The 114514-nt window shown below is 37.1% G+C and overlaps 5 protein-coding genes across 5 annotated transcripts in view; all 5 read left to right on the top strand.

The window, feature by feature from the left end:
- Positions 1–7701: 7701 nt before the first annotated feature.
- Positions 7702–22394, top strand: LOC311590909 (vomeronasal type-2 receptor 116-like; the record flags this gene model as incomplete). Its single annotated transcript, XM_084770203.1, has 4 exons — positions 7702–8274; positions 10597–10824; positions 18907–19030; positions 21496–22394. 4 exons carry the CDS (start codon positions 7702–7704, stop codon positions 22392–22394), a joined length of 1824 nt encoding a protein of 607 aa, XP_084626329.1.
- Positions 22395–22969: 575 nt separating this feature from the next.
- On the top strand, positions 22970–45400 carry LOC311590908 (vomeronasal type-2 receptor 116-like; the record flags this gene model as incomplete). Its single annotated transcript, XM_084770202.1, has 8 exons — positions 22970–23020; positions 27276–27382; positions 35302–35593; positions 35880–36051; positions 36385–36692; positions 38169–38396; positions 41022–41145; positions 44496–45400. 8 exons carry the CDS (start codon positions 22970–22972, stop codon positions 45398–45400), a joined length of 2187 nt encoding a protein of 728 aa, XP_084626328.1.
- Positions 45401–54785: 9385 nt separating this feature from the next.
- LOC311590907 (vomeronasal type-2 receptor 116-like) lies at positions 54786–73348 on the top strand (the record flags this gene model as incomplete). The annotated part of the gene is made up of 6 exons (XM_084770201.1): positions 54786–54898; positions 57608–57890; positions 58176–58988; positions 61335–61553; positions 69656–69779; positions 72450–73348. 6 exons carry the CDS (start codon positions 54786–54788, stop codon positions 73346–73348), a joined length of 2451 nt encoding a protein of 816 aa, XP_084626327.1.
- A 9894-nt stretch (positions 73349–83242) lies between these two features.
- LOC311590906 (vomeronasal type-2 receptor 116-like) lies at positions 83243–101870 on the top strand (the record flags this gene model as incomplete). The annotated part of the gene is made up of 4 exons (XM_084770200.1): positions 83243–83815; positions 86137–86364; positions 94462–94585; positions 100972–101870. The coding sequence occupies 4 exons, from the start codon at positions 83243–83245 to the stop codon at positions 101868–101870; spliced, it is 1824 nt and encodes a 607-aa protein (XP_084626326.1).
- A 6140-nt stretch (positions 101871–108010) lies between these two features.
- Positions 108011–114514, top strand: part of LOC311590905 (vomeronasal type-2 receptor 116-like) — a gene marked incomplete at both ends in the record, with an annotated part of 15507 nt that continues 9003 nt past the window's right edge. Inside the window, 4 exons of the mRNA XM_084770199.1 lie at positions 108011–108123; positions 110638–110920; positions 111204–112016; positions 114416–114514. The exon at positions 114416–114514 is cut by the window's right edge and continues 129 nt beyond it. Coding sequence (XP_084626325.1) covers positions 108011–108123; positions 110638–110920; positions 111204–112016; positions 114416–114514 — 1308 coding nt within the window. The remainder of the gene's footprint in view (positions 108124–110637; positions 110921–111203; positions 112017–114415) is intronic.

Raw genomic sequence — 114514 nt, 5'->3', positions numbered from 1 at the left:
GTTCAAGGATGTTTTCCAGGTGGTTAATAACCAATTTCCCCCACATGGTTGTTCAACTTCTAAGGGGATAAACATCACCTGCACTCTCACAAGACTTTTCTCATCCCCGACTTGTGATCTAAAGAAAAAACTTCCTTATCTCCCCTTCACACGTGGATTCAAGATTTCAATATAAAACTAGACGCTCTAAATATGTTAGAAAAAATTCGGAAAGAGTCTTGAACTCATTGACACAGGAGATAACTTCCTGAAGAGAATGCCAATAGAATGCTGTAAGTTCAGCCATTGATAAATGGGACATCATGTAACTGACAACTTCTGTAAGACAAGGGACACTTTTAATAGAGCAAAATGACAGTATACAGATGAAGAAAACATTTTCACAAAACCTACATATGATCAAGGGCTAATTTCCAAAATATGTAAGTAAATCAATAAATCAAGTGCCACCAAAACAAAAAAGCTAGCGAAAAATGAGGTGCTGAAAAAAATAGAGAATTCTAAACAGAGGAATATTGAAAGGCTGAGAAATATTTAAACAACTCCTTAAAGTCCCTAGTTATCAGGAAAATTCAAATCAGAACCACTCTGAGATTCAATCTTATACCTCTCAGAATGTCTAAGATAAAAATATCAAGTGATAGAACCTGCTGGAAAGGATGAGGAGAAAGAAGAACACTCCTAAATTGCTGGCAGGAATGCAAACTTGTACAACCACTTTGGAAATCAATCTGCTGATTTCACAGAAAACTGAGAATATAGCTATACATGTCCCAGCTATACATTCCTAGGCATATACCTGAAAGATGCTCCTCCATACAAGTACATTTTGCTCAAGTAGGTTCACAACAGTTTTTATTTGTAATAGCCAGAATCATGAAACAACCTACCTTTCCCTCAACTGAAGAATGGATACAGAAACTATTGTACATTTCAGTCAGATTTTAAAAACCAGGAAGTCTTGATATTTGCAGGCAAATGGATGAAACTAGAAACAATCATCATGAGTGATGTAACCCAGACCCAGAAAGATACATGTGGCATGTACTCACTTATAAGTGTATATTAGCCAATTAGTAGACTATAACCACACAACAATGCAGATACCTAAAGAAACTAAATGACAAGGAGGGCCCTAGGAAGAATGTTTAACTCTCATTCAGAAGGACAAATAGAACAGACACATGAAGCAAGTGAAGAAAACGAAAAGCATCCTAACAGAGGGGTCCTCTGAATGACTCCACCAAGTAGGAGATCTAAGCAGAACCTGAGGCACACAATCAAATATTTTGTTGGGGCACAGAGAATCTTATAGAAGAGTTATGGAATACAGGGGCCTGGAGGGGTCAGGAACTCCACCAGGAGCCCAGTGGAGCACACAAATCTGAGTTGAGGAAAAGGGTGCTGAAGAGACTGATGCATCAAACAAAGACCATAATGGTGAGGACTAAGACAGTCTTCTAAGATGTAGTAGATAGGCAGCACAGTCTCCTTGTACATTCCATAATTTGACATGCTGCCATGCTATTGACATGGACTGTGGCCACACACATTGATCACTTCCCCCTGGCTTCATGGCATTGCCAGGAATAGGATACTGGTAGGCCAGGTGAGACTTCATAGCCTGAGAGCAGATGTTGGGGGACAAGTGCTGTCCTTTCTGAGGATTATGAAGGGAGGAAGGGAGAAAGGGGGGAAAACATAAAGGAGGGGGACTACAATCAAGATGTAAAGTGAACATTAAAAAAAAAGAAAGTCTCCCTTCTTTTGCATCAAGTCTGTGCTACATATTGATTCTAAGCCAGCCAGGGCTCATGTGGATACACTGCCTTAAAGAAATGATTATGGATTGGAAAACATTGTGCATTTATTACACTCTTCTTCAAAATAGATCTTAAATTCTCACCAAGTTTAAAAATAAAAATTTAAAAGCATTATATCAAAAATGAGGGTAAAAGTGCCCTAGTCTAAATTACAAACTTTAAGGCTACCTACACTACACTGTGTAACATGTGTCACAAACAAAAACAACAAATGATAGGTTGTGGTTAAGTGTGTTCGTGGAGACTATGCGATGAGCCCATACATAAGAGATTGAGAAAAGAAAAAAGAATTTAAAACATGCAGGCAAATATGGATCAAATTTTCAATTCAGTCACCCAGAAGCAGAAAGAGTTAAATGGTATATACTCACTTATAACGAGACACTAGTACAAGGGGCATGTCTCATGAAAAACTTTACTTACCAGGAAAGTGGGTCAGAGGGGAGGACATCATATTGAGACTTTAAGTGAGAGAAGCCTGGAAGAATGAGGAAATAGAAGGATCCAGAGGGTCCTGGAAACCTACAAGAAGAACTTTATGACAGGCAGATCAGTGTCCTGGGGTCCTCCTGAAATTATGGCACCAACCAAGGAAAATATAGGCAGTAAACTTCGAACCCCTACCGAGACTAGCCACTGGACAGGACATTCTCCACCGTTGAGTGGAGAAGGAGATCTGACTTTCACACAAACTCTGTTGCCCCATCTCTGACCACGTCCCCTGGATGGGGAGGCCTGGCAGAACTCAGAGGAAGGATAGCAGGTTAGCAAGAAGAGACTAGATATCCTAAGAGCATATATAGGGGGTGGAGGTCCCCCTCAGTCACAGGCATAGGGGAGGGGAGTAGGGGGGAAGCGGGAGAGAGGGAGGAATGGGAGGATACAAGGGATGGGCTAACAATTGAGATGTAATATGAATAAATTAATAATAAAAAAGAAAAAAGCCAGTGTAAAAATGAATAAATAAATAAAATAAATAAATAAATCTTTAAGAAAAATCTGATTAGATTCAGAAGAAACAGGGGGGATTTAGATATGAAGGGGCATCACCAATAAATACCTGTGCAGATGCCTAGCACCCTGGAATTCAGCTGCAGTCCAGAGACACAGAGAACTGCAGAGGAGAAGTGAGTATAATTAGGAAGTTTCTTCTTCAATCATCAGCTCAATACCAAGTCAGAGGAAAATGGTATCATGGTGACATTAGCTAAGACAACCTACCAGCAGGGCACATGTAGAGCGAAGAGGCCAACCTCTATTTAGACTGCATTCTTAGTAGTGAGTGGGGAACAGAAACAAACCCAAAAATACTTTGAACCAAAATTTTCCCTGAATGCAAGATGTGTGGGGATAAAGAGTGAGCAGAAATTGAGGGAATGTCAAAGTAATTCATAGCAACACCATGCAAGAGAGCCAACCTCTGACACTATTAACAATGCTCTGCTATACTCACGGACAGGAGCCTACCATAGCCCTCCGTCAAGAGGCTCAACCAAGTAATCAATTGAAATGAATGCTGAGACTAACATTGAAACATGTGGTAGAGCACACAATTGGTGGAAAACTGGAAGCAAAGGAGGCATTGGAGGGAACACTACCTCCACAAGACCAAAACGGCCAAAAATATGTGCCAAACGGCGCTTGATGAAAGTGAAACATCAACCAGCGGCCATGTATGGACTGTACTTATGCCTGAAAATGGCTGAAGAGATTGAGATGTGGGTGACAGGTGAAGCCATTATTTGAAAAACTACAGAAGAAAATACCACAGTTAATTCACAAATTGAGCAAGCACAAACTCAAAATTGACATAGAATCAAAAGGAGGATTTTGAGCTGAGGAATGAAATCAGTAGGAAGATTAGTACCAGATATGGATGACAGAGAGACAAATATTTCTTAGGTACCTGACACATGTGAGTAACTGTTCTATAAGGAATCCCAGTACATTGTATAAATTTTTAAATAAATAATAATTATTACACACTCAAACTGGATACCATGCTCCACGTTACATAGTGGAAAATTCACTTGCCAGCTTAAAGATTATTTTTTTCTGTCTGCCTAGGAAAGCCTTCCCTGGTGACTTTCCTTTCTGTCCATGTCTTAGCACTCCAGAAGAGCTCATCACAGAACAATATGTCATGTATAAGTTAAATGATGTTTCTTAACTATACAACAAGACACAGAGGAAAATACAAACCTTGTACTCTCATCTCAAATGCTAAATATTCCATATCAGCACACAAACCCGACAATTTTCTGCACTTGTCCTGCTTTTCTTGCAGTCCATGTGCACTTCACGAAGCTCATGAGCATGAATTCATCAGTAGATGAATAGAAAAATCACGTAAGTGTTTACAGATTAAACAATGTATTGCTTCTGAGATACTCAAGACAATACTTTTTCACAGCCATGACTGGAATGTAAAATGAGGAAAAGCAATTTAGTAAATCAAAAAAAGTAAAAGAAATGGGTCAGCACGCAGTATTGAATTTCAAAATGGAGTATGTGGGAGGGAGATAATGATTTAGAAGTCAAATATTCAGCTTACATTCTCATGAACAGGGATAGATTGGGTGTAGGATTGCTTGGTATTTATTAGGATATGAAACAAGGTACACAAATCTGATGTTCTCTATAGATCTTGCTGAACCTTTAAATATCAACCTTTAGTTGGTAAACACGATAGATTTTTTGGATACAGTAGTACTGAATAGATCTCTAAATTTGACATGTATAATGATTTTCAAGGCAATGGAAGCAAAGAATTTGTTTGGATAATCTGTACCAGTGCAAAATGTAGCATTGTCCCCAGTATGATTGCTGTTTGAGTCTCAATGGCTCTAAATGGGGAACAGTCTCTCTCTGAATTGGATTTTACAATACAATTCCCACTGTGTCCCCATATTGGAGTGTAGTGAGTCCTTCCTTAACCATTTCTGCACGTCTCACTGTTGATCATTTGACACAATACACTGAGATCATTTATAATTTTACTCACACAGTAATTTTGTTAGGACATTCCAAGGAACAATTCTGAACAAAAGACTTTTCTCCAAGGGGCTTTAAATTTTAAAACATGAGTGATTTCACTCACAGACCCTGGGACTGAACTATTCACGTATTTATTTACCTACCCATGCTTTTCCTATGGACTGTGGACATCAGGTGCATAACCCCAGGGAAGAGGGTGTTAAACATTCATCCAGTAATCGGAATCAGTGTGAAAAACAAGTGAACAAGAACATACAGCTAGAGTCTCTTTGGCCAGAGAAATAAAAGCAGGTCAAAAAACATAGGTGCTCATTTGAGATGTGCTGATGGCAGTTGAGATACCACCTTGCCCAAGTTTAAGGCAGGACAAGTATGTGTGCTTGGATTTTCCATTTCTTGCTACTGAACTTCCCCCTTCTCCTGGACAGTTTAGCTCATCCTAGGTGCTATTGGAGAATGAAGTTGAAGGAAGATAAAGAACTGGACTTGGAGACAAATTGTGTCTTCTTCATTAATCCAACCTTTGAGATACTAAACAGAGAGCACTGGGAGAAATATCTGAATACATAGTAAGTGCTTTTAAAATCTTCCATGTAAATATCGTGACACATATTTTATGAGGTATCTGATGAGGATCATAGCAATACTTTGAGTCTTCTGTCCTGTTCTCACATACCAAGAGTGAACCACTACTTCTTTACAGACACCTGGCTTTTTCTACTTTTAATTCTTTTCATGAGTGTTCTGGTTTCATTTCCGTTAGGCACATCATTTAAAGCTTTTGGATGATTAAAAAACATCCCCCACAGTGACCCAACAGATATAGCCCTCCTAGCCATAGTTTCCATTTTACCATACCCAGTGATGTTTGACTGAAAGCAATCCCGTATGTTTCAACAAGTTTTATCCTATGTATATTACAGTAAATGGTTATACACTCTACTGTATCTCCTAGTGCATGTAATGTTTGTAGTGTTTGTTTTAGTAGTGTTTGTGGTACACATAGCTCTTGAGAGCTTCCACATAGATACAAAGACACTCATTCTAATGCATGGCATTTGGTCACACTGTGGTTTCTGAAGATGGATTGAGACTGGAAGGAAGAAATCAGGTCAGTGGGAACTATGTTCCTGTTGCTCCATACTTTACTTGTATCGTTGTACAAACACTAGTTTTTATATACAACCAAGGCAAGTTCTTCACACTCTGGGACTGTAAAGGATATGTTTGGATTATTTGAAAAGTGAGGCTTTCACCCATCCTGGTGACAGCTTACAACCCTTTTTTGGTTGCCTGAGTGACAGTTCTGTCGTGTGATAGGTGGCAACACTTGAGAACAGACAGAGAAGCTACTTACCAATTCAATTTTGCCATTATTTAATAGCCATACATTTTCTCCCTTTATGTCTGAAATATTTATTTACTGAGACTTAAGTCATATTTATCGCTTTCATTTCTCTTTCAGTAATTTTGCTTTGCATAGCTGAATGTCTTAGAATTATGGGATTCATACAAAGTTTCTAAATTTCTCAAAGATGTTTTCAAACACAGAACATTGGACAACTAGGCCACTGGTACATCTTAAATAATTGGTGTTTCCCAACATTTCTTGTAAGATATAATTATTGAAAGCACAAGGCCTGAATATGAAATCTTTTTTCTATTAATGAAATTCTCAATTATAAATGTCCTGTGCATAGGTAAAGAATATTCTAATAGAACCTATTATTATAAATAAAAACACCACAGAGATACAATTTCTAAACGGAAACTGATTGTATTTAATTCAGAGTGAATCATGTCTTTACCATCTGAGACAGAATTCAAAAACAAGACATAGAAACACTCTCTGTGGAAGATGTCAGTATCACATATTATATATAGGAGACACACTCTCAGGAGTGTTTAAATTTTTTATAATTTCTAGCTTCTTATGTCAATATAATCTCGCAACACAGGACACCTGTGTCGATTTGGAGGTGGGAGGATATACTGTTCGATAAAGGATATTTCTTTTATTTATGACAAATGATTACCTGTATATCACTATCCATAATAAACACTGTATCTTTTTACAGCACAACACCAAAGAGCCAGCGATTTGCTTTTGCATTGGCTTTTTCCATGGATGAAGTCAACAGGAACCCTGTTCTTTTACCAAATATCTCTCTGTTTGACTACATGATGTTTGGTTGTAAAACACTGTCGCAATTCACAACCCATAATCATATGATCATAAACAACGTTAGCCTTAATTATGACTGTTCAGGACATCCAAAGTGTACAGTGTCACTTACAGGACCAAACTGGGAAACAACTGCAACTATGCAGATATTATTGGAATTCTTCACGACTCATAAGGTCAGAGTTTTTGGAGTGGGAATTTTGATATCATGTGTCTTTTGGTACCATTAAGAGATTCTAGGAAGAGTTTAAGAAGGATAATAACCTCATAATTATATCGATGTATTTGTTCAAGGGCCTTAGTAATTAGAGACATAATAGGTCTACATGTCCTTCTTTGAAATAGAGATGAGGGAAGACATAATAGCTAATAGGTTTTTCTAGAACTCTCTGAAGAGAAATGTGTTTACAAGTTCTTACATATTCTTGCTGCCTCATGCTGCTACCTGTGTCCTAGGTCTTTCAGCTTTCATTTGGGCCTTTCCATCCTGCCCTAAGTGATCATGAACAGTTTCCCCATCTATATCAGATCGGCCCTAAGGACATATCTTTAGCCCATGCCATGGTCTCCTTCATACTTTATTTCAGATGGAACTGGGTCGGGCTAGTCATCTCAGACAATCATCAGGGCATCCAATTTCTCACTTATTTGAGGAGAGAGATGGAAAAAAACACAGTCTGCTTTGCCTTTGTGAACATGATCCCAGTCAACATGAAGTTATACATGTCAAAAGCAGAAGTGTATTACAACCAAATCATGACATCTTCCACAAATGTTGTCATCATTTATGGTGACATAGAGTATACACTAGCTTTGAGCTTAAGAAAATGGGAATCTCTAGGTATAAAGAGAATATGGATCACAACCTCCCAGTGGGATGACACTATAAGTAAGAGGGACTGCACACTGCACTCATTTCATGGGACTCTTACCTTTGAACACCATCGTCCAGATATTTCAGGTTTCAAAAAGTTTGTCCAAGCATTGGATGCTATCAAATACTCTAACAAATATCTTGCAAGCCAGGAGTGGATGAACTTTAACTGTGAAGCCTTGGCATATAAATTTAATTCACTGAAGAACTGTTCAACCAATGCCACATTGGAACGGCTAATGGAACAGACTTTTGACATGGACTTTAGTGATAGCAGTTATGCCATATACAATGCTGTGTATGCCTCAGCCCATGCCTTTCATGAGTGGATATTTCAATATCTAGTTCATCAGGAAATAGGCACACTGAACAACATCAATATTATCTGTTTGAAGGTACTGTTTCTTCTATTGGAAAATGTTTAATGTCATGAAAGACATACTTTTAGAAGGCTCTCACAGACACAATTTGAGTTTATTAGAAAAGAAATATAAAGCTTGATAGGGTGAAAGACGGAGAGAGGGGTAATGGGAAGATACAAGTGAGGGGATAGCAATTGGAATTAATATTAATAAATTATTTAAAGAAAAAAGAAAAGAAATACCAGTAAAAATGCAAAATACAAAGGTATTAGTGTGGTAGGGAATTTTGTTTATGATGCCTACTGACTTTGATACAAACAACGTTAATATCATCACACTGGTTCAAAACTGGAAGTATAATCAGTGTTTGCCAGTTAATCCTCTCCATGATGAGAGGATAAGCCCTTGTTCATAAATTGTCAAATATGTTGTCATGACTTTATGGATTGTTTTCTCAAGTTTTTTAAACTGATGCAACACCCAGTGTAGGTATTAGGATGATTACTTGGGTTTGTGAGAGTAAGTACATAAGAAATAGTGCTGGAATTCAATTCACTACATACATGTTTGTTCATAAGTGAAAAGTTATACTTATCATTCTCTATATACTTATGTTCTTCCTGTTGTTTTGCATTACTTTACATATTTGTGTTGCTGTTGCTGTGTATAGATGTTTCTCTTCCACCTGCCCCTCTTTCCAATTATCTCTGGAAGTAAACATAAATTTTTCTAGGTAGCACTGTCTTTAGTATGTGTGTTGCTGTGCCTGTATTTTCCATGAGGATTTGTCAGTGAACATGTTGTGAGGTGACTGAGTTTGTATTTTTTATGTTTTGGTCAATGTGTTTGCATGTAGGTATATCTGTGTTGCTTTGTATATGTGGTGTGTGTGTGTGTGTGTGTGTGTGTGTGTGTGTGTGTGTGTGTGACTTTATGTATGTATGGCTTTATACCTGCCTCTCTGTGTATGTTGGATGGGACCATAAATTTATCTTTCTGTCAGTGTCACGCTATGTGGTTGTTTTTAATCTCTTTTTCTCCTGAGTACCTGTCAGGGATTGTGTGTGAGTGCCTATGAATGTGTTTTGTACTCTTCTACATCTGTATGTTTCTGTACCTGTGTGCGCTTGTATTTTTTAAGTTTGGGGGCATGTATACATATTTCTGTGTAAATAATTGTGTTCCTGTATTGTAGTACATTCTGTAAATAAGGAACCTCCCTATGTGTAGGAATGTGTGTATCTGTGTGTGATAATGTGTATGTGTGTGCCAGTGTGTCTGTGTGTGTTCGTACTGTACATCTGGTTTTGTTCTGCAAGTATGAGCTACAAAATTCTAGGAACAATATGGTATTTTAAAAATTAAACTAAATTATTTATTCCCTTTATATCTTGAGGTTAAGCTCTTCTATCAGATACTCCAAGTCACACTTTACATCCATCCCCACTACCTACTCCTCAAAAAGTGAATTCCTCACTCACCCAAGCTCTTCAAGTTGCATCAGGGCTGAGCATTTCTTGTTCCCCATGGCCATGTGAGGCATCTCCATCAGGTTGTAGTGATCATGGAGATGTCAACTGAGTCCTAATCTGACTCTTGCTCTCTCATAATTATTGGGCACACATGAAGCCTGAGGTTCCCATTGGCTTTATATGTGTAGGGGTCCTGGACCCAATCTATGCATGATTGTTAGTGTGTATTTCAATCTCCACCAGCCCCTCTGGGCCCTGGTTAGTTAGCTGTTTTGGCCTACTTGTAGAGCTCTGTTACTCCCAGATACTTCTTCCTTTCCTCCCAACTTGTCCACTAAATTTCATACCCTTCACCCTGTGTTTGGCTGTGAATCTCAGAATGTGTTTCCATCACTTCTTGGTGTAGGGTCTCAGAGAACAGCTTTGCTAGGCTCCCATGTGCAAGCATAGAAGATTGTCATTAATAGTGTCAGAGTCTGGCTTTTCCCCAAAGCATGTTCAGCTGTTGGTCCAGGCATTGTTGGATATCCCATCAATCTCACTGCTATCTTTATCCTTGCATTCTCCATATGCAGGGTAAATTTGGGCTGAAATTTAATTGTGTGGGTTGATGTTCCCCTCCATCTACAAAGTGTCCTGTCTAGTCTACATGACCATTGCTACTATGAGTCTCACATAGACTCACTCCCATACCCTCCCAGAAGCCTACCATGTCTTAGTTTTCCAGATGCTCACAGAGATGTTAATTTTATTTATCCAGTTGCTTTAATTGATATTTTGCTCCTGGATACGTTCATTAAATTTCTCTTTAGGATAAAGTCAGATTACACTGTCTGGCTTCAAGAAAAGAATTATGCACTACAGTATGCTATTTCTATTTCAGCTTTATGACATTCTGAGGAATATCCACTTCACAAATCCAGTTGGTGACAGAGTGAATATGAACCAAAGAGAAAAATTGCAGGAGGAATGTGACATTTTCTATATTTCCAATTTGCAACAAGGTCTTGAAATTAAGGTGAAGATTGGAAGTTTCAGCCCCTATTTTCCACATGATCAACAGCTCCGTATATCTGCAGAGATGATGGAGTGGGCCACAGGAAGTACAAAGGTAGGTTTGAACTGATTGTACTGATTTATCTGACTGGCCAGTAAACACTGTCATGTGTGTACATTCTAAATTAGTGAAATAAAATAGATTGTCAGATAAGGGATCAAAAAGTGTCCTCTTATACTATGTTTGTTATTTTTGCTTTTGATGTGATATATTTATTAACTCTTAGAACATTCCATAATTCCATACAGTTACATTTCTAATATCAGTGCTGTTCCTGGCTTTTAATATAAGTATAATACTGTCTTTTATTACTGTGTTATATTACTTGCTCTAAAGTGAGCAATAGGTTCTTGACTCCAGTCTTATTACAACACAGTGATTTTTAAATTTCTGTTGGACATCTGGCACAGATGTCTAAGATATTGAGATTATTGTAAGGATGGAGTAAGGAAAAATATATAAATCATTCATTTTATTATGTAATACTGTTTAATTATTTTTACATTGAGCTTCTAAATTCTAAAGGCTTCTATATATAAATTTAAATTTTCATGAACCATGTTAGGCTTTATAAGATTTATAACCTAGGTTTTTATTCAATTAATTATTTCTTTAACATGTTTATGAATTGTTTATCTGTTTATGTGTCCATGCAATACTGGCACATGTAATGTGTATGGATTCCAAAAAGTGATTCATATTCTTGGGAACTTAAGATGGACTTTTGACAGGAAATGGGTTTTCAAAGTCAAACTTGTGTCCTCTTCATGAGCAATAATTATTAGTGACAATGTACAGTCTCTCCGGCCCTAGAGATGAAATTTTTCACCAGAAGAATCTTGTTTAACTCCCTGAATTATGGTATAGTGAATTCTAATCTATAATGGGATTTCATTTTTAATTCTCTGTATTATGTGGATTGTTAGTAATACAAATTTGACTTTAAGAAAAGAAATTTCACATGGTATATCTCTGAATAGTATAGGTATGAGTTCTGATGTGGATGATGTTAAGGTATTTACCTCACATTACCCAGTTTCAAAGTTCATTGAATTTTAAATGATTCAACTCCAAGAATGTCTTCCATTTTCATATAGAGTTATATGTCATATTGCTCAGAATATATAAAACTGATAGTAAATTATTCTCTTCAGTGTGATGAGAAATGTCTATCTAAGAAAAGAAAATGTGAGCTAAACGTGTAGCTACTGAAATACATGTGAATTCTACGGTAAGAAATGAAAACTCATGTTTGTTATAACCACATTTAAGGAGAATATTACATGAACAACCACTGGAAGTGTATACAGAATGCAAAATAATATAAACAATGCCCTGCCCCCAAATACATATCCAAAGGCAGAAAAAATAAACATAAATATGAAGATATGGAAAGAAAGAACATGACTCCAATGTTATAGAATTAAATAAAAGAATGTTCAATGACATATTAAGCTAAAAATTAATAATAATTGTAAGAGGATTCAGGATAGCAGCACAGACAGATGGCTGTCTGATCAGAGAGACTGAATCAATGGGATTGGGCTGAGAGATTCAGAACACCAGAGCTGGAGTACCCTGCGTGAGAGGGGTCCACAGTGTCTGGAACATGGGTGGGTCTGGCACCAGACCATATAAACTGGTCCACAGAGACATCACTGTTTAACTGTGGGAATAACCCTAGGACTCAGGGTCTGGATGTCTGCCTGAGATCTGCATCTGCACTTTACATCTCATACTTTGTTTCTGGGAGTGAACAGTGAGCTGGAGGGCATCAGAGTCTGTTTATTCAGGTTCAAGTGAAACTGAAGGGTTTGGAGCGCAGGAAGATCTGACCTCACATTCCCTGACTAATACAAAGAAATATCCCAGGCACAGGTGTGCCACAGGTCTTCATTTTTATGTTTATTTTTTCTTCATTGAGATATGTATATGGGGGAGCCCACCTACACTTAGGCCTGGACTCTGCATAGCCACACAATCTCAAACTGAACAGTGGGCTATAGGTACCAGAGTCTAGGTCTGATAGCTGAGGAGAGACATGAAGGTATGTACCACCAGTTGATCTGTCCTCAATTCAACAGCCTAATGCAAGGAGAGTTCCCAGGTCAAAGCAGGCACAAACAAAGGAAGGGTCTCTAAACATTAGCCACAAAGCTATAAGTGGACAGCACCCTAGCTCTCTGTGATTGGTCAAGCAGTGGGATGCAAGGTACCAGTTGCTGGGCCTTCGTAACCAAAGGAAAACTCACATTGTGGACAGAAGTGGATCTTTTCAAAGTTCCACCTGCCAATCCATGGAGAGCTCCCAGATCTGAACCTAGGTCACCTGCATGACTCAGAAAATGGTTCCCTGATACCTACTAATGAGAGGTCTCCAAATAAAGCCATTCTTCTATGACCTGCTCTCGATGGTCAGAAAAGGACAATAGAAACTACAACCACACATCAGAGACAGCAAGATGACTAAAGGCCAATGGGCCAAAACAAATGATAAGCATCAAAATAATATGGTATCTCCAAAACCCAGTTATCCAAAAGCAATAAGCCCTGAAACCTCTAAGACAACTGAAACAAAGAAAATGGCCTAACAATCACTGTTCATGAAAATCTTTATTATTATTATTATTATTATTATTATTATTATTATTATTATTATTTTGTTCAGATTACTTCTCAATTTTTGTTCCCTTGTTTGTCTCCTCCCATTCCACTCTCCCTCCCTCTTTCACCCTATTCCCATCCCCTAGGATTGTGACAGAAGGAGACCCTCCTCCTTCACCATATGGTCACAGCCCATCAAGTCTCATCTTGGCACCCTTTCTATTCTTTCTCTGAGTGATACCAGGCCTCCCCACCAAGGGGAAGTGGTCAAATATGGGGCTCCAGAGTTCATATCAGAGTCAATCCCCAGTCTCCACATGACTGTGGATAATGCCCAGTCCCTTGGCTAGATCTGAATAGGGGTTCAATATTTACTGCATGTGTTGTCTTTGGTTGGTACAGTAGCTTGAGCAGAGCCCCCTGGGTCCAGATCTACCAATCATGATGTTCTTCTTGTAGGTTTCTAGGACCTTCTGGATCCTTCTATTTCTCTATTCTCCCATACTTCTCTCACCTAGAGTCCAAATAAGAGGTCCCCACATCTAACCCAAACTCCTGGTATTTGAAGACTTTCATGGGACTGTTGGGCCACTGCATAATTATTAGTGAATATATGTCATGTGTGTCTTGTTGGGTCTGGGTCAATATACTCAATAAGATCATTTCTATTTCCATCCATTTGTCTGCAAACTTCAAGATTTCCTTGTTTTTAATAGCTGAGTAGTATTCTGTAGTGTAAATGTACCTCAGTTTCTTTACCCATTCTTCGACTGAGGGACATTTAGGATGTTTCCAGGTTCTGGCTGTTATGAAAAAGGCTACTATGAACATGGTTGAACATGTGTCCATTTTGTGTGGTGGAGCATTTTCTGGGTATATTCCAAGAGGGGAATGCCTGGATTTTGAGGTTGCACTATTCCCAGTATTCTTAGAAAGTGACAGATTGATTTCCAAAGTGGTTGTACAAGTTTCCACTCCTACCAGCAATGAAGGGGTGTTCCCCTTTCTCCACATCCTCGCCAGCATGTGCGGTCATTTGAATTTTTGATCTTGGCCATATAGACGGGTGTAAGATGAAATCGCAGGGTATTTTTGATTTGCATTTCTCTGATGACTAAGGATGTTGAATATTTCTTTAAGTGTTTCTCAGTAATTCGAGTTGAGAATTCTATATTGAATTCTGAGACCCATTTCTTAATTTGTTTATTTGGTTTGGTGGTATTTAATTTCTTGTGCTCTTTATAGATTTTGGATATTAAGCCATTGTCAGATGTCTGTAGGAATTCACTTTGTTCTGTTGACATTGTCTTCTGCTCAAAGAAGATTCTCAGCCTCTTCAGATCACATTCATTAATTGTTTACCTTAAGGCCTTGGCAGTTAGAATTCTGTTCAGGACGTGTCTCTTGTGTCAATGAGTCCCAGGCTCTTTCCTACATTTTCTTCTAACAGATTTACTGACTGTGGTTTTATGTTGAACTCTTTAATGTACTTGGACTTGAGGTTTTGCATGATGATAACTATGGGTCTACTACATGTTTCTACATCTAGATATCCAGTTAGACTGGTACCATTTATTGAAGATGCTATCCTCTTTCCATTGAATAAATTTGGCTTCTTTGTCAAACATTAAGTGTCCATATGTGCATAGATTTATTTCTGGGTCTTCAATTTGATTCCATTGATCAACCATCCCATTGCTATGCCAATACCATGGTGTTTTAATTATTGTTGCTCTATTGTACAGTTTGAGATCAGGTATGGAGATTGATCCAGAAGATCCTTTATTGTATAGGATTGTTTTAGTTATTCTGGGTTTTTGTTTTTCCTTGGGAAACACTGAGAAACACTTTAAAATGCTCAATATTCCTGGTCATTAGGGAGAGGTAAATGAAATCACATCTGACGTTCCATCCTACATCCATCATGATGCCCAAATAAAAAAACTCAAGTGGCAGAAAATGCTATCAAGGAAGTGGGGAATGGTGAACACTCTTCTATTGATGGTGGATGTGTAAACTTGTACAACCACTACAGAAATCAATCTGGTACTTTTTCAGAAAATTGAGAATAATAATACTTAAATACACTGCTATACCACTCCTGGGCATATACAGAAAAGATGTTCAACCTTACAACAAATAAATTTGCTCAATTATGTTCACCACAACCAGAATCTGGAAACAACCTAGATGCCCCTCAACCAAAGAATGTATAAAGAACCTGAGGTACATTTACACACTGGAATCCCACTCAGCTTTTAAAAACAAATAAATCTTGAAATTTGCAGACAAATGTATAAAACTAAAATGATCATCCGAAATGAGGCTACAGAGACCCAGAAATTCATGCATGGGATATATTCACTTACAAGAATCTATCAGCTCAAAATTGTTGTCCTATGAGAGGCTTCGCCAAGCAGTAGATTAGCACAGATGCTGGGACTAGCTGCTGGACACCTGGTGAAGTGCAGAGAATGGTATGGAAGAATGGGGAGAGCAGACAGCTCATTCTCCACAGTTGTGTACGGCAGACTCTGCTTCTGACATGAACTATACTTACCCATATTCGATCACTTCCCCTTGGGAGGCCCTTGGACACACAGAGGAAGGAGAAGAAGGAACCTGGATGAAAGAATGGGAACATGAAGATACAAGTAAGTAGCAAAATTCAGCATGTGATCTGAATTAATGATGTCAAATTTGAAAAAAACAAAATGTAATTATTTTGTAGCTTGCATTAACAGCACACCTAATTGCATGAGTGCTCATAACTGAGCTTCATCCTACATTGAGATATATATTTTAATTACATCTGTACCACTGGAAAGATATATGTCTGAATCATGAATTCCTTGGGCATCAGTTTATTTTTACTTAGTTTTTGGACAAGACAACATGCTATATTGAGTCCTTTTAAGATAACCATGAAATAAAATTTAAATGATGCAATTTAAAATAAAAATTATAAGAGAGTTCCCAAAGAATCAAGAGCACAAATCACCTCTGGGAGTATACAGTGACACCTTGAATATTTGTATACAATTTGTATACAATAAGACACTGAGTGAAGAGTTGAAACAAGAATGTAATGAAGTTACAAAATATTGTTAAATAATCAACTAAAATGTAAGGGAACAACATAATAAATCAAATAAAAACTTCAGTATTCTCATCAAGAGAATATTTCAAATTGAAGACTGGATGCAAAGACTTGAAGACAAGACATATGAGTTAGAATGCTCAAAGTGTGATGAACAAAACACAATAAAAAAGAATGCAATACAGGGGATACAAAGGGCATACGATGAACAGAACAAATTTACAAACCATGGGAACAATAGGATAAAAATGACAGACTAAAGGCACCTACATTATATCCAGTAAAATGTAGCTTTAAATTTCTTAAATAAAACATGATCAGTGGCGATACAGAGAGAGCACTTATTTATGTACTAAACTCTCAACATCAGAAATGATCCAACTTTGTTTTGGGATGTTGTTTGCTTGATTCTTTCTTTTGTTTTGCTTCGTTTTCTTTTTCTAGATAGGGTTTCTTGGTGTAGCCTTGGCAATCCAGGGATCACTTAGTACATCACCCTGGTCTCAGAATCACAGCAATTGCCCTGCATCTACCTCCCTGAGTGCTAGGATTAAAGGCACACACCATCACAAAAAATGAGCCAGACATTGATATACATTATTTAAATTTGCTTTGTACCAAGAAGACGATATAGAATGCTTCTGTATAAAAATCCAGTTCATAGAATAGCAGCACATGAAGAATAGCTGATTCCACTATGGAGGCTCTTAAAGGTAGAGCGTAACTGTTATGTGTGTCAATCATTTAGACACATATCTGTCAAGGCTAGCTACTACACACAGTATACTGATATCTCATAATAGAAGGAAACAGACCAAAGTTCAATAATGAACACAATTATAGAAATTCATGTACACTGAGACAGCACTACAAATGATACTTTAAGAATTCTTTCATAATTATAAGTAAGTTGAACAAAAGTTGCCGTTGCTACATAAAGAAAACAGTAGAACAACAGAAAGAAAATCATCTATTAGGAAGGAATCAATATTGCAGTAACAACATGCAGAAATAATTAACTAATAATTATAAACGATTACAAAATTATAGTAGTCACATTTTCTAATTGAAACACAAAGACAATAAGGACTGCTTATGAGAAAGACAGGTTTGATGACTCCATGGGAAAGTCAGAAACTCATCACATACATGAAGAGAGCTGTTCTATGAGAATAGTGAAAATGCATTGTAATGAAGAGTAATAGAAAATATTAGACAATTATCTCTAAGGTGGATATGTATGGAATAATTCTTGACTAAACACCTACGAAGAGAACTCAGCAACAAAAGTAAAAGTTCACACTCTTAGCAGAACATGACTTGATTCCCGATATGAAAGCACAACTCAACATACATATATCAGTTAGCATTGATCCATCACATAATTCAACCCAATTATAGAATCACAATTTTATCTACAATAAAGAACAAAGGATTTAAACTGGGAAGGCAGGAATGGATCAATTGTCCATGCAGTCCGCAATTTCGATGTTTATTGTCATGCAAATGACCTTCACGTTCAATATTTTATTTTAACTTAAAATCTTTTCGATTTAAATTAAACAATCTTTATACGAGTGTTCCCAACATTTCCAGCCCTTGTGGAGCCTGTTCCCCTCAGGAAACACTCTTCCCTCCAGCTCAATACAAAGAAATTCAGTACTTTCTCAAAACAAATAAACCAGGATTTGTCCACTCACCTATTTTTCTCTTTACTTTCAGTTTGTCAAAGTATACACTGTCAATTTATTGGTAGGCATGTCTGGTATCTGAGTTTCTGGAGAAATTTCGCTGGGTGCATGAGTCTTTTAGTCTTACATTGCTAATCTGATGCTGTGATTAAATACTGACCAGAAGCAAAGTGAGGAAAGTTGATTTGGCTCACCCATGACAGTCAAGGGAAGACAAGACAGAAATCTGTGGATTGGAACTAAATCTAGACCCTGAAAAAGCTCTGCATACTGGCTTGTTCTGCTAGTTTTCTCATAGATTCCTGCCTGGCAAGAGTACCTCCCATAGTGGGATGGTCACTCTTCCGGAATTAACATGGAATGAAATGCCTAACAAATATAGGAAAAGTCCAGTCTAATGGGTATAATTTCTCAAGTAATTCTTCTCTGTCTTCTTACTGTACTTGGGGTCAAGTTAACATTCATTAACTAGAAAACTGCGGCTGAAGTTCTATAGTGCTTGCATACAGCACACCATCAATTCTTGTTCCTACATTTCTAGGAGTTGGGAAGCAACTCAATTTTTCATCAATTTCTTTCCATACATTTCTATGCTTGACCCTATACAATGTGCTAAGTGACATGTCCTCCATCAGTTCATGTTTATAGAATAAGGTCATTCATAACTCAACAAGCTAAAATAATATATATGGTAGAAGTAGGTAAAAAATCTGATATCAGCATGTGTCTAATTTTTCTCAGATCTTGCCCTCTGTGTGTAGTGCTGACTGTGGTCCTGGATTCAGAAAATTCTGGAAAGAGGGAATGGCCTCCTGTTGTTTTGAATGCAGCCCATGCCCAGAAAATGAAATTTCTAATGAGACAAGTGAGTGTTGGTGCTGTGCAGAAACCTTCACGTTTATCATCATCTCCTAACCACTTTGAGATACTTAACTTGTCAAAAACCAACAACAACAACTGAATAAATAATACATATGACTGTCCTAAGTAGGTCTTTGGAGAAATACAAATATTAACAATTTCCTGAATAACAGCAAACAATAAACCCTCATGTCTTTATAGACACTGTGACTCATTTTCAATTAACAGAGGGTCACATTTTCTCAAAGAAAGATTTTGATAATGAAGCCTCAGTTTTCATGAATTTTATAGATTTTCTTAATGGTTTATCTCTTCTAAAACTCTATGTAGATTAGATCATTAAAAATTTTTATTTATTCTCTTTGCAAGTATATATGTGCCCCTACATGATTTTTGCACACCACATATGTACAGGAGTCCATGCAGTACAGATTAGGGCATGAGACATGCTAGATCCTGCCATGTCACTGCTGGGTATCAAATATAAGTTCTCTGTTATATTAATATAGAGGGAAAATATTTCTCCTATTATTGTGAGAATCTAAGAATGAGATGGAAGATATTTTGTAATATCCAAAGACCAATTTTCAAATGTCTGATGTTACATAATGCTAAGTATGGTGGGCCTGAGTCTTCAGACATGATGGAGGAAATATGAGGATTCTTGTAATCAATATATTATATATAGTATCCAATTAATAATGTAATAATATAATACTGTTGTAGCTTAGAATAATTTATACAGAAAGAATTCAGTTCAAGTGTTAAAATATTATTACCACCTACACAGAACATATTAGCCACATGATTATTTATTTAGAGATGACTAAATGTAATTAAGCAATGGAAATTTTTTCAAGTATTTCGCCTGTCATCCTACATAATTAAATGAAAGTTTTTAAATGACAGTAGTGGCAATAGAGATGACCCAGAATCTAAATCTCTTGACACTGAGGGTGACGAACTGAATTCATGCCCAGGATCCATGTAGAAGGCATAGGCAACTAACTCCTAGAAGATGGCGTCTTACATACATGCATTCCAACATACAACATTCTCTCAAATAAAGTAAGCATAATGAAATTGTTTTAAATGTAAAATCAAGTAATAATAGAGGCTATTAATATTAACAAATACCACAAAGTTACAAAAATTATTTTTATTACTTTAATTAGGGTTACGTTTTGAGGGAAGGTGGATACATGTAACAAATGCAGATGCAGGTGAGGGGCTACTAAAACATATGTAGACTGAGTTACATGCAGTTTTGAGACAGCTGACAAAAGCACTGGAATTGAACTCTGGTTTTCTGAGAAACATTTATATTCTCTTTACAGTTGGGCCAACTAGCCAAGGTGTACAAAAACATTAACTAATTATATCTATACATAAATGCATTCCTCTAGATAAAAATAATGAAATAGCTAGAAGCACATCATCACTCTCTGCAATTATCCAATGACTGGGTGGAATTTCACACACATATATTACAGTTGCCATTCTGGATCTTGCAACTTATGAATGGAGTACTATAGTAAAGTATACACTATCTTGGGTACCACTATTGGAATCCTTGTGTCATCTTGCTCATGTTGTTTACTCATGTTTATTTCACCCTTGGGTCCACTCACAGAGTCTGGGTCTCACAGAGGTGAAAATAAGGGAGGAGGAATGGGGTGAATGATCCCACACAAAATCAAGATGAAAGGTTTTAGTGCTCAGTAAGTACAGAGTTTTCTACTTTCAGTTTAATGTAGGTGTTTCCCATTAAGAAGTATCAGGGCTAGATACTCATACAACTGAAAAAATGGTTATTTAAGGTTTTTGCAGTTTTCAATCACTACTTTTATATTCATATGTCATTCAACACTCACACTCTACTACATCCTCTTTATAACTCCAATAAACTCAGATTCATAAGCTTTGTTATGACTTCTACATTCCTACACAAAACTATAAACCACACACACAAGCTTCTCATTCCATTCAGGTTAGTGTTCTTGGGCTAGTGAATTGAAACTCAAAAATATGCAACAGTTTTGGTCCCAATAGAAGACAGATTCCCATTCTGTCAGAAAGGCAACAGTGATAAAACAGTCGATGACCTCAAGAGGCAATGAAAGTACAGAATTAAGGATTTCAAAACACACTCAGGTATACCATCATTAATGAATTTCCCTTTCCTGATCTCAAGAGTCTAAGTCATTTTAGTTTGGCACTAAAATTGATGTAATGAAATTGTATGTAAAGACAACATTTTATATGATATATCATCAACAAAATTCAATAAACACAAATATGATTGGTTTTAATTTAAAGAGAGTGAGTATGGCAATTAAAATCATTGTGGTGCAACGATGACCTTAAATTGCATAATCAGTATTAAAATGTGCATATCGCCATGCTTCTCTAATATGCTATCAATAAAATGCTGAAGCAGCACTAATAAAGTCTCCCTTTCTCCATCAGATGTGGATCAATGTGTGATGTGTCCAGAGGAGCAGTATGCCAACCCAGAGCAGAACCACTGTAAAGACAAAGCGGTGGTCTTTCTGAGCTATGAAGAGCCATTGGGTATGGCTCTTGCCTTAATAGCCCTGTTCTTCACTGCATTCACTGCTCTGGGTCTTGGGGTCTTCATGAAGCACCATGACACTCCTATTGTAAAGGCCAATAACAAAACCCTGAGCTACCTCTTACTCATATCTCTCATGTCCTGTTTCCTCTGCTCCTTGCTCTTCCTTGGGCGTCCAAACACAGCCACCTGCATCCTGCAGCAGATCACATTTGGAATTGTATTCACTGTGGCTGTTTCCACAGTTCTGGCCAAAACAATCACTGTAGTTCTGGCTTTCAATCTCACAGGCCCCAGAAGAAGGATGAAGTATATTCTAATATCGGGGGTACCTAACTACATCATTCCCATCTGCTCCCTATTCCAAGTAATTCTGTGTGCAATTTGGCTAGGATCTTCTCCTCCTTTTGTTGATATGGATGCACACTCTGAGCATGGCCATATAATTATTGTGTGCAACAAGGGCTCAGTGACTGCATTCTACTCTGTACTGGGATACTTGGCCTGCCTGGCCATGGGAAGCTTCACTGTGGCTTTCCTGGCAAGAAACCTGCCTGACACCTTCAATGAAGCCAAGTACCTGACATTCAGCATGCTTGTGTTCTGCAGTGTCTGGGTCAGCTTCATCCCTGTATATCATAGCACCAAGGGCATGGTCATGGTTGCTGTGGAGATCTTCTCCATCTTGGCTTCCAGTGCAGGGATGCTTGGATGCATCTTTGTTCCTAAATTCTACATAATTTTGTTAAGATCAGAAAGAAATTCTATCCAAAAAATTAGAAAGAAATCCTAGTCCTAAATTCATACAAACTACAACTGACAAACAATGGCACGGCACAACAACCAAATAGATTTGGCAGTGCTGTATCTATACGTTTTTAGAATGACTCTCACACTTCTTTCTAATGGTGATGCTAGTCAGTATAAAATTTACTAATGTTATCTACTTTTTTCATATAATCATGTGATAAACCTCTTTTTATGAAACTGAGCTTTTTGGCATGTGTAGAGTGTGGAAATATTCTATTCTGATCTAACATAGAAAATGTTCTCAGTAAATTCAAAGTAACCTTTAAACTTGGATGAATGAAAGACTTTTATGACAGTTCAATGGTGAGAAGAATATACAAGGAGATTTATAGAGTGAACTTTTGTTTACAGATGAAGTTGAAACGATGTTCCCCTTTCAGGGGGAAGGCAAAATGCTCCTATTAGTCTTATATGAGCTAAAGGAATATAACCTAAAAGAGAGAGTAATTTAATTACCAAATAAAAAAGTTACACAAGATGGATTGATGACTTACTAGTTAATAGTATGTCTTACTGTTGTAGAGGACATGATTCAATATCCAGCCCAATCTTGAGAAAATGATTATTCCAACCAGTTGTAACAATAGCCTCAAAAAGATAATCAAACTGGTAAGTGAAGGCTTTCATGGGACATGCCCCTTGGGCTAATATGCAGATATAAGTGAGTATATACCATTTGAGTCTTTCTGCTTCTGGGTTAACTCACTCATTATGATCATTTCTACCTCAATCCATTTATCCACAAATTTCGGGAATTCCTTGTTTTTAGTAGCTGAGTAGTATTCCATAGTGTATATGTACCACAGTTTCTTTATCCATTCTTCTAAGACAGAGGGGAGGATATTCTAGTGGGACTCTAGATGAGAGAAGCATGGGAGAATGGCAAAGTAGAAGGATCCAGAGGGTCCTAGAAGCCTGCAAGTAGAACATTATGATAGGCAGATTTGGGCACAGGGGTCCCACACAAACTATGGCACCAGCCAAGGAAAATACAGGCAGTAACCTTAAACCCCTATCCAGATCTAGCCAATGGACAGAACACTCTCCACAGTAGAGTGGAGAGTGGGATATTACTTTCTCACATACTCTGGTGCCTCACCTTTGACCATGTCCCCTGGAGGGGGAGACCTGGTGGCACTCAGAGGAAGGGCAGCATGTTACCAAGAAGAGTCTTGATACCCTATGAACATATACAGGGGGAGGTAATACCCCTCAGGAAAAGTCATAGGGGAGGGGAATAAGAGGAAAATGGGAGGGAGGGACGAATGGGAGGATACAAGGGATGGGATAATCATTGAGATGTAACAAGAATAAATTAATAAAGGAAAAAAATCAAACTGATGTCCTTTTTGGACACCATGGTTATATCAATTCATAGGTGTACACAACAATATACTAAGGCACACTAAAACACACACATGTACACACATACGCACTATTCAAATTACATCATTTTTTAAATTAATAATACATTACAAAAATTCTTTACTAAGATTAGTTTTTTGCTTTTTAATTATATTTCTCCTTTTGCATAAACATTTATATTATTACACATAGGTAAAATAAAGTACATTCATCAAGAAGAAACACAGAACAATAAGGACTATATAAGTGTTACATTGATGGTTTTTGGCTACTTGTATTTGGAAATCTTGACGAAATCATCTTTCCTATTTTGATACATATAAAATTCTCTATGCAAATTAATATCTTTCATTTCTCCTTTCTACCAACTTAAAGCACCTATATAGACTGAAAAACATCTTAACCCTTAAACAGGTAAGATTAAATGGAAGACTAAACTATCTGGTCTCAACCCCATCAGAGAATTGAGGAGGAATAAAACTTAATTACCTCCATAAACCAGAAGTGTAAGTTATCAGCCTCCAAAATGAAAAAGTGATTGAGACAGTCTGCTTCTTGGACAGTCATCCAAAACTCTCTATACCATTGGATTATCATCTTCATCCTTCTGCCCCAATATATGTGTCAGATATATTTGTGGGTCAGGAACTGCTGAGGACTTGCTTACCCTGTCTTGGCAAAGTAAGCCATCAACTCTGCCTCTATACAGCCTTACCAATTTTCAGACAGAATTTTGTCTGTGGCAGAAATGAGGACATTTTGCACAGTGGCCGGTTTGCCGCATGTGAAACCATCTCCATAAGGGAGTTCTTTGGTGTTAATCATCTTCTTTGAGGTAGGCTGGGTATTGCAAGTGGTGAATCTGTCTTGTTGTCAAATAATCTTTAAAATAATGAAAATATCTTTAAATGTCATATTTTGTTGATCTCTGAGGCTACTGAAGACCTTATCTAATGATATTACCTTATATATCTATAGAATCATATCTATCTGGTTAACCTAGGATGTATATATTTGTGATAAAAATAGACATAATTGACATGACCATGATTTGATCAACTAACAATTATCATGTTCAATTATCCTAAACAACCTGCAAGAGCACTTACAAGGTATTGGAAACAAACCTTGTATTCTACTTAAGTTGACTGGGTCCAATACCTCATATTAAAATAGAAATTGTATATATATAATCTTTGAAGAATAATCCTAAATTTGAGGTCTATGCCAATGTAGCAAACTTAAACTTATTGGCATCTATATACAAAATTCTATACCAATTAATTAAAAATAACCTTAATTTTATTAACAATTATGTTTCTTTATTAATTCTTCAGTTGAGAAACATCTATGTTCTTTTCCCATTCTGACTATTACGAATTAGGTTGCTATGAACATAGCTCAACCACTGTGCTTGTGGTATGGTGGAGCATTGTTCTGGTATATTCCCAGGAGGTGTATGGCTGGGTCCTGAGGTAGCATTATTCCTAATTTCCTGAGATAACACCAGATTGATTTCCAAAGGGGTTGTATAATTATGCACTCTCAGCAGAAATAGAGGAGTGTTCCCCTTTCCCCACATCCTCACCAGTATGTGCTGTCACTTGAATTTTTCATTTTAGGCATTAGGATAGGATTAAGACAGAATCTCAGAGTTATTTTGATTTTTCATATCCCTGATGACTAGGGGTGTTGATCATTTCTTTGTGTTTTTCTCAAGCATTTGATATTCCTTTATGGAGGATTCTCTGTTTAACTCTGTACCCCATTTTTAATAGGGATATTTGGCCTGGTGGTGTTTAATTTCTTCAGTGCTTTGTGTATTTTGTATATTTGCCCTTTGTTAGATATAATATTGGTATAGATTGATGACTCAGTAGTTAATGGTATATCATGCTGTTGTAGTGGACAGGATTCAATATCCAGTCCAATCTTCACAAAATGATTTTCCCAAACACCTGTAAGAAAAGCAAAAAAAAAAAAAACACACACAAAACAATAACAAAAATCGCTACAAGAAAACAAAACAAGAGATAAATGATGCCCTTTTCTGGCCTCCTAGTTTCCCTGAACTCATGTATGCACAATAATATATCCTAAGACAAACAAACAAACACACAATCAAATTATATCATTTTTAAAGATAGAAAAAGAAGACTAAGAGTCTGCACTAGGGTTTGTTTTTCAATGAATGCTTTAGATGTCATAGTTATGAGAACCTTCAGGGGAAGGATGTGGTTTAGTGAATAAATGACTGGATCTCTGTTCATGTGTGTCACATTAGAAACATCAGATTTAAGTGTAACACAAGAGACATAGTCAAAAATTGACGCAGAAAATCAGCATGTATAAATGATGTCCTGTAGCATCTGTGAAGATTTTATGACTCTGACCATCAAATTCTCTACATTTGTCACATTGCTATTGAAATAAAATGTGGATCTTAATATATCTGTATTACAGTAGAACCTACAAGACAAGCTTGTTTTGTTTCTTTCTTTGTTTGTTTATATGAATATTCATTGTCCCATGGGTTATATTTATTTTCTAAAATATTTTATTTCTCTTTTAATTTTCTGTATAAGAGTGTTTAATAAGCAGAGAGAAAAGAATACAGTTTTGAATATCAAGAACTATCTTCAAGAGGATTGATAGCTGCCATTTTGTTGTTGGGAAGTAAAGGCAGGTTTCTCAATAAATTAGCAGTGCTCATGGGTTTCCTTGATTATATACCAATTGCCCTTAAACATTTGTCTACTGGGGTCATGCTGAGTCCCTTGCACTAATTTTCTCTTCCCACATGTAGGCATTCAAGTATTGTCAAATTTTATCCGGAATCTCAATATTTCAAACTGTTAACTTGGAGATAGAGTGTTGGCTTAATATTTAAGAGCAAAGACTGCTTTTCTCGGGGGTCTAGGTTTGATGTGCAGTAATCAGATCATGTCTCAACGGATTTTATCAGCAGTTCTAAAACATTTGTTCTACATCAGCACAATGACTCCATGTGCCACACACATATAAATATAGACAAAAAATTTATGCAATTTGAAATGAATATTTAGGCAGGACATTTTTATCAATATAAAAGTCGTTGTAATGCTTAATAATTACTTACAAATCTCTCGTGTGTACAGTACCGTAAGACTTAGTTGTATTTTCCTTCTTTCAATATTCTCTTTTAATTGAATCTGTTTTTCTCACGGTATGTGTGTTTCAAAAACTAACAGTGAAACAGTTTATTAATAATGAAATGAAGAGAAAGAAAACAGAGTGAGAGCAAGAGAGAAAGAAAGAGAGAGAGAGAGAGAGAGAGAGAGAGAGAGAGAGAGAGAGAGAGATTGATATAGAGTAAAGGCGGCAGAGGGTCCTATGGGAGATATGACAGGGATTAAAGGGAAGGGAAAGTCATGTAATTATACTTTGAATTGTAAAACAAACAAAGTTAAAGAACCAGTATGAGCTATAAAATAAATAAAGTCTTTAAAAATATTAACAGTGGAGATTTCAGTATGGAAGCGCCTATCACGCACTGTATATGGTCTACTACATGAAGCCCAGTGACCTGACTGGGATCCATAGACCACAAGAACTGGAGAACACTAGGTGAGTCTGGTCCTGCACAGTGCATACCGCAGTTAAGCCTGACCCTGGGTCAACCAAAGACCCACGGAGGACAGGAGCCCAGTCCACAGACTCTGGACAGGAACTCATCTGCAAACTGCAGTGAGGCTCTATAACCCAAGCTCGGTATATGGGACTCAACTCTGGGAAGAAAAGCACCAGAGCTCCTGGCCTGGTGTCGATCGGTCCTCAGACACTCTCCACCTGCCATGTGCCAGTTCACAGAAAGCCCCAGGTGCCAGGGAAGCCCAGGCAGCTGTGAACACATTACCCAGCCACAGCAGCCCAGTCTGAACATGACTGGACAGGAACCTAGCTACCAGACACAGTGGACCCTGCCTGAAAATTGGCCATATCTAACCAGGCCTAGCCAGGCTGCACAGCCCATCAGGGTCTTCTATGCTCCTGTGAGAGGCTGGGCAGCCCTGAAGGGTCAGGACAGAGAACTAACCAGTGACGCCAACACAGTTGGACTGAACCACAACAGTTGAATGATCTAAATGGATCCAGGCAAAAACCCAGGTACAGGCCACAATCGTCCATGTCTGCACAATTGGACATATAGAACCCAGCCTAGCCAGGTTCCACGGCCCTGTAGGGTGTCCCATGTTCTTGGGAGAGACTGGGCAACCCTGAGGTGTCAGGATAGAAACCTAACCAGCAGCTCCAAAGTAGCAGTACTGAACTGCCACAGTTGCATGATCTGAATGGATCTGGGCAGGAACCTACCTACTGGCTACAGTGGATGGGCAGATTTAACCCAGCTTAGCCAGCCTCCACAGCACAGCAGGTGTGGGTCCTTGTATGCAGGCAGAGGAGACACTCCCTCCTGGTAAGCTCCATACTTGGACATAGGTAAGCAGACCCCTATCTGATAACAACCCACCACACCCAATTGTGTTAAAAGGCTGGTTCCTTGCAGACCTTAAAACACACACAAAGGTGTCAAAAGCTGGATCTTTGAAGAAAAACATGTCAAAGGTGTACTGGAGACAAGCCCTGGGAAGTGTCCTTGGAGTGTCCCCTGCTTTCAGTTGCCCTCAGTTTAAAAACCCAGGGGTTGGAAGGTTGGGGGATTACAGTCCCCACTTCTCCCTTCATAGGCCCTTGTGTTTCTTTTATCATTAGGCTTAGTGAATTAAATTATAGTTCTTTGACTCTTGACTGCCTTTATTTTATTCAGGTACAGTTGCTTATCTGGCCTTTCACAAACCAGAGGCACCCTTGCCCTTCTCGGAGGGATGTGGATTTTCTTTGTCTCAACCCCAGCTGAGCCCTGGCTGACCTTCACATCCTTCCTGAACAAAAGGCCTTATATACAGAGTAGTCAATCAGATTCATGGTCATGTCAAATACTAGTGCAATTTAGCACAGGTATATACATCCTAGGCTTAAGAAGTAGATATGATTCCACTGATAGACATATTATATTAAAATAAATAGATAAGGTCCTCAGAAATTTCAGAGACTTACAGAATATGACATTTTAAAATGTTTTCAGTATTTTAAGGATTCTTTGACAACAAGACAGGTCAGTTCTAGGCAGCACCGTGTGTACCTCAAAGAAGATCAGCATCAAACAACCTTCATATAGGGATGGCTGCAAATATGACAAAGCAGCCAGTGAGCAAAACTGACCTTAATTCTGCTACAGACAGATTTTGTATGTAACGGAAAACATTGGGATGAGGTTGAGTTGACTGACAAACTCTGCCATGACAGGGTAAGCAAGGCCTTAATTGTTCCTGCTTCACAAATATAATGGACCAGAATGTTCAAGATGATGCTCCAACAATACAGTAGGTTTGGCATGGTTGTCCAGGAAACAAATTGTCTCTGTCTTTGTTTTCATTTTGGAAGCTGATAACCTGCACTCCTTATTTACTCAAATAATTACCTTTATTCCTTCTCAAGTCTCTGGTTGGGTTAATGGCTAGATTATTTTAGATTTACAATTAAACCTTGTTGTTTAGGAATTAAAAATATCTTTTAAAATTGAGATATATATTTTAGATTAAAAGTTGATTGAAAATTACTTAGATACAAAGTTTTACACTCTCATAGATAGGATAGAAAATATTTTCTCCTTCAATTGCCAAATACATATGAACTGGACATTGAAAATGTAAATCTTACCTAATACTTTCATAAGTGTTTCATGATTATTATTGTATACTAATTTGTTATATAAACAAAATGAGCCTTTTATTGGACTTTAGGGGGAAATGTTGTAATTATGTCTTTGGGTAGATTGTACAGTTGACCAATGTTTATTCAAATACTGATATCCTACCCCACTTCCTAATTTCAAACCAGACATTGCTTTGTGTTGTTTAAACTAAGTATCTCCTTTCTTAATTTTGTGTAAGCATGTCACCATTTGTTTTCTGCATGGTCAATAGAACCCAACTAGCCAATGCTGAGGAATGGCATAGAATAGAGTGGGCCATTCTGGTGCAGTGGAGGAAGAAGAAAGAAGAGGAAGAACAAAAGGGATGCAAGGGGAGAGGACCAGGAAGCATGTGGAAGAATGACCTTGACCTAGGTGATGAGGAAAAAGCAAGCACAACGTGGGAAATTTGAATGGGAGGAAGCTATATTAGCTTGGAGATTTAAGATGGAGTAATTATTGCTCAGTTTTGGGCTCAAGACTAACTAAATATATGCTAGTCCCTCTGTGCGGGTATTAGGGTATATAGCTGGTTAAAGAGTAACCACTGATTTTACTAAAGTGATATATTAATATTAAATATTAATAACCATTCTCTATATAATTACTGGATCTAATGTTGTCTTAAATATATTGGAAATCCATTGAAGGACACACCAGGTTTATATAGACTTCAGTTTCAAAGGTTATGGTGTAATTAGCGGGAATTGAGGGGAGAGCAGGGGATCAAATAATAATGACCAGAATATCGTGAAATTTTCAGACTTTTCAAAGAGTCTTGTAATAACAATGTGATCTGTGATGTGTGTGTGCATATGTGCATTAATTTTTGTATAAAACATTAGGAGACCTATGAGAACTAAAAATAACTGTAGGAATTAAAGATACAGGTGTTATGTGAAGGCAGTATGTAGAAAAATACAGGAGAATATATTATAGTTTTCTTTTCTTTAATTAAATATTTTTACTTTTTACATATACATTTAAATTAATACATGTATATACAATAAACTACATAAAGCAGTGAGAACCATGACACAATCAGGAATTACACAAAAGTTACATTCTTAGTGTTTTGACTATTTGTGTTTGTCAGGAAAGTGGGACAGAAGGGAGGACATTTTATTGGGACTTTAGGTGAGAGAATCAAGGGAGAATGGGGAAATAGGAGGATCCAGAGGATCCTAGAAACCTACAAGAAGAACATTATGATGGGAGGATCTGGGCCCAGTGGTCCTGCTCAAACTATGGCACCAGCCAAAGACAAGACGTGCAGAAAACTTCAAACCCCTACCCAGATCTAGCCAATGGACAGGATGCTCCAAATTTGAGTGGAAAGTGGGGTCTGACTTTCACAGGAACTCTGGTTCCCCATATTTGACCACATCCTTTGGAATAGGAGACCTGGTGGCACTCAGAGAAAGGATAGCAGGCTATCAAGAAGAGACATGATACCCTATAAGCATATACAGGGGGAGGAAGTCCCCCTCAGTCACAGTCAGAGGGGAAGGGAGTAAGGGAAAAATGGGAGGGAGAGAGGAATGTGGGGATACAAGGGATGGGATAAACATTGAAATGTAATATGAATACATTAATAAAAAATATCTTACCCTCTAAACAACTAAGCTTCCCTGTAAAACTAAGCTACCTAGTCCTCAACGCTATCTGAGACTTGAGAAGGAATAAACTTGATTACCTGAGTATGCCAGGAGTGCAAATTAGTAGCTTTCCTAATGAGAAGATGACAAAGACAGTTTGTTACCTGAGAAGTCACCTAAAACTCTTTATTATGTTGGAGCATCTTCTTCAGCCTTCTGGCCCAGTATATATGACAGACATATTTGTGAGGCAAGGGCTACTGAGGACTTGCTTACTCTGTCTGGGCAGAGTTTGGCCATTGACTCTGCCTGCATCCAAGCTTGCAACTTTTTAGGCAGAATTCTGTCTGTGGTAGAAATTATAAAATTTGCCCAGTGGCTTCTTTGCCATATTTTAAGCCATCTCCATAAAGAAGTTCTTTGATGCTCATCATTCTCTTTTATGTAGGCTGGATGTTTACAGGAGTTAACTTGTCTCATTGTCAATGAATCTTTAAAATAATAAAAACATTTTCAAATGCCTGACTTTGTTTATCTCTGAGGTTTTTGAAGACATTATCTAACTATCCTACCTGACGTTTCACTCAAACTTGGTAAGATCAAGTGTAATGCCCATTTTTACTAGGTTACTATCATAGTTCTTCGTGACTTGGATATAGCCACACAAAAGTCATGAAGTTAAAAATATGTTATTGTTCTGTGAATCTATTCAATAGTAAGATTCATAAGAGATATGGTTGGCAGAGTTTGAAATGCCACCTAAATATATACTACACATATGTGACTGTACCATAATGAAATCTATTAAATTGTAAATTAATTTAAAAACAAATAATTATTATTACACAAGATTAAACTGGATATCATGTTCAATCTCATATACTGGAAATATCGTTAGTCATTTTGAAAGAGGAATTTTTTCTGTCTTCTTGAAGGACTACTCCAATCACATTATTGTAGATTCACATCTTACCCCTCCAGGACAGTTCATCACAGAACCACAGATTAAATGATGGTTTTGGAATTTACAACAATTACAGAGGAGAATATAATTCTTAATTGCCTCATCTCAAATGCTAAATAAGGCATGTCACCACTCACACCAAAGACTTGTCTCATTTAGGATGCTGTTCCAGTGGTCTCTTTCATTGCAAGAAGACCATAAGCACACAATCACCAGTATGTGACTGGGAATTGTTATGTACGTTTACATATTAAACACTTATTCTGAGATACTTGACACAAGACTTTTTTATTGAAACTACTGGAAAGTAAAATGATAAATATCCATTTAGAAAACCAAAGATAATGATGAAAAATTGAACAGAAGTAGTTACTGATCTTTGAAAACTGAGTATCTGCCAGGGAAATCATTATTTAGAACTCAAAAATTATTGGTTGCTTGTAAGGCTGATATGTCTTTCTCTTTATTTGAAATTAGGAACACAGGTCTGATGTTGCTCTCTAGATCCTGTTGAACATTTAAATTTCAAACTCAAATGTGTAAATAAAATGTGGGTCTGTGACTAAGTCGATGATTTTGGATACAACAAGATTCAGTATATTTCTGGATTGGGCCTGCTTATGGATTTTCAAGACAATAGGTGGAAAGGTTTTGTTAGGACATCATATACATGTCACAGGTGTAGCATAGTCCCCACGGTGCATGGTCTGTGGGCTTCCTTTGTTCTAAACCTGAATGGCCTCCCTCTGACTTAGACTTGGCAATACAAATCCCACTGTGTCCCCATGACCTGGAGCATTGTGAGTCCTACCTAAACCATTACTGCAAGATTCACTGTGGATCTTTGGACTCAATCCACTGACATCATTGCTATTTGTGTTCAAGTAATCACCTTGATAAGACATTTCAGAAACTAAATTTAAACTAAATGGCTTCCTCCTAGGGACTTTAAAGTTCACAAATATGAGTGATGTCATGGAAACTAAGACTGAATTATCTTCATATGTATTTATGTACCATGTTTATCCCCTAAACTGGTGGCTGGGGACATCAGATATCAAGACCCAGGATATAGAGTTTCCAAAATTCCTGTAGGGGTCAGGAGGAGGGATCATGAATACTCAAGCAGCTCATCCTTTGATTAGAGGAGAAAGATGAAAATACATAAGTGCCCATCTGATATGCTGATTTGCATGGCACTTCACATTCTACATCGTCAAGGGTTGAGGCAGAAGAAATATGTTCACTTTGACTTTCCTCTTCTTGCTCCTGAACATTCCAATTCTCATGGTCAGTTTCATTCATTCCGGATGCTTTTGGAGACTGAGGCAGAATGAAGATAAAGAAAGGAATTTTTTGTTAAGTTGTCCTTTTACTTTGGAACCAGTACAGAGGCCCATGCACCTAGAGGATTGGAACAAACTTCTGAATACGTAGTAAGTGTGTTCATATTTTTCCAGGAAAATATCATAATAAATATTTCAGGAAGTATCTCAGGATTTAGATCAACACAGTGCTCTGAGTTTTTAGTCATGTTCTCACAGCATGCAAACCAAGAAAGAACTTTAAATCTTTGAAAGACCTATTGTGATATTTCCACTTGTCCTTCAATCAGAGAGTGATCAGTTTGTTTCCACTTAGTCTCCCACTTAAAGAGTGGATGCTGAACAAAAAAGGACTGAACCTTGATCCCCCAAATATATCCCTCTTATTCATAGTTTCCAGCTACACAATAGCCAGTGATTTATTTCTAAAAGAAGTCCCATGCTAGTTCAATTAGTTATAGCATATATATGTGAAGTAATGGCCATAGACTATGCTGATAGACCATTCATCAGTGTGTGGTTCCTGGTGCATAGTCTGGGACCAGTGGTGTTTGTGACACACAAAGCAGCTGAGACCATTTATCTAGACACATAGTTACTCTATCCAAATCCTTGCATGTGGTCACTCTATGCCTTCTGAAGCTGTGTTGAGAATGAAAAGAGCAGATCTGTCCACAAGAAACTTTCTGTAGGTTCTGTAGGCTCCCTAATTCATTTGTATACCTTTTTAAAACAATGGTTTATATGTATGACCAATTCATAAATGAGAAAAAGCACAAACTTTGTCCAGATATTTTATTCTGTATACTGCTGTTTCAACATTTAATATTGGCATGTTGAAATTTCACTGCAATTTGTGAATGTTCTACCTCTCAGTAGGATTCCAGTGTTGTTAGTGTTAACATAAGGGTAGTCAAAAGACATTTTCTAGAAGAAAATGTTGTTATTAGGTATAAGCTGTGTGACTAAATCACATATGTGTGTAAGCAGAAAGCTGATGAACGATACTGGGATTGTGATGTCTGATCTTTATCTCTGCACTCCGGTCTGTAAATCTCTTGAAGACAAACTGGAAGCAAGTATATACCTGTACATGTAAGGTCAGACTAGATTACAGATTTGAAACCGAGGATTCTATTGTCCCTTTGTGGCCCAAATAATCATTGCTCATGGCCATTCCTACACATGAGTACATACATCTTTTACCAAATGTGTTTCTCTTATATGAAATTATTTAAATATAAATCTTTAAGAAAAGATTGTCCTCCTGCAATAGATGAACTCAAAGAAAAGACAAAGAAGATTATGATTGCTAGAAAGGAATATGTTAACTACATTGACCAATAATAAAAATGTATTGTAAGTATAGGAGTCAAATGGCACCCTCGCCAAAGTCCACTGTACCCCTATAAATAATTTCCTTACCATCTTATCCAATGTTGTTAATTTTAAGAGAATACACTGTCCACCCAATGACTTGCACAACACATGTATTGTTTATATTGCTCAATAATTCCACGTTGCACACTTGATCAGAAATATTCCTTTATCCAGCAATTGGTCCTGCTTTACTTACTAACAGAGCACAAGAAAACAGAGATGGAAGCATTTTCTGTGGTAGATGTCAATAACACACGTTATATATGGAAGATGCACTCTTATGACTGTTTAAATCTTTCACAAGTCTCCAGCTTCAGATGTCATCACAATCTCACAACACAAGACATTTGTTTCAATACTTGGGGGTAAAATGCAATACTGTCTAGTACAGGATATGCCTTGTATTGACTACAAATGATTATCTGTAGATCTATGTTCATAATAAACACTCTGTCCTTTTATAGCAAAACAACTAAAAAGTACCCATTTGATTTGGCATTGGCCTTTTCCTTGGATGAAGTTAACAGGAACTCTCATCTTTTGCCAAATATTTCTCTACAATTTAGAGAACTAGCAGACGGATGTATGACTCTATCAGAATTATATGAATGGTTGAGAGCCTATATAGAAAATGAGTTTGTTGAACTTTTACCTAATTACCTCTGTGGCATGGAACCTTCGTGTAGTGTGTTGCTTACTGGTCCAAACTGGGAAACATCAGCAGCATATCAGACATACATGTTACAACCTCAGGAGGTGAGATTTTGTTAGGTGGGAAATTTTGAAATCATGTCTCCTTTGGATCAATTCAGAGATGTTAAAAGAGTTTAAGGAGGATCCTGGCCTCATGATTATGTCAATCTACTTGTTTAAGGGTACTTCTTCTACAGAGATATGATAGGGCTTTGTCAGTTCCTCATGTCAAATAGAGAGGAGTGAATAAGTAACAACTCATGGGTATCTCTAGAGCATTTTGCAGAAAAAAATGTGTATAAAAGTTCTTAGAAATATATGCTGACTCATGCTGCTTCCCATGTCCTAGAGGCTTCACCTCACCTATGGACCTTTCCAGACAGTCCTGGATGATCATGAACAATTTCCATATCTGATTCAGATGGCCCCCAAGGACATATCACTTGCTTTGGCCATGGTCTCCTTTATACTTTACTTCAGCTGGAACTGGATTGGTCTAGTCATCTCAGACAATGATGGTGGTATCGAATTTCTCTGGTATTTGAGACGAGAGATGGAAAAAAATACAGTCTGCCTTGCCTTTGTGAACATGATCCCAGTCAACATGCAATTATACATGTCAAGAGCTGATGTGTATTACAACCAAATGGTGACATCATCCACAAATGTTGTTATCCTTTATGGTGACATAGATACTACTCTAGCTATGAGCTCAAGAATGTGGGACTCTCTAAGTATGCAGAGAATATGGATTGCCACCTCACAGTGGGATGTCAGTATAAATAAGAGGGACTTTCCCCTTGACTCATTGCATTTAACTCTTGTTTTTGCACACCACCATGCTGATATTTTAGGTTTAAAAAGTTTTTTGCGATCATTGAACCCATTCAAATACTCAGACAAATATCTGGCAAGCCTAGAGTGGATGTACTTTAACTGTGATGTCTTCTCATCTAAATTAAAAACACTGAGGAACTGCTCAACCAATACCTCATTGGATTGGCTAACGGAACAGACTTTTGACATGGCTTTTATTGATGGCAGTTATCACATATACAACGCTGCATATGCTGTGGCCCATGCGCTCCATGAGATAGCTTTTCTACAGGCAGATGATCGGCCAATGATCTATCACAACCAACTCAACATTAATTGCACTAAGGTACTGTTACTTCTCTTGGAATGTATTTGGTCTCATCAATATCATACTCTTTTAGAGTCTCTCACAGGCCAAATCTGGGTGGAATAGGAAAACTTTTTAATTAGGAAGATTTATGTACAGTTTCTAGCTAAGGAATGAAATCTAGAGGATAGTGTATATGCAGATTGTGAAGTCACTTGAGATGAGGGCACATTTTTCAGTGAAGATCATGGATTTTGATACAGAGAACCTGAATAGTATCACACTTGCTCTAACACTGGAAATATAATCAATGCTTCCTTAATCAATCCTCTCCTTTATGAGAAAATGATTCCTTGTTCATTACTTGTCAAATATGTTGCCATAATTGCAGAGTATTAAAAATTTTCTCTACTGATTTTGCCACCCTCTATAGACACTCGTGTCCTTACTTGTGTTTGTGAGATTAATTACACAGGAATGAAATCTGGAATTCAGTTTAATACATACATCTGTGTTCAGTTGTGCGAATGTATATTTATCACTTATCTGAATGTGTTTGCATTGCTTTGCATTTGTATAATTGTGTGGCTGTGTATGTATGTTTTTATGTCAACCTTCCTATTTTTTCATTTCTTGGTGCAAGTGAGCATATGTTTGTCTGTTTATCAACGTCTTTTTGTATAGGTGATTGTGTCTGTATGTATCATCCTGTATTTATTTGTCAAGTTAATATGTTTACAGGTGCCTCTGGTGTGTGTGTGTGTGTGTGTGTGTGTGTGTGTGTGTGTGTGTGTGTGCATGAGTGTTTGTATGTGTGTGTGTGTATGTGTGTGTGTGTGTGCATGCGTGTTTGGGTGTTTGTGTGTGCATGGATGTGTTGTGTTTCTTTTTATTTGCCTGCATGAATGTTCATCTGTGTTCCAGTCTATGTGTATCTCTGTATGTTTGGTGTTGTTATTCTATCTGCCTTTCCATGTGCCTTTGGATGTAAATACGAATTTATCAGTATTTCAGTGTCACTCAATGAAATTGTCTTTATTTGTGTATAGCTTGCTTGTGTACATGTCAGGCATTGCATGTGAATGCTTGTGTATGTGTTTTGCATGTTTCTACATCTGTGTGTCAGTGCGAAGTCCCAATTGCTAATGTGTGTCTATCTGTGTATCATTGTATGTTTATTTGTGTGTCTGGGTATTTGTGTGTATGCTTGTGCAAAAGAGTGTGCCACTGTATTATGTGTATATCCCTGAATCTTTGTGAATATTTTTGGGTTTAGATGTTTGCTTGTGTGTGTTGTATATCTATGTTTTGTTTTACAAGCATGTCTAATTACTTGGTAGACTCTAAAAGAAATAAAATTCTGGGAATAATACAATAATTTTATTTATCCAGTTGCTTTCATTGATATTTCACCCCTGGGCATTTTTACTAAAATTCCCTTTTGGAAGAAATCAGAATATATTTTCCGACTTCAAGTAAGGAAATACACATTATAGTGTGCTGCCTGTCTTTCAGCTGCACTCTTTTGTGAGGAAGACCCACTTCACTAATCCTGTTGGTGACAGAGTGAATGTGAACCAGAGAGAAAAACTGGGAGAGGTATATGACATTTTCCATATTTCAAAATTGCAACATAGTCTTCGACTTAAGGTGAAGATGGGAAGCTTTAGCCCATACTTTCCACGTGGTCAACAGCTCCATTTATCAGTAGCTGCGATGGAGTGGGCCACAGGAGATAAAAAGGTGGGTTGAACTGACTGTGCTGATTTAGCTCAAACAGCACTAAACACTGTTAAGTGTGCACATTGTAACAGTGAAATGAAATAAATTGTGAAACAAGAAAGCAATTGGGGGAACCTATATTATTTTTCTTCTTCTCAGTTATTAAGGTGACAGTTTTATTAATCCCTGACAAATATAGACATGTGCACTATGTACTGTAGTCACATCAGAGCCTGTTTCTGATTTTAGAATTAATATGAAACAGTTCGTCACCTCTATTTGATATTATTTCCAATAAAGTAAGCAAAATTGTTTTGATAACAATCTTCTTACCACACAGCGATGTATTCCTGGATATTTGAACTCTGGCACAAATGTTGAAATGACTGAGGCTAATTGTAAAAAAGGAGTAAAATAAACATATGCAAATAATTAATTTTTAAATACTTTGTTATTTAGGTATACAGTGTTTTGGTGACATGTACAGTTGCTCCCAAGAAGCAGGCACCAGATGCTGTTCTACAGATGGTTGTGAACCACTATATGGTTGCTAGGAATTGAACTCAGGGCCTTTGGAACAGCAGGCTATGCTCTTAAACTCTGAGCCATTTTTCCAGGCCAAATCATTAAATTTCATTATGTTATACTGTCTAACTTTTTTTACAAAAGTCCTAAAATTTAAAAACTCCTAATCATGAATTAACATTTTCAGGAACCCTGTAGATATTCTATAAATTATAACATTGTTTTTCCTTTCTTTCTCTTGTACTTTTATGTCATTATATGTTTGTTGCCTGCATAGATATTTGTGAAACACTGGCACAAGTGGTGCAGATGGATGCCAAAAAGTGACACAGATCCTTAGAAGCTTAAAACAGTTGATAGTCAGACTTCGGGGTCTAAAAATCAAATTTGGATATTGCTAGTGAGCAATAAATATTATTGAAAATGGTTCATGTTTTCATCCTTCGATGATGCCATGTACAAGAAATTGCTCAATTGATGAACCTTGTTTGTTACACTTAACTATGGCATAGTTCTTTTTAACTAATAAAAGCCTGTCTACTTTTCTTCTATGCAGGGGAAGGATTGATAGTAATAAAAATTTGGCTTTCATAAAAGAAATTTTTGTTATGGCTCTTATATGGGTGGTTTAAGGTATCTAAGTTGCAAATTTCATTCCATTTTAAAAAAGATAATTACAGGAAAGATAATTACAAGTTTTATCTGAAGTTATATATCAGATTGATAAGATAAAATAAAATGTATAGTAAATAATTCTTCTAAGAGTAATGATAAAAGGCTTTCTAATGGAAAAGAACATGTAAGCTGAAGGTGTAGCTACTGAACTACATATCCATTCAGTGGAAGAAGTGAAGTTTCATATTTCTTAACTACACATCAGTTCAACCTTACATGAACATCCACTGGAGGAGTACGCAGGATTGAAATAATACAAGCAGTGTTCTGCTTTTAATTTTGCATATCCCATTGAAGAAACAAACAAACATAATCATAACGATATTGAATAAACATGACTCCAAATGTAAGAGTTATACATGTAAATGAGAGTGTGTTCCATGACAAATTGTTAACAAACTAAAATATGATTATAAGAGTATTCTGAAAAAATGAAGAAAGACAGATATGACCTCTGCGAACATACAATGAGAAATTAAAACTTGCCTACAATAAGCCACTGAGTGACTATGGGAAAAAGGACTTCAATAAAGATAAAAAATAAAATCATATTAAAATAGATACATAAAATCAAAATAAATAAAATTAAAACAACAGTATAAGGCCACACAAAGAGAATACTTCATAATGAATATAGCTTGTCAATTCTTGAAGACCAAGCATAAAATTTAGAAAATTCAAAGTATGACGAAGATAAACCAACAAGGAGAATAAAAATGATAGGAGATCAAAGGGATATGATGACAAGCTCAAATTAATAAACCATGAGCACAAAAGGAGAGAAAGGAAACACTAAAGGGATCTACATTGTATCCAGTAAAATGTGCTATGCATTCCCAAAGTACAACAGTTTTTGTGGTCATCTAGATACAATATTCATTTAAATACCAAAGTCCGATCATCAAAAAACAAAAACAAAAACAAAAACAAAAAACAAAAAAACGAACTAGCCCTTGGCATATTTTATTTATATTTGTTTTGAAACAGAACAGAGAAATACAAGCTTAAAGAGAAAAGCTGCATTAATATAAAGGTCCCTTATGGATATCAGCCGATTCCACTATGGCCATTCTTAGAGGAGAGTAACAGTGGTGTATATGAAAAACTTAGGGACATAGCTGCCAACCCCGGTTACTCTATCCAGTATATTTATCCCCCATAAAAGAATGAAACAGACCAAAATTCAATAATAAACAGTTACAGAAATTCATGTCCACCTGTATATGTAAAATATTGAATAAAATTGTTTTTAAAAAGAATCAATTCACTACTTCATCAATTTGTTTTCATCTTTTAATATACTTTGCATTAAGTATACTAAGCACTAAGGGACATGTGCCCCTCAGTTCTTGTATATGAAATAAGCTTATTCATATCACAATAACATAATGTATAGGAAAGATATCAGTAAAACTTCTGATGTCAGTCTGTGTCTACTTTTCTCAGATGCTTCCTTCTGTGTGCAGTGATGACTGTGGTCCTGGATTCAGAAAATTCTCAAGGGAAGGAATGGCAGCCTGCTGTTTTGAATGCGCCCCATGCCCAGAGAATGAAATTTCTAATGAGACAAGTGAGCATTTGCTATTGTGCTAAATTCTTTATGTGCATTATCCTCTCCCAAGCTCACTGACATTACAGAGCTGCCTAAAAAGCAACTGCACAAATAAAATGGGTCATTTTTCTAAGTTTGTTTTTCCAGGAATACAATTATTAATATTTCTTCAACAACAACCAACTCTTCTGAGTTTATCCTCACTGAATCTTATGAATTCATGGAGGATCACATTTTTTTCTAAGAAAGAGTTTTGATAATCAAACTGCAGTGTGAGTGAATTTTATACACACTATTTTCTTAATAATTAATCTCATCTAAGAAGTCATGTAGATTAAATTCCAATCATATCATTGAAAATATTATGTTCTCTTTGTATGTATGTATGCATCCCTATGTGACTTTGTGCACATCATTTATGTACAGGAGGCCATGGAGAACAAAACAGGGCATCAGACCCGATGAGCTATGTCATTCTAGAGTTGGTAACCAAATCCAAGTACTCTGTAATATTAATATAGAGGGAAATTTTCATTTGTAAAATTTAAGAAACTGCTAAGTATAAGACAGAAGATTTTGTGTAATATCCAAGGGTCTATTTTCATATGTTCAATGTAACTCATACCTAAGAACATGGGGCTAAGTGGTCATTCATCATGAGGCAAATATGATAAACCTTTTAATTATATATATATCACTCATCTACTAATCATATAATTTAAAAGGTTAGAGTGGTTTTGTACTGAAATGAAGTACTAAAAGATATTAAAATGGCATTCCTCCTACTCAGCTCCTATTATTCAAATGATTATTTATTTAGGGTTGGAAAATGCAAATGACCAATAGATATTTTCCCCTATGTAATGAATTTCAATTTCTCTAAGGATATATATGGCCATTGAGATGATTTAGCAGTTAAATCTCTTGCTACTAAGACTGATCACCTGATTTCATCCCCAGGACTCATGTATAAAAAAATAGATTAACAACTCCTAGAAGATGTCTTCTGACATCCATGCATTGCTCCATACATTATCCTCCAATATAATCAAACTAATTGTAATGACATTGTTATCTATGTGAACGTAAATAAGATTAAAGGGTATTTACATAAATGAAAACATAAAAGGTACACAAATATTATTTTTATTTTAATTATGTTATATATGTTGGGTGGCTGCATACATGTACACGAGTGTTAATTCAGGTGGGAGGAAACGAATACCCCTGTGGAGATGTGCACTCGTGTTCTCTGAAAACCAGTATATTCTCTTAACAGCTGAGCAAAGCACCTAGGATTTCATACAAATTATCTAATTGCAACTGTTCATATATGAATTGCTGTACATGAATAGAATAAACTCCCTAGAAGCACATGATCCTCTCTGCAGTTGTCCAGTGATTCCATGCAATTGCAATCACATTTACCACAGTTGCCATGGTAGGAACGACAGCTTATGAGTGCAGCACTATAGTTTACACCATCAATCTTTGTTACCACACTTGAGGATTCTTGTGTTATCCTGCTTATACTTTAAAAAAATCTATTTAACCCTTGAGTTCACTCAGAGTCTGGGTCTCATGGAAGTTGAAACTAGGGAAGGAGGAAGGGGCTGAATGATTCCAAACAAAACAGAATCAAGAAGAAGGGCTGTTCATTGCTCAGTGTGATCAGGTTTCTACTTACAGTGTTAATGTTAGTGCTTCTCATGAACAAGTATCATGATTTCTGTGTCCCTAGTGACAGAGGAGCACACATGTGAGAGAATATTTATGTACTTGTCTACAATTTTCACACATTAACGTTATATTCATATATGTTTTACCACTCACTTTGGCCCTCCTATTTACCCAATATAACTCAAGTTAATATCAAACTCATAAACTATTTGGTTACTTTTAGATGTACTCACACACACACACACACACACACACACACACACATACACACACACAAACACACACAAAACACATACTCCCACAACCACACACACACCCTATTACTTCGATCTAATACTGTTTTTATGTCAATCTGTTTGGGATGTTGAGCTGAAACTATTACATCTATAATAGGTCTGGTCCCAGTAGAAGACAGACTTTCCCTCTGTCACAGAGATAGCATTTCTAAAACAGTCGACCACCTCAGGAGGCACTAAATGTATGGGATTGGTGAATTTTTATTTTTTTAATTTCTTTAATTAATTTATTCAGGTTGTATCTAAATTGTCATCCCACCCCTTGTATCCTATGTTCCTCCTTCCCTCCTGCTTTCATCCTAGTCCCCTCCCCTATGTCTGTGAGTGAGAGGGACCTCCTCTCCCACTATATGGTCATAGGCTATGAATTCTCATCTTGGTAGTCTGCTCATCCTTTCTCTAAGTGCCACCAGGCCTCCCCACCACGGGGAAGTGGTCAATATGGGACACCACAGTTCATGGAAGCGTCAGTCCCATCGTTCCACTCAACTGTGGAGAATGTCTTGTTCATTAGCTAGATCTGAGTAGAGTTTCTATGTTTATTTCATCTATTGCCTTGGTTGTTGCAATAGTTTGAGCAGAAGCCCTGGGACCAGATCTGTCTGTCCTAATGTCCTCGCATCTATCTCAGTCTCCTGGTAAGTGAAGACTATCACGGGACATGCCTTTTGAGCTAGTGTCCAATTATAAGTGAGTATATACCATGTGAGTCTTTCTGCTTCTTGGTTAACTCACTCAGTATGCCATCCATTTGTCCACAGATTTCATGGTTTCCTTGTTTGTAATAGCTGAGAAGTATTCCATAGTGTAAATGTATAAATGTACCAGTTTCCTCATCTATTCTTCAACTGAGGAACATTTAGGTTGTTTCCATTTGTTAATGTTATATGTACTTACACACACATGCACACACACAAACACACACACACACACACACACAAACACACAACCATGCATACAACCTACTACTTCCATCTAATGTTGCTTCTATGTGTTGTGTTGGTGCTGGTGAACTGAATATCTAACACCAAGCCCAGAGGTTTCCTTATGTCATAGAGGCAGCATTCCTAAAACAATAAACCACCTCAGGAGGCACTAAATATATGAGATTAGTGATTTTAAAACAAAATCAGCTACAGTGTGGTTAATGAATTTTCCTTCTGGAATTCAACAGCATAAGTTGTTTCATCATATCACCGAAAATGAGGGACAGAGAAATGATTCTCTGACTTTGTATCCCATAAAGAAAATGAGCATTATAAAATGGAAGCATAATAGTGTAGCAATTTTCTTCATTATATTCTCAGCATAAATATAGGTATTGCAATGCTGTTCTAATAAACTCTCAAAAAATCGACAACAGCACTAACAAAACATTCCTTTCTCAATCAGATGTGGATAAGTGTGTGAAGTGCCCAGAGGACCAGTATGCCAACCCAGAGCAAAACCACTGTAGGCACAAAGTGGTGGTCTTTCTAAGCTATGAAGATCCATTAGGTATGGCTCTTGCCTTAATAGCCTTGTGCTTCTCTACATTAACTGCTGTGGTCTTTGGAGTCTTTGTGAAGCACCATGGCACTCCGGTTGTGAAGGCCAATAACAGAACCCTCAGCTACCTCTTACTTATGTCACTCCTGTTCTGTTTCCTCTGTTCCTTGCTCTTCCTGGGCCATCTGAACTCAGCCACCTGCATCCTGCAGCAAATCACATTTGGAATTGCATTCACCGTGGCCATTTCCACAGTTCTAGCTAAAACAATCACTGTAGTTCTGGCTTTTAAACTCACAGTCCCCAGAAGAAGGATGAAGTATGTCCTAATATCAGGGGTACCTAACTACATCATTCCCATCTGCTCCCTATTCCAAGTAATTCTGTGTGCAATTTGGCTAGGATATTCCCCTCCATTTGTGGATATTGATGCACACTCTGAGCATGGCCATATCATCATTGTGTGCAACAAGGGCTCAGTGACTGCATTCTACTGTGACCTGGGATACTTGTCCTGCCTGGCTCTAGGAAGCTTCACTGTGGCTTTCTTGGCCAGAAACCTACCTGACACATTCAATGAAGCCAAGTACTTGACATTCAGCATGCTGGTGTTCTGCAGTGTTTGGGTCACCTTCATCCCTGTATATCACAGCACCAAGGGCAAGGTCATGGTTGCTATGGAGATCTTCTCCATCTTGGCTTCCAGTGCAGGGATGCTTGGATGCATCTTTGTTCCTAAGGTCTACATAATTTTGTTAAGACCACACAGAAATTCTGTTCGAAAGATCAGGGAGAAATCTTATTCGTAAACAAATGGTTCATGAGTTTCAATGTAATGTTTCTGCATAACCACCAAATACTGGGGTGAATGAAATACAAGATCTACCTGCTTTTAGAATGACTCTCACTGTTTCCCATAAAGATATTGGATAGCAGTATCATGATGTTTACTCTTTCTGCTATTGTTTATATTTTCCATATAAACTTGGATCCTTCCCCTATTTCACAATTTTTGGGAAAAAATTCAGTGTGGAACTATAATTTAATGCTTTAAAATACAAAAAAATTAAACATTAAGTAAAAGTTCTAGCTTTAGTATTTTGATGAATAATCATGACTTTTGTGACAATTCAGTGGTCAGAATAAAATACATCATACTTTACTAAAGTGAACTGTAGTTTGAAGATGAAGTTAATAAAATGTTTTCCTTGCTGTGGGAAGGAAAGACACCTTAATGTTATTCTAGGAATTAGAGAAATGTAACATAGAAGTGAGAGAAATATTGTGAAAAGAGACAGATAGAATATTTAAAAAGAGGTATTGATGACACTGTCCTTATTAGTATGCCTTGTGCTTCGAGAGGACCTAATTAAATTTCCAGTGTAGTCTTTAAAACTGATACTCCCAACCTCCTGTAACAGTAGCTCCAAAGCACATGAGATGCCCTGAACTCACATGTCTAAACAAAAATACAGTCACACACACATACACTTAAAATTACATAATTATTTAAAAGATAAAATGATATTACAAAGGCTCTGTACTAGGAGTTTGCTTTTCAGGATTATAAGACCTACAAACAAAGGATGAGATGTGAGAAAAGATGACTGGATCTCTCTTCATACATCTGATACAAAACATTCACCATTACATTTATGAGAGACCCAGAAAACATTTACACAAGAAGAATAGCTTGTTTAAATGATCTCTTATAGTATGTGCAAATTGTAGATACACTGACCTTCAAATTTCATGCATTTTTCACATGATCTCAATATTTTGTTATTACACTAGAAACTACCATGATGGCCTTTTTGTATCAATATCCCTGGGGCAATGTTATGTAACCTACTATTGCAAAAGGATTCTAAGATATATTTATATTTTTACTATAGTTATGGCTTGTTGGCTAAGAGCACTTGACAGTCTTGCAGATGGCCCAACTCATTTACCTGAACCTACATCAAGTGGCTCATAACCACTTGCAATTCCACTTCCAAGACATCTAATACCCTCTTCTGGACTCCACAGATACATGAATACATGTGTTACATATGGATACACTGAGGCACACAGATATACACAGAAAATAATAGTATAAATATGTTTATATTCATATTACTAAGTAAAAAGTAGCTTAAATGGAGTTACACGAAATGGTAAGGGACACAATGGCTCTTCCACACAAGAGGTCAGTGACAGGTAAAGATTATTTTTTGTGGTGTTGGTCCATGGGATCTCATGGGCTTACCTAAATGTTATACCTATTGCCATTGCTCTTGATTTCCACTCAGAATTTGAAATTGAGACTCTTATCTCTTGAGTAAATGGAGAAAGAAATCAAATTAGTGCTGGCCTGGGAGCTCAGCATTCTTGGAAAACATACACGGTGCCAGAAGGTATACATGTGGGAGAGAAAAGGTGTACAATAATTTCACCCAGGTGATAACCTGTGATCCATCATAATGTCTGGCCTGGCAAGAGATGCTCACTGCTGCAAGAGTAACATGAATGCTATGGGAGTAATCATCCAGCTTTTGTTTGTACTTAAAGCCCACAACATGAGTTAGGTCATTGGGGCAAAATGGTGAAAGAGGACCTTTTATTCAGTCTAAGTAACAGTGTGACCAACACCCTCTGGAAATAAGTTTATAGAATTCTCAAAAGGCTAAAAGTGAAACTGCTATAGGATCTAGCATGTGCCCAAATAACTCTGTATGCTATGACAGACACCAACACATCACTGTTGTATTTTCTAAGAAGTTGACTCGGTGTCAATGTGTGTCACTGTTGAATGGATGGATAGATAATGAAAATACGCCATATACAAACACAATGGGAATCTGTGTAATACTAATAAAAACTAATTTTTGTAAAAATGATTTGATCTGGAAATATTTATATGGGTAAGTTAACTCACACTCAGATAAGCTAAAATTCAAATATTTTTTTTGTTTTGTTTTTTGTTTTTTTGTTTTTCGAGACAGGGTTTCTCTCTGTAGCCTTGACCATCTTGGACTCACTTTGTAGACCAGGCTGGCCACGATCTCACAGCGTTCCACCTGCCTGTGCCTCCTGAGTGCTGGGATTAAAGGCATGTGCCACCACGACTGGCTTTAGTTCAAATGTTTTAACTAAGTTTTGCACCATAGGTGAGTAATGTTGATCCAAGAAGCCATAGGTTTCTAAGAAAAAAACCTAACGGAAGGTTTTGTAAATTGTAATTTAAAAACAGGCATCTAAGTAAAAACCGCAATGTCAACCTTAATTTGACTTGATAGACAGGGAACCCTCACAACCTTCCAAAAGAAAAGTATATTACCACTGTTCTTAGTCACCCATTAGAAACATATGATGACCCCCTATGGCTGAAGTCCTCATGAATAAAGACACAGAAATTAAGCTGGAACTGATCTGGAAGATTCCTCCATACTGGTTTATGTTTATGGCTGATGGAGAAGAAAGGTCATCCATCTAGTTATCCAGATGTAGGTACAGCAGTGACATGAAAGGGAAGAAGTGGAATGGATGTTTGGGTGGCAATCAACCATCTCTGATAAGATTTTATGCCTGCTCCATGAAAGTACATACACACGTTATAAAAACCTGGTCAAAACATGTATGGCTTGTGAGGTCACAAGCTCAAGGGAAGAATTTCCACTAATCTACTGACAAATGGACAGGCAGTCGTTCAGCCTTCTGCATGTTTATTCTTATGTCCATTGACATTTATTTTAAACTTGATTTCTTTTTGGTATTTACTGCCTCTACCTCCCTTCTCCACTTCAAACACTGGTGACATGCCAAAAATACATACGAGAGAAAGAAATTTATTGGAGAAATGTATGTAAACCTGTCTGCTTCTCTTCCTGGTTTAAAGTTGATGGAAGCATCTTGCTTTCTCTCTGGGAGCACCATCCTCCAAGGACTCCTCTTTGAGTCCTCTTGCTCTATGTCAGCTTCAAGATGCCATCATTTCTCCATTGGTCTATTTTCTTTAAACTGCCACACATTTTCCCTCTCAATCCTCTCCAATCCCTCTCTCTCTCTCTCTCTCTCTCTCTTTCTCTTGCTCTCTCTCTTTCCCCTATTTGTACTTCTCATAGTCCTCAGAATTCAACTAACTGCACATGACAAAGACCATGTCCTACAGAAGGCAATCATCACCTATGGACAAACTAAATCCCATACTAAGACCTTAAACTTGAGATTAAAACAAATACACCTTTACATAACTTACCTGATCTACAAATTTCTGACAAAGAGTGGGATTATTTTTCATTCCCTGTGGCAAAACGTTCCACTGATACTTTGATAATGTCTCTGAAAGGTAACTGAAAGTATGCTAAATACAAATGTCTGAGAATCTTCAGGATGCAATTCAATAGTGAGAACACAATGTTCTAGATTTATAAAAATAATACAATAGTCTTTGGGACTAGCAACAGGAGAAAGAAGACCAGCTTGAACGGCCCCCATATGAGGCATATTCCTATTTACAGTTCTTTTTTTTTAATTTTTTAATTAATTTATTCATATTACATCTCAATGGTTATCCCATCCCTTGTATCGTTCCATTCCTCACTCGTCCCATTTTCTCCTTACTCCCCTCCCCTGTGACTGTGACTGAGGGAGACTTCTCCCCCTTTATATCCTCATAGGGTATCAAGTCTCTTCTTGGCACTCAGAGGAAGGGTAGCAGGCTATCTACAGTTCTTAAATCTTATAAAAAATCTCCATCTCCCTGATTTGTCTGCTCCAGTATCTAGTATTCCTTAAACATCATTCCCTTCTTAATTTTATGGTTTTTAGAGGTCTCTACTTAGGTATCTCCTGAGACCAAGGTATTACTTCCATGAAACCAAATCCCTCTTTGCCTCTATCTTCCTTTAAAATTGGATTAGGCAGCTGAACAAAGGGAAGCCACAGAAGCTGAGCCACCCGCTGATTCTTGTGCAATTGTACAGTCTCCTTTAAAGACCTAATCAAAATCTTTATTTCTCCCTGGAAGTCAGAGTCAATTACTTCTGGGAACACTTCAATTCTTTTTTTTATAATTTGAACTTCTTGCAGTTATAAGGCCAAAGGTACCTAAAGGTAATTGCCCAGTAAATCTTGTCCCTATTAACTATATCCCCCATAAAGAGAAAGCAGATAATCCTTATCTACTGTAAGATCTAATCCTGCACTTCCTGATGTTGCTCTTTGCAAGACTAAGATGTTCAATTCAAGGGCCAAAGTATCCGAGCTACTTTGTTTCTCCTCTTTGTGCTCTCTTTCTAATTAGAGGCTAGGAGCTGGCCCTTCATCCCGTTTTTTTGCTTCCCCATCTGTAAGTGGTGTCCCTTCGTTGTGAAACTTTGATTTACACTCATATTTCCAATGCTTTCCTTCCTTACACTAAGGACATAACCCTGGAGACTTATTCATCTTTTGAAGGTCTGTTTTCCTTGTAGCAGTCACCAGTAACCACAAGACCACAAGAAAAAAAAATGAAATTTTCTAGTTGTTACCTCCTTGTAGGTTTTGATGGCACAAAAATGTTTCCATTATAAACCTACACTGTAGGCTATCCCCTGGACCTAGCGCTGGCTGAGGAATTCACACTCCCTGTTTTTCTAATTAGTTCCTGGCAGAGAGTATAGGCATTTTTCATGTAAGTTGTTTTAATATTATCTGGTCTCTCAGAGGGAGGAAAAAAACTTTGTAGCATCTCTTCTAGCCTGGCTCTTAGTGGAGCAGCCTCCTCCTCAGAGGATGCTTCCTCTACAAAGAACTGCATTTCATGTTTGTCTAATAACAGATCTCTAATATTTACCCACAAGGAAAATGTCTGTGCTGGTCTCTGACTTGCACCATGAGCTTCATAGTATCTCCTCCATTATTTTCTTACTCTTTTTCAGTTCTCTAAAGGCGGGCTTTCTTCCCACGGGAATGAGGAGCTCACTTCTAACAAAAAGTCATAATATTATGACAACTTCTTTTTTTGTGGTTTTTATTCCTCTACCTTCAGACATATGACTTAAAACTGCCAAGAACATAACTCTCTTCTAGGACTGAGATCGCCCTATGGTTCTTACCTACTTGCCCTGTTGGCTCAGCCTGTCCTTTGCTGAGGAGTCTGCAGCACTCTATGGGGAGGTCTTTATATCTGTTTGAAAAAATATGTAAAAAGAGGAGAGATAACCTTGCTCCAAGCCCTTCAAATCGGGCACCACCTGCCGTGGACAGGCTCAATCAGGGGTAGGTCCCTGGGAATGGGGGTTCTAGAAGCATCGGTGAACAGAGTTAGGTGTGGCAAACAGACACACACATACAGATGAGTTTTGCATCTGAGAGTACTTTGCAGCTCGCAGTCTAAGCTGTTAAACATACATTTCAAAAGTGAGGAGAGTGTGGTTACATTTTCCCACAGAGCAGATTCAAGTATACACAGTTCAGGTACAGAATGCAAAGTTATTGTGTTGTCATATTTGGAATTGCAAAGTTGAATGAAACAGTACCAGGTACAGAACACACAGCAACAGACGTCATCATTTCTAAGTTATTGGCTTGATATCAATATGTATGTGTTCCCTTATTCCAGGGTCAGTGTTCTCTCCCTTACAAAACTTGTGCCCAGCACCAGTGTGCCAAGACTGTTTTTCCTTTTCTATTAGTTCCCTCTTCTGATATCTGAGTACCACTACCTGGAATCTTTTGAAATACTCCACTTCTTTGTAGACCATAGCATAACTTATTAAATAATGATTAATTTCTAGCCATGTTTCTTTTAAAAGTGGAAGTAAAGCAGGACTACTCTGGACTTGGACAGTTCAGGGTCATCTCCTAGTGACCATGGTTATGTCTGAGATTCCTACTTTGGGAGTGAAATGTAGTTAAAACTAAAGAATAAAGAATATATCAAAACACAATGAAAGAAATTTAACAGCAGCTTTACTCCCAGCAGAAAATCAACCCTAGTCCAGGAGCTTCTTGCATTTTCGGGGGTCTTAGCATCAGCCCTGCATGGTATTTGTCACTCAGATTCCACTAGAGGGGTGGCAAAGCCTAACTCCCTGACTTCCATCCCAGGACTCATACTGCACAAAGAGAGGACTACTTAACTAAGTCCATGAAGAAGCAAACATGCATACACACTACATAAATAAATAAATAAATAAATAAATAAATAAATGTAAAATATTTGTATTATTAAGTGTTGAGCAAACACAAGCAAATGATTGTTCTAAAGATGATTAAATGAACAACTGAATGTAATCTTACCCTCTTTCACCTCTCTCATTAGTCACCTTCATCTCTTAGTTTTGTTTGCATATCCTCAAATTCTAATCATCCATCCATCATCTAAAAATGAGAGAATAAAACTCAACAATTTGAAGAACAATGTATTTCATTGTATAAATTCTTTACTTAACCCAGATTTGAAATATAAATATGGTTAGATGGGGATGAGAAGATGGCACACTTTATAAGAGCACTGAGAGGACTTCTATAGGTCCTGAGGTCAATTTCTACCAAGTGCATGGTGGCTTACAACCATCTGCAATGAGATCCTGGTGCCCTCTTCTTGTCTGCAGGCAGGCATGTAAGGAGTACATTGTATACATAATAAATAAACAACTCTTCAAGAAAATCTGATTATATTTAGAAGAGACAGGTGGGATTTGGTTTAAAGGGACATCACCAATAAATATCTGTGGAGATGGCTATCACTCTGGATTTCACCTGGAGTCCAGAAGACACAAAGGATTACAGAGGGGAGGTGAGTAAAATTAGGAAATTTCTTCTTCACTTATCGCTCAATGCCAAGTCAGAGGAAAATGACATCATGGTGACTCAAACTAAGACAACCTACCAACAGGGGACATGTTGACAGAAGAGGAAAACCTCTGTATAGACTAGATTCTTAGTAGTGAGTGGGGAACAGAAACAAACCCCAAAATACTTTGAACCAAAATTTACCCTGGCTTCAAGATGTGAGGTGTTACAGAGTGAACAGAAATTGAGGGAATGTCCAAGTAATTCATATCAACACCATGCAAGAGAGCCAACCTCTGACACTATTATCAATAGTTGTGTTTTTAGAGGCTCAACGAAAAAAATGAATTGAAATGAATGTTGAGAATACATTGAAATGTGGCAGAGCACACAGTTTGTGGAAAAGTGGAAGGAGAGAAGGCCTTGGAGGGAACACTAGCTCCAGAAGAAGACCAACAACGCCAAATGGTATGTGCCAAAGTGGGTTTGATGAGACTGAAATATCAACCAGAGGCCATGTAGGGACTGAGTTTAAGCTTGAAAATGCCTGAAGGTATTGGGATATGGGTGATAGCCAGGTTGTGGTGGCACACGCCTTTAATCCCAGCAATTGGGAGGCAGATCCATGCAGATCTCAGTGATTTCGAGGCCAGCCTGGTCTACAAAGGACATCAAGGGATACACATAGACAAATTATGTCTCCAAAAAAAAACTTTTAAAAGGCCACTATTTAGAATAATACAGAAGAAAATACCACAGTTATTTCACAAATTGAGCAAACACACACTAACAAATGACATAGATTCAAAACGAAGATTTTGAACTGAGGAATGAAATCAGTAGTAAGATTAAAACTAGATATGGATGACAGACAGATAAATGCTTGTTAGGTACCTGACATGTGTGAGTGACTGTAAGGTATCCGACTACATTGTAAGAATTTTTAAATAAATAATTAGTCTTACACACTAAAACTAGATACCATGCTCCACATCACGTAGTGGAGATTTCACTTGCCTGCTTAAAGATGATTTTTTCTGTCTGTCTAGGAAAGCCTTCTCTGGTGACTTTCCTTTCTATTCGTGTTCTAGCACTCCAGGAGAGCTTATCACAGAACCACAAGTCTTGTATAAGTTAAATGATGTTTCTTAACTATACAAGACACAGAAAAAAAAAACAAACCTTGTCTTCTCATCTTGAATGCTAAATAATCTATATCAACAGACAAACCTGACAATTTTCTGCATGAGTCCTGCTTTTCTTGAACTCCATATGCATTTCAAGAAGCCCATGAGCATAAATTCATCAGTAGATGAATAGAAAAATTACAGAAGAGTTGACAGATTAAATAAAATGTTGCTTCCTAATTGTTATTTGCTCTGAGACACTCAAGACAATACTTCTTCACTGCCATGACATGTAAAATGAAAAATGGAGTTTAGGGAATCAAAAAAAAGTAGAAGAAATGGTTCAGCCCACAGTATTGAATTAGAAAATGGAGAATCTGGGAGGGAGACAGTGATTTAAACTCAAATATTTGGCTTACATTCTCATGAAGAAGGATTGGTTGGGTGTAGGACTGCTTGCTATTTATTAGGATTTAAAACAAGGTACACAGATCTGATGTTCTCTCTAGATCTTGCTGAACCTTTAAATATCAACCTTTAATTTGTAAACAAGATAGATGATTTTGGATATAGCAATACTAAGTAGATTTCTGTATTGGACCTGTTTATTGATTTTCAAGTCAATGGAAGCAAAAGCTTTGTTTGGATAATCTGTATCAGTAAAAAGTTTAGAATGGTCCCCATATGCTTGCTTTTCGAGTCTCAATTGCTTTAAATGTGTAAATCTCTCTCTGCCTTGGGTTTTACAATGCAATTCCCAATGTGTCCCCATAAATTGGAGTGTTGTGAGTCCTTCCTTAACCATTTCTGTATGTTTCCATGTTGATCATCTGAGAGAATACACTGAGATCATTTTTATTTTCCTCACATAATCATTTTGTTTGGACATTCAAAGGAACAAATTTGAACAAAAGAATTTTCTCCCAGGGGCTTTAAATTTTAAAACATATGTGAGTTCATTGAACATTTACCTGAACTATTCACATATTTATTTACCTACCCATGCTTTTCCTCGACTCTGGATATCGGTTGCACCCCAGGGAAGAGAGTGTTAAAAATTCCTCCAGCAATCAGCATCAATGTGGAAAACAATGAAACAAGGACATACAGCTAGAGTCTCTTTGACGAGAGAAATAAAAGCAGGTCAAAAAACATAGGTGCTCATTTCATGTGTGGATGGCAGTTCAGATTCCACATTGCCCAGGTTTAAGGCAGGACAAGTATGTGTGCTTGGATTTTCCATTTCTTGCTACTGAAAGTCCCCCTTCTCCTGGCCAGTTTCATTCATCCTAGGTGCTATTGGAGAATGAAGTTGAAGGAAGATAAAGAACTGGACTTGGGGCCAAATTGTGTCTTCTTCCTTGGAATAGACCCTGAGAAACTAGGCAGAGAGCATTGGAACAAATATCTGAATAAATTGTAAGTGCTTTTAAATATCTTCCATGTAAATATCCTGACACATATTTCGTGGGGTATTTGATGAGGATCATAGCAATACTTTGAGTCTGTTGCCCTGTTCCCACCGCCTGTATAACAAGAGTGAACTATTACTTCTTTACAGACACATTGCTTTTTTCTACTTATAATAATCTTCAGGAATTTTCTGATTTTATCTCTGTTAGGCACCTCATTGAAAGCAGTAGGCTGACTGAAAAATACATCTCTCACAGTGACCCAACATATATAGTCCTCCTAATCATAGTTTCCATTATACCATAGCCAGTGATGTGTGACTGAAAGCAATCCCATGTATTTCAACAAGTTTTATCCTAAGTACATTACAGTAAATGACTGTACAGTCTGCTGTATCTCCTTGTGCATGTAGTGTTTGTTCTGTTTGTGTTAGTAGTGTTTGTGCTACACGTGGCTCTTTAGAGCTTCCACATAGATACAAAACACTCTCTCCAATTCCTTGTGTGTGGTCACACTATGGTTTCTGAGGCTCCACTGAGAATGGAAGTAAGAGATCAGGTTACTGGGAACTATGTTCCTGTTGTTCCATAATTACTTGTATAGGTGTACAAAGACTAGCTTTTATATACAACCAAGGTGAGTTCTTCACACTCTTGGACTGTAATGAATATGTTTGGATTTTTTTAAAAGTGAGGTTATCACTCACACTGTTTACATTTTAGATCCCTTTTTTGCTTGCCTGAGTGGCCGTTGTATTATGTGATAGGTGGCAACACTTGAGAACAGAGGAGTTACTTACTAACTAAATTTTGCCATTATTTAACAGCCATACATCTTCTCCCTTTATGTATGAATTCTTTATTTTCTGAGACTTTAGACATAATTACCTCTTTCATTTCTCTTTCAGTAATTTTTCTATATATAGCTGAATGTTTTAGGAATATAGGATTCATACAAATTTTCTGACTTTCCCAGTTGTTTCAAAAACAGAACATTGGACAACTAGGCTACGCATACAACTTAAATAATTGATGTTTCCCAACATTTGTTGTAGGATATAGTTATTGAAAGCACAAGTCCCAAATCTGAATTCCTTTTTCTGTTCCTGAAATTCTCAATGATACATGTTCTGTATAGGTAAAGAATATTCTAATAGAGACTATTTTTAAAAATAAAAACACCACAGAGATACAATTTTTAAATGGAAACTGTACATAATTCTGAGTGAATCATTCAGAATCATGTAATATGTTTGATGTACATTGGACAGATAGCACTTGACATGGAAGAGAGATGAATTTTTTTTCATAAACAAAACTACAATATGCTATGGTTTTATGCCAATTGATGCGTTGATTGTTTTTATTTAAAAACTGACATTCTCACACATCTTTGTATTCTATTTTATAAACATAAATTATGGCATTTACAAAGCTACTGGAAGTTCTGTATGTTTCTTGTTCTCAGTAGAGAGCTACAGTTATGTTAGTGTTACCAGAAAGTTAGGCAAAATAATGTTTTTGAGACTTTTTTTGTAATGTCTTGGTTATTATGGACTCATTTGATAGAAAATGATGTCTCCAATCTAACAGTAATCTGACTGCATCTGCCTTCCTGAGTGCTGGCATTTCAAGGCATGTACCACCACATCTAGCTAAGGATGTCTTCTCTAAGAAAAAATATGTTACCAGGATATGCACAGTGTGAGTACATCACATGTGTGTGTAAACAAAAATAGATGAATCATAATTGGGTGGTGGTTTGTGACCTTAATCTCTGATCTCAGGAAAAGAAGCAGGTGTGTGTCTGTACATTTGAGCCAGAATTTTAAAAGCCGTGGATTTTATTATCATATTGTGGACTAAAAAATTATTGTCCACACAAACATGTGCATACATATTTTTATCAATTATTTTTTAGATATAAGAATTTGGATAACAACAAAATTTACAAAAGGTTTTTATTTCTCTAGTAGTCAAACTGGAAGAAAAAACACAGGAGATAGAGATGGATATGAGGTGATTTGTTAAATATATTGCCTCTAATTATAAATAAATTTAAGTACAGGAGCCAAATCTAGCCCATTATAAGGGCAACTGTGCACTCATAATTCTTCCTTTAACTGCCTTAGCTAATTTCATCCATTTCATGATTAAAACCTAAGGCATCTCACAATCACATATATTTTATATTGCTCAAAATTTTCAAATTTAAGATTTCTTTAGAAATTCTCTTTCGTCAATCCTATGCTCATGTCCTTACCTTCTGAGACAGCATCCAAAATAAGACATAAAAACAGTCTCTGTGGAAGATGTCAATATCACATAGAACATGTGGGAGACACACTCTCAGGAGTGTTTAAAGCTTTTGTAATTTCCAGCTTCTCATGTCATTATAATCCCACAACACAGGACAGCTCTTTCAGTCTTTGGAGGTGGGAGGAAATACTGTTGAATAAAGGATATTTCTTGTATTCATTACAAATGATTAGCTGATGATACTTGTAATAATGTTTATTATCTGAGGCCATTGGGGTTAGTTGGAGTTAGTGATTAATTCCTTGTAAAACTCTTAAGTATTTTTGTAAAGTATCCCTTATTCTTTCTCCATGTGACGCTTTCTGTACTGTTTAATAAATACAGAGAAATGCCAAAAAAACCCCCAAATGATTAGCTGTATATCTCTGCCCATAATAAACACTGTACCCTTTTGCAGCACAACACCAAAAAGCCAGCGATTTGCTTTTGCATTGGCTTTTTCCATGGATGAAGTCAGCAGGAACCTTGTTCTTTTACCAAATATCTCTGTGCTTGACTACATTGGATTTGGTTGTAAGACACAGTCACAATTGACCAGTCATATGCGTATGGCCATAAACGATGTTCTACCTAATTATGACTGTATAAGAAAGCCACTATGTGGAGTGTTACTTACAGGAACAAGCTGGAAAACAACTGCAACAATACAGACATTCATGAACCTGTTCGTAAGTTACAAGGTGAGAGTTTATGGAGTGGGACTTTTGATATTATGTCTCTTTTGGTATGGTTCTGAGATTCTAAGATAAGTTTAAGGAGGAGAGTGACCTCATGATCATATCAATCTATGTTCAAGGGCCTTACTATTTAGAGACATGATAGGTCTTCCACCCACATGTCCTTCTTTGAAATACAGATGAGGGAAGACATAAGAGCTAATTGGTTTCTCTAGAAATCTCTGAAGAGAAATGTGTTTACAAGTTCTTACATATTCATGCTGCCTCATGCTGCTACCTGTGTCCTAGGTCGTTCTGCTTACATTTGGACCTTTCCAACCTGTCCTAAGTGATCATGAACAATATCCTTTTCTATATCAGATGGGCCCTAAGGACATATCTCTGGCCCTGGCCATGGTCTCCTTCATAATTTATTTCAGATGGAACTGGGTTGGGCTAGTCATCTCAGACAATGATCAGGGCATACAATTTCTCTCATATTTGAGGAGAGAGATGGAAATAAACACAGTCTGCTTTGCCTTTGTGAACATGATCCCAGTCAACATGGAGCTATACATGTCAAGAGCAGAAGTGTATTACAACCAAATCATGACATCTTCCACAAATGTTGTCATCGTTTATGGTGACATAGAGTATACACTAGCTTTGAGTGTAAGAAGGTGGGAATCTCTAGGTATAAAGAGAATATGGATCACAACCTCTCAGTGGGATGATGCTATAAGTAAGAGGGACTACACACTGGACTCATTTCATGGGACTCTTACTTTTACACACCATCATCCAGACATTTCAGGTTTCAAAAATTTTGTCCAGACATTGAATCCTATCAAATACTCTGACAAATATCTGGCAAGCCTGGAGTGGATGGACTTTAGCTGTGATTACTTGGCATCTAACTGTAACACAATGAAGAACTGCTCATCCAATGCCACATTACAGTGGCTAATGGAACACACTTTTGACATGGCCTTTAGTGGTAGCAGTTATGACATATACAATGCTGTATATTCCTTTGCCCATGCCAAGCATGAGTGGTTATTTCACTACATACTTCAACAAGAAATAAGCACATGGAACAACTACAATCATCAGTGCTTTAAGGTACTGTTTCTTCTGATGTATAATATTTGGTGTCATCAAAGACATACTTTTATAAGGCTCTCACAGGTGTCATCTCAGTGTAGTAAAAATGAAATATAAAGCTTTATAGGGTGAAAGTGAGAGAGAGAGGGGTTAATGGGAAGATCCAAGTGAGGGGATAACAATTGGGATGTAATCTGAATGAATTATTTAAGGGAAAAAGAAAAGAAATACAAGTAAAAATGCAATATATAAAGGTTCTAGTGTGGTAGGGAATTTTATTTATAGTGGTTATTGACTTTGATACACAGAACCTTAATATCCACACACCTGTTCAAAACTGGAAGCATAATCAGTGTTTGCAAATTAATCCTCTCCATAATATAAGGATAAGCCCTTGTTCATTAATTGTCAAATAAGTTGTAATACTTGTATGGACGGTTTTCCCAAGGTTTTTAAACTGATTCAGCACCCACTGTAAGTATGAGGATCCTTACTTCAGTTGGTGAAAGTAACTACATAGTTTCCTATGTGCTGGAATTCAATTACATATATAAATGTTTGTTCATATGTGAGAAATTATACTTATCACTTTGTATCTCTGTATGTTTTTCCTGTTGTTTTGCATCTCTTTGCATATATTTGTTGCTGTTGCTGTGTATAGATGTTTCTATTCTATCTGCCTATCTTCCCATTTATCTGTGGATGTGAACATACATTTTTGTATGTAGCAATGTCTTTCTGTATGTGTGTTTGCGCCTGTCTATATCTTTTTGTGTATATTTGTCATTGAACTTGTTGTGAGGTGAATAAGTCTGTATTTTTTATGTTTCGGTCAATGTGCTTGCATATAGGTATATCTGCATTGCTGGGTGTGTGTGTGTGTGTGTGTGTGTGTGTGTGTGTGTGTGTGTGACTTTATGTATGCCTGGCTTTATTCCTGCCTATCTGTATATGTTGGATGTGACCACCAATTTATCTGTCTGTGTCATTCTACATGGTTGTTTTTATCTGTTTTTCTCCTGAGTACTTGTCAGGCTATGTGTGTGAATATGCTTTTTATTCTTCTACATCTGTATGTTTCTCTACCTGGGAGTGCTTGTATGCGTATAAGTTTGGCGACATGTGTGTGTATTTGTGTGTAAATAATTGTGTTCCTGTATTGTGTGTATCTTCTGTATGATTAAGGAACCTTTCTATGTGTAGTAACATGTGTATGTGTGTCTGTTAGTGTCTATGTGTGTGTCAGTGTGTGTGTATGTGTGTTCATACTGCATATCTCATTTGGTTCTGCAAATATGTTTCTGGTTTTGGCAGTATAATTTTGAAATCTATAAAATCCCAGGGACATTATGGTAATTTTTAATTTTAGTTAATTTATCTATTCTCTTATATCCTGATGGTCGGCTCTTCTCTCAGATTCTCCTGGTTGCACTTTACATCCATCCCCACTACCCTACTCCTCAGAAAAGAGGATCCCTCTTAATAACTCACCGAATCTCATCAAGTGAGTCAAGGCTGAGCATTTCCTCTTCCCTGTGGCCAGGGGAGGAATCTCTACCAGGTTGTAGTGATCATACAGATTGCAAATGTGTCTTAATCTGAGACATCCTGATTGATCCTCATTATAGGGCACACATGAAGCCTGAGGTGCTTTATATGTTTAGGGGTCCTAGGTCCAGTCTATGCATGATTCTTAGAGTGTGTTTCAAACTACACAAGGTGCTCTGGGCCATGGTTAGCTAGAAATTCTGGCCTACTTGTGGAGATCTGTTACTCCCAGATTCTTCTTCCTTTCCTCCCAACTTTTTATCTAGACTTCATACATTTTACTGTGTATTTGGCTGTGAATCTCAGCATCTGCTTCCATCTACTTCTGGGTGTAGGTTCTCAGAGAACAGCTTTGCTAGGCTCCCATGTTCAAGCATAGCAGAATGTCGTTAATAGTGTCAGCATCCACCATTCTTCCATGGGGTGGGGTCTCCTGTTGATGCAGGCATTGTTTGAACATCTCCTCAATCTCACCGCTATCTATATCCTTGCATTTCCCATAGGCAGGGTAAATTTTGGGCTGAAGTTTTGTTGGGTTGCTTGGTGTTCCTCTCCCTCCCCAAAGTGTCCTGTGTAGTCTCCATGACCCTTGCTACTTGGAGTCTCACCTACACTCACTCCCATAGCCTCATAGAAGCCCACCGTGTCTTAGGTATCCAGATCATCACAGAGATGTTAATTTTATTTATCCAGTTGCTTTAATTGAATTTTTGCTCCTGGATAGGTTCATTAAATTTGCCTTTGGGATAAAGTCAGATTTCACTGTCTGGATTCAAGAAAGGGATTGTGCACTACAGTATGCTATATTTATTTCAGCTTTATGACATTCTGAGGAATATCCACTTCACAAATCCAGTTGGTGACAGAGTAAATATAAACCAACTGCAGGAGGAATATGACATTTTCTACTTATCCAATTGGCAACAAGGTCTTGAAATTAAGGTGAAGATTGGAAGTATCAGCCCATATTTTCCACACAGTCAACAGCTCCATTTATCTGCAGAGATGATGGAATGGGCCACAGGAAGTACAAAGGTAAGTCTTGATTTATTGTACTGATTTACCTGACTCACCAGTAAACACTCACATGTGTGCACATTCTAAATTAGTGATATAAAATAGATAGTTATGTATGGAATCAAAAGTTGTCCTATTATATTATGTTTCTTATTTTCGCTTTTTGATGTGATATATTTATTCCTCCTTTGAACATTCTATTTCCATACAGTTACATTTATCATATCAGAGGTCTTTCTGGTTTTTAGTAGGACTATAACATTGTCTATTACTACTGTTCAATATTACTTGCTCTAAAATGAGCAATAATTTCTTGGTTCCAGTTTTATTACAAAACAGTGATTTTTCCATTTCTGTTGGGCCTCCGGCACAAATGTCAAAGATATTGAGGTTGTTTCAGCATGGAGTAAGGAAAAATATATAAATCATTCATTTTACTATGTAATACTGCTTAATTATTTTTACATTGAGCTTCTAAAGTTTAAATGTTTATATATGTATATATATAAAACTTTCATGAACCATGTTAGATTTTCTAAGATTTGTAAACTTAGTTTTTATCAAATTAATTTTTCTTTCACTTTTTTATAAATGTTTATTCTCTTCAGTGTGGTGAGAAAATATGATCTAAGGGGAAAACATGTGAATTTCAGGTGTAGCTACTGAAATACATATCAATTCTGTAGTAAGAAATGAAAACTCATATTTGTTATAACCACATCTAAGTAGAATATTACATAAGCAAACACTGGGTGAGTACACAGAAGTCAAACAATATAAACAATGCTCTGATCCCCCATGTACATATCAAAATACAGAAAAAATAAGTATCAATATGAAGATATGGAAAGATCGAACATAACTCCAATATTTTAGACTTAACTGAAAGAATGTTCAATGACATATTAAACAACCAATTAATAATAATTATAAGAGGATCCAAGATGGCAGCAAAGATAATGTACTCTGTCTGAACCAAGGGACTGGGTTGAAAAATTCATAGCAAGAACTGGAACACTCTGGGTTAGAGCAGTCCACACCGTCTGAAAGATGGGTCTGACCTCAAGCCACATAAATGGGTCCACAAAGACATTAGTGTTTCCCTGTGGGCATGTGCCCAGGCCCCAGAGACTGGATGTCTGTATAAGAGCTGGATCTACACTTTACATCTCAGACTCCGTGTCAGGGAGTAAACAGTGAGCTGCAGGGCACGAGAGTCTGGTTCTTCAGGGTCAACTCAAATTCCAGGCTTTGGAGCACAGGAAAATCTGACCTCAGACCCCTTGCTAATCCACAGAAATATCCCAGGCACAGGAATGCACTGGCCTGGTCTCCAAAGCCACACACACACACTCAACGCAGCCCTGTGCATTGCCACACAATCTCAAACTGAATTGTGGGTTATAGGACCTACAAAGATATTTTAGAAATGAAAACAGAACCTGTAGAGAGAAGCAGCCCCACAAAATACAGGAAAGGGAAGTAAGAATCTCAGGTGGAGAAGATACAATGGAATAATTTGATGAAACCATCAAAGAAAATGTTTAAAATTTCCTGACATAAAACTTCCAAGGAATCAAGGAGAGCACTGAAAGATGAGACCTAAGAATAATAGGATTTGAGGAAAGAGAAGATGCCAGGATCCAAACCCAGGATAATATTTGCAACAAAATAATAGAAGAAAACTTCTGCAATTTGAAGAAAGAGATGCTTATAGGCATATACGAGACCTACAGTCCACCATGTAGAGTAGACTATAAAAGAAAGTCATGTTGCCACATAATAACCAAAACACAAAATGCACAGAACAAAGAAAAAGCATTAAAAGCATCAAAAGAAAATGGCCAAGTAACTTACAATTCCAAACATACCAGAATCACATTTGAGTTTTCAGCAGAAGCCAAGAAAGCCAGAGGGGCCTGGGCAGAGGTATTACAATCCTAATAGTCTTGAGATGATAATCTATATTACTATACCCAATAAAAAGTTCACTAACCATAGATGAAGAAAATTAGATATTCCATGAAAAACTAAATTAAAACAGTACCTATCAAAAAATTCAGCCCTGAAAGGGGAGACCAGGTGGCACTCAGAGGAAGGACAACAGGTTACCAAAAGAGACTTGATACCCTATGAGCATATACTGGGAGAAGAAATCCCCCTCAGGAACAATCATAGGGGTGGGGAATAAGGGGAAAATGGGAGGGAGGGAAGAATGGGAGGATACAAGAGATGGGATAACCATTGAGATATAACAAGAATAAATTAATTTTAAAAATGTTTAAAAATCCAGGCCTATAGAAGATGATAAGAGGAAAACTCCAAACCAAAGAGCCTACCTAAACCAAAAAAACACTGGAATTAGATTACTTCACTTTAGCAAAACAAAATCAGATGAACACACTACCACAAACAACATCAAAATAATAGAACCTAACGTCCACCGGTCATGAAAATATTTTTCTTTTTATTATTATTAATTTATTCAGATTACATCTAAATGTTTACCCTCTTTCTTGTTCCTTCCTGCTCCACCTTTCTGCCCTCTTTCACCCTACTCCCATGCCATATCTCTGCTACAAAAAAGGAAATCTGCCACTAACATATGGTCACAGTCTATCAGGTCTCATCTTCGTAGCCTTCCTATTCTTTCTCTGAGTGCTACAGGGCCTTCCCATCAAGGGGTATTTGGCAAATATGGGGCACCAGAGTTCATGTCAGATTCAGTCCCTGCACTTCATATGACTGTGGATAACGTCCTGTCCCTTGGCTAGATCAGAGTATGGATTCAATATTTACTGTAATTGTCTTTGGTTAGTGCAGTAGCTTGAAAAGACCTCCTAGGTCCAGATCTGCCCATCATGATGTTCTTTTTGTAGGTTTCTAGGACCCTCTGAAAAATTCTATTTCTCTATTTTCATGTACTTCACTGACCTAGAGTCCTAACAGGGGGTCCCGCATCTATGCAAATCTCTTAGTAAGTGAAAATATTCAGGGGACATCCCTGTAGGGATAGTGTTCAATTATATGTGAGTATATACCATGTGAGTCTTTCTGAGTCTGCATTAACTCACTCAATATGATCATTTATAGTTCCATCCATTTGTCCACAAATACCAGGATTTCTTTTCTTTTAAAAGTTGAGTACTATTTTATAGTGTAAATGTATCACAGTTTCTTTATCCATTCTTTGACTGAGGGACATTTAGATTGTTTCAACATGCTGGCTATTACGAATAAGGCTGCTATGAACATGGCTGAGAGTATGACCTTGTTTTATGGAGGAGCACACTGTGAGTGTTTTCCAAAGAGTGGAATAGCTGAATCTTGAGGTAGGCCTATTCTAAGTCTTCTGAAAAAACACCAGATTGATTTCCAAAGTCGTTGTACAAGTTTGCACTCTCACCAGCAATGAAGGAGTGTCCCCCTTTCTCCACATCCTCACCAGCTTGTGATGTCACTTTAATTTTTAACTTGGCCACTCAGATGGGTGTAAAATGGAATCTAACGGTAATTTTGATTTGAATTTTCCTTATGACTATGGATGTTGAGCATTTCTTTAAGTGTTTTTTAACCGTTCAATATTCCTCTGCTGAGAATACTGTTTAATTCTAAGCCCCATTTCTTAATTGGGTTATTTGGTTTGATGGTGTTTATTTTCTTGATCTCTTTATGTATTTTGGATATTGGACCTTTGTCGGATGTAGGATGGGTGAAGATGTTCCCAGTCTGTATGCTATCACTTTGTTCTGATGACAGTGTCTGTTGCCTTAAAGATACTTCTCAGCCTCATGAGGTCCAATTTGTTAGTCGTTGACCTTTAGGCCTGAGCTGTTGGAGTTCTGTCAGGAAGTGTCTCCTGTGCAAATGAGTTCCAGGCTCTTTCCTGCCTTTTCTTCTAACAGATTTAGTGACTCTGTTTTATGTTGAGGTCTTTAATGCACTGGGACTTGATTTTTGTGCATGGTAAAAATATGGGTCTACTGTATTTTTTCTACATCCAGTGAGACCAGCACCACTCGTTGAAGATGCTTTCTTTTTTCCGTTGAATAAATTTGGCTTCTTTTTAAAAAATCAAGTTTCCATATGTGTCTGGAGTTTTTTTGGAGTCTTTGATTTGATTCCATAGATCAACTACCCTATTGCTATGCCATGACTATGCTGTTTAATTCCTGTTACTGTATAGTACAGCTTGAGATCAGGTATGGAGATTCCTCTGGAGGATCTTTCATTGTACAGGATTCTTTTAGGTACTCTGGTTTTTTGTGTTTCCACATGAAACAGTGAGACACACTGAAAACTGTTCAACGTTCTACATCATTAGGGAGAATTAATGAAACCACATCTGTCACTCCATCTTACACCCATCACCATGGCTAAAATTAAAAAAAAGACTCATGTGACAGTAAATGCTGTCAAGAATTTGGGGAAAAGGAAACACTCTTCCATTAGTGAGGGAAGTGTAAACTTGTACATCCACTAAAGAAATCAATCTGGTGCTTTCTTAGAAAATTGAGAATACTGATAATTAAGGACCCTGATATACCACTCCTGGGAATATACAAAAGAGATGCTCAACCATACAACAAATACATTTGCTCAACTATTTGCAAAACAACCAGAATCTGGAAACAATCTAGAGGCCTCTCAACCAAAGAATGTATAAAGAAACTAGGGTACATTTGCTCCCTGGAATCCTACTCAGATTTTCAGAACAAGGACATCTTCAAAATTTCATGCAAATGTATGGAACTAAAAATGTTCATCCAATGTGAGGTAACAGAGACCTAGAAATTCATGGATGGTATACATTCACTAATAAGATATCAACTCAAAATTGATGTCCTATGAGAGGCTTTCCTCAGCGGTGGATTAGCACAAATGCTGGCACTTGCCACTGGACACCTGGTGGAGTGCAGAGATGGTATTGAAGAATGAGAGATTAGACAGCTCATTCTCCACAGTTGTGTGTACAGCACACTCTGCCTCTGATATGAACTATATTTCCCTATGTCTGATCACTTCTCCTTGGTAGGAGGCCCTTGGACACACAGAAAGGGAGAAGAAGGTATCAGGATGAGACCTGGTATGCTGTGGCCATATAGTGGGGTAGAAAGTCCCCTATTGTCAGAGGTCTAGGGGAGATTAAAATGGTGGGTTAAAGAGCATGAGAAGATGAAGATACAAGTGAGTAGTAACATTCAGGATGTAATTTGAATAAATAATGTCAAATTTGAAAAAACAATATTTAATGTTTTGTAACCGGGCATTAAAGACAACTCCTAATTGCCTGAGTGCTCATAACTGACCTTTATCTTACATTAATATATATATTTTTTAACTCCATCAGTACCACTGGTGAGATATATGTATTTGAATCATTAATTCCTTGGGCATCAGTTTATTTTTAATTAGATTTGGGCAAGATAACATGCTATATTGACTCCTTCTAAGATAACCGTGAGATAAATTTTAAATTATGTAATGGAAAAAAATAATAATTTTAAGAGAGTTTCCAACTAATCAAGAAGACAAATCACCTCTGCGAACATACAATGAGATCTTGAAAACTTGGATACTATAAGGCACTGAGTGAAGAGTTGAAACAAGAATGCAAGGAAGATGCAAAAAATGTTAAATAATCAAACTAAAATATGTAAGGAAACTACAAAATAAATCAAATAAAAACATCAGTATTCTTACCAAGAGAATATTTCAAGTTGAAGACAGGATGTAAAGACTTGAAAACAAGACAGATGAGTTAGAATGCTCAAAGATGAAGATAAACAATAAAGAAGAATGAAATACAGAGGATACAAAGGGCATGTGACGAACAGAACAAATTGACAAACCAGGGACACAATAGGAGAAAAAGGAGAAACTAAAGGTATATACATTATATTCAGTAAAATTTAACTTTAAATTTCTTAAATAAAACATGATCTGTGGCTATACAGAGAGAGCATTTATTTAAGTACTACCTAAACTCTCCACAACAGAAATTATCTAACTTTGTTTTAGTTGCTGTTTGCTTGTTTCTTTTTTTGGTTTCTCTAGATAGGGTTTCTCTGTGCAGCCTTGATACCCAGGGCTCATTTAGTAAATCAGGCTTGTCTCAGAATCACAGCAATTGCCTCCCTTAGTGCTAGGAATAAAGGCATACACCACCACAAAAATAAGCCAAGACTTGATATATATTACTCAAATTTGCTTTGTACCAAGAAGAAGCTTTGGAATGCCACTAAATAGAAGCCCCATTCATAAAATAGCAACACATGGAGAATTGCAGATTTTACCATGGAGGCCTTTAAAGGTGGAGAGTAACAATGATGTGTGTCAAAAAATTAGACACATAACATCCAAGGCTAGTTACTATACACAGTGTATTGATATCTCATAATAGAAGGAAACGGAACAAGGTTCAATAATGAACACAATTACAGAAATTCATATGCGCTGAAACAACACTACAAATGATACTTTAAGAATTCTTTCATAATTATAAGTAAAATGAACAGGTTTCCAAAGCTATGTAAAGACAACACTAGGATGGCAGAAAGAAGAACATCAGTTAGAAAGGAATCAATATTGCAGTAACAACATGCAGAAAGTAAAACAAATAATTCTAAATGACTGAATTGTAGTAGTCACATTTTCTAATTGAAACACAAAGGAAATGAGAATTGCTTATGAGAAAGACACGTTTGTTGCCTCCATCGAAAAGTCAAAGCTCATTCACATACATGAAGAGAGCTGTTCTAAAGTAAAGGAGATATGCATTGTAATGAAGTGTAATAGAAAATATTGGAAAGTAATCTATAATTTGGATATGTATGGAATAATTCTTGACTAAATATGTACTAAAAAAACACAGCAGCAAAAGAGAAAGATGACTGTCTTAGCATAACATGATTTCACTCCCAGAATGAAAGCATGGCTCAACATCCATAAATCAATTAGGGTTGATCCATCACATAATTCAATTCAATTATAGAATCACATTTTTATCCACAACAAAGAACAAACGATTCAAACTGGGAAGGCAGAAACAGATCAATTTTCCATGCAGTCCCCAATTTCAATGTTCATTGTCATACAAATGATCTTCAAGTTCAATATTTTATTTTAACTGAAAAACTTTTCGTGAGTTCCATGCCAGCCTTGTCTACAAATGAATCCAGGAGAGTCAAGGCTACACAGAGAAATCCTGTCTCAAAAAACCAAAAAAATTTTTTCAATTTAAATTAAACAATCTTTATTCAAGAGTTCCCTGTATTTCTCAGCCCCTATTGAGCCTGTTCACCTCAGGAAATACTCCACCCTTCAGCTCAATACACAGAAATTCAGTACTTATGCTAATAATAAACCAGGATTTACCCACTCACCTTTGTTTCTCTTTACACACACTTGTCAAAGTTTAAACTGCCAATTTATTGGAAGTCATGTTTGGTATCTGAGATTCTAGGACAAATTTCCCTGATGCAAGAGCCTTGTAGTCTTATATTCCTAATCTGTTGCTGTGTTTAAATACTGACCCTAAGCAAAATAAGGAAAAGTTGATGTGGGTCAGAGAAAATACAGTCAAGGGAAGACAAGGCAGGAACCTCTGCATTTGGAACTAAATCTAGACCCTCAAAAAGCTCTGCTACTGTCTTGTTCTGTTAGATTTCACATAGATCCCTGCCTAACAAGAGCACCTCCCACAATGGGATGGTCACTCATACATAAATTACCACTGAATGAAATGCCTCACAAATGTAGGCAATGCCTAGAGTGATGGACATAATTTCTCAAGTAATTTTTCTCTGTATTTTTACTGTGCTTAGTGTCAACTTGACAATCATTAACTAGAAAAATCCAGCTGAAGTCTCTATAGTGTTTGCATACAGCACACTATAAATTCTTGTTCCTATATTTCTAGGAGTTGGGAAGCAACTCAATTTTTCATCAATTTATTTCCATATATTTATGTGCCTGACACTATACTATGTACTAAATGACATGTTCTCCATCAGTTCATGTTTATTGAATAAAGTTATTCATAACTCAACAAACTAATATAATATATATGAAAGAAGTAGGTAAAAATCTGATATCAGCATGTGTCTAATTTTTCTCAGATCTTGCCCTCTGTGTGTAGTGCTGACTGTGGTCCTGGATTCAGAAAATTCTGGAAAGACGGAGCAGCCACCTGTTGTTTTGAATGCAGCCCATGCCCAGAAAATGAAATTTCTAATGCGACAAGTGAGTGTTGCTGCTGTATAGAAACCTTCACATTTATCATCATCTCCTACCCACTTTGAGATACTCAAGTTGTCAAAAAAACTGAACAAATATTACATATAACTGTTCTAATAAGGTCTTTGTAAAATGCAAATATTAACAATTTCCTGAACAACAGCAAACAATAAGCCCTCATGTGTTTATGGATGCTGTGACTCATTTTCAATTGACAGAAAATCACATTTTCTCAAAGAAAGATTTTGATAATCAAACCTTAATTTGCATGCATTTTATAGACTTTCATAATGATTTATCTCTTTTAAAACTCTATATAGATTAGATTCTTGTCTCAGAATTTTAAAAATATTTATGTATTCTCTTAGCATATATATGTGTGTCCCTACATGATTTGTGCACATTGCATAAGTACAGGATTCCATGCAGAACAAAACAGGGCCTCAGACAAACTAGATCCTGTCATGTCACTGTTGCATACTGATTATAGGTTTTCTGTTATTTTAATATGGAGGGAAAATATTTCTCTTCTGATTGTGAGAATCTAAGAATGAGAGGGAAGATACTTTGTAATATCCAAAGACCAATTTTTAAATGTCTGAGGTTATATGATTCTAGGTATGCATGGAATGTGTCTTCAGACATGATGGAGGAAATATGAGGATTCTTGTAATCAATATTTTATATACAGTATCCGATTAATAATGAAATAATATTGTAGCTTAGAATAATTTTTATGGAAAGAATTTAGTTCAAAATCTTAAAATGTTAGTCCCACCTACACAGAATGTATTAGTCAAATGATTGTTTATTTAGAGCTGACTAAATGCAAATAGCCAATGGACAATTTTTCAATATTTTGCCTGTCATCCTATATAATTAAATGAAAGTTCTTTTTCTTTTGCTTTTTGTGTGTGTTTTGTTCTTGTTGTAGTTGTTGTAGTTGTAGTTGTTGTTTTGAGACTGGGTTTCTCTATTACCTAGGCCATCTTGGACTCACTTTGTAGACCAGGCTCACTTCGAATACACAATGATCCACCTTCATCTGCCTCCTGAATTCTGAGACTAAAGGTGTGTACCAAAGGCACTAGTGGCAATTGAGATGACCCAGAATATAAATCTTTTGACACTAAGGCTGAAAAACTGAATTCATGGCCAGGATCCATGTAGAAGGAGTAGGTAACTAACTCCTACAAGATGGCTCTTCACTCCAACATACAACATTGTCTATAATAAACTACATAAAATAAAATTGTTTTAAATGAAAGCAAGTAATAATAGAGGCTTTTTACATATTTATTAACAAATATCACAAAATTTACAGAAAATTATTTTCATCACTTTAATAAGGTTTATGTTTTAGGGGATGGTGGATGCATGTCACAAGTGCAGATGCAGGTGAGAGGCTACAAAACACATGCAGATAGAGTTACATGCAGTTTTGAAACACCGGACATAAGTACTGGAATTGGAACTCTGGTTTTCTGAGAAATATTTGTATTCCCTTTACAGTTTAGCCAACTAGCCAAGGTATATAAAAACATTCACTAATTATATCTATCCATAAATGCATTCTTCTAGATAAAAATAAAGAAATAGCTAGAAGCACATCATCACTCTCTGCAATTATCCAATGATTGGGTGGAATTTCCCACACATATATTACAGTTGCCATCTGAATCTTGCAATTTATGAATGGGGTACAATAAATATAATGTAAACAATCTTGGTTACCACTATTGGAATCCTTTTGTTATCTTGCTCATGTTGTTTTTGCATATGTCCTTGAGTCCACTCACAGAGTCTGGGTCTAATAGAGTTTAAAAGAAGGGAGGAGGAATGGGCTGAATGATTCCAAACAAAATGGAATCAAAACGAACGTTTTAATGCTCAGGAAGTTCAGAGTTTTCTACTTTCACTGTTAATGTTGGTGCTTCCCATTAACAGTTATCAGGAGTCCTGGTCTCTATGGATAGATACACATGCAAATGAGAATAGTGTTATTTAATACTTTTGCAGTTTTCAGTCATTAACATTATATTCATATGTCATTCAAATCTCACTCTCACATACTACATCCTCTTTATAAGTACAAGAAAATTCAGATTCATGAGATTTCTTGTTACTTCTACATTCACACACACACACACACACACACACACACACACACACACAAACCACACACATAGCCTGCTCATTCCATTTATGTGAATGTGTTTGGGCTAGTGAATTGAAACTCAAATATTTACAACAGGTCTTGTCCTAATAGAAGACAGAGTCTCCCTCTGTCACAGAGGCAACAGTGATAAAACAGACAACATCCTCAGGAGACAATCAATGAAAAAAATTAGTGATTTTCAAATACACTCAGATGCAACATCATTAATGAATTTACCTCTCCTGAACTCAGGAGTCTAAGTAATTTCAGTAAAACATGAAGAATGATGTAAAAAAAAAACTGTACTTACAGACAACATTATAAACAAAATTGAATAAATGTGAAAATGATTGCTTTTTCTTTAAAGAGAGTGAGTATGACCAAATAAAATCATTGCTGTGCAAAATGACATGAAATTAAATAATCAGTATGAAAAGGTGCATACTGCCATCCTTCTCTAATGTCCGATCAATAAACTGCTGAAGCAGCACTAATAAAAACACCCCTTTCTCCATCAGATGTGGATCAATGTGTGATGTGTCCAGAGGAGCAGTATGCCAACCCAGAGCAGAACCACTGTATAGACAAAGCTGTGGTCTTTCTGAGCTATGAAGATCCATTAGGTATGGCTCTTGCCTTAATAGCCCTCTTCTTCACTGCATTCACTGCTGTGGTTCTTGGGGTCTTCATGAAGCACCATGACACTCCTATTGTAAAAGCCAATAACAAAACCCTCAGCTACCTCTTACTTATATCTCTCATGTCCTGTTTCCTCTGCTCTTTGCTCTTCCTTGGGCGTCCAAACACAGCCACCTGCATCCTGCAGCAGATCACATTTGGAATTGTATTCACTGTCGCTATTTCCACAGTTCTGGCAAAAACAATCACTGTAGTTCTGGCTTTCAATCTCACAGGCCCCAGAAGAAGGATGAAGTATATCCTAATATCAGGGGTACCTAACTACATCATTCCCATCTGCTCCCTATTCCAAGTAATTCTATGTGCAATCTGGCTAGGATCTTCTCCTCCATTTGTGGATATTGATGCACACTCTGAGCATGGCCATATTATCATTGTGTGCAACAAGGGCTCAGTTACTGCATTCTACTGTGTCCTGGGATATTTGGCCTGCCTGGCCATGGGAAGCTTCACAATGGCTTTTCTGGTGAGAAACCTGCCTGACACCTTCAACGAAGCCAAGTATCTGACATTCAGCATGCTTGTGTTCTGCAGTGTCTGGGTCAGCTTCATCCCTGTATATCATAGCACCAAGGGCATGGTCATGGTTGCTGTGGAGATCTTCTCCATCTTGGCTTCCACTGCCAGCATGCTTGGATGCATCTTTGTTCCTAAGTTCTGCATAATTTTGTTAAGACCAGAAAGAAATTCTATCCAAAAGATCAGGAGGAAATCTTAGTCCTAAAATCATATTATATGAACTGTAACTTACAAATAATGGGTCTACACAGCCACCAAATATAAGGTTGCAGTACAGTATCTATTTGTTTTTAGAATGACTCTCACACTTTTTTCTAATGGTGATGCTAGTCAGTATCATATCTACTAATGTTATCTACCTTTTCCATATAATCTTGTGCTAAACCTTTCTTCTCATGAGACTTATCTTTTTGGCATGTATACAGTGTGGAAATGTTCTTTTCTGCTCTAATATAAAAAACTTCAAAATAAACTCAAAGTATTCTTTAACACTTAGATGAATGAATGACTTTTTGACAGTTCAATAGTGAGAGTAAAATACAAGGAGATTTCAGAGAGTGAACAGTTGTTTACAGATGAAATTGAAACAATGTCCCTCTTACAGGGGCATTTAAAAATATTCTAATGGTATTATGTGAGTTAAAGGAATATTACCTAAAATAGAGAGTAATGTCTTAAGTAACAAATAAAAAAGTTACAAAAGATGGTTTGATAACTTACTAGTTAATAGTTTGCCTTTCTCTTGTAGAGGACCTGATTCAATATCCAGTCCAGTCTTGAGAAAATGATTATTCCAACCACCTGTACAATAGCTTCAAATAGAAAATGCAACTGATGCCTTCTTTTGGACACCATGGTTATATGAACTCATAGATGTACACAAAACTATTCTAAGACACACAATTAAACACATACATGTACACACATGCACACAATTCAAAACGCATCATTTTTTAAAAGTAGTAATATATTTAAAAATCTTCACTAAGATTTGTTTTTCAGTTTTTAATTTTAAAGTTATATTTCTTTTTTACATACACATCTTGGAAAGATCAGAAATACAAGCAAATACCTAGATATAGCAAAGGCAATATAAAGCAAGCCAATAGTCAACATCAAACTAAATAGAGAGAAATTAAATCAATTCCACTGAAATCAGGGACAAGAAAGGGCTATCTACTCTCTGTATCTCTTGAAAATAGTGCTTGAATTCCTAGCTGGAGCAATAAGACCACAAAAGAAGAAAGTATTCTCATTTATTAATGGAGTATTCCAAGTATCACTATTGGTACATAATGCGAGAGTAAACATAAGTGATCCCAAACATTCTACCAAGGAACTCTTTTAGCTGAAAAACACCTTCAGCAGAGTGGCTAGATACAAAATCAATTTAAAACCCAGTATCCATTCTTTATGTAAAAGGCTAACAAGCTGAGAAAGAAATTAGGGAAACAACACCTTTCACAATAGCCACAAAAATACATAAAATAACTCTAGCCAAGCAAGTGAAATGCCTGTATGAATAAAATTTCAAGTCTGTGAAGAAAGAAATTGAAGAAGTTATCAAAAGATGGTAAGATCCCCAATGTTCATGGATTGGTAGGATTAACTTAATAAAAAATGGACATCTAACCAAAAGCAATATACACTTTCACTGAAATTCCCATCAAAATACAAACACAATTCTTTTTAGAACTTGAAAGAACAATTCTCAAATTCATTTGGAAACACAGAAAAAAACCCAAATAGCAAAAAACCATCCTAGACATTAAAGATCTTCTGAAGTTAACTCCATTCCTGATCTCAGGCTGTACTATGGAGCAACACTAATAAAAACTGCATGTACCAGTTGATCAATAAAACCAAATTAAAGGCTATGAAATAAATGAACACACCTATGACCATTTCATATTTGACAATAAAACCAAAACCATACAATGGAAAAAAGACATCATCTTCAATGCATCGTGTTCTTCTAAGTGGATGTCTACATGTATAAAAATGGAACTAGATCCAAATTTTCACACTGTAAAAAACTAAAGTGCAAGTGTGTAGACTCAATTTTCATCACAAATATATTTTATTGCAAACTTATTAACTGAGAGTACCTCACTTATAACCCGACAAACGTAAACAATAAAAAAAGAAGATTAAAGACTACAATAACGAAACCATAAAGATTTCAGTTCTGCTGAAAAATTCTCCTCACATAAACAGCAGGACTGCTTCTGCTGGATCCTGGAGCCATCAGAACCCAGAACACGGAGCCTGGAGCCCCAAAGCCTTCCCACAAGTGGTTCTCTCTAGGATCATCTTGAAGTTGAATGATAAACAGCCAAAACTATCCCAAATCTCTTAAGGCCTCACCTTTTGTTTTTGGCTCATTTTTATATCTCCTCTCAGAATTTGTTCAAGGATGTTTTCCAGGTGGTTAGTAACCAATCTCCCCCACATGGTTGTTCAACTTCTAAGGGGATAAACATCACCTGCTCTCTCACAAGTCTTTTCTCATCCCCGACTTGTGATCTAAAGAAAAATGTCCTTATCTCTCCTTCACACGTGGATTCAAGACTTCAACATAAAACCAGACACTCTAAATATGTTAGAAAAAATTCTGGAAGAGTCTTGAACTCATTGACACAGGAGATAACTTCCTGAAGAGAATGCCAATAGAATGCTGCAAGTTCAGCCATTGATAAATGGGGCATCACGTAACTGACAACTTCTGTAAGACAAGGGACACTTTTAATAGAGCAAAATGACAGTATACAGATGAAGAAAACATTTTCACAAAACCTACATATGATCAAGGGCTAATTTCCAAAATGCGTAAGTAAATCAATAAATCAAGTGCCACCAAAACAAAAAGGATAGCGAAAAATGAGGTGCCGAAATAAATAAAGAATTCTCAAATGAGGAATATTGAGTGGCTAAGAAACATTTAAACAATTCCTTAAAGTCCCTAGTTATCAGGAAAATTCAAATCAGAACCACTCTGAGATTCAATCTTACACCTCTCAGAATGGCTAAGGTAAAAATATCGAGTGATAGCACCTGCTGGAAAGGATGAGGAGAAAGAGGAACACTCCTGAATTGCTGGCAAGAATGCAAACTTGTACAACCACTTTGGAATTCAATCTGTTGATTTCACAGACAACTGGGAATATAGCTACTACATGTCCCAGTTCCTGGACATATACCTGAAAGATGCTCCACTATACAAGTACATTTTGCTCAAGTACGTTCACAGCAGTTTTTATTTGTAATAACCAGAATCATGAAACAACCTACCTTTCCCTCAACTGAAGAATGGAAAGAGAAACTGTGGTACATTTCAGTCAGATTTTAAAAACAAGGACGTCTTGATATTTGCAGGCAAATGGATGAAACTAGAAACAATCATCATGAGTGATGTAACCCAGACCCAGAAAGATACATGTGGCATGTACTCACTTATAAGTGTATATTAGCCAATTAATAGATTATAACCACACAACAATGCAGATACCTAAAGAAACTAAATGACAAGGAGGGCCCTAGGAAGAATGTTTAACTCTCATTCAGAAGGACAAATAGAACAGACACATAAAGCAAGTGAAGAAAATGATAGGTATCCTAACAGAGGTCCTTTGAATGATTGCAGAAGCTGAGACACACAATCAAATATTTTGTTGGAGCACAAAGAATCTGATAGAAGAGTTATGGAATACAAGGGCCTGGAGGGGTCAGAAACACCACAAGGAGCCCAATGGAGCACACAAATCTGAGTGGAGGAAAAGGGTGCTGAAGAGACTGATGCATCAACCAAAGACCATAATGGTGAGGACTAAGACAGTCTTCTGAGATGTAGTAGATAGGCAGCACAGTCTCCTTGTGGGTTCCGTAATTTGACATGCTGCCATGCTACTGACATGGACTGTGGCCACACACATTGATCACTTCCCCCTTGCTTCATGACATTGCCAGGAATAGGATACTGGTAGGCCAGGTGAGACTTCACACCCTGAGAGCAGATGTTGGGGGACAAGTGGTGCCCTTACTGAGGATTATGAAGGGAGGAAGAGAGAAAGGGAGGAAAGTATAAAGGAGGGGGGCTACAATCAGGATGTAAAGTGAACATTAAAAAAAGAAAGTCTTCTTTTGCATCAAGTCTATGCTACATATTGACTCTAAGCCAACCAGGGTTCATGTGGATACACTGCCTTAAAGAAATGACCATGGATTGGAAAACATTGTGCATTTACTACACTCTTCTTCAAAATAGATCTTAAATTCTCACCAAGTTTAAAAATAAAAAATTTAAAGCATTATATCAAAAATAAGGGTAAAAGTGCCCTAGTCTAAATTACAGATTTTAAGGTTACCTACACTACACTGTGTAACATGTGTCACAAACAAAAACAACAAATGATAGGTTGTGGTTAAGTGTATTCGTGGAGACGATGGGATGAGCCCATACATAAGCGATAGAGGAATGAAAAAATAATTTAAAACACGCAGGCAAATATGGATCAAATTTTCAATTCAGTCACCCAGAAGCAAAAAGAGTTAAATGGTATATACTCACTTATATCGAGACACTAGTACAAGGGGCATGTCCCATGAAAAACTTTACTTACCAGGAAAGTGGGTCAGAGGGGAGGACATCCTATTGAGACTTTAAGTGAGAGAAGCCTGGAAGAATGAGGAAATAGAAGGATCCAGAGGGTCCTGGAAACCTACAAGAGGAACTTTATGACAGGCGGATCAGGGTCCTGGGGTCCTCCTGAAATTATCGCACCAACCAAGGAAAATATAGGCACTAAACTTCGAACCGCTACCCAGATCTAGCCAATGGACAGGACATTCTCCACCGTTGAGTGGAGAATGAGAACTGACTTTCACACAAACTCTGTTGCCCCATATCTGACCATGTCCCCTGGATGGGGAGGTCTGGCGGCACTCAGAGGAAGGATAGCAAGTTATCAAGAAGAGACTAGGTACCCTAACAGCATATACAGGGGGTGGAGGTCCCCCTCAGTCACAGGCATAAGGGAGGGGAGTAGGTGGGAAGTGGGAGGGAGGGAGGAATGGGAGGATACAAAGGATGGGCTAACAACTGAGATGTAATATGAATAAATTAATAATAAAAAAAGAAAAAATCCAGTGTAGAATAAATAAATAAATAAATAAATATATAAATAAATAAAATTTTAAGAAAAATCTGATTAGAATCAGAAGAAACAGAAGGGATTTAGATATGAAGGGGCATCACCAATAAATACCTGTGCAGATGCCTAGCACCCTGGAATTCAGCTGCAGTCCAGAGACACAGAGAATTGCAGAGGAGAGGTCAGTATAATTAAGAAGTTTCTTCTTCAATCATCAGCTCAATACCAAGTCAGAGGAAAATGGTATCATGGTGACGTTAGCTAAGACAACCTACCAGCAGGGCACATGTAGAGTGAAGAGGCCAACCTCTATTTAGACTGCATTCTTAGTACTGAGTGGGGAACAGAAACAAACCCAAAAATACTTTGAACCAAAATTTTCCCTGCATGCAAGATGTGAGGGGATAAAGAGTGAGCAGAAATTGAGGGAATGTCAAAGTAATTCATAGCAACACCATGCAAGAGAGCCAACCTCTGACACTATTAACAATGCTCTGCTATACTCACGGACAGGAGCCTACCATAGCCCTCCGTCAAGAGGCTCAACCAAGTAATCAATTGAAATGAATGCTGAGACTAACATTGAAACATGTGGCAGAGTATACAATTTGTGGAAAACTGGAAGCAAAGGAGGCATTGGAGGGAACACTACCTCCACAAGACCAAAACGGCCAAAAATATGTGCCAAACGGTGCTTGATGAAAGTGAAACATCAACCAGGGGCCATGTATGGACTGTACTTATGCTTGAAAATGGCTGAAGATATTGAGATGTGGGTGACAGGTGAAGCCAGTATTTACAAAACTACAGAAGAAAATACCACAGTTAATTCACAAATTGAGCAAGCACAAACTCAAAATTGACATAGAATCAAAAGGAGGATTTTGAACTGAGGAATGAAATCAGTAGGAAAATTAGTACCAGATATGGATGACAGAGAGACAAATGTTTCTTAGGTCCCTGACACATGTGAGTAACTGTTCTATAAGGAATCCCATTATATTGTATAAATTTTTAAATAAATAATAATTATTACACACTCAAACTAGATACCATGCTCCACGTTACATAGTGGAAAATTCACTTGCCAGCTTAAAGATTATTTTTTTCTGTCTGCCTAGGAAAGCCTTCCCTGGTGACTTTCCTTTCTGTCCATGTCTTAGCACTCCAGAAGAGCTCATCACAGAACAATAGGTCATGTATAAGTTAAATGATATTTCTTAACTATACAACAAGACACAGAGGAAAATACAAACCTTGTACTCTCATCTCAAATGCTAAATATTCCATATCAGCACACAAACCCGACAATTTTCTGCACTTGTCCTGCTTTTCTTGCAGTCCATGTGCACTTCAAGAAGCTCATGAGCATGAATTCATCAGTAGATGAATAGAAAAATCACGTAAGTGTTTACAGATTAAACAATGTACTGCTTTCCACTTGTTATTTGCTTCTGAGATACTCAAGACAATATTTTTTCACAGCCATGACTGGAATGTAAAATGAGAAAAAGCAATTTAGTAAATCAAAAAAAGTAGAAGAAATGGGACAGCACGCAGTATTGAATTTCAAAATGGAGTATGTGGGAGGGAGATAATGATTTAGAAGTCAAATATTCAGCTTACATTCTCATGAACAAGGATAGATTGGGTGTAGGATTGCTTGGTATTTATGAGGATATGAAACAAGGTACACAAATCTGATGTTCTCTATAGAGCTTGCTGAACCTTTAAATATCAACCTTTAGTTGGTAAACAAGATAGATATTTTTGGATACAGTAGTACTGAATAGATCTCTATATTTGACATGTATAATGATTTTCAAGGCAATAGAAGCAAAGAATTTGTTTGGATAATCTGTACCAGTGCAAAATATAGCATTGTCCCCAGTTTGATTGCTGTTTGAGTCTCAATTGCTCTAAATGTGTACAGTCTCTCTCTGAATTGGATTTTACAATACAATTCCCACTGTGTCCCCATATTGGAGTGTAGTGAGTCCTTCCTTAACCATTTCTGCACGTCTCACTGTTGATCATTTGACACAATACACTGAGATCATTTATAATTTTACTCACACAGTAATTTTGTTAGGACATTCCAAGGAACAATTCTGAACAAAAGACTTTTCTCCAAGGGGCTTTAAATTTTAAAACATGAGTGATTTCACTCACAGACCCTGGGACTGAACTATTCACATATTTATTTACCTACCCATGATTTTCCTATGGACTGTGGACATCAGGTGCATAACCCCAGGGAAGAGGGTGTTAAACATTCATCCAGTAATCGGAATCAGTGTGAAAAACAAGTGAACAAGAACATACAGCTAGAGTCTCTTTGGCCAGAGAAATAAAAGCAGGTCAAAAATCATAGGTGCTCATTTGAGATGTGCTGATGGCAGTTCATACACCACATTGCCCAGGTTTAAGGCAGGACAAGTATGTGTGCTTGGATTTTCCATTTCTTGCTACTGAACATCCCCCTTCTCCTGGACAGTTTAACTCATCCTAGGTGCTATTTGAGAATGAAGTTGAAGGAAGATAAAGAACTGGACTTGGAGACAAATTGTGTCTTCTTCATTAAACCAACCTTTGAGATACTAAACAGAGAGCACTGGGAGAAATATCTGAATACATAGTAAGTGCTTTTAAAATCTTCCATGTAAATACCGTGACACATATTTTATGAGGTATCTGATGAGGATCATAGCAATACTTTGAGTCTTCTGTCCTGTTCTCACATACCAAGAGTGAAATATTACTTCTTTACAGACACCTGGCTTTTTCTACTTTTAATCCTTTTCATGAGTGTTCTGGTTTCATTTCTGTTAGGCACATCATTTAAAGCTTTAGGATGATTAAAAAATATCCCTCACAGTGACCCAACAGATATAGCCCTCCTAGCCATAGTTTCCATTTTACCATACCCAGTGATGTTTGACTAAAAGCAATCCCATATGTTTCAACAAGTTTTATCCTATGTATATTACAGTAAATGGTTTTACACTCTACTGTATCTCCTAGTGCATGTAGTGTTTGTAGTGTTTGTGTTAGTAGTGTTTGTGGTACACATAGCTCTTGAGAGCTTCCGCATAGATACAAAGACATTCATTCTAATGCATTGCATTTGGTCACACTGTGTTTTCTGAAGATGGATTGAGACTGGAAGGAAGAAATCAGGTCAGTGGGAACTATGTTCCTGTTGCTCCATACTTTACTTGTATAGTTGTACAAACACTAGTTTTTATATACAACCAAGGCAAGTTCTTCACACTCTTGGACTGTAAAGGATATGTTTGGATTATTTGAAAAGTGAGGCTTTCACCCATCCTGGTGACAGCTTACATCCTGTTTTTGCTTGCCTGGGTGACAGTTGTGTCGTGTGATAGGTGGCAACACTTGAGAACAGACAGAGAAGCTACTTACTAATTCAATGTTGCCTTTATTTAATAGCCATACATCTTCTCCCTTTATGTCTGAAATATTTATTTACTGAGACTTAAGTCATATTTATCACTTTCATTTCTCTTTCAGTAATGTTGCTTTGCATAGCTGAATGTCTTAGAATTATGGGATTCATACAAAGTTTCTAAATTTCTCAGAGATGTTTTCAAACACAGAACATTGGACACTGGTACATCATAAATAATTGATGTTTCCCAACATTTCTTGTAAGATATAATTATTGAAAGCACAAGGCCTGAATATGAAATCCTTTTTCTATTAATAAAATTCTCAATTATAAATGTCCTGTGCATATGTAAAGAATATTCTAATAGAGCCTATTATTATAAATAAAAACACCACAGAGATACAATTTCTAAATGGAAACTGATTGTATTTAATTCAGAGTGAATCATGTCTTTACCATCTGAGACAGAATTCAAAAACAAGACATAGAAACACTCTCTGTGGAAGATGTCAGTATCACATATTATATACGGGAGACACACTCTCAGGAGTGTTTAAAATTTTTGTAATTTCTAGCTTCTTATGTCAATATAATCTCGCAACACAGGACATCTGTGTCGATTTGGAGGTGGGAGGATATACTGTTCCATAAAGGATATTTCTTTTATTTATGACAAATGATTACCTGTGTATCACTGCCCATAATAAACACTGTATCTTTTTACAGCACAACACCAAAGAGCCAGCGATTTGCTTTTGCATTGGCTTTTTCCATGGATGAAGTCAACAGGAACCCTGTTCTTTTACCAAATATCTCTCTGTTTGACTACATGATGTTTGGTTGTAAAGCACTGTCGCAATTCACCACCCATAATCATATGATCATAAACAACGTTAGCCTTAATTATGACTATTCAGGACATCCAAGTGTACAGTGTCACTTACAGGACCAAACTGGGAAACAACTGCAACTATGCAGATATTATTGGAATTCTTCACGACTCATAAGGTGAGAGTTTTTGGAGTGGGAATTTTAATATCATGTCTCTTTTGGTACAATTCAGAGATTTCAAGAAGAGATTAAGGAGGATAATTACCTCATAATTATATTGATCTATTTGTTCAAGGGTCTGAGTATTTAGAGACATGATAGGTCTTATACATGTCCTTCTTTGAAATAGAGATGAGGGAAGATGTAACAGCTAATTGATTTTTCTAGAACTCTCTGAAGAGAAATGTGTTTACAAGTTCTTAAATATTCTTGCTGCCTCATGCTGCTAACTGTGTCCTAGGTCTTTCTGCTTACATTTGGGCCTTTCAATCTTGTCCTAAGTGATCATGAACAGTTTCCCCATCTATATCAGATCGGCCCTAAGGACATATCTTGAGCCCATGCCATGGTCTCCTTCATACTTTATTTCAGATGGAACTGGGTCGGGCTAGTCATCTCAGACAATCATCAGGGCATCCAATTTCTCTCTTATTTGAGGAGAGAGATGGAAAAACACACAGTCTGCTTTGCCTTTGTGAACATGATCCCAGTCAACATGCAGTTATACTTGTCAAAAGCAGAAGTGTATTACAACCAAATCATGACTTCTTCCACAAATGTTGTCATCATTTATGGTGACATAGAGTATACACTAGCTTGGAGCTTAAGGAAATGGGCATCTCTAGGTATAAAGAGAATATGGATCACAACCTCCCAGTGGGATGACACTATAAGTAAGAGGGACTACACACTGCACTCATTTCATGGGACTCTTACCTTTGAACACCATCGTCCAGATATTTCAGGTTTCAAAAAGTTTGTCCAAGCGTTGGATGCTATCAAATACTCTAACAAATATCTTGCAAGCCAGGAGTGGATGAACTTTAACTGTGAAGCCTTGGCATCTAAATTTAATTCACTGAAGAACTGTTCAACCAATGCCACATTGGAATGGCTAATGGAACAGACTTTTGACATGGCCTTTAGTGATAGCAGTTATGCCATATACAACGCTGTGTATGCCTCAGCCCATGCCATTCATGAGTGGATATTTCAATATCTAGTTCATCAGGAAATAGGCACACTGAGGAACATCAATCTTATCTGTTTGAAGGTACTGTTTATTATATTGGAAAATGTTTAATGTCATGAAAGACATACTTTTAGAAGGCTCTCACAGACACAATCTGAGTTTATTAGAGTTTATAAGAAAAAGAAATATAAAGCTTGATAGGGTGAAAGAGGGAGAGAGGGGGTAATGGGAAGGTACAAGTGAGGGGATCGCAATTGGAATTAATATTAATAAATTATTTAAAGAAAAAAGAAAAGAAATACCAGTATAAATGCAAAATACAAAGGTATTAGTGTGGTAGGGAATTTTGTTTATGATGCCTACTGACTTTGATACAAACAACCTTAATATCATCACACTGGTCGAAACTGGAAGTATAATCAGTGTTTGCCAGTTAATCTTCTCCATGTTGAGAGGATAAGCCCTTGTTCATGAATTGTCAAATATGTTGTCATGACTTTATGGATTGTTTTCTCAAGTTTTTTAAACTGATGCAACACCCAGTGTAGGTATTAGGATGATTACTTGGGTTTGTGAGAGTAAGTACATAAGAAATAGTGCTGGAATTCAATTCACTACATACATGTTTGTTCATAAGTGAAAATTTATAATTATCATTTTCTATATGTTTATGTTCTTCCTGTTGTTTGACATTGCTTTACATATTTGTGTTGCTGTTGCTGTGTATAGATGTTTCTATTCCACCTGCCTATCTTTCCAATTATCTCTGGAAGTTAACATAAATTTTTGTAGGCAGCACTGTCTTTACTATGTGTGTTGCTGTCTGTCTGTATCTTTCCATGAGGATTTGTCAGTGAACATGTTGTGAGGTGACTGAGTGTGTATTTTTTATGTTTTGGTCAATGTGTTTGCTTGTAGGTATATCTGTGTTGCTTTGTATATGTGGGGTGTATGTGTGTGTGTGATTTTATGTATGTATGGCTTTATACCTGCCTCTCTGTGTATGTTGGATGGGACCATAAATTTATCTTTCTGTCAGTGTCATGCTATGTGGTTGTTTTAATCTCTTTTTCTCCTGAGTACCTGTCAGGGAATGTGTGTGAGTGCCTATGAATGTGTTTTATACTCTTCTACATCTGTATGTTTCTGTACCTGTGTGCGCTTGTATTTTTTAAGTTTGGGGGCATGTATACATATTTCTGTGTAAATAATTGTGTTCCTGTATTGTACGTGCATTCTCTAAATTAAGGAACCTCCCTATGTGTAGGAATGTGTGTATCTGTGTGTGATAATGTGTGTGTGTGTGTGTGTGTGCCAGTGTGTCTGTGTGTGTTCATACTGTATATCTGGTTTTGTTCTGCAAGTATGAGCTACAAAATTCTAGGAACATTATGGTATTTTAAAAATTAAACTAAATTATTTATTCCCTTTATATCCTGAGGTTAAGCTCTTCTATCAGATACTCCAAGTCACACTTTACATCCATCCCCACTACCTACTCCTCAAAAAGTGAATTCCTCACTCACCCAAGCTCTTCAAGTGGCATCAGGGCTGAGCATTTCTTCTTCCCCATGGCCATGCGAGGCATCTCCATCAGGTTGTAGTGATCATAGAGATGTCAACTGAATCCTAATCTGACTCCTGCTCTCTCATAATTATTGGGCACACATGAAGCCTGAGGTGCCCATTGGCTTTATATGTGTACGGGTCCTAGACCAAATCTATGCATGATCATTAGTGTGTATTTCAATCTCCACAAGCCCCTCTGGGCCCTGGTTAGTTAGCTGTTTTGGCCTACTTGTAGAGCTCTGTTACTCCCAGATACTTCTTCCTTTCCTCCCAACTTGTCCACTAAATTTCATACCCTTCACCCTGTGTTTGGCTGTGAATCTCAGCATCTGTTTCCATCACTTCTTGATGTATCGTCTCAGAGAACAGCTTTGCTAGGCTCCCATGTGCAAGCATAGAAGATTGTCATTAATAGTGTCAGGGTCTGGCTTTTTCCCAAGGCATGTTCGGCTGTTGGTCCAGGCATTGTTTGGATATCCCATCAATCTCACTGCTATCTTTGTCCTTGCATTCTCCGTAGGCAGGGTAAATTTTGGGCTGAAATTTAGTTGGGTTGCGTGGTGTTCCTCTCCCTCCACAGAGTGTCCTGTCTAGTCTACATGACCCTTGCTACTTGGAGTCTCACATAGACTCACTCCCATACCCTCCCAGAAGCCTACCATGTCTTAGTTCTCCAGATGGTCACAGAGATGTTAATTTTATTCATCCAGTTGCTTTAATTGATATTTTGTTCCTGGATACATTCATTAAATTTCTCATTAGGATAAAGTCAGATTACACTGTCTGGCTTCAAGAAAAGAATTATGCACTACAGTATGCTATTTCTAGTTCAGCTTTATGACATTCTGAGGAATATTCACTTCACAAATCCTGTTGGTGACAGAGTGAATATGAACCAAAGAGAAAATTTGCAGGAGGAATGTGACATTTTCTATATTTCCAATTTGCAACAAGGTCTTGAAATTAAGGTGAAGATTGGAAGTTTCAGCCCCTATTTTCCACATGATCAACAGCTCCATTTATCTGCAGAGATGATGGAGTGGGCCACAGGAAGTACAAAGGTAGGTTTGAACTGATTGTACTGATTTATCTGACTGGCCAGGAAACACTGTCATGTGTGTACATTCTAAATTAGTGAAATAAAATAGTCAGATAAGGGATCAAAAAGTGTCCTCTTATACTATGTTTGTTATGTTTGCTTTTGATGTGATATATTTATTAACTCTTTGAACATTCCATAATTCCATACAGTTACATTTCTAATATCAGTGCTGTTTCTGGTTTTTAATATAACTATAATACTGTCCTTTATTACTGTGTTATATTACTTTTTCTAAAGTGAGCAATAAGTTCTTGACTCCAGTCTTATTACAACACAGTGATTTTTACATTTCTGTTGGATATCTGGCACAGATGTCTAAGATATTGACATTATTGTAAGGATGGAGTAAGGAAAAATAGATAAATCATTCATTTTATTATGTAATACTGTTTAATTATTTTACATTGGGCTTCTAAATTCTAAAGGCTTCTATATATAAATTTATTTTCATGGACCATGTTAGAGTTTTTCTAATATTTATAACCTTGGTTTTTATTCAATTAATTATTTCTTTAACATATTTATGAACAGTTTACCTGTATATATGTCTATGCAATACTGGCACATATAATATACATGGATTCCAAGAAGGGATTCATATTCCTGGGAACTTAAGATGGACTTTTGACAGAAAATGGGTTTTCAAAGTCAAACTTGGGTCCTCTTCATGAGCAATAATTATTAGTGACAATGTACAATCTCTCCAGCCCTAGAGAAGAAATTTTTAACCAGAAGAATCTTGTTTAACTCCCTGAATTATGGTATAGTGAATTCTAATCAATAATGGGATTTCATTTTTAATTCTCTGTATTATGTGGATTGTTAGTAATACAAATTTGACTTTAAGAAAAGAAATTTCACATGATATATCTCTGAATAGTATAGGTATGAGTTCTGATGTGGATGATGTTAAGGTATTTACCTCACATTACCCAGTTTCAAAGTTCATTGAATTTTAAATGATTCAACTCCAAGAATGTCTTCAATTTTCATATAGAGTTATATGTCATATTGCTCAGAATATATAAAACTGATAGCAAATTATTCTCTTCAGTGTGATGAGAAATGTCTATCTAAGAAAAGAAAATGTGAGCTAAACGTGTAGCTACTAAAATACATGTGAATTCTACGGTAAGAAATGAAAACTCCTGTTTGTTATAACCACATTTAAGGACAATATTACATGAACAACCACTGGAAGTGTATACAGAATGCACAATGCCCTGCCCCCAAATACATATCCAAAGGGAGAAAAAATAAACATAAATATGAAGATATGGAAAGAAAGAACATGACTCCAATGTTATAGAATTAAATAAAAGAATGTTCAATGACATATTAAGCTAAAAATTAATAATAATTGTAAGAGGATTCAGGATAGCAGCACAGACAGATGGCTGTCTGATCAGAGAGACTGAATCAATGGGACTGGGCTGAGAGATTCAGAACACCAGAGCTGGAGTACCCTGCGTGAGAGGGGTCCACAGTGTCTGGAACATGGGTGGGTCTGGCACCAGACCATATAAACTGGTCCACAGAGACATCACTGTTTAACTGTGGGAATAACCCTAGGACTCAGGGTCTGGATGTCTGCCTGAGATCTGCATCTGCACTTTACATCTCATACTTTGTTTCTGGGAGTGAACAGTGAGCTGGAGGGCATCAGAGTCTGTTTATTCAGGTTCAAGTGAAACTGAAGGGTTTGGAGCGCAGGAAGATCTGACCTCACATTCCCTGACTAATACAAAGAAATATCCCAGGCACAGGTGTGCCACAGGTCTTCATTTTTATGTTTATTTTTTCTTCATTGAGATATGTATATGGGGGAGCCCACCTACACTTAGGCCTGGACTCTGCATAGCCACACAATCTCAAACTGAACTGTGGGCTATAGGTACCAGAGTCTAGGTCTGATACCCGAGGAGAGACATGAAGGTGTGTACCACCAGTTGATCTGTCCTCAATTCAACAGCCTAATGAAAGGACAGTTCCCAGGTCAAAGCAGGCACAAACAAAGGAAGGGTCCCTAAACATTAGCCACAAAGCTATAAGTGGACAGCACCCTAGCTCTCTGTGTTTGGTCAAGCAGTGGGATGCAAGGTACCAGTTGCTGGGCCTTCGTAACCAAAAGGAAAACTCACATTGTGGACACAAGTGCACCTTTTCAAAGTTCCACCTGACAATCCATGGAGAGTTCCCAGATCTGAACCTAGGTCACCTGCATGACTCAGGAAATGGTTCCCTGATACCTACTAGTGAGAGGTCTCCAAATAAAGCCACTCACCTATGACCTGCTCTCGATGGTCAGAAAAGGACAATAGAAACTACAACCACACATAAGACACAGCAGGATGACTAAAGGCCAATGGGTCAAAACAAATGATAAGCATCAAAATAATATGGCATCTCCAAAACCCAGAGATCCAAAAGCAATAAGCCCTGAAACCTCTAAGACAAATGAAACAAAGAAAATGGCCTAACAATCACTGGTCATGAAAATCTTTATTATTATTATTATTATTATTATTATTATTATTATTATTATTATTACTATTATTATTATTATTATTATTATTATTTTGTTCAGATTACTTCTCAGTTTTTGTTCCCTTGTTTGTCTCCTCCCATTCCCCTCTCCCTCCCTCTTTCACCCTATTCCCATCCCCTAGGATTGTGACAGAAGGAGCCCCCTCCTTCACCATATGGTCACAGCCCATCAAGTCTCATCTTGGCACCCTTTCTATTCTTTCTCTGAGTGATACCAGGCCTCCCTACCAAGGGGAAGTGGTCAAATATGGGGATCCAGAGTTCATTTCACAGTCAATCCCCACTCTCCACATGACTGTGGATAATGCCCAGTCCCTTGGCTAGATCTGAATAGGGGTTCAATATTTACTGCATGTGTTGTCTTTGGTTGGTACAGTAGCTTGAGCAGAGCCCCCTGGGTCCAGATCTACCAATCATGATGTTCTTCTTGTAGGTTTCTAGGACCCTCTGGATCCTTCTATTTCTCTATTCTCCCATACTTCTCTCACCTAGAGTCCAAACAAGAGGTCCCCACATCTGACCCAAACTCCTGGTATTTGAAGACTTTCATGGGACATCACTGTTGGGCCACTGCATAATTATTAGTGAATATATGTCATGTGTGTCTTGTTGGGTCTCAGTCAACATACTCAATAAGATCATTTCTAGTTCCATCCATTTGTCTGCAAACTTCAAGATTTCCTTGTTTTTAAAAGCTGAGTAGTATTCCGTAGTGTAAATGTACCTCAGTTACTTTACCCATTCTTTAACTGAGGGACATTTAGGATGTTTCCAGGTTCTGGTTATTATGAAGAAGGCTGCTATGAACATCGTTGAACATATGTCCATTTTGTGTGGTGGAGCATTGTCTGGGTATATTCCAAGAGGGGAATACCTTGATTTTGAGGTTGCACTATTCCCAGTATTCTTAGAAAGTGACAGATTGTTTTCCAAAGTGGTTGTACAAGTTTCCACTCCTACCAGCAATGGAGGAGTGTTCCCCTTTCTCCACATCCTAGGCAGCATGTGCGGTCATTTGAGTTTTTGGTCTTGGCCATATAGATGGGTGTAAGATGAAATCGCAGGGTATTTTTGATTTGTATTTCTCTGATGACTAAGGATGTTGAATATTTCTTTAAGTGTTTCTCAGCAATTCGAGTTGAGAATTCTATATTGAATTCTGAGACCCATTTCTTAATTTGGTTATTTGGTTTGGTGGTGTGTAATTTCTTGCGCTCTTTATAAATTTTGGATATTAAGCCATTGTCAGAGTTCTGTAGGATGTCACTTTGTTCTGTTGACATTGTCTTCTGCTTAAAGAAGCTTCTCAGCCTCTTCAGATCACATTTATTAATTGTTGATCTTAAGGCCTTGGCAGTTAGAATTCTGTTCAGGAAGTCTCTCCTGTGCCAATGAGTCCCAGGCTCTTTCCTACATTTTCTTGTAACAGATTTACTGACTCTGGTTTTATGTTGAACTCTTTAATGTACTTGGACTTGAGGTTTTGCATGATGATAACTATGGGTCTACTACATGTTTCTACATCTAGACATCCAGTTAGACTGGCACCATTTATTGAAGATCCTATCCTTTTTCCATTGAATAAATTTGGCTTCTTTGTCAAATATCAAGTGTCCATATGTGCATAGATTTATTTCTGGGTCTTCAATTTGATTCCATCGATCAACCATCCCATTGCTATGCTGATACCATGGTGTTTTAATTATTGTTGCTCTATAGTACAGTTTGAGATCAGGTATGGAGATTGATCCAGAAGATCTTTTATTGTATAGGATTGTTTTAGGTATTCTGGGTTTTTTGTTTTTCCATGGGAAACACTGAGAAACACTTTAAAATGCTCAATATTCCTGGTCATTAGGGAAAGATAAATGAAATCACATCTGACATTCCATCCTACACCCATCATGATGCCAAAATAAAAAAAACTCTAGTGGCAGAAAATGCTGTCAAGGATGTGGGGAATGGTGAACACTCTTCCATTTCTGGTGGATGTGGAAACTTGTACAACCACTACAGAAATCAATCTGGTACTTTTTCAGAAAATTGAGAATAATGATACTTAAATACACTGCTATACCACTCCTGGGCATATACAGAAAAGACATTCAACCATACAACAAATAAATTTGCTCAATTATGTTCACCACAACGCGAATCTGGAAACAACCTAGATGCCCCTCAGCCAAAGAATGGATAAAGAAACTGAGGTACATTTACACACTGGAATCCCACTCAGCTTTTAAAAACAATTAAATCTTGAAATTTGCAGACAAATGTATGAAATTAAAATGATCATCCAAAGTGAGGCTACAGAGACCCAGAAATTCATGCATGGAATATATTCACTTACAAGAATATATCAACTCAAAATTGTTGTCCTATGAGAGGTTTCACCAAGCAGTAGATTAGCACAGATGCTGGGACTAGCTGCTGGACACCTGGTGAAGTGCAGAGAGTGGTATGGAAGAATGGGGAGAGTGGACAGCTCATTCTCCACAGTTGTGTACAGCAGACTCTGCCTCTGACATGAACTATACTTACACATATTTGATCACTTCCTTTTGGGAGGCCCTTGGGCACACAGAGGAAGGAGAAGAAGGAACCTGGATGAAAGCATGGGAACATGAAGATACAAGTAAGTAGTAAAATTCAGCATGTGATCTGAATTAATGATGTCAAATTTGAAAAAAACAAAATGTAATTATTTTGTAGCTTGCACTAATGACACACCTAATTGCATGAGTGCTCATAACTGAGCTTCATCCTACATTGAGATATATATATATTTTTAACTACATCTGTACCACTGGAAAGATATATGTCTTTGAATCATGAATTCCTTGGGCATCAGTTTATTTTTACTTAGTTTTTGGGCAAGACAACATGCTATATTGAGTCCTTTTAAGATAACCATGAAATAAAATTTAAATGATGCAATGGAAAAAATAAAAATTATAACAGAGTTCCCAAAGAATCAAGAGCACAAATCACCTCTGGGAGTATACAGTGACACCTTGAATATTTGTATACAATAAGACACTGAGTGAAGAGTTGAAACAAGAATGTAATGAAGATACAAAATATTGTTAAATAATCAACTAAAATGTAAGGGAACAACATAATAAATCAAATAAAAACATCAGTATTCTCATCAAGAGAACATTTCAAGTTGAAGACTGGATGCAAAGACTTGAAGACAAGACATATGAGTTAGAATGCTCAAAGTGTGATGAACAAAAAACAACAAAGAAGAATGCAATACGGAGGATACAAAGGACATACGATGAACAGAACAAATTTACAAACCATGGGAACAATAGGATAAAAAGGACAGACTAAAGGCACCTACATTATATCCAGTTAAATGTAGCTTTAAATTTCTTAAATAAAACATGATCAGTGGCGATACAGAGAGCACTTATTTATGTACTAAACTCTCAACATCAGAAATGATCCAACTTTGTTTTAGGATGTTGTTTGCTTGATTCTTTGTTTTGTTTTGCTTCGTTTTCTTTTTCTAGATAGGGTTCCTTGGTGTAGCCTTGGCAATCCAGGGATCACTTAGTAGAGCACCCTGGTCTCAGAATCACAGCAATTGCCCTGCATCTACCTCCCTGAGTGCTAGGATTAAAGGCACACATCATCACAAAAAATGAGCCAGACATTGATATACATTATTTAAATTTGCTTTGTACCAAGAAGAGGATATAGAATGCTTCTATATAGAAATCCCCTTCATAGAATAGCAGCACATGAAGAATAGCAGATTCCACTACGAAGACTCTTAAGGGTAGAGCATAACTGTTATGTGTGTCAATCATTTACAAACATAACTGTCAAGGCTAGCTACTATACACACTATATTGATATCTCATAATAGAAGCAAATAGACCAAAGTTCAATAATGAACACAATTACAGAAATTCATGTGCACTGAGACAGCACTACAAATGATACTTTAAGAATTCTTTTGTAATTATAAGTAAGTTGAACAAAAGTTTCCATTGCTACATAAAGACAACAGTAGAACAACAGAAAGAAAATCATCTATTAGAAAGGAATCAATATTGCAGTAACAACATGCAGAAATAATTAAATAATAATTATAAATGATAACAGAATTGCAGTAGTCACATTTTCTAATTGAAAGACAATGGCAATAAGAACTGCTTATACGAAGGACACGTTTGATGACTCCATGGGAAAGTCAGAAACTCTTCACATACATGAAGAGAGCTGTTCTATGAGAATAGTGGAAATGCATTGTACTGAGGTGTAATAGAAATTATTAGACAATTATCTCAAAGGTGGATATGTATGGAATAATTCTTGACTAAACACCTACCAAGAGAACTCAGCAACTAAAGAGAAAGATCACTCTCTTAGCAGAACATGACTTGATTCCTGATATGAAAGCACACCTAAACATACATATATCAGTTAGCATTGATCCATCACATAATTCAACCTAATTATAGAATCACAATTTTATCTACAATAAAGAACAAAGGATTCAAACTAGGAAGGCAAGAATGGATGAATTGTCCATGCAGTCAGCAATTTCAATGTTCATTGTCATGCAAATGACCTTCACGTTCAATATCTTATTTTAATTTAACATTTTTTTTATTTAAATTAAACAATCTTTATACAAGTGTTCCCAACATTTTCAGCCCTTGTGGAGTCTGTTCACCTCAGGAGACACTCTTCCCTCCAGCTCAAAACAAAGAAATTCAGTACTTTCTCAAAACAAATAAACCAGGATTTGCCCACTCACCTATTTTTCTCTTTACATTCAGTTTGTCAAAATATACACTGTCAATTTATTGGTAGTCATGTCTGGTATCTGAGTTTCTGGAGAAATTTCCCTGGGTGCATGAGTCTTTTAGTCTTACATTGCTAATCTGTTGCTGTGATTAAATACTGACCAGAAGCTAAATGAGGAAAGTTGATTTGGCTCACCCATGACAGTCAGAGGAAGACAAGACAGAAATCTGTGGATTGGAACTAAATCTAGACCCTGAAAAAGCTCTGCATACTGGCTTGTTCTGCTAGATTTCTCATAGATTCCTGCCTGGTAAGAGCACCTCCCATAGTGGGATGGTCACTCATACGGAATTAACATGGAATGAAATGCCTCACAAATATAGGAAAAGTACAGCCTAATGGGTATAATTTCTCAAGTAATTCTTCTCTGTCTTCTTACTGTACTTGGTGTCAAGTTAACATTCATTAACTAGAAAAGTGCGGCTGAAGTTCTATAGTGCTTGCATACAGCACACCATCAATTCTTGTTCCTACATTTCTAGGAGTTGGGAAGCCACTCAATTTTTCATCAATTTCTTTCCATACATTTCTATGCTTGACACTATACAATGTGCTACGTGACATGTGCTCCATCAGTTCATGTTTATAGAATAAGGTCATTCATAACTCAACAAGCTAATATAATATGTATGGAAGAAGAAGGTAAAAAATCTGATATCAGCATGTGTCTAATTTTTCTCAGATCTTGCCCTCTGTGTGTAGTGCTGACTGTGGTCCTGGATTCAGAAAATTCTGGAAAGAGGGAATGGCCTCCTGTTGTTTTGAATGCAGCCCATGTCCAGAAAATGAAATTTCTAATGAGACAAGTGAGTGTTGGTGCTGTGCAGAAACCTTCACATTTATCATCATCTCCTAACCACTTTGAGATACTTAACTTGTCAAACAACAACAACAACAACAACTGAATATATAATACATATAACTGTCCTAAGTAGGTCTTTGGAGAACTACAAATATTAACAATTTCCTGAATAACAGCAAACAATAAACCCTCATGTCTTTATAGACACTGTGACTCATTTTCAATTAACAAAGGGTCACATTTTCTCAAAGAAAGATTTTGATAATGAAGCCTAAGTGTTCATGAATTTTATAGATTTTCATAATGATTTATCTCTTCTAAAACTTTATGTAGATTAGATCATTAAAAATTTTTATTTATTCTTTTTGCAAGTATATATGTGCCCCTACATGATTTTTGCACACCACATATGTACAGGAGTACATGCAGTACAGATTAGGGCATAAGACATGCTATATCCTGCCATGTCACTGCTGGGTACCAAATACAAGTTCTCTGTTATATTAATATAGAGGGAAAATATTTCTCCTATGATTGTGAGAACCTAAGATAGAGATGGAAGATATTTTGTAATATCCAAAGACCAATTTTCAAATGTCTGATGTTACATAATGCTAAGTATGGTGGGCCTGAGTCTTCAGACATGATTGAGGAAATATGAGGATTCTTGTAATCAATATATTATATATAGTATCCAATTAATAATGTAATAATATAATACTGTTGTAGCTAAGAATAATTTATACAGAAAGAATTCAGTTCAAGTATTAAAATATTATTACCACCTACACAGAAAATATTAGCCACATGATTATTTATTTAGAGATGACTAAATGTAATTAAGCAATGGAAAATTTTTCAAGTATTTCGCCTGTCATCCTATATAATTAAATGAAAGTTCTTAAATGACAGTAGTGGCAATAGAGATGACCCAGAATCTAAATCTCTTGACACTGAGGGTGACGAACTGAATTCATACCCAGGATCCATGTAGAAGGGATAGGCAACTAACTCCTAGAAGATGGCTTCTTACATACATGCATTCCAACATACAACATTCTCTCAAATAAAGTAAACATAATGAAATTGTTTTAAATGTAAAAGCAAGTAATAATAGAGGCTATTAATATTAACAAATACCACAAAGTTACAAAAATTATTTTTATTACTTTAATTAGGGTTACGTTTTAAGGGAAGGTGGATACATGTAACAAATGCAGATGCAGGTGAGGGGCTACTAAAACATATGTAGACTGAGTTACATGCCGTTTTGAGACAGCTGATAAAAGTACTGGAATTGAACTCGGGTTTTCTGAGAAACATTTATATTCTCTTTACAGTTGGCCCAACTAGCCAAGGTATATAAAAACATTCACTAATTATATCTATCCATAAATGCATTCCTCTAGATAAAAATAATGAAATACCTAGAAGTACATCATCACTCTCTGCAATTATCCAATGACTGGATGGAATGTGACACACATATATTACAGTTGCCATTCTGGATCTTGCAACTTGTGAATGGAGTACTATAGTAAAATATAAACTATCTTGGGTACCACTATTGGAATCCTTGTGTCATCTTGCTCATGTTGTTTACTCATGTTTATTTCACCCTTGGGTCCACTCACACAGTCTGGGTCTCATAGAGGTGAAAATAAGGGAGGAGGAATTAGGTGAATGATTCCACACAAAATTAGGATGAAAGGTTTTAGTGCTCAGTAAGTACAGAGTTTTCTACTTTCAATTTAATGTAGGTGTTTCCCCTTAAGAAGTATAGGGCTATATACTCATACAACTGAAAAAATTGTTATTTAAGGTTTTTGCAGTTTTCAATCACTACTTTTATATTCATATGTCATTCAACTCTCACACTCTACTACAACCTCTTTATAACTCCAATAAAACTCAGATTCATAAGCTTTGTTATTACTTCTACATTCCTACACAAAACTATAAACCACACATACAAGCTTCTCATTCCATTCAGGTTAGTGTTCTTGGGCTAGTGAATTGAAACTCAAAAATTTGCAACAGTTTTGGTCCCAATAGAAGGCAGATTCCCATTCTGTCAGAGAGGCAACAGTGATAAAACAGTCGATGACCTCCGGAGGCAATGAAAGTACAGAATTAAGGATTTCAAAACACATTCAGGTATACCATCATTAATGAATTTCCCTTTCCTGAACTCAAGAGTCTAAGTCATTTTAGTTTGGCACTAAAATTGATGTAATGAAATTGTACGTACAGACAACATTATATATGATATATCATCAAGAAAATTCAATAAACACAAATATGATTGGTTTTAATTTAAAGAGAGTGACTATGGCAATTAAAATCATTGTTGTGCAACAATGACCTTAAATTGCATAATCACTATTAAAATGTGCATATCGCCATGCTTCTCTAATATGCTATCAATAAAATGCTGAAGCAGCACTAATAAAGTCTCCCTTTCTCCATCAGATGTGGATCAATGTGTGATGTGTCCAGAGGAGCAGTATGCCAACCCAGAGCAGAACCACTGTACAGACAAAGCTGTGGTCTTTCTCAGCTGTGAAGATCCATTGGGTATGGCTCTTGCCTTAATAGCCCTGTGCTTCACTGCATTCACTGCTGTGGTTCTTGGGGTCTTCATGAAGCACCATGACACTCCTATTGTAAAGGCCAATAACAAAACTCTCAGCTACCTCTTACTTATATCTCTCATGTCCTGTTTCCTCTGCTCCTTGCTCTTCCTTGAGTGTCCAAACACAGCCACCTGCATCCTGCAGCAGATCACATTTGGAATTGTATTCACTGTGGCTGTTTCCACAGTTCTGGCCAAAACAATCACTGTAGTTCTCGCTTTCAATCTCACAGGCCCCAGAAGAAGGATGAAGTATATCCTAATATCAGGGGTACCTAACTACATCATTCCCATCTGCTCCTTATTCCAAGTAGTTCTGTGTGCAATTTGGCTAGGATCTTCTCCTCCATTTGTTGATATGGATGCACAGTCTGAGCATGGCCATATCATCATTGTGTGCAACAAGGGCTCAGTGACTGTATTCTACTCTGTACTGGGATACTTGGCCTGCCTGGCCATGGGAAGCTTCACTGTGGCTTTCCTGGCAAGAAACCTGCCTGACACCTTCAATGAAGCCAAGTTCCTGACCTTCAGCATGCTGGTGTTCTGCAGTGTCTGGGTCAGCTTCATCCCTGTATATCATAGCACCAAAGGCATGGTCATGGTTGCTGTGGAGATCTTCTCCATCTTGGCTTCCAGTGCAGGGATGCTTGGATGCATCTTTGTTCCTAAATTCTACATAATTTTGTTAAGACCAGAAAGAAATTCTATCCAAAAAATTAGGAAGAAATCCTAGTCCTAAATTCATACAAACTACAACTGACAAACAATGGCACGGCACAACCACCAAATAGAGTTGGCAGTGCTGTATCTATATGTTTTTATATAGTCTCACACTTTTTTCTAACGGTGATGCTAGTCAGTATAAAATTTACTAATGTTATCTACTTTTTTCATATAATCATGTGATAAACCTCTTTTTATGAAACTGAGCTTTTTGGCATGTGTAGAGTGTGGAAATATTCTATTCTGATCTAACATAGAAAATGTTCTCAGTAAATTCAAAGTAACCTTTAAACTTGGATGAATGAAAGACTTTTATGACAGTTCAATGGTGAGAAGAATATACAAGGAGATTAATAGAGTGAACTTTTGTTTACAGATGAAGTTGAAACGATGTTCCCCTTTCAGGGGGAAGGTAAAATGCTCCTATTAGTGTTATATGAGCTAAAGGAATATAACCTAAAAGAGAGTAATTTAATTACCAAATAAAAAAGTTACACAAGATGTATTGATGACTTACTAGTTAATAGTATGTCTTACTTTTGTAGTGGACCTGATTCAATATCCAGCCAAATCTTGAGAGAATGATTATTCCAACCAGTTGTAACAATAGCCTCAAAAAGAAAATCAAACTGGTAAGTGAAGGCTTTCGTGGGACATGCCCCTTGGGCTAATATGCAGATATAAGTGAGTATATACCATTTGAGTCTTTCTGCTTCTGGGTTAACTCACTCATTATGATCATTTCTAGCTCAATCCATTTATCCACAAATTTCGGGAATTCCTTGTTTTAAGTAGCTGAGTAGTATTCCATAGTGTATATGTACCACAGTTTCTTTATCCATTCTTCTAAGACAGAGGGGAGGACATTCTAGTGGGACTCTAGATGAGAGAAGCATGGGAGAATGGCAAAGGAGAAGGATCCAGAGGGTCCTAGAAGCCTACAAGTAGAACATTATGATAGGCAAATTTGGGCACAGGGGTCCCTCTCAAACTATGGCACCAGCCAAGGACAATACAGGCGGTAAACCTTAAACCCCTACCCAGATCTAGCCAATGGACAGAACACTCTCCACAGTAGAGTGGAGAGTGGGATATTACTTTCTCACATACTCTGGTGCCTCACCTTTGACCATGTCCCCTGGAGGGGGATACCTGGTGGCACTCAGAGGAAGGGCAGCAGGTTACTAAGAAGAGACTTGACACCCTATGAACATATACAGGGGGAGGTAATACCCCTCAGGAAAAGTCATAGGGGAGGAGAATAAGAGGAAAATGGGAGGGAGGGACGAATGGGAGGATACAAGGGATGGGATAACCATTGAGATGTGACAAAAATAAATTAATAAAGGAAAAAAATCAAACTGATGTCCTCTTTTGGACACCATGGTTATATCAATTCATAGGTGTACACAACAATATACTAAGGCACACTAAAACACAGACATGTACACACATACCCACAATTCTAATTACATCATTTTTTTAAATTAATAATACATTACAAAAATTCTTTACTAAGATTTGTTTTTTACTTTTTACTTTTTAATTATATTTCTTCTTTTGCATAAACATTTATATTACTACACATAGGTAAAATAAAGTACATTCATCCAGAAGAACCACAGAACAATAAGGACTATATAAGTGTTACATTGATGGTTTTTGGCTACTTGTATTTGGAAATCTTGACGAAATCATCTTTCCTATATTGATACATCTAAAATTTTCATGAAAATTAATATTTTTCATTTCTCCTTTCTACCAACTTAAAGCACCTATATAGACTGAAAAACATCTTAACCCCTAATCAAGTAAGATTAAAAGGAAGACTAAACTATCTGGTCTCAACCTTATCAGACCCTTGAGGAGGAATAAAACTTAATTACCTCCATAAACCAGAAGTGTAAGTTATCAGCCTCCAAAATGAAAAAGTGATTGAGACAGTCTGCTTCTTGGACAGTCATCCAAAACTCTCTATACCATTGGATTATCATCTTCATCCTTCTGCCCCAATATATGTGTCAGATATATTTGTGGGTCAGGAACTGCTGAGGACTTGCTTACCCTGTCTTGGCAAAGTAAGCCATCAACTCTGCCTCTATCCAGCCTTACCAATTTTCGGGCAGAATTTTGTCTGTGGCAGAAATAAGGACATTGTACACAGTGGCCGGTTTGCCGCACGTGAAACCATCTCCATAAGGGGGTTCTTTGGTGCTCATCATCTTCTTTGAGGTAGGCTGGGTGTTGCAAGTGGGGAATCTGTCTTGTTGTCAAATAATCTTTAAAGTAGTGAAAATATCTTTAAATGTCATATTTTGTTGATCTCTGAGGCTACTGAAGACCTTATCTAATGATATTACTTGATACAAGTGGAGAGGCCAAGGAAGCATCTGGAAGAATGACCTGGACCCAGGGATGAAGAAAAAGCAAGTACAATGTGGGAAACTTGAATGGGAGGAAGCTACATTCTACATTCACTCACACACACACACACACACACACACACACACACACACACACACACAAATAAAAACCACACACATAGCCTGCTCATTCCATTTATGTGAATGTGTTTGGGCTAGTGAATTGAAACTCAAACTTTTACAACAGGTCTTGTCCTAATAGAAGACAGAGTCTCCCTCTGTCACAGAGGCAACAGTGACAAAAGAGATAATAACCTCAGTAGACAATGAATGTACAAAATTATTGATTTTAAAATACACTCAGGTGCAACATCATTAATGAATTTACCTCTCCTTAGCTCAAGAGTCTAAGTAATTTCAGTATAACATGAAGAACAATGTAAGAAAACTGTACTTACAGACAACATTATAAACAAAATTGAATAAAAATAGAAATGATTGCTTTTTCTTTAAAGAGAGTGAGTATGACCAAATAAAATTATTCTTGTGCAACAATGACATGGAATTACATAATCAGTATGAAAAGGTGCATACCGCCATGCTTCTCTAATGTCTTATCAATAAACTGATGAAGCAGCACTAATAAAACCCCCCTTTCTCCATCAGAAGTGGATCAATGTGTAATGTGTCCAGAGGAGCAGTATGCCAACCGAGAGCAGAACCACTGTATAGACAAAGCTGTGGTCTTTCTGAGCTATCAAGATCCATTGGGTATGGCTCTTGCATTAATAGCCCTGTTCTTCACTGCATTCACTGCTGTGGTTCTTGGGGTCTTCATGAAGCACCATGACACTCCTATTTTAAAGGCCAATAACAAAACCCTCAGCTACCTCTTACTTATATCACACATGTCCTGTTTCCTCTGTTCCTTGCTCTTCCTTGGGCGTCCAAACAGGGCCACCTGCATCCTGCAGCAGATCACATTTGGAATTGTATTCACTGTGGCTGTTTCCACAGTTCTGGCCAAAACAATCACTGCAGTTCTGGCTTTCAAACTCACAGTCCCCAGAAGAAGGATGAAGTATATCCTAATATCAGGGGTACCTAACTACATCATTCCCATCTGCTCCCTATTCCAAGTAATTCTGTGTGCAATTTGGCTAGGATCTTCTCCTCCATTTGTGGATATTGATGCACACTCTGAGCATGGCCATATCATCATTGTGTGCAACAAGGGCTCAGTGATTGCATTCTACTGTGTCCTGGGATATTTGGCCTGCCTGGCCATGGGAAGTTTCACTGTGGCTTTTCTGGTGAGAAACCTGCCTGACACCTTCAATGAAGCCAAGTACTTGACATTCAGCATGCTGGTGTTTTGCAGTGTCTGGGTCAGCTTCATCCCAGTATATCATAGCACCAAGGGCATGGTCATGGTTGCTGTGGAGATCTTCTCCATCTTGGCTTCCACTGCCGGGATGCTTGGATGCATCTATGTTCCTAAATTCTACATAATTTTGTTAAGGCCAGAAAGAAATTCTATCCAAAAGATCAGGAAGAAATTCTAGTCTGAAACTCATAGTATCTGAACTGCAACTTACAAATAATGGGTCTACACAGCCACCAAATATATGGTTGCAGTACAATATTTTTTGTTTTTAATATGACTCTCACACTTTTTCCTAATGGTGATGCTAGTCAGTATCATATCTACTAATGTTATCTACTTTTTCCATATAATCATATGCTAAACCTTTCTTCTCATGAGATTTATATTTTTGGCATGTGTACAGTGCAGAAAAGTCTTTTCTGCTCTAACATAAAAAAATTTTTTACAATAAACTCAAAGAATTCTTTAACACTTGGATGAATGAATGACATTTTTTACAGTTTAATATTGAGAGTAAAACGCAAGGAAATTTTAGAGAGTGAACAGTTGTTTACAGATGAAATTGAAACAATGTCCCTCTTACAGGGGGATGGTAAAATACACCTAACAGTATTATATGAGTTAAATGAATATTACCTAGGATAGGGAGTAATGTCTTAATTAACAAATAAAAAAGTTACAAAGATGGATTGATAACTTACTAGTTAAGAGTATGACTTTCAATGGTAGAGGACCTGGTTCAATATCCAGTCCAGTCTTGAGAAAATGATTATTCCAACCACATGTAATATCTCCAAACAGAAAATCCAACTGATGCCTTCTTTTGGACACCACGGGTATGTGAACGCATAAGTGTACACAAAAATATTCTAAGACACACACTTAAATACATACATGTACATACATGCACACAGATATGTTAGTGAGTCAGGAACTGTAGAGGACTTGCTTCCCTTGTCTTGGCAGTTTTGCCATCAATTCTACTTCCATCCAGACTTACCAACTTTTGCGCGGAATTCTGTCTGTGGCAGAATGAGGCAGAAATAGGTCTTTTTGCACAATGGCAAGTTTGCAGCATGTGAAACCATCTCCATAAAGAGGTTCTTTGGTGTTCCTCATCTTCTTTGAGGTAGACTGGGTATTGCCAGTGTTTAACCTGTCTTGTTCTCAAAGAATCTTTAAAATAATAAAAATATATTTACATGTCATATTCTGTGGATCTTTGGGACATTTGAAGACATTATCTAATGATTTTACCGTATATATCTATAGAAACATATCTATCTGTTTAATGTAGGACATATATACATGTGTTAAAAATAGACTTATAATTGACATGAACATGATTTGATCAACTAACAATAAGCTTGTACCAATTATCCTAAACAACCTGCAATCACAGTTTTAAGGTATTAGAAATAAACCTCGTAATCTACTTGAGTAGAGTGGATATAATACCTCATATTACATTAGAAATTATATATATAAAATCTTTGAAGAATAATCTTAAATTTGAGTTCTATGCCAAGGTATACAGAGTGGACATAGCAGGACAGAACAGCCACAGTTACATGATCTTTTTTAAAATTAATTTATTCATGTTAGAACTCCATTCTTATGCCATTACTTGTATCCTCCCATTCTTCCCTCCCTCCCACTTTCACCCTATTTCCTCCCCTAGCTCTATGATCGAGGGGGACCTCCTCCCCCACTTTATGTTCATAGGCTATCAAGTCTCATCTTAGTAGCCTGCTTATTCTTTCTTTGAGTGCCAACAGAGCTCCCTACCAAGAGGAGGTTGGAAAATATGGGGCACCACAGTTCATGTCACAGTTAGTCCCTGCTCTCCTCCCAAATTTGGAGAATTCCTGTCCTTTGGCTAGATCCAATTAGGAGTTCAATGTTTACTACTTGCAATGTCCTCAGCAAGAGCAACAGTTTGAATAGACTCGCCCCCAGGGACCTGATCTACCTATTACAAGGCTCTTCTTGTAGGTTTCTAAGATCCTCTGGATCCTTCTATTTCCCAATCTCCTATATTTCTCTTACCAAGAGTCTCAGTGTGATGTCCTCACATCTATCCCAATCTCCTGGTAAGTGAAGGCTTTCATGAGACATTCCTTTTGGGTTATGGCCCAATTATAAGTGAGTATATACCATATAATTCTTTCTATTTCTGGGTTAACTCATTCATTATAATCTTTTCTATTTCCATCCATTTATCCACAAATTTCAGAATTTCCATGCTTTTAATAGCTTAGTGACCAAATAAACCAATTGAGAAATAGGGCTTGGAACTATACAGAGAATTCTCAACAGAGGAATATCAAATGGCTGAGAAACACTTAAAGAAATGCTCAGCCTCCTTAATCATCAGGGAAATGCAAATCAAAATAACTCTGAGATTCCATCTTACATCCATCAGAATGGCTAAGATCAAAAATTCAAATGACACCACATGCTGGTGAGGATGTGGGGAGAGAGGAACACTCCTTCATTGCTGGTGGGAATGCAAAATAGTACAACCACTTTGGAAATTTATCTGGTGATATCTCAGAAAAATGGGAATAGAGCTTCCTCAAGACCCAGCTATTCCACTCCTTGGAATATACCCAGAAGATGCTCCAGCACACAACAAGAAAATTTGCTCAACCATGTTCATAGCAGCCTTATTCATAATAGCCAGAACATGGAAACAGCCGATGTGTCCATCAGTAGAAGAATGGATAAAGAAACTGTGGTACATATACACTATGGAATACTATTCAGCTATTAAAAACAAGGAATTCCCGAAATTTGTGGATAAATGGATTGAGCTAGAAATGATCATAATGAGTGAGTTAACCCAGAAGCAGAAAGACTCAAATGGTATTTACTCACTTATATCTGCATATTAGCCCAAGGGGCATGTCCCACAAAAGCCTTCACTTACCAGGAAACTGAGACAGAGGGGAGGACATTCTATTGGGACTCTAAATGAGAGAAGCATGGGAGAATGGCAAAGTAGAAGGATCCAGAGGGTCCTAGAAGCCTACAAGTAGAACATTATGATAGGCAGATTTGGGCACAGGGGTCCCTCTCAAACTAAGGCACCAGCCAAGGACAATACAGGCTGTAAACCTTAAACCCCTACCCAGATCTAGACAATGGACAGAACACTCTCCACAGTAGAGTGGAGAGTGGGATATTACTTTCTCACATACTCTGGTGCCTCACCTTTGACCATGTCCCCTGGAGGGGGAGACCTGGTGGCACTCAGAGGAAAGACAGCAAGTTACCAAGAAGAGACTTGATACCCTATGAACATATACAGGGGGAGGTAATCCCCCTCAGGGACAGTCATAGGGGAAGGGAATAAGAGGAAAATGGGAGGGAGGGAAGAATGGGAGGATACAAGGGACGGGATAACCATTGAGATGTAACAAGAATAAATTAATAAAGGAGAAAAAAGCAAAACAAAACAAAAAATAGCTTAGTGTATCATTGTGTAAATGTACCATAGTTTCTTTATCCATTCTTCAACTGAGGGACATTTAGGCTGTTTCCAGGTTCTGGCTATTATGAATAGGGCTGCTATGAATATGGTTGAGCATATGTCTCTGTTGTGTGGTGAAGCATTTTCTTAGGATATTCCAAGGAGAGCAGTAGCCAGGTCTTGAGGAAGCCTGATATCCACCTTTCCGAAGGTTCACCAGATAGATTTTTCAAAGTGCTTATACAACTTTGCATTCCCAGCAGCAATGATGAAGTGTTCCTCTTTCTCCACATCCTTGCCAGCATGTGGTGTCATTTGAATTTTTTATCTTAGCCATTCTGATGGGTGTAAGATGGAATCTCACAGTCATTTTGACTTGCAGTTTTCTGATGACTAAAGACATTGAGCATTTCTTTAAATGTTTGTCAGCCATTTGATATTTCTCTGCTGAGAATTATCTTTTTAGTTCTGAGCCCCTTTTCTTTTTTTTATTTCATTACACATGTATAAAACAAACTGCATACAGCAGGGAGAACCATGTGACAATCATGAGAATAATGAGTTCTATACATGTTACATTCATAGTGAATTGACCATCTGCATTCGTCTCCTTTGAAGGAAGTGTTTTTCCTGTCTTGTTGGGTCTAGATTTCCGAATGAGATTCAATGTCTATCTTATCTCAACTCTAATAGCTTAAATTCTTTATCTTGATCTAAAACGATCTTGTCCCATAACCTGCTAAACTTGGTTATAGTACTATATTATCTTGTCTTCAATGCCCCTCAGAGAGTTGAGAAGGAATAAAACTTAAATTCCTGATTGAATCAGCAGTGTGGGTTAGCAGTTTCCAAAATGTACAATGAAGAAATCAATTGAATGGAATGCTGCGACTAACATTGAGACACGTGGCAGAGGACAGCTTGAGAAACAGTAGAAGGAAAGCAGGCCTTGGAGGGAACACTAGCTCCACAGGATGACAAACAGAGCCATGTAATATGTGCTAACGGGGCTTGGATGAGTCTGCAACATCAACCAGGGGCCATGTATGAACTATACTTATGCCTGATAATAGCTAAAGGTATTGGGATGTGGGTGAGAGGTGAAACCAGTATTTAGAAAAATACAGAAAAAATACCACATTTATTTCACAAATTGACCAAGTACAAAGTCACAAATGACATAGAATCAAAAGGAGGATTTTTGAACTGAAGCATGAAATCAGTAGTAAGATTAATACTAGATATGGATGACACAGATACCTGACATATGTGAATGACTGTTCAAAAAGGTACCACACTAAATTGTAAGACTTTTAAAATAAATAGTAATTACACATGAAAACTGGATACCACGCTCCACATCACATAATGGAAATTTCACTTGCCAGCTTCAAAGATGGTTTTGTTTTCTATCTTCCTAGGAAAGCCTTCTCTGCTCCCTTTCCTTTCTATCTATGTCTTAGCACACTAGGAGAGCTCATCACAGAACCACAGGTCTTGTGTAATTTAAATGATGTTGCTTAACTATACAACAAGACAGAGAAATACACAAACCTTGTGTTCTCATCTCAAATGCTAGATATGCTATGTCAGCACACAAACCTGACAATTTCTGCACTACTCCTGCCTTTCTTGAACTCCATACATATTTCAAGAAGCTCATGAGTATGAAATCATCAGCACATTAATAGAAAAATTACATAAGGGTTTACAGATTAAACAGTGTTGCTTCCCAGTTGTTATTTGCTTCTTAGATACTCAAAACAATACTTCTTCACAGCCATGACTGGAATGCAACATGAGAAAAAGCAGTTTAGGAAATCAAAAATAATGTGGAAGAAATGGCTCAGCACACAGTATTGATTTTGAAAATGGATAATCTGGGATGGAGAAAATGATTTAGAACTCAAATATTCAGCTTACATCCTCATGAACAATGATTGGTTGGGTATAGGACTGATTGGTATTTATTAGACGTTGAAACAAGGTACACAGATCTCATGTTCTCTCTAGATCTTGCTGAACCTTTAAATATCAACCTTTAATTTGTAAACCAGCACTGATTCTGTGATGAACTAGATAATTTTAGATATAGCAATACTGAGTAAAATTCTATATTTGACATGTTTATTGATTTTCAAGACAATGGAAGCAAAGGCTTTGTTTGGATAATCTGTACGAGTGTGAAGTGTAGCATAGTCCCCAATATGCTTGCTTTTTTGAGCCTCAATTGCTCTAAATGTGTACAGAATCGTTCTGAATTGGATTTTACAATACAATTCCCAATGTGTCCACATGGATTGGAGTGTTGTGAATCCTTCCTAAACCATTTCTGCACATCTCACTGTTGACCATCTGACACAATACACAGACATCATTTATAATTGTGTTCACATAATCATTATCTTAGGACATTCCAAGAAACAAACTTGAACAAAAGGCTTTTCTCTCAGGGGCTCTCAATTTTGAAGCAAGAGTGATTTCATGGAACCTGGGAATGAACTATTCATATATTTATTTACCTATCCATGCTTAAACTATGGTCTATGGACATCAGTTGCACCCCAGGGAGAAAGGTGTTGAAATTTCCTCCAGGAATCAGGATCAATGTGGAAAACAAGGAAACAAGAACATACAGCTAGAGTCTCTTTGACCAGAGAAATAAAAGCAGGTCAAAAACCATAGGTGCTCATCTGATGGGTGGATGGCAGTTGAGATTCCACATTGCCCAGGTTTAAGGCAGGACAAGTATGTGTGTTTTGATTTTCCATTTCTTGCTACTGAACATCCCCCTTCTCCTGGCCAGTTTCATTCGTCCTAGGTATCCTAGGTGCTACTGGAAAATGAAGTTGAAAGAAGATAAAGAACTGGACTTGGGGGCAAATTGTTTCTTCTTCCTTCAACCAGCCTCTGAGGCAATAGGCAGAGAGCATTGGAACAAATATCTGAATAAATTGTAAGTGCTTTTAAAATCTTCCATGTAAATATCCTGACACGTATTTCGTGAGGTATTTGATGAGGATCATAGCAATACTTTGAGTCTGTTATCCTGTTCTCACAGCCTGTATAACAAGAGTGAACTTTCACTTCTTTACAGACACGTTGCTTTTTTTCTACTTTTAATACTTTTCAGGTGTTTTTATTCCTGTTAGGCACCTTATTTAAAGATGTAGGCTGACTGAAAAAACATACCTCACAGTGACCCAAAATATATAGTCCTCCTCATCATAGTTTCCATTATACCATAGCCAGTGATGTATGACTGAAAGCAACCCCATATATTTCAACAAGTTTTATCCTAAGTACTTTACAGTAACTACTATACATTCAGCTGTATCTCCTAGTGCATGTAGTGTTTGAGTCAGTAGTGTTTGTGCTACACATGGCTCTTGAGAGCTTCCACATAGATACAAAGACACTCTCTCCAGTTCCTTACATGTGGTCACACTATGGTTTCTGAAGTTGTATTGAGAATGGAAGTAACAGATCAGGTTACTAGGAACTATGTTCTTGTTGCTCCATACTTACTTGCATGGTGTACAAAGACTAGCTTTTATATATAACCAAGGTGAGTTCTTTACAGTCTTGCACTTTAAAGAATATGTTGGGATTCTTTGAAAAGGGAGGCTATCACTCATACTGTTTACAGTTTAGATCCCTGTTTGTTTGCCTGAGTGGCAGTTGTGTCATGTGATAGGTGGCAACACTTGAGAACAGACAGAGAAGCTACTTACTAATTCAATTTTGGGATTAGTTAATAGCCATACATGTATGATTTATCTACTTACTGACTTAAGGCGTATTTACCCCTTTCATTTCTCTTTCAGTAATTTTGCTATGCATAGATGAATGTTTTAGAAATATAGGATTTATACAAAATTTCTGAATTTCTCAGTTGTTTCAAACACAGAACATTGGACAACTAGGCTACGCATACAGCTTAAATAATTAATGTTTTCCAACATTTGTTGTAGGATACAGTGATTGAAAGCACAAGACCTGAATCTGAATTTCTTTTTCTGTTACTAAAATTCTCAAAGACACGTGCTCTGTATACGTAAAGAAAATTTTAATAGAGACTATTTTTATTTAAAAAAAAACACAGAGAAACAAATTTTAAATGGAAACTGTATTTAATTCTGAGTGGATCATTCAGAATGATATAGTAAGTTTGATGTATTTTGGTCAGATAGGACTTAACATGGAAAACACATGAATTACTTTTTTCTCATAAACAAAGCTACAATATGCTATGATTTTACACGAATTAATGTGTTGCCCGTTTTATTTAAAAATTAACATTCTCACACAGTTTTGTATTCTATTTTATAAACATAAATTATGGCATTTACAAAGCTACTAGAATTTTTGAAGTACCTGGATCTTAGGAGGGAGCTACAGTTATGTCAGCGTTACCAGAGAGTTGGTCAAAATAATGTTTTTGAGACATTTTTTGGTAATGTCTTGGCTGTTCTGCACTCATTTCATAGAAAATGATGTCTTCAACCTAACAGTAATCTGACTGCATCTGCCTCCCTGAGTGCTGCCATTACAAGGCATGTACCACCACATCTAGCTAAAGATATCTTCTAGAAGAAAAATTATGTTACAAGGATATGCTCAGTGTGAGTACATCATATGTGTGTGTAAGCAAAAAATAGGTGAATCATAATTAGGTGGTGGTTTGTGATCATATTCTCTGATTTCAGTACCTGACACAAGTGTGTACCTGTGCATTTGAGTCAGAATAGTCTAGAGCAATGTATAAATTTTAAAAGCCATCGATTGTATTATCATATTGTGACCAAAAAATTTATTGTCCACACAAACATGTGCATACATACATTTTCATCAATTATTTTGTAGATGTAAGAATTTGTATGACACAAAGTATACAAAACAATTTTATTTTCTAGTAGTCAAATTGGAAGAAAAAACATAGGAGATGCAGATGGATATGTGGTGATTTGTTAAATATATTGCCACTAATTATAGATAAATTTAAGTACAGGAGACAAATGTAGCCCATGATAAGGATGACTTTGCACTCATAATTCTTCTGCCTTAGCTAATTCCATTCATTTCATGATAAAACCTAAGACATCTAACAATCACATATATTTTTATATTGCTCCAAAATTTCAAATTAAAGATTTCTTTAGAAACTCTCTTTGGTCAAACTTATGCTCATGTCTTTACCTTCTGAGACACCATCCAAAAACAAAACAAGACATGGAAACAGTCTCTGTGGAAGATTTCAACATCACATATTATATATGGGAGACACACTCTCTGGAGTGTTTAAACCTTTTGTAATTTCCAGCTTCTTCTGTCATTATAATCACACAACACAGGACATCTGTTTCAATCTTTGGAGGTGGGAGGAGGAAATACTGTTCAATAAAGGATATTTCTTGTGTTTATTACAAATGATATCTCTGCCCATAATAAACACTGTATCCTTTTACAGCACAACACCAGAAAGCCAGCGATTTGCTTTTGCATTGGCTTTTTCCATGGATGAAGTCAACAGGAACCCTGTTCTTTTAGCAAACATGTCTCTGTTTGACAACATTGGATTTGGTTGTAAGACACTGCTGCAATTTACCAGTCATATGCATATGGCCATAAACAATATTCTACCTAATTATGACTGTACAAGAAATCCACGGTGTGCACTGATACTTACAGGAACAAGCTGGGAAACAACGGCAACAATACAGACATTCATGAGCCTGTTAGTAAGTTACCAGGTGAGATATTTTGGAGTGGGATTTTAGATATCATGTCACTTTTGGTAGAATTCAGAGATTCTAAGAAGACTTTAAGGAAGAGAGTAACGTCATGATTATATCAATCTATCTGTTCAAGGACCTTAGTATTTAGAGACATGATAGGTCGTCCCCATGTCCTTCTTTGAAATAGAGATGAGGGAAGACCTAAAAGCTAATTGGTTTCTCTAGAACTCTCTGAAGACAAATATGTTGACAAGTTCTTACATATTCATGCTGCCTCATGCTGCTACCTGTGTCCTAGGTCTTTCTGCTTACATTTGGACCTTTCCAACCTGTCCTAAGTGATCATGAACAATACCCTTTTCTATATCAGATGGGCCCTAAGGACATATCTCTGGCCCTGGCCATGGTCTCCTTCATACTTTATTTCAGATGGAACTGGGTTGGGCTAGTCATCTCAGACAATGATCAGGGCATACAATTTCTCTCATATTTGAGGAGAGAGATGGAAAAAAACACAGTCTGCTTTGCCTTTGTGAACATGATCCCAGTCAATATGGAGTTATACATGTCAAGAGCAGAAGTGTATTATAACCAAATCATGACATCTTCCACAAATGTTGTCATCATTTATGGTGACATAGAGTATACACTGGCTTTGAGTGTAAGAAGGTGGGAATCTCTAGGTATAAAGAGAATATGGATCACAACCTCACAGTGGGATGATGCTATAAGTAAGAGAGACTACACACTGGACTCATTTCATGGGACTCTTAGTTTTGAACACCATCATCCGGATATTTCAGGTTTCAAAAATTTTGTTCAGACAGTTAACCCTATCAAATACTCTGACAAATATCTGGCAAGCCTGGAGTGGATGGACTTTAACTGTGAAGCCTTGGCATCTAACTGTAACACAATGAAGAACTGCTCATCCAATGCCACGTTGGAATGGCTAATGGAACACACTTTTGACATGGACTTTAGTGGTAGCAGTTATGACATATACAATGCTGTGTATGCCTCAGCCCATGCCATTCAAGAGTGGTTCTTTCAGGATTTCGGTTTACTTGAAATACCGATATTGAAAAAGTACAATCTTCTGTGCCTTAAGGTACTGTTTCTTCTATTTGATAATGTTTGGTGTCATCAAAGACATACTTTTATAAGGTTCTCACAGGTGCCATCTGAGTGCAGTAGAAATGAAATATAAAGCTTGATAGGGTGGAAGAGGGAGAAAAGGGTAATGGGAAGATACAAGTGAGGAGATCTCAATTGGGATATAATCCGAATAAATAATTTAAATATAAATGAAAGGAGATAGCAGTAAAAATGCAAAATGTAAAGGCACTAGTGTGGTAGGGAATGTTGTTTATGATGCTTATTGACCATGATCCAGAGAACCTTAATATCATCACACTGGTTCAAAACTGGAAGTACAATCAGTCTTTGAACATTAATCCTTTCCATGATGAGTGGATAATCTCTTAGTCATAAATTGTCAAATATGTTGTAATAACTGTAGGCATGGTTTTCCCAAGCTTTTAAAACTGATTCAGCACACACTGTACATACTAGGATCCTTACTGTGTTTATGAGAGTAACTACCTAGGAAACAGTGCTGGAATTCAATCATACATGTTTGTTCCTATGTGAGAAATTATGCTTATCACTTCGTATATGTGTATGTTTTTCCTGTTGCTGTGAATACCTTTGTATATTTGTGTGGCTGTTGCTGTGTATAGATGTTTCTATTCCACAAGCCTAACTTTACAATTATCTGTGGAATTGAATATAAATTTTTGCATGTAGTAGTATCTTTCTGTATGTGTGTTTGAGACTGTATTTATCTTTCCCTGTGTATTTGTCAGTGAAAGTGTTGTGAGGTGACTGAGTGTGTAATTTTGTGTTTTGGTCAGTGTGCATTCATGTAGGTATATCTGTGTTGCTGTGTGTGCATGGTGTGTGTGTGTGTGTGTGTGTGTGTGTGTGTGTGTGTGTGACTTTATGTATGTCTGGCTTTATATCTTCCTTTCTGTGTATCTTGGATGTGACTGTAAATTTATCTGTCTGTCAGTGTCACTCTATGTGGTTGTTTTTATCTGTTTTTCTCCTGAGTACCTGCCAGGGCATGTGTGTGAGTGCCTATGAATGTGTTTTGTATTTTTCTACATCTGTATGTTTCTCTACCCATGTGTGATTCTATGTTTATAAGTTTGGGTGCATGTATGTGTATTTTTGTATGAATAATTATGTTCCTGCTTTGAGTATATTGTGTGTATGTTCTGTAAGATTAAGGAACCTCTCTTAGTAGTAGTAGTAGTATGTGTGTGTGTGTGTGTGTGTGTGTGTGTGTGTGTGTGTGTCAGTGTCTGTCTGTATGTCAGTGTGTATATGTGTGTGTTCATACTGCATGTCTCGTTTGATTCTGCAAGTATGTCTCTGTGTTTTATAGTATATTCTTGAGAGCTGTAAAATTCTAGGAACATTTTGGTAATTTTTAAATTTAACTAATTTATTATTCTCTTTATATTCTGAGGGTAGGCTCTTCTCTCAGATCCTCCTAGTCACACTTTACATCCATCCCCACTAACCTACTCCTCAGAAAAGAGGATCCCTCTTACCAACTCACCCAAGGTCATCAAGTTGCATCAGGGCTGAGCATTTCCACTTCCCTGTGGCCTGGTGAGGAATTTACATCAGGTTGTGCTGATCATAGAGATGGCAACTGAGTCCTAATCTGAGACATCCTGCTCTCGTTTTATCATGGGGCACACTTGAAGTCTGAGCTGCCTATTGCCTTTATCTGCATAGGGGACCTAGGCCCAGTCCATGTTTGACCCTTAGTGTGTGTTTCAATCTCCACAAGCCACTCTGGGCCCTGGTTAGCTAGCTATTTTGGCCTACTTGTGGAGCTCTGTTACTCCCAGATACTTCTTTCTTTCCTTCCAACTTTTTCACTAGACCTCATACACTTCAGAATGTGTTCAGCTGTGAATCTCAGCATCTGTTTCCATCCACTTGTGGGTGTAGGGTCTCAGGGAACAGCTTTGCTACGCTTCCATGTGCAAGCATGGCAGAATGTCATTAATAGTGTAAGGGTCTGCCTTTCTTCCATGGGGTGGGTCTCCCATTGGTCCAGGCATGGTTTGGGCATCCCCTCAATCTCACTGCTGTCTTTAGTCTTGCACTCCCCATAGGCAGGATATATTTTGGGCTTAAGTTTTGTTGGGTTGGTTGATGTTTCCCTCTCTCCACAAAGAGTTCTATCTAGACTCCATGACCCTTGCTACTATTACTCTCACCTAGACACACTCTCATATGCTCCCACCAGGCCTCCATGTCTTAGGCCTCCAGATAGTCACAGAGATGTTAATGTTATTTACCCAGTTGCTGTCACTTAGATTTTGCTCCGGGATATGTTCATTGAATTTACTTTTGAGATAATGTCAGATTACACTGTCTGGCTTCAAAAAAAATGTTATGCACTACAGTATGCTATTTCTACTTCAGCTTTATGACATTCTGAGGAATATCCAATTCACAAATCCAGTTGGTGACAGAGTGACTGTGAACCAAAGAGAAAAACTGCAAGAGGAATGTGACATTTTC

This window comes from Acomys minous (assembly GCF_964271855.1).
Source record: "Acomys minous genome assembly, chromosome: 20".
Classification (NCBI taxonomy): Eukaryota; Metazoa; Chordata; class Mammalia; order Rodentia; family Muridae; genus Acomys; species Acomys minous.
This window is presented reverse-complemented; position numbering and strand designations above follow the sequence as displayed.